Source organism: Coturnix japonica, chromosome 2 (genome assembly GCF_001577835.2).
Source record: "Coturnix japonica isolate 7356 chromosome 2, Coturnix japonica 2.1, whole genome shotgun sequence".
NCBI classification, from domain to species: Eukaryota; Metazoa; Chordata; class Aves; order Galliformes; family Phasianidae; genus Coturnix; species Coturnix japonica.
Window position 1 is genome coordinate 34079962 of NC_029517.1, and position 119531 is coordinate 34199492.

General features: G+C 44.4%; 4 protein-coding genes and 2 long non-coding RNA genes across 12 annotated transcripts in view; 4 read left to right on the forward strand and 2 right to left on the reverse strand.

Annotated features, from left to right (window-relative positions):
• The first annotated feature begins 1203 nt into the window (after nucleotides 1–1203).
• Nucleotides 1204–44097, forward strand: LOC107309289 (ubiquitin-conjugating enzyme E2 E1). Its single transcript, XM_032442342.1, is given in 10 exon segments — nucleotides 1204–1309; nucleotides 1312–1364; nucleotides 1367–1381; nucleotides 1492–1528; nucleotides 2033–2097; nucleotides 3431–3519; nucleotides 5678–5728; nucleotides 36675–36807; nucleotides 42613–42760; nucleotides 43470–44097. Coding segments are annotated over 10 exon segments (780 nt in total). The 5' UTR covers nucleotides 1204–1218; the 3' UTR covers nucleotides 43568–44097.
• Nucleotides 44098–47328: 3231 nt separating this feature from the next.
• Nucleotides 47329–55761, reverse strand: NKIRAS1 (NFKB inhibitor interacting Ras like 1). 5 transcript variants are annotated; one of them, XM_015853967.2, is made up of 4 exons: nucleotides 55554–55642; nucleotides 54769–54910; nucleotides 49713–49954; nucleotides 47329–47698 (listed from the first exon to the last, which is right to left on the reverse strand). In XM_015853967.2, the coding sequence occupies exons 2-4, from the start codon at nucleotides 54860–54862 to the stop codon at nucleotides 47459–47461; spliced, it is 576 nt and encodes a 191-aa protein (XP_015709453.1). In that variant the 5' UTR covers nucleotides 54863–54910; nucleotides 55554–55642; the 3' UTR covers nucleotides 47329–47458. The 5 variants fall into 5 exon arrangements, with proteins under 5 accessions (XP_015709453.1, XP_015709454.1, XP_032298236.1 ...); XM_015853968.2 differs by having other exon boundaries at nucleotides 55545–55625; XM_032442345.1 differs by lacking the exon at nucleotides 54769–54910 and having other exon boundaries at nucleotides 55554–55761.
• RPL15 (ribosomal protein L15) lies at nucleotides 55641–61134 on the forward strand. 2 transcript variants are annotated; one of them, XM_015853965.2, is made up of 4 exons: nucleotides 55641–55754; nucleotides 57477–57658; nucleotides 58697–58833; nucleotides 60778–61134. In XM_015853965.2, exons 2-4 carry the CDS (start codon nucleotides 57487–57489, stop codon nucleotides 61081–61083), a joined length of 615 nt encoding a protein of 204 aa, XP_015709451.1. In that variant the 5' UTR covers nucleotides 55641–55754; nucleotides 57477–57486; the 3' UTR covers nucleotides 61084–61134. The 2 variants fall into 2 exon arrangements, with proteins under 2 accessions (XP_015709451.1, XP_015709452.1); XM_015853966.1 differs by having other exon boundaries at nucleotides 55666–55754; nucleotides 57474–57658.
• A 10553-nt stretch (nucleotides 61135–71687) lies between these two features.
• On the forward strand, nucleotides 71688–96784 carry NR1D2 (nuclear receptor subfamily 1 group D member 2). Of its 2 annotated transcripts, XM_015853972.2 has the most exons (8): nucleotides 71688–71923; nucleotides 74665–74925; nucleotides 76725–76813; nucleotides 77761–77905; nucleotides 79508–80124; nucleotides 83395–83580; nucleotides 87348–87558; nucleotides 93717–96784. In XM_015853972.2, the coding sequence occupies exons 1-8, from the start codon at nucleotides 71908–71910 to the stop codon at nucleotides 93911–93913; spliced, it is 1722 nt and encodes a 573-aa protein (XP_015709458.1). In that variant the 5' UTR covers nucleotides 71688–71907; the 3' UTR covers nucleotides 93914–96784. The 2 variants fall into 2 exon arrangements, with proteins under 2 accessions (XP_015709458.1, XP_015709457.1); XM_015853971.2 differs by lacking the exon at nucleotides 71688–71923 and having other exon boundaries at nucleotides 72508–74925.
• Nucleotides 82695–93708, reverse strand: LOC107309293. Its single transcript, XR_001553149.2, has 2 exons — nucleotides 90590–93708; nucleotides 82695–82920 (listed from the first exon to the last, which is right to left on the reverse strand). It is a non-coding gene; the product is annotated as an uncharacterized LOC107309293 (long non-coding RNA).
• A 1373-nt stretch (nucleotides 96785–98157) lies between the features above and the next one.
• The window catches only part of LOC116652875, a 29340-nt gene continuing 7966 nt past the window's right edge, over nucleotides 98158–119531 (forward strand). The window contains exon 1 of the long non-coding RNA XR_004306053.1: nucleotides 98158–98992. This is a non-coding gene — a long non-coding RNA (uncharacterized LOC116652875). The remainder of the gene's footprint in view (nucleotides 98993–119531) is intronic.

The window sequence follows — 119531 nt, forward strand, 5'->3', positions numbered from 1 at the left end:
TGATCCAAATCACCCAATTTTATCTAGCAGCCAGTTTTCATGATATATTATTTCATCACAGAACCACAGAATCATTTGAGTTGGAAGGGACCCTTAAAGGTCATCTAGTCCAACTGTCCTACAACGAACAGGGACACCTACAGCTATATCAGGGTGCTCAGTGCCCCATCCAGCCTGACCGTTTCCTGTGAGGCCTTTGTCAGTTGTGAACGTACCAAAGATCTACATTACTCTAGAGGGAAGAACTTCACAGGTGCCATCCCCATAGGTGAAATTAGGCAGGTTGACTCTGCTTGAGAACTGCTTTTGGAGGACAATTCACCATGTCCTAATATACAGTGCCAGAGGTAGGAAAGACTGAGGGTTGGGAAACGAACAAAACAGTAAGTGTGAAGTTGCAGTAGAATTCCTTTTGTTAGCACGACTCTTAGAATGTCGTTGGTGCGTCTATCTAATATCTTTTACTGTTCAACCACACAGGAGACCGGGCAGCAAGTTTGTCAGGAGTCTGAGGATTAACCCAGGAGATGAAACAAGGTTCTCTTTGGGGGCCATCTTGGCGTGCGGGGCCAGAAGCAGCGCCACCCCCCCGCCTCACCCCGCAAAGCAGCGCTGTGCATCCCGAGCTGTGCCGGGCGTCCTTTCGCCCCTCCCCGCTTTGTAGGGCAGCCCCTCGCCCTGCCGAGGTGCGGTGACCCCGCTCCGCACCCGCACACCGCCCGTCCTCCAGCAGGAGCAACGATGAAAACACAAAGTCCTATTAATTATGATGATGCACGGCGGTGACAGCCATTGTATTTTCGGCCGTCAAGTAATTGGAGACGGGATCCCTCGGTGCGCGGTGGAAAGTGGAGGCACTGAGCCAAATTGACCCCGGGTGCAGCCCACGGGCTGCTTGCCGCTTGCCGTGGCTCCGGGCCGGCGTGGGCTGCTGGCTGGGGGTGCCGGCAGCCACAACCACGGTGCTTCTCTTCCCGGGGAGGGCAGGGAGCGAGGGATCGGTATTTTGGGGAGAAGAGTAAGGAGCCCGGGAAGCACAATGCAACAGCACCCCAGCCGGCTGAGCGCTGCTCCCGCAGACGGGCTCCCGCCGGGGGACTCGGAGAAAAATAAATATCCCCGATAGTTTTTTCCCGTTGTAAAATGGAAGGGGATTTTTCTCGCTGAGGCCGCCGAGCCCCGAGCTCGGGATTTTGTTCCCTCTCCCAGCACGCGCTGATGACATCACGAAGTGCCCCTTCTTTGTGTGTCAATGATGTCACCGAGTGCAGCGTGGGGGACAATGGAATCCTGAACTCCGGGCGAAGGCGAACGCTGCTGCGGGCTCGGGGCTGACCGGGGGGGCAGGGGACATCCAGGTGCTGCGGTGGGGCTGGAACAGGTGAGAGCTGACGGGGCTCCTCCGGGGCTGGATGTGTGGGGGTTTGGGCTGGGCTCTTTTTTTTTTTTTTTTTTTTTTTTTTTTTCCTTATTGCATTCCAACTGAGACAGGTGAGAAGTTGCTGCTGGTGCTGGAGGGACAAAGCAGGTGAGAAGCTTTGGGGCTGAAACAGTAGTGAGAATAGGGGGAAAGCGAAGAGTAACCCCCTTCCCCCCACCCCCCCCTCCGGACCCAACAGCTCCCGCTCAGCTCAGCCTTAAGGAAGCAGCCTGTCCCTCTTTCAGCCACCTGCTTTCACCTCGTCCCTTTGGGGCTTTGGCACTGAAGCGCAGACGGCAGCCGGGGTTACCCTCACAGCCGGCACCTCTGCAGCGCACTTTCCCGAGGGTCCCCATTACGAACTCCCGTCCCCTCCGATCGCCCCTTTCTTCCTTCCCCAGCACCCGCCGAGGGGGAGGGGGAGGCTGCGGCCGCCGGGATCCCCCCCAGTCCCGGAGCGGGGCTCCCCCCGGACCCCGCTCTCCGTGAGGCCTCGCCGGGTGTCGCCCCGGCCCCGCCGCCCCCCAGCCCCGCTCGGCGGTGGGGGAGGCAGCTCGGGAAGCCATTGCCTGTTTAATAGTTGCTGTTGCAGCACTTCCGCTTCTCTCTCAGCGAGAGAGACACGAGTGGCCAGGCCCAGCCGCACCGAGGAGGAGCAGCCAGACACAAAGGGAGAGGTACGGGGACGGGGCAACCCTCGCCGTCCTCCCCGCCGCTCCTGGGGGCAGGGGCGAGGGGCAGGGCCGGCCGCGGCCCGGCGATGGGGCGGGAGGCGGCGGGGCAGGGGGATCGCGCCCGGGGCTGTCAGGTACCGCTGTCCCCTCGGCCCCTTGCTGCCCGGCCTGCGGTCCCTTCGCCGGGGGAGCGCTCCCGTTCCCCCCGGCCCCCGGCTCTCCCCGGGCAGCGGAGGGGGCGTCCGGCGGGGGCTCCTCGGGGGGCGGCGGCCTCGGGAGGGAGGCGGCCCGGTGCCGACCCCCCCGGCCCGCCGCCGCTCGCCCCGTGCCCGCCGCAGCCCCCCCCTCCGGCTCTCGCGGCGTCCGCCGTCTGTGCTGGGAGCCCCCTCCCTCCCGACGGCTCCTGGCCCCCTTCGCGGCCGCCCCTGCCCCGCGGTGCCCCCCGCTCTTCCTCCTGCCCTGGGCTGCCCGCACGAAAGGGCTGCCCCCCTCCCCCCCCCGCCGTTCCCGGGGCCCTCACCCGCTAGGCCCTGGCCCTGCTTTTCTTCTCCCCCCCCTCCCACCCAGCACAACCCCGCTGCTCCCTTTCCCCCTTGCCAGCGTGCCTTGCAGTGCAGCGGGCCTCAGTGGACTCCCCCGTGTCGTCTAATCCCCTAGCCCCCCGTTTTTCTGGTCCCTTTATGCCCCATAGTGCTCCCAACGCCCAATCTAGCAGGCACGGGTTTTGATCCAGAGGGCACAGGTTTCACTCAGGAATCCTCCATTGGGGTCTCACCCTGCTGCCAGTGATGCCCCACTTCTATCACAGTCCTGGCAGTGGTCACCCCCAGTCCTTCCTAACTCCCTTGTGTGCTTCCACCATGGAGGCCTAAGCTGCTCCTTTTTTGTCCCCTGCACCCTAGGCTGGCTGGTGGTGGGTACTGATGGCTCCTCTTGCATGCGTGGTTTGGGGGAGATTAGAAAGAACTGCTGCGAGCTTCCATGAGCCTTGTGGTTGTCCTTGTTCCAATCCCTTCTTTCACTCGGAAAGAAGCTTTGAAAGTCCCTTTCTCCTTCAGCATTAATGGTGCAGGAGCAGCTGCTGCTCCTCTTGCCTGACTGTAGGGCCTGAGGAGGAGGAGAGGGAGACACGAGGACCCTTTAAAGGGAGTATAGCCCAAACACAGAGCAAGATTATCAGCTGCCTTTCTCTGTGTGTGTTTGTGTTCACTGTTTGTTCCCCACGCCCCGTGGTGTCTCCTCTCCAGGTTGGGGTTGTGGTGGGGGGGTCGATATGTCGGATGACGATTCAAGGGCCAGCACCAGCTCCTCTTCATCTTCATCCTCCAACCAACAGACAGAGAAAGAGACAAGCACACCTAAGAAGAAGGAAAGCAAAGTCAGCATGAGTAAAAACTCTAAGCTGCTATCTACCAGTGCCAAGAGGTGAGGCTGCAGTCAGTTTTCTTACTGATTTGCTGTATCTTCTCTCCTTCCTCATTTGATTTTGCTGTTCCTCTGCTGCTCTCTTGTTGCTCCCATTCCTCATCTCTATCACTTATGTTCAGCCTTTCCACACTGAGCTGCCATTGTCTCACTTTTTCAGCCTCACTGCATAGTGAGTGTGCCCAGCTTTCCTGTGCTCTGGGCTCTTATCCTGCTTCTGCCTCAACTCCAACCCAAGTATTTTCCCATCTCTTCTTCCACCTGGCTGTCATGCTGCCCCTCAATTAGCTCTGCTCTCTTCCCTTTTCCTTGCTTGCGTCAAGGGAAGGGATGTGGGATTGGTATGTAGGACCTTCATTCCTTCTCTGCTACTGGCAGCTCTGTGGTCCCGGGTAAAGCATTTAATTTCAACATCAATCTTCCTCTCCGTAGATTGGGATGAATATATAATGGATTTTTTTTTCTCCTGCTCTGAGGATTAATTAACGCTTGTGAAGAATTTTGAGTTTGCTGGATGAAAGGGAGATTTGGGGCTTTATTAAACCACCTGCATTGGAAGGGCGTATATAAACAGCACAAGTGGTATAATGTAGCTCCACATCTTCCCCCCTGTATGTATTGCTGCTCTTCTGTACGTTCATCGCTTATATTGAATTCTTGGTGTATGACTCGATGTGGATTAAAATAAATAATCCACTTGTAGGTCCGCTTGTGCATGTTCTGCTCTAAGACAGGTTTTGTTTATGGCATGTAGTGTTTTGAGGGGCAGTTTTTGAGGATGAAATCATTTTTGTTCCAAAGTAAAGTCTATATTTGAGAGAAATGCTATGACAGTCAGCTTTCTTCATCAGAACACACTCTTGGAGCCGTTTGGTTTTTCTGCTCTTTTATTTTGTTCTCTTTTTTAAATGAGCTGTTATTCTTTCCTATTTATTCTGTTTCATCCAAGTCCACCATCATCCTGCTCCAGAGAGTTAAGCTGACAAATGGAAGTTTTCAAGCTAACTGAGAGTGCTCCAGTAAGAATAATAAACCATCTCACTGCAGAGCTTTGCCAAGCAGCACAGAGAGGTTATGTCTTCAGGTGTGAAAAGTGGCTGGGGTTTTATGCAAATGCCCTGTCATCGCAGCTAAGTTCTCTGTGGCTTTGTGGGGTTAAGGCAGTTTGGTTTTTCCAGATCTCCGCTCAGCACGTTTCCATGGCAAGCTCATAGATAGCAGTAAGTCATGTTTACGTGTCGTGCCCTAAACTATTTTAAAAAGCGGATAGTTTTACAAGCCTGCTGATTGTAAGTATGAAAAGGTTGTGGTTCTCATGCATGATAAGTGGAAGAGAGGCAGGAGACGCTGGCAGAGTTTAAAGGAGGAGAGAGGGTGAGGAGATCCGGAGGGGAAACTTGAGTGACAGTAATGGGACTCCAGGGAAGGGGATGATAGCTGGTTGGGTATTTTGTGGCAAAAGCAGCGTGGTGCTGTGAGAGCCCAGAATAGTCTGGGCAGGGAGCACTGGGTGTTGTCTGAGCGTGGTGAAGGGAGGGGACGTCTGGAGCCCTGGGAGGAGGGACGTGGGGATGCAGTCTGCTCGTTAGGGGAAGGGAAGGGAGGAATTGAAGGCTGCGGGAGTGTGCAGGAGCCTCGGAAATAGATATTCCCTTTAAGTGTCCTCGGGAATGTTGCAGTTGCTCACTCCCTTGGGGCTGCTATTTCTTTCTCAGGGTGGTGATGAGCAGCAGGGGGGATCCAATTTGGTGATGACTGCTTCTTTCAGTCCAGCAAGACAGATTTCTTTTTTGTCTGAGGTTTCTTCCTAGCACTTGGTGCATCACATTCACGGAGGGCTCCCCCTCACTTACAGGCTGGCAGGCAGAGTAAAGAGAACAGTCTTTTCCACTGCCCTTGTGGTTGGAATTGTTGTGGGAGTACAGAGTGATGCACCTGTCTGGGCTCGGTTCACAGTGCCTGTCTGCTTTCCTGCCTCTGTAACAGGGTGCCTGTCCTGCTTAGTGTGCTCAGATGGGTGGGAGGCTATAACTGAAGGCGTCTCTGCTTTTTGTAGTGTTGCAAACTCACAGTGACATTATGTCTGTAAGGCGTAAGTGTTAACTGCTGTCCTACACAGTGACTTACCTTTGTTCCTTTTTTGCTTTTATTGCCACAGGATTCAGAAGGAATTGGCTGACATCACCTTAGATCCACCTCCCAACTGCAGGTTGGTGTTAATTTCTTCTCCATGGAGGGCAGGGGAAGGAGAGGGGCTGAATCATGTTTGTGTTCATTGTAGCTTCCTCAGGTTCTGAGGAGGGTGGGAGAATGGCTGCTTAGCTTGAATGGCTGACAGTATTTTTTGCATGCTTGGATGACTTTAAATAGTTTCCAGGTGGGGGGGCCTACAGAGATTATTATATGTGTACTGATACGTGTTTACTGTTTGTTTTGAGGGTTGTTTTGTTGATGTTTTCTAACAATTGCATTTGTATCTGTCATACTGCTTTGTGTCTGTTTCTGAAACTAGCCTGTAAAGAAGAGTGTGAAACTCTGGTTTTTGTTTGGTATTTGTTTTTTGGTGGTTTTTTTTTTTTTTTGGTTTATAAATCTAATGCCTGGCTGCTCTAATCTTACATAAATAAGAGTCCTGCCAAGGAAGCAGAGAATAGCAAACTGCTCTGAGCTTTTTAGTTCAGAGCTCTGTTCTAAATAGTATCTTACAGTGGAAGGGAAGTGTGAATTCATCACTCAGTGGGTGCCCTACAGGAGCACATGCATTAGCCTATGAAATAACAAGCAGGGCTGTTTGGTTGCCCTTTGTGGAACAGCTTGTTTTTTAAGTAAGTTTTAGGAACTTGTACCTTTTGTTTAAAGCATCTAGCAGGTTGATTCAGTTCACTGCCTGGTGGCCCAAGCCTCTTCGTGTTTGGGGAGGAAGCAGTAGTAGTGTAACGTCTTTAGTTGTGCTTGTTCGTTCAAGAGGAAAGTTGCTTTCAGTCTGGTTTGTTGCCAAAGCACATCTCTGTTCCTATTTTCTTGCTGTGCCTGAACTCGGTTTTAGACCTTTTAATGTTGCTGATAGCAGCAGTCAGGGAAAATTCTGTTTATAAATAACTATTTAAGTTGGTCTATTTAGTACTGAGGTGTCACCCGCAAATGCACGTAAACAGTTTTATTTAAGCTTTTTGCTACTGTTGGTCTGCAGGGCAGCACTGGCACACAGGTTAGCCTGATGGTCCGGAGCCACTCTTTCAGTACCAGTCCCAAGGCACATAATTAGTAACAGAAGGGATAGGTTGAGGCGTGTGAGTACAGTAGAAGTCAAGGCTGATACTAAGATTTTCCTACTGCTTGGAAGATAACTGATGTCATAGCTAGAGATTTCAGAGGTCAATATTGCTTTGTTGACGTTAATGACTACCTGTGTATTACCAGAGCTCCAGATGCTGGTTTGGAAGTGTCTGCATCCTGACTCAGTGTCAAGATGAAGTCCACATGCTTCCCCCTCCTCCTCCCACCATATCCTGATGTTTTTTGTTTTTCATGGGGAAAAAAAGGCCCAGAAACATGTCCCAGAAAGGCAGTGAGCCTAGCTTGCTCTGCATATAACAGCCTGGATGATTGAGGGGCCAGGACTGCAGTCTGAATCTGTCCTGAAGTTGTGATAACATACAAGTATGTCAGATCGCAGGCTTCACCTGAAGGTTTGTGTAAATAACGTTAGATCCCTAATTTGTTCCTGTTTCAATTGGCATTGTTTACAGGTAAAGATGAGCTAGCAGACTATCTGTCAAAATAGAATATCGCTGTGAATTTTTAAATTATATAGGCAACAGTGGATAATGCACTTCAAGGCCTGTGTTGTAAGTTTGTGTTGTTTAAGCCTTTATAAATATTTCTAATAGCAATAATTAGTTCACAGTGCAGTTAGGGATGATTAATTCTCGCCCATAATGTAAGTATTCTGCATTCCTTCCAACCTGCAAATGAGTGACAGTGAGAACTGGCAACTCTTGGAAACAATACTTGAAACTGGTGTAATTGTTGCTATGTCTCTTAGTGTGTTGGTAGGTAGGAAAACATGAATGGAGAGGTTTTGGCTTGTGTGTGACCAAAGAAGTTTTGGTATTGCTCAACATGGGGTGGAAGCCATCCTACTTCAATAAAGAGAGTGCCAAGAGTGAAGCACAGCTCTGCTTATGGCTAACAAGATTCAGATTGCATGCTCAGGCGCAGGGAGTTTGCTTTTGTAGCAGCTGTTTGGTGAAAGGGTAGGCAGGTGCTGATTGCCACAGCACTGGGGTGAGTTTCAGCTATCACAGTCATGGGGAAAGCTCAGCTTTGTGTAAAAAGAAATCATTGGTGAGGGTGAGGACATCAAGCAAGTGAGACAACTGTGCTGCTGCATGATGTTTAAGGCTGCCAGAACTTCCTCTGGGGAAGCCTGCTAGCAGTGTCACTGCTTTCGTGTATTTTTCTTTTTTTCCTATGGGTGTTACTGGCATGCTGAGAGGAAGGTATTAAATACACGGTTTGGGAACTTAGTTTCAATTTCCATCTTCATTGCTTTGCCCATCCTTTCTTTCCCTTTGCCCTCAAGCTCCTCATCTCTCTGCAACGTTTGCCGCTGCACATATTTTCAGGTCTCACTTCAAGGGTGCCAAGGGCTCAGCAGACACATTTTAAGAAGTGAATCTGAAACTGCATCCTTATATTATTTTGCAAATGTCCTTTATTTTTACTGGACATTTGGCCTTATATCCCTTCTTTTTCCCCTTTCTTTTCCCTGTGTTTTGCACAGTGCCCTGTGTTTGATGGCAGTTTGTGGTTGGCAGCGCTTTAATTTTTGGCCTCACTGCAAAGTGCTGTGCCTCTCGCAGTCTTGTTGCAGTAATGGGAGTTCAGGATATTTAACACATCCCACAGCTACTCTGCATACTAAAGAAAAAGCTTTAGGTTGTAAACGATTCTTAGGGCTGTTTTGTTTTCCTTCTTATAAAACACCACACATAAGATGCAATTACAAATCATGAAAGCCATCTGATATCTCAAACAAAATGGCTTAAATTTCAATGAGTTTCATTTTTAGTTTTGTAGCTTGCAGTGACCAAATTTTCCTGTGTGTAACCCACAAATCAACTGTTTAAAAAAAAATAATAATAATGCAAACACACTCAACACCCTGTGATTGAGCAGCTGTGTGGGCTTTATACATACGTGGGTAATATGAGGGGAAGTTTATCCCAGAACTTCCTCTCCCCTCAGTAGTTTCATTGCTTCTGGTTTGCCATAGCTTGTCTCTGCCCCCCCAAAGGCTCACCTGGTGCTGGTCCATCTTTTGGCTGCTTCTTCATCTCTGGTAACACATTTTCCCCTCCTGCCCCTCTCCCCACAGTGTGATCTTGGTTTTGTGCTCCTTTTACAGAGAGAAAGCAGTATATGCTTGGCTTGCTTTAACAAATAAATTTCAAACTTGACAGTATTTTCTTAAAAGACTTATTTAATATTCTTTACAGTTTTGTGGATTCAGGTGGTGGCAGTGTCCCACTGTTGTGTGTGTGTGTAGCATTTGGCTGAGTACTTCTTGCTTCTTTTTTATTATGTTTTTATTGGGCCACCATCGCAGAGATCCTTAATTTTCTGTTGTCTGCAAAATGTTTTAACTTGTACTGAGGTAGAACAGTGAAATGAGGGCTATCAAATCCAGAAGTGGTTGGTGGTTTAGATAAATTGGAGAATAACTGTCTGGTCTTAAGGTGCTTTAAATCTTTTGAGCTGGTACCTGGTGATTCCATCTCCTATTTCGTATGATATCAGAAAGTTGCAGCTGTTGCTTTAGAACAATAGGTATTGTTGTTTGGGTATTTGGAGGCACTGGATTTCTGGTCTGATGTGTTTGTTGGGAATAGCAGAATGGCATATCTTTGTATTGGGTCATGGAAGGCTGTGCTGACAACTACCTACAGATGTCAGGATGCATTTCCATCTCTCTGCATAGGCAGACCTTCTTTGTGTGTAGGTAACACTTGCGAGTGCCGTGCCAAAGCTTTGGTTCTAACACTGAGGTGAGGTTTCCAAAGCTCTAGCAGAAGTTAATTAAAGTTTCAGTGCTGTTTATGCTCTTTATAAAAGTCATCTCTTTGACCTCCATATCTAAGTCTCTCCTGAAAGTAAATCTGCTAATGGCTGCAAGGTTATGAAACAAACGATTTTCCCCCATTTTACAGACAGGGAGATGCAGCTCACAGAAACTAAGTGACTCGTCAAAGGTCATGCAGGAAGACTGTGGCAAAGTGGAGAAATGAATGTAAATCTCCTTTGTTTCAGGCTAACTTGCAGCTGAGCTGCTCTGCTGGAACTGCTTGCGTCGGTTGTGCTGCGAGCAGGGCTTTGAATTTGTGCTTTATTGGGTGTCTGGTATTGACTGTATGTAAGCATGGTAATTTAATGGTATTTTTCCCATCTGTGTAGAGGGAGCAAAATGGATATTAACTCGAATTAATGCTTTTTAATCTTTCTTAGCCAAACCGAAACAAGTTTGTCTCCACATGGCTCATTTAAGTCCACATAGGCAAGGCCAGCTGTTATTTAAACAAATATAATTTTCAAGTCTTTGCTGAAGAACACATTTGCCTACAAGGCTTCCCATCGCTTCAGAGTGAAATGCTATCGCAGCTTCATTATTTAAAGAATAATAAAATACAGTTGTGTTTCCTGGCTCCTTCAGCCCCATTTCTGTAAATTCACTGAATAAGGACCAGATCTCCCTAAGAGTCTTGTGAAAGTTAACTGTCAGCACTTAATAAATATGTGTCTCGGTATAGATGGTTGGAGCAGCGCTCTGTGCTATAATAGGTGAAATATTCATCGTTTTCAAAACTTTGTGATGTGGAATTAAGATTGCTTGGCCGGAGAGAAGAAGTCTGCAGAAAATGTGTGGCATAAAGGCTGCTTTGAACTCAATAGTATCCTCTTCTAATTAATGTACTTAATCTACACGCTGTGGAAGTCTAACATTTGTTTGGATTGCATTTGTTTTTACAGTGCTCTGAGGATGGATTGTCACTGTTAAACTGTAACACTGTTTGTTTTCTAGATTATTTTCATGCTTGGAATAGACTTTCCTGCACATAGACCTATTCGAGCAAGAGCTTTGTGGTCTTATGTTTTGCAATTAAAAGTATTAATTACAGTAAGACAGGTTAGTTTTGTTTTTAATATGCACACGCATTCTTAGGGCAAGAATGACACAAATGGTGCTTTTCCTTCCTTGAAAAACAAAACCACAACAGAGATAGATAAGTAAAACTGCAGATAATATTTAATGAAAATTCTCAGCTTGTCAAAAGGGATTTTAGCGCCCCTTATTTTCATTCACATCCCCTCCCGGTTTCTTTGAAACGGGAGTGTTTTTTGTGAGAACTTCCCAGCCTTAGGATGGGGAGGACCTTCCTAATTAGAGCTGTGTGTAGTTGAAAAATACCTTTTGTCATACAAACTACCCGTGGTTCACCATTCCCTCCCCCCTTTGTTTGGCGCACGGTCCCTGGAGAAATAACTCTTCCTTTTGAAACGGTGTATTAACTAATGTGGAGATCCTCCGCAGCTGTGAATGGGCTCTCACAAACCGTAAAAATAACACTGCTTCTGTACGTGGTGATTCCGAGTGTCTGTAGGTAGCAGCTCCTGCGGGGAAAGTCCTCTGCCTGACACACAATAGCAGTACGGCAGCAGCTTCTTTGCTGCGGATTGATTAGCTAATATTCCAGGAATTCACGTTTCTGAAGATGTTTCTGTTTTTACTGGCTCCCTTTATAAAAAATCGGACTCGTTTTAGAGGCAGGGCTGCTGGGATCCCATGGCGGTAGCTCCCTGATTCCCTAGTAGATTCTGTTTGGCACATCCCAGCTCAGCAATTCCCATCTGAGCTGCATTCTGTGCTCTTGCATGCCAAATATCAGGACGATGAATCTTGAGAGCGACTGTGAAATCGTACCATGGCTCAGAACAAAAGGGGCTGAAATCCCTTCTGTGCACAATCTCTCGTCTACCACTTAATTTTATTATTTGACTTTCAGCTTTGCTGCCCTTGGAGGGCACTGTGCAACTGTATTTGTTACGCTGCGTATATGTTTTATCTGCCAAATTGTATGTTTTGCGTTATGCAGTCTTTAATTTGGTTTCATTTCAGTTGTATCCCAGCCCTGCACACTTTGCTTTTTCTGTTGGATACGTTTGCATATAGCAGTGGGTGATATGTCTGGTTTTGTTTTAAGAAATATTCATGATATGTGCATGGCACTTCATAGACATAAATGGGAAACGTTGTGCGTGGAGTATTTACACTGAAAGGGCTCGAATCTCTTTGCTCTTTAATGTGAAGACAAAATTGTGCCTGAAGAAAGAGCTGGCTGGCCTGAGGCAGTGATGAAGCAGTAGTGGACAGTTTTGCACTTGAGGATGCCACCAAGGGCAGATTGCTAGTGACTGAGAGCTCCAGTTCTGATGAGCAGCTGAGATGCAGGCTGACAGGCTGGTGACTTTGGACCTGCCGTCAAAGAGGCGGTTCTGGGACTGAGATGGAGCCAACCTGCCTTGTTGGGAGTCATTCCAGTGGGTTAAGGCTACTGTAGAGCTTGTGTACAGAGAGATTTCTGCAGCTGTGCTCTTCTGCAATTGCATGCGATAGACCGATGCTGCATCAAGTGATGGATGGCCAGCAGGGAGAGGGAGGTGTCTGTCCCCATCTGCTCCACCCTCACAAGGCCTCAGCTGTAGTACTGTATCCAGGCCTAGGGCTCCCAGCACAAAAAAGATGTGAAGCTGTTGAAGTGAGTCATAAGGATGGGGGGTCATAAGGATGGTGAGAGGGCTGGAGCTCTTCACCTACAAAGACTGGGGAAGCTGGGCTTGTTCAGCTTGGAGAAGAGAAGGCTCTAGAAAGACCTTTTTTTCTGCCTTCCATTACTTGAAGGGGACTAATTAGCAGGAAGGGAAGCAACTTCTTACATGATAGGACAAGAGGTAATGGCTTTAAACTAAAATGTGGGAAATTTAGGTTAGATGTTAGGAAGGAATTCTTTACTCAGAGGGTAGTAAAGCATGTGGGCACAGGGTGACCAGAGAAGCTGTGGATGCCCCATTCCTGGATATGTACAGACCAGGTTGGATGGGGCCTCGGGCAACCTAATCTGATGGGTGGCAACCCACTAGAGGATCTTTGAGGTGCTTTTCAGCCCAATTCGATCTATGGTTCTGTGATTCTCTCTAAAAACGTTTCATATGCCAAACAGAAAAAGTACATTATTTTATAGGAGTGGGTTAAGAGATTGATGCGTATCTGTGAAGACTTGCACGCCACATATGAAGTAAAAGGCTGTGCTTTCTCTAGAAAAGAAAGTACTTACAAGTACTGAGGTAAATTAATGATGTAATTTAGTCATTACAGTAGAATCATGCCAATCTGTACATTTATTTGAGTGAAATAAGTTTATACTTATTTTTCCCTCTGAGGCTTAACAGTGGAAGTCTAAGTACTGACTTCATTATTTTACAAGAGGAACTGGATAACATGTATAGTCAAGTACTATAAATAAACCTAAACTGTCAAAATAAACACTGTACACTTTGGAATTCAGAAGGGTTTTCTTGTTTCTCTTGCCAATTTGCAAATTTCAGCAGCATGCAATTGGTCTTCCAAGGCATTTGTGGAAAGTGTAGTGGTTACTACAGTGCATTTAATACATATTTTCTGTGTATGAGGGGCTAATTGACATCACCAGGAGAATATATTACAGATCTGTATGCTTAACTGCACCGTACAGCATGCGGTGTTGTTTTCTTTATTAACCTGCACACCGTATGACAGGAGGTGGGGGGGAAAAGGAGAGTGGGGCGTATAGATTCTAACTCATGACAGATGTGAAATCAAACAGTACATCTCCCCCCATTTCCTCTCTGATTTCACAACTGAAAATATAGATCAGGTAAGATTAAGTTGAGCTGTTTCAAGACCTGGGCACAGGCCAAGTTTTGGCAGTTCATTTGTTTAAGAGTACAAAGTAATTGGATTAAAGAGGCTGTGTGATTAATGGTGTAGAATCTGGTTATATTTCTTTGCTCCTGTATTTCTGTGAATCAGTACAGAATCAAAGCCCTTGATTCCTCTGAGGGCTTCAACTTTTACAGTCAGAAATGAGAATAACCCAAATCAGCATGTTAGTATTTTGCCCTTTTTGTATCGGTGTTAATGATTGTTGAGAACACTGGATTTCTCACCTTTTCCCCTGGAGCAGCTGGACTTACTGGAAGCTGGAGAATCTTGAGCTGGTGCTGACAGTTGTAAAGGCAGGAGCAAATGCTTTTGGCTAGAGCAGAGGTGCTTCCCATGGAAGGTGGGCTGCCAATATTTAATACTCTTTCTACTCTATCTCAGCAGTAGATTTTTGCCAGGAAAACTAATTGCAGCATCTATTAAGGAGAGATCAGGAGACGGGTCTTTGTTTTTCTTTCTTTTAGTGCCTAGTATCTTAAAGAGAGCTGCTTACAGGGGTGAAAAGACCTGCAAATATTACTAATCAATTCTAAAGCTGTAGGTGACTTTTCACAGTAGATGACTTAATGAAAAGAAGCAAAAAACACAGAGCTTCAGCAGAATACTGTGAGACTGCAGCAGAGGTCCAGGGCAGTTGGGATTTTTATACATGGAAGCCTATCATTGGTGTAGCTGTCTAAAATGTTTCACTTGTAGTTTGAACATCACTGAAATTTTAAGGTGCAAATTTAAGTGATAGCTATTAGGGATATGCCATAAATTTGGAATTTTCAAGTGGAGAACTTTCAGAAAGTTTTCTTGTATTGTTTATTATTTCAAAGTACAGGCAGTTCTGAGAAGTGGCCTACAAATGGTACAGAAAGTGCAGTATATTTAATTAAAGCCGTGCTTAGCTGCTGTGGGTGGGTTTGAAAGGTTGCTAAAACGCGCACAGTAGTAATAACATAGTTTTAGAGCAATTATATCAACAGTGTAGTATTCCACAAAAGGTCATGTCATCAGAACTTTCTGATTAATCAAACTGATGGCTGTAATACCCTGTTTGCACATTGTTTCCTGTATGTCCTGGTGAGCTTTTTAAAGGAGATGCATTAGACAGTGCATGTAAGCCTTTATAGCTGGTGCCCTCCTTAACCTCCCTGTAAATTGTTTATCAATAAGGATTGTCTAATTTTGTTTTTGATGGGGTGATTCTTAAATTGGGAGTCTCATCGTGTTCTGGCTTCTGATGAAGCTATTCCTGCTTGCTTACACTTGGGGGGACTGTGGGCAAGAGAGCAAACACAAGATGCTTAAATGGCTCTGCAAAATAAAATCTCAAAATACCATGAGTCAGAATTGAGTCCTCAATTGCATTAAATCTGTGTCTATGCTTTCCTTCCTGCCTCTGATCATACAGCATGTTCATGATCTAGGAAGCCAAGCAAAAAGATGTGTATAGCTACAAAAATGACCTAGGAAATCTTTGACTAGGAATGTAAGCAGCGTCAGGCCTTTGGCTTACTCTTCATCTGCGAGTCTTTTAGTTACATCCCAGGATTGAAGCCTTCGGTGAAATTGTAATGCTTTCTTTAGAACAGCATTTTTTCCAATTTGTTCTATCCCCTTCGTCTCCTTATAAGGTTAATTAGATTGCAGGCATTGGTGAGGCTGAGTGAGTAAATGAATTGTAAGTGAGGAATGGAAAAGGATGTAAAACCACTCTAGGCAGGAGGATGTTGTGTTCCTATGGACAGTGAGGTTGTGCAAGACTGTAATGGTGAATGCAAGAGGCAGCACATCAGGATGGCTGAGGCAATTTTGCACTGGCTGCTGAAGGAAGAAGCTGTGGCAAAGATGGAACTGTAGAAGGCCTATTTCTTTTTGTATTCCAGTGATTTAGTTCTGCTTTGTTAATACTTTCTGTACGGAGCAGAAGAGATGGGGCATCTTCCTCTTGAGTTAGTGGGGAGAGCCACCTGTGGGTCATCCTCTTCTTCCTCTTAAAGGCAGGCAAGTGTATAAACTACAGCAATAGTTTCTGCTCTGCTGCTTTTGTTACAGCCCTACTCAGGAGGTACGATATCCATATATCAATAAAGTCAATGTGTTTATACAATCTTGTACTGCTAATGATGCTGTGCAAATCAGGACGGCACAGTCTGCTATACCAGAGAGAATACAATGCCTGAGACATGGGAAAGTTAGGGGAGAAATAGCTAGAAAGGAGCAGGAGATAAAAGCAGAAGTATTAATGCAGGGAGGTGGGCTGACAAATTCATGGCCAACAGGTTTGTAGGCAGACTTAAAGAAGAAGGTCAGGGATGTACCCTTAAACATCCCTAATGCAGTGGCTGTGGGAGTACGAGCGTGGTGTGGGCTGGAGGCAGTGGCCACAATCAGTTACTCTAAGCTTACTTTCTGGAATAGAATACTAAGTTAGATGGCCACCCTTCTACTTTCTATGTGGAGTACCCACAAAAAACTGTTCTCCTGTCCACCTGCTTCTCAAACATCTTTGTCCCTCATTCCAGTCCACTATGTTAGTCTGTTTTCTGTTTCCTTGGTCTGGGTGATACCATTTTTATCCATATAAAATGTTTAACTTCTGCCCTCTATAGAAAAATTCTCATCTCTTTTTATGCTTTGCTTTTTAAAGCAAGCCATCGTTTTCTGCCACTCTTCCTTGCTTTTATGAAGGGTTAACCTTCATGCATTTGTCTTGTTGAATTTACAACATAACATTTTCAGGTCAAAGGACTTTTTTTGTGTTTGTGTCAGTGTTTGCAAAGTGGTATGTAAATTTCCAGCTATATTTAAATGTTCTTTAATAATAAAATAGCTTCAGTCCTTGGGCTCGTGTATGTCTCCGTATTCCTTCTTTCTCCCCAAATTAAGTTCTGTTTATGTCACAACATCACTTTTTTTCCCTTCTTATCTGATTGAGGTAAATAAGCGAGTTGCTTTATTCAGCAGCTATTGTATTACCTTGAATATGTGATTTAGTTATTTTCCGGTTTTATGCACATCAAGGTTATCGCAGCTGTTGCTTTGTGATGCTATTATATAGTAGTAGGGTAATGTGTTTTCAGATATATTAGTGCTGTTTTATTTTGTTTTTATTGTTTATATCCTTGACAGTAGCAGAAATAATGACAGTGTCCAACAGCTAATCTCTCTGCTGTCTGTGTGCTCCTACTTCACCTTCAACCTCAGCAACTAGAAAGACTGTAAATGTTTGCTGGGGAAATATCAGTTATACTGCAGAGCTATTGCATGTGCTAAGACATTCCAGTACAAAGCACTTAGTATTTGGTGTGTGTACTAACCTCCTAAGGACTATAAATACAGTTGCATTAGAGTTGTTTGTAATGTATCAGGTGTGTCTCCTAGATGGCTTTGGGTTTTTTTCCACAGCAAATGCAAATTTTCTAGCCCATGGATGGTGCAAGCTGTGCTTGGTACATTGCTTTACAGTGAGTTTTGGTTTGCTTTTCATAGTAGAATCTTCTTTATGAGAAGATGGAACCTTTAGAGAAATTATTTAGCATTGAGATTTCTCAGGTACCTGTTTCGTTGCAACAGTGGACATCATAGATGTTGCAATTTAAGGCATCTTTAACTAGTACTGGATTTTGCTGGGGAAGTCTGAAGAATAGGGTTCGGTTAGTGGAGCCTTTGCATGGTAACACTTTGCAGTGAGGGTTAAGCAAGCTGTTGTGATCCAGTTACCGCTATTAGAAGTGGAGAGAAGGGCTGAGGATAAGTGAGGATGTGCTGTGGTCTCATGGCTGACTGAGCAGCTGGATGGGATTTGTTAGTGGTTCATGGCTTGGCTTCAGAAGAGATAAGAAAGGAGTGCTGACTGGGGCCAGGATCTGGGAAGGAGAATTGTCTATATCCAGTGAAGTCTATTCTATTTACAGCAATTTCATTGGTTGAGAATGAATGGAGTGAGGAGGGGAAAGAGCAAAGCTGGAGTTGGCAGCTAAACTGTGACGCACCAAGAAAGACTGAAATGATGGGGTGGGACTAGATTTGACCCTTAAGAGCTAGCAGAGAGCAATGGGGAAAAAAAACTCTATTTTGCCAGATCCCTTTCCAGTAGTAAACCTGCCAGTCCCTTCCACCCACTGCCAGCTCTCTGCACTCATCTCCTATTTAATCATTGCAGTCTAACAGGCACCAGGTCACTGGTTCTGGCCCTTGGAGCTGCCGCTCATTCTGCAAACCATCCCAGGCTTGTATGGAGCTGTGTTGGTGGCTTTCTTCCTCTCACCCCTGCTGGGTTAACTGGGTTCTGGACCATTCTCACTTCTGGTGATCACTCTGATCTTCAGCAGAAAGCCATTGCCTTTGTCCGACTCTGCAGGCAGGGTTCTCTTGTTGACAGAAGTAAAATGTTTATAAGGAATAAAAAATAAATTGACAAAACATTTCTTGTGTTATTAATTTACTTGCAAATGAAGTGGCAGTGATCGTCTGAACTACTCAATGTATATGTAGTTGTTTTTTTTTAATTAAGCATTCAGATCATGAATAAAATGAAGCTTGATGAAAGGGAAAGAAGAAAGTGGTTTTGAATTACTTGGAGTTATCCAAATTGGCAATTTGAATGCAAGGTACACATAAGAACTGATATTTGTCATCTACTCTTTGCTCATTGGGAAAGTGTATTTTGTTATCTTAAAAGGTTTCTAGTCAAGAGGATGTATCTAAACTTCACTTTGGGGTTATGAGGGCGTTTAAAATATGCAGTAGGTGAGTCTGTGCATGCATTTAACAGGTACACAGTTGTATACCACACAAGAGCAATATCCCGTGTTCAGTATTTTTACCAGTCATTCTCACATGTGCACACTAAATGCTGCTTTAGCAAATGTTTTACTTCCAGTGGGAGAGTCTCATTTTCTGAATATTGAAATATAGTGAATCTGCAATGTTTAGCTAGATTGGCTTTCCTAGAAGAGAATGTGTCATGTCCTAATGGCCTGCTAGGTCAAGGGCTAAATTTCAGTCCTTGTTGAAGCTACTTAATGAACTGTGTGCAGAAACAAGTGTTTCTGTGTCTCTCTGTGTTCATGTTAATAGAGTTCAAGGTCACTGGGGGAGTTGTGGGTCTTAGCTTATGTTTTATTTACCCATTCTTTCTTTAGAAATGTCAAACTCTACCGAACTCCTCAAGTATCTTATGGTTTTATGTATATCCAGAGATTTTATTTTTCTCAGCTGATTATATGCTAGTGGAGTAAGCGTCTTTATTCTTCCTTTATTTATTATGCTGAGGTTGCTGGATGGAAGAATGCACGTTTCTTTGGGCTTCTGGAGGAAGGACCTCTTTTCGTTTAACATGCTGTTTTTTATATTGGGTTATTCTCTTATAGGTTTTATAAATATGATTATGCAATTATTCTCTCTTCTGGAGGGTTATGTGTAAGATTGCTGGCCAGTAGAGAAACTCACACTTTTGACCTTTATGTCTCTTTGGACCCATTAGCTCTAGACATAGTGGTGCTTCTCAAATTGCTTAATTGTTCCAAAGAGATCATTTGTGCTTGCTCTTATTATTGCCGTGTGATGCTGTCTGTGTACACACTGCCAGTAAACTCATGGTATATTACACTTTTATTGTTATGTAAAGCAGCTGTAAAACAAACTGGGATTGTGTTCTTGAAGTCTTTGCTATTGGCTACTTCATTTCTTTCCCTTTATGTCTCTAACTTTTACATTTATAGTTTTTGCCACCATCGGGAGCTAATGAAAAGCAAACATATAGGTTGTTTGTTTAAAGATTATAGTAATAATGCCATGCTCAAATTCATATTGCTCCCGTATTCCTATTTATTATCCTGTTTCACAGTGTAAGAAAAGCTATAGGGCATGCCATGCTCATTTGGGGCTGCGGTGAGGGTGAGGGCAGGGATTGTTTTTTGTCTCCTCTGCATCAACTTGACTGTCCTCTGATTTTCAGGAGACTTAAATAATTGTAGAGCAAGTGAGCACATAGCAAATAAAAGAAGGAATATGTGTCTTGCTGTGTGCATTAAGACATTCACTTAGAAGAGGGAAATTGTGTTGAACTGCTTTTTCTGATGCTTGCATGCCTGTAGGGGATTGGTCCTGTGTGCATCCTTAGCACCCTCACTGGATTATGCAAGGTGGTTTATTTTATGTTTGAGTTCCTCTTTACAAGTAGTGCTGAAGGTAACAAGGACTTAAATTACTGTGTTTTGTTTTTTTTCTGTTTTGTTTTTTTGTTTGTTTGGTTTTTTTTACTCACCTCTTTTGATACTAGGAATAAAACTGCGTGTCTTAGGAGTAAAATCATGAAACGCATCTGACTTTCAGCTTTAGCTGTTTACAGTAAGAGTACTTGTGTAGATGATGAGTCTCTTGATCGTTCTTAGCTCTAGTGGGAAAAGTGTTTAAAAGCAGCAAAACAGCCACTGGGCAGCCTCTCTTACAACTCTTCATCCACACTGGTCACAGCTGCCAAGATATTTTTAATAGTTACATCTTCTTAGTTGAGGGTATTCTGCTTTAATTGGGAGCCTGTGTGGCGTAGATTCTGCTTTCCACTATACAAGAACATATGTGAGCTTGGTTGCCTTCCTTCTGTAGCACATTAAGTGTTGGGGGCATGTTCAACTTGGGTTTAAAGAATAAAAAACAAACTGTGAAGATGAAAAGATGCTCAATAGATGGAACGTGTGTTTGGATTTTGCCAGCATCTAAAGATAAATCCTTTACAGTTGTGAAGGCTCTAAAACAGTGCTTTGTTCTACCTCAGTATGTGTTCTGCAGTAGCTAAATCGTTCCGAGAAAAATGGGAATATAATGTAGGTGCCAGACTTTGTCTTTGAAATAAATGATGTAGGTTTTAGCTCAGTTATATTTTGCTCACCATTTCATTTTAGTAGATTATAAGGTAATGTGCAGTAACTTAGAAATAGTAAAACCTTTAGGTACTATCTGTTCAATGGCTTGAAGAGCACAGTGCTGCATCTGATCCACTTCTTGCTCATTGTGCGTTCAGAGTGTGCACGGAGATTGCAAACACCCCTTTCAAGTTCAGTTGCCAGAAAGCAATTGTGTTTCTGAGGGAGTAAGGGGCTATTTTCAATTTGCCTTTCCCATCATTCCATTTCTCATACGTGCACAGAAATAGTTATCTGGAAAAGGATTATAAGATCAGACGCCAAGGATAATGCTGACTTGCCACCGTTAGTCCCAGTGATGCAAATGGCAAGGCCAAGTTTGTCATCGTGACTGAAAGCAAAAGGTATTAGCTGTGTTCGGTGCTGCATCGTTTTGCAGCAGAAGTAATTTGCTGAAGTGATGATGAAATTCCAGATTTGCCATTATGGAAGATAGTATAAGAGCATATGTGAACTCACAAATACCTCAACAAAGGGGCTAAAGTGAGCGCATTCTCTTTTATTGGTTCCAAACCATCTGTGGTTTTACTGTGTTGTTACTGTAGCAGTAGCTAGTCATTTTAATGGCCACTGAAGTGTGTTAGTAGACCTACAGAGACTACAGGTTGTGTGTGCGTGTGTAACACTTACATGTTTATTTACACAGGAGGCATATACACAGTGATTTTATACATGGAATATTGAGTGTGTGTGACAAGAACTACTTTTACCACTCTTTGTTTAACGCTGTACAGCATTTCTTGAAAACTCAATCTGAATGGCATCGCACTTGATTAAAATGCTTCATTTTATATTTCAGCAACCTGGATTTCCTTTTTCCATCCAGTTCTACCAGCAAGTAAGAACTAGTTGTGCTCTTGTGCCCTGGGCTGATCAGAGCAGACTGGTGGCTTTCTCTCTGTCTTCAGAGGGTTTTGGCTTGAAAAAGTGAGCACTTGAGCTGTGTAAGGTCACTTCATTTCATGAATTCCTTCATTGTTAAAAGTATACCTTAAGAAAATAATAATAATAAAAAAATCTGATCCAAATGACCTGTACTGTCAACAAGAGTTCTTCTGTTCTAGAAATATGTTTTCAAGTCCTGAAAGCTGGTCACATACAGGTAATGCCTTCTGACCTGTAACAAATGTGTATTAATGATGCTGGTGCAAAGATCGGGTATCCCATGACACTGTAAAATGAGGCATCGTGATGTCAACGGTTCTGTTGCTTTTATCATTTTCCTAAGCATAAGAACAACTGAATTATTCATAATGAAGAGTTCGTAACCCTCATTTAAGAAGAGTGACATAAAAAGACTGTGATCTTGGTGGTGCTGGATACTCATTTTCTGTTTGTCCTCCTATTTTGCTGTCATGTGGTTTTCAGTATTCTAGCTGGAGAGAGTTCCAGCCAAAATAATGCAAATATGCACAGAGCAGGTTTGAATGGTACTTGACAGGTGGGCAGGATTTTCTGCTGAAGCTGCCAGATTTCTGAAGTGAGTTTGTTCCCTGTGTTCTGTGATTTTGCTTGAGTGGTCTGATGCTGGTTTGGATGCAACGAGCTGCAGCGCTACCTCTGTTACTGGAGAGTAAGTGAGTTTGGAATTATGCTTTGTCAACCTTCTGCTGGCTGACACTGGGTTTGAGGGTAGGTAATCTTTGTGTTTCAGGATCAATCCTGTAGCCTAGGTAATGGAGAGTCCTATAGTTTCTCTGAAATGTCCTTTTCTGTCTTGTAGTAGCTAAATCAAGCAGAGTATCCATTGAAGTTGTAACCAGTGTCGCAGTCTGTAATGCTCTGATGCCTCTTTGAGATCTCCTCCATCATTTTTATAAAGTTAATGCCTTTCCATGGAGATTGCTGTTTTATTTAACATTTTGGTTGAAGTCATATTTGAGTTTGGTGTGGTTTTCAGCCTGGTAGTAGCCGTTACATGCAAATATGGAGGTACCCTTTTTTGACAAAATTTGTAGAAATGTCCTTGCAGAACTATGGCATCAGTCCCTTTTATACCATTCATTTGTGACACTGGTGATGACATCTGAGACTTTGCTTATGCTCACAAAGCAAGTTGGAGCTGTTTACTGTAACAGCTTCTACAGCCAGACTTAAAATAGCATGCTGAATTTAATATATGTGATATCAGAGGTCTAGGTGACGTGATGGGTTTTCTTTCTTATTGTCCTTCTCAATCACTAGCAACTACATGTACAGCAACACGTTATATTTCATTTGTTTAGGGTTTGTAGATTTTTGTCTTCAAATATAGGTGTATTGGCATTGAACAGGGGACTTCTTCAATGCTTGTAGTTGTTTTCTGATGTTATCTCATAATCTTCTTGCCTCGAATTCATGAAGTTTCAGTTTCTTTCCTTCATTTTTCCTTCATTTTTCTCTAATTCAGCTTGTAGGCAGGCAAGTTCACTCTGTCTGGAAGAACACTGCCAGGATGAAATACTTAAGTCATTTATTTAACTGTTCACTTCATGCTGCACTGAATACTAGTACAGAAGAAAATAAATTGGAAACATCTGTTTTTCTTTTCTCAGAAGAACAAAGATATGTTCTATTGAAATTAAAGGTGGCAAATATAAGAGTAATAAAAGGAAGGTATTATATGTCTTTCATACATATAATTAGACTATGGAACTTACTGTCACAGGAAATTATTGAGACAAAGAATGTAACAGGATTTGAAGTAGAATTGGGCAGGCATGTCACTATCATGGCTATTCAAAATAACTCTTATTAATTATGATTTTGGAGCCATACTAAACCCATGCAAATTTACCTTGAGGTGTATCAGAAGAGCATGCTTTCTTCTGTTCTTTTGAGTTATGCTTGCCTGCAGACTAAAATTTACTTGAATTCTGAGACTTAACAGAAATTGTGTTGTCTGGAATTGTACAGCTTGTACATGTTTTTCTTCCTCCATTCTTAGCATCTCGCATGTTTTTGGGGCTGGATATCCTCCTTAAATATGTTTTCCTTCCCCATACCTCATTTCCACGTCCTTTTCCATATGAGCTCATCCCAGAAAAAAACACTATGCCCTGCCTCTGATCAGGTTGCACAGGAATGCCTATGGAAAAGACCTGCAAAGCGAGGAGAAGAATCCTAAGACTTATGAATGATTAATACCACACAGAGCAAGAGCCTCCAAGTTGATTAAACTTAAGTATGCTGTGAGAAGTGAAATCACTATATTTCTGTAAAGATAGCAATGATCGTAGGAAGCTTTTTAGCATGTCTTGGCTTTTTAACAAGTGGCACTTTGAATTATGGAATTAATTCCACAGAGTGGAAGAATATCAGGACTGAAGTAATAAATATGTTAAAAGGTTTGGGTATTGTAGTTGACATTTATGCCTGCAAATCTCAGCAGGGCTTTAAACCATACAGTTCCTACATGTTGAGGCCAGGGAGGAGAAATATCTACTTGATATGCAGAAGTCTTTTATTTTTTTTCTTCTTTAACATCTGTAGAATAGGAAAAGAAAAAAAGTAGTTGAGCAGAAGTGTAATAGGAACAGCACTTAGAAGTCCCTGGGCAGTAGCCAGAATATTCAGATTCTCTTTTGGGGAGTTTAGGAAAAGCAACTTGAATACATTATTTGACTTTAAAGGAAAGAATCTTAAGATGTCTCCTGTAGAGGCATTCAGCTCCTTTTCCAGTGCTTGTATGTGTTCCTTTGTAAGATTCTGCTGTTTTGTAATTATCTTAAAAACTACAGTGAGATTAACAACAGAAGCAAAGCCTGTTGCTTGTATCTAAAAATGCTCAGCTGCAGCATCAATTGATGACAAGCTCTTAGAGCTTATCCTTTCTTAAAGAATGCAACATTCTGTCTTTTTACAGGATGCGGGAGCAGAAGGGGTTCTTTCAAAAGTGCACCTTGCTGACAATAAGTATGACCAAGAGGAATGGCATAATGATTATAATACTAATATGTAATATATACATACATACAAGTGCCTTCTTCAAATTTTGTGTAATGCTGTTCATTTTATTTCAAAAAGAAAAACAGAGAAATAGGTGGCTTTTAGAGAGGAGATGGAAATGATTAAAAACAAGCAAACCGACAACTGGAGGTGTTATGTGAAGATATGATTATTGTTTACTTCAGATAGTAGACCAAATATTTGTTTTTCTTAATTTAATTCTCCGGAGCAAATAGATGGGAACCTTATTTTCTTTTATCTTCTAGTACAAGAACAAAGGTATATGAAATGTGATTGTGTGAAATGAGGTTAAAAAATGGATAAACCTAATTTTTAAATTATTTTTCAGAATGAAATTGGATACAGATTCCATGCTATATTACACTGCTGAAACAGGAATTTAGCAAGCTTCAAAAAGACTTTTCTATGGAGGGCAGAACCAGACACAATTACCAGCTTGCTCATAATACTGATTTCAGAAGGGAATCATGGATGCTTGTTTTTGAGGTCCAGCTCATTACTGACAAGTGTGTTGGTAACTCAGGGAAAGCAGATGAGCTGGAAGGGAGACATCAAATGCTCATCTCTGCCTATTTAATACTGCAATGCAGTGAGAGATGGGGCAGTGGAACAGGTGTGCTTCAGATCTTATCCAGGCTGGTGATTCCTTTTGATTAGCTCGTAGAGGAACAAAGTTCTGTGACAAAATCTGCATTTGACCTGCGATCAAAATCTTTTCAGTAACGCAGCTTTTATTATGCTAATAGCTGGACCCAGCTTTATTTTAATGTTGTTTCAAAGGGGGTAACTGTTTACAGTCAATCTCTTATTTATAAATCATGCTATAAAAGTAAAATGTGTGTATATATATATATATATAAAATATGGCATGCATATGAGGAGTTTGCATGTATGACAAAAGCGTCTTTAAGAGTAATATCACAGAGTCATCAAGGTGGGAAAAGACCACTAAGATCATTTATTCCTACCATAACCAAACACCGCCATGCCCACTAATCGCCATGTTTTTTGAACACCTCCAAGGGCTCTGCTACCTCCCTGGGCAGCCTGTTCCAACACCTCAACACTCTTTCTGAGGACAAAAATAAATAAATCCTGTTATTAAACTTGAACCTCTCCTGCTGCAACTTCAAGCCATTGCCTCTCATCTTTCTGCTGTAACCTGGGAGAAGAGGCTGACCCTCGTCTTGCCACAGCCTCCTTTCAGGCAGTTGTAGGGCTATGAGATCTCCCCTGAGCCTCCTCTTCTGCAGACTAAACGGTCCCAGTTCCCTCAGCCATTGCCTGTAAGACTTAAGCTCCTGTCCTGTCATTTCATGACTTTGCCCTTCATGGACACGTTTCAGGGTCTCAGTGTCTTTCTTATAGTGAGGGACCCAAAACTGATGACAGTGCTCAAAGTTCAGCCTCACCAGTTTTTGTCAGATTAATATTAGTCTCAAATAATTGAGTTTTAAAGCTAACAGTGACTCACTCTAGTATTTAATCTTAAGGTTGACTTTGCCTGATCAAATTCTGTGTTTGCAGTGTCTTTAACTCGTAGGTCACAAGTTCCATGTGTGACGTGTGGGGTTTTCTTAATTAATTCACTATAAATATAAAAATAATTTCAGTATTGGCAGGTTTGCTGCTCTCTTCATGATACCGCTGTTTGGATGATTAACGTTTATTGATGATTGTGTGTTCATGTGATCTGTTTTACCTTTCTCTGACTCAGCAGAACTATTTTCAGATAGCCTGCCGTAATTGGAAAAGGAGTTGTCTCATCATAAGCTTTAACTACATTTGATTAAAAGCCCAGTATAAAAGTTCATTGAAGATCTTTTGTAACAATGAGAGTATCAGCTGCCTTTGGCATTTGTCCATTCTTGCTTATTTGAGAAGGCCTTGTGTGTGCTGTAGGGGTTTTAATAATTGACCTTTCTAAACTGGAATCTCGACAAAGACACTTAAATAATGAAGAAATCTCTCTTCATTTCTCTTGCTAGTTCAGATGGGATTACCTAAAGTAGCTAAGAGAATTTGCTAACATAATGATATTACTATAAATGTATGTATACACTGTAAATGTGTTGCAGTTAGAAAATGTTTATTTCACTAAAAGGAATATCCCAAATGCCTTTTAGTGGGGAAATGAAAGTGAATTGAGCTATAGCAACTGGAAACAAGCCATTTTCCTTAATAGTAGATTTCTGTTCTTCTGTTGATATGTATGTAAAATAGCATCAAGCGTGCTTACTAAGGCTGTCAGTTCTCCCAGGTGTTTTGCCATACAACTATGGCAAATATATCATTATGTCCATGTCATATTTTTTCCTAATTATAAGCAATATACTCAGTTTTTCTTCTCAAAATCATTTTATTCAGTGTAAAATTAGCTGCAAGTTACACATCTGTGTCAGTTGTGAAGGTTCTGTAGGTGTGCCGCTGAGTTTCTGTTGCCATTGTTTAGCATGGAAGTAGCAATAGAGTAACAAAAGTGATGCACAGCTCCCAGAATGCATGAAGAGTTCTTCCTTATTCTTTTCACTGTTTCTTTAAGGTGTTGCTTGTAACAGTGTTCAGATTAAAAGGTTAACAATGTGCAAACTGCTGTTTTAGGAACAGTTGCATGGGAGGTGTGCTTTCCTTCTTGTGTCTGTATGTAATACAGCAAAATCTCCCATCAGAATAGCTACAAATTAAATTGCTAATGCTTCCCAATAAAGAAATGTGATTTTTATTTTATTATTTTTAAACTAAATGTCACTTAAGATCCTTGTCTGAACTTTGTAGGCTGCCCAGGGAGTCTGAGCAAAATCAGCACTTTTGTTGTGCTAGAAAAACCTCGGGGTCCTGAGAACATACCTCTGAAGTATTAATTAACATCAGTGTTTTAAGCTAATTACGGTGAAACCTTTAGTGTGGCACATTTCTTCATGACAGCAAAAGGTTAAAATTTAACCTAAGAAAGCCAGTGATCAGCTGAAGGAACATGGCTCCTGAGCCAGGTGGGACCAGGAGGGGTAATGAGAATGCCTCAGCCTGGGCTCCCTGGAAAAACCCTCTGCCCGCCTGCTGGGAACCTCCATCCCTTGCCAGGCACAGCTGCTGCTAAGGCTTCTCTCTTCTTCAGGAGCTTCAGAGGAGTGGAGCCTGTGCTGGCTTTCCTGTGTGTGCTTTGTATAAGAGGTGTAAGTGATGTAATGCACGAAGTTGAAACTCTCGCTGCCTGGCACTTCTTTGCCTTTAATGTTTTCTTACGTTTGTCAAAAATGTGAAGGAATGAAGGCACTGTGAATTTTAAAAGCCAAAACCCAATGCCAAATGATGGCGTTTTTTGCTTTGGGGTGAATTACTTCAAATCAATCACCAAATAGTCTTCTGGAGGAAAAAAAAAGTTTCACCAGTTACCCGGACTGTACAGAATCAGGCCTGGAAGTTCACCCCAGCACTGTATGTGTTGTTTAAAGGCATGGCTTAGTCTTCTTATGGCACCCGATGTGGATTAAGTTTGATCTTCCTAATACAAATAAATAAATAAAACTTGGGAAGGCCACCACAAACACATGTTCAAGCTGTCCTTGTGGCAGTGCTATCAAAAAGAAAATTAAAGCTTGTGCTTTTTATTTAAACTCCTTAAAATATACCTTTATTTCAGGCTTTTGCCCACAAAGTCATATTCAGAATATTTATGTATTACTGCTACAATAAATAATGATTTGCTACTGTGACCTGGTGCGTTTGTAACTGTTAACAAGGCCAACCTGCAGTGGTGTATAAACAGTTTTCCATGTCTGCTATGTAATTGACTGGCAGCTGTGCCATATTAGAGAAAGAAAACCTTACAAAACAGTAAACTTGCATCTCAAATCTCTCAGATAAAAATTTCTAGTCTGTGCATGTTGGCTAAAAACTCAAAAGCAGTGCTGTCATGACTTCTGCTGGGCAACTTTGATAGTCATTTATAGCTGTGAAAATAAAACAAGTGGTCTGGGCTGTGTAGCATAATTGATGCTATTTTTTGTGGTCTTGAGAAGTGTAAGAATTATTATTATTATTATTATTATTATTATTATTATTATTATTATTATTATTATTATTATTATTATTAGAGTGGTTTGATAATTTTGCTGTTGCCACCTGTGGTGAAATGCTCTAATCCATATACAGTGATCCTGATTTGTTCAATGAATGACAGTGAAAGGAAATGAATGTAAGGAGCTTAGTGTAGATAAAGGAGAAGGGGAAGGCATCCAGATGAGATTTTTCTTTCTCAGTTTCAGGTATCACTGAAATACGTCATTGAAAACATAATGTATTTTAATTAACAACATAATGTTATCCGTGTCACTGTTGGTATGCTGATTGGAAGCAGTATAATGATGTGAAACCAAGATAATGTGATGACCTCATTCTCTAGTTAAGTGATCTCTGCCTGTCCCTGATCTAATGGGGAAGAGACTTGTTGGTTTTGATCAGCTGATAGATTTAATGTGTAGCCTTTTTATTTACAGGCAGTTTTCTAGCTATAGAGGTAGGCAGTGGGACAGATGCATCAGTTCTACACATGTACCATGTGCTCCAGATTTATTTATTTATTTATTCTCTTTTGGGTATGTTCTCGTAGTAACCTAAAGTTGCATGTAAACTAGAAATCTTAAAACACCGTGTCCTCTGTTCCGAGGGCAGACTTCCAACAGAATTACCATATTTCAGTACAAGAGAGGTGGTAATGCAGCTCTAGTCTGACAGTGCACTGTCTGCCCTCTTTAAAATAACCAGTGCATTCCCATGGACATATGACAGCTAGTTTGAGGAGACAGTTGGGTGAAGCAAAAAGAACCATGTCCTTATTAGCCTGAGGAAGTTTGAGAGCCTTGTCTGCTTTCAGTTTCCAGCATTGTGGGGGCTTCTTGCCAAGCATTACATGTCATCTTTAACTTTCTGGGGCCAGATTTTCCAAGCTGGTTTGCTGTTGTCATCTCAATCTAAGTTATTTAGCATATATGTTTTTTCATCTACAGAATTACTAGTTATAATTGGATCTATTGTGCTAACTGATGATGATAAACTGCAAAGTAACCATCTGCTGCGTTGTCTCGGTGCTGGCTGGGCAGACTTAGGAAATAGGAAGAATCCTTCTCCTCTTCTTTCTTTTTTAAGAGGCAAGTGACTTAAAAGAAAGTGAAGCATCCAGATAGTGATGATCCCAACGAAGTAGTTAACTTAGAAATTCTACAGTTAGTGTACTTCTGAGTGCCTGAATATGCATGATGGTGTTTTTTTTCATCAGTTCCCATGCTGATGTAGATGCATGGGAGATGATTTTCATCATCTTCCATGCCTGGAAATGCTTGTGGAGGACAGAGAGGCTGATTTAGGTTCCAGCTCAATTCTGGCATGGTGAGGCGTATGCTACATTGAGATCAGTGATACAAAAACACTGGTATTTGTTAATAGTATTGGTTCTCTTTCATTGTGTTTAAATACAGAACTGTCTGTTTGATGCAGGGCAGCCGCTTCAAGAGCATGTTTGCTTTACCAAAAAAATCAAAATTACAGAAACAAATAGTTTTTCTAGTGACATGTCCATACGAACCACCAGAAATGTGTTGGAAAATGAGAAGGCCCCAAGAAAATGGCGTAACTGCAAAAACACTGCATCTCTGACACTGCCTGTTTTTGCTTACCAATTGTAAATTACACATCTGTGCCACAAGTGCTAAATTTGGAAATAATGTCTGATGATGTGAAGTAGTTTCTGTCCCCATGTTGGCAGCTAACAGACCAGTTGACAAATGGCAGGAAGGAAACTGTTGTAAAAATAACACAAGGTTAAGTTGGCAGAGCACGGTTTCTACCATCTCATCTTCTTGTCATTTTAAATAAGCCATTGCTAACTTGTTAAGCAAGTCAGATTCTCTTCTGCTCTGTCCCAATTTGTTTTGCTTTCTTGTGCATAGGATGATTTAATGAGAGACACAGGGTCAAATACAAGCCAGTGCATTTTAATTTTCTTTTTCTTTTTTTGGTCAAGGTGCCAACCTATGAGGAGAGAAAAGAAACAGATTTGCATACAATGGAGATAATATCATTAACTTCTAAAAGTTTGATGTTGTATTTGCATACTGTAAAGTATGTAGTGAAGCTGCAGAGTTGCTTACGAGTTTGGTCCACTTCTCTGTAGTCTTGTTGGACACTTTGAAAATGTTCCTATCTGCAGTAGGATGAACTTCAGTTCTTTGACATAGAGAAGCTAGGAAGAAGCCAGTGCGAAGGAAAATGGAAGCCCTTGGGAGCTGAGCAGGCTGGATTTATTGTCAGTTTTGGAACCAATGCTAAATGGATTAATTTTGCTCGAACCTTTTTATGAGGACTTGCTTCTAAATTGAAATGATTATTGTTAAACTAAATAGAGCTGCAGCACTCTCCTGAGAATATAATAAGTCTCCTCCTGACCTCCCTGCTAAGTGAGATTTTATTTGAAATCTTTGAAGCCTGATTTAAAAATCAAACTTTGCATCAAAATTATTCAATTATTTTTATGAAGTAGTTGAGTAGTAACTCCACAGCAATATTTTGTAAAGGGTGAAGTATTTCAGGTGAACGTCTTAAAGGTGCAAACATTTATGGGCATTTATTTTTCTGCTTTAGCTGAGAAGAGTGAAGTCTTGGCAAGGGTCAGGCTTTTTTGCTTGTTGTGTGATCTTGTTGCCAAGTACTTTATATATAACTATATATAAAAACCTAGTTGTCTTTTCTTTCTTCCCTCCTTCCCTTCCTCCCTTTCTTTCCCCAAAGAAATCCCCTTGACACAGTTTTCCTTGAAGTCCTATAAATCCCTGTATAACACCTTATCAGCTCCATTATCAGAACTATTTAGTTATTTAGCTCCTTTTTAACCCCGTGAGAACATAATTCACTGCACAGTTTATCCTCCAGCTTAAGCACTGTGCAATTTATGTACAGTTTTTCAACCTTCCTCCCCAATTTTACATTAGCCTGATACTTAGGGGAAAAGCTTTCCCAGATGCTAAAACAGAAATGTAGTGAGTGCTCTTGTCTGTGGGAAATGTGGTGGGATTTGTGAGGTACTTAGTGTGAGCGAAAAATATTGTGACTACCTTTTTCAATTTAAGATGGTAATTTCAGCGAATTACAGCAAAGAAGAATAATATTTACTAATTTGTACTTGAAAACCATGTCCCAGAATATGCATTAGGTGGAGAATTAAGTCTTGATATCTCAATTTTCTAGCTTGGATTGATGCTGCAATAGAATGTTTCATCTTTACTCCCTTACCTCTCCTTTCCTTTCTTCACTTCCTCCTTTTGTTTTAATTATAGCCAGCTGCAACTTTTGTTTTTCCCCCCTACTCTTTTTTTCCTCATCTCTCAGTGAGCTCACAGTCATCTCATCTATGGTCAGACCATCGTTTTTAGACATCTTGGCTGTGTACAGCAGCAGTGTCATGCTGGCTCGCATATTCACTTGGTAATTCAGTGTGGTGCCATTCACTATCCATGGATGCCTAGGAGGGATTTTGTTGGTTTGGTCTTTTTTCCCCTTGTATTTTATGTTTGTTTTCTTTACTAGAAAAGGAGGCGGGGAAAGTTAGATCCCGCTTTTAAATTATATCACCAAAAATTGGCAATAAAATGGATGACCCGGGTTATCCTTTCAACTAGTTCTGTCTTGTTCGATCAGATTTCTTCCTAATAACTTTGTAGTGCTGTTTATTTTATAATTGAAAAACATAATAAGGTTATTTAAAACAACTTTGTTATGTAGCATGCTTAGCCTAGTGGGGTCCATTATGTATATGGCATATCTCAGTACTGCAGTAATAGAAGTTATAATGCATTTTATTAGATAAAGCATATGTAAGTGTTGACAACTGCTATGTATTAATACAGTTTTTCCAGTAACTTTATGTCCAAAAGATCAGCTGCTTACTCTTTTTTGTTTATAGTTCACTTTATTCTTGGGTGTTCTCATTTCTAACATAGTTTGCTTAAAGATCTGTAGAGCAGAATTTCACTGAATGAAGGATTTTCTATGAGTGTTTTTTAGTGGCTTTGCTAGACACTTCGTTTGCTTCCTGCCAGAGACCCTTATGCCTACCTGCTTTGCTGCTCAAAGGTTTTCATTAGCTGCTAATCACTTCAAGATACCATAGAACTGTACTTATTGTGATCCTGATGGGAGGGCAGCTCTGCTGTCTTAAACTACTTGGCTGAATTAGTTTCCTTAAGAAATCGAATATGTATTTCTTTGATATATCAGGTTATTAGCCCAGTGTCTGTAGCATTGCCTTGTTTTGATTAATCTGTCACTAACTGCATTGATTCACTGTTGCATGTTTTCTTTGTCCCAAGGAACAGAAACTGGACAATTCACGGGACTGCATTTTTTTTTACTGGAGGAAAAGGTTATGTTGCCATTTGGTCAGCTCATAAAAAGGTCTAGGTAGTTTCCAAAAGTTGATGTAAATGATAGGCCTTTTAAGTCACTTCTTCCTGGGACTTTCCAGGAGAATGTCAGTGGTGTTTACGGGGACTGTCATCCATGAGCTATATGCAGTGAGCACCAGAAAATCCTGCCTTCCCTGTGTGCTATAGGTGTTCTAAGTGATCTGTCCAGAAATGCCTGGGCAGAAGGCTAACTGAGTTTGCGTGTACAAAATATCAGCTTAGCCTCCTGTAATGAGGGCTTGAGGCAGTGGTTTTATTTGTAACACAGAAAGCCACAGGCTGGCTGTTCTTGCAGTACCCTATCTGTCACTTCAGCCTTTTCAGTACATGAAAAAATATGTATGTGTGTGTCCTCTCTTTGGACCCTGAATCACTGAGACAGAGTCCTCTGCTTACAATTGCTTTTCTCCCTCTGTATCACAAGGCATTTAAGTATGCAGCCTTCTCAGCTGGACTTTATTCTGCTCCCTAGCCTATATTGCGGGTGTTTCTCATTTACCTGTTTGGTTTCTAAATTGAGAAAGAATGTGACACCTGCAAAGAAAGGCAGAGCTAGATTTGTTTTTTCCACAGTGACACAAGGCTGGCTGGGGCTTTGCCCAGGCAGGGCATTGAATTTGGTCTCGTGTATGCCTTGAGTTTCTCTGCCTTGCATTCAACGTCGAGATTCAGAACACTGCTTCTAGACTTAGAAATTTAGAGTCCTTGGCCAAATGCAACCATTGCACTGCCCAGTTTCCTATGGACAGGAGTTGTAACGCTGCAGCAGACAAGCAAGCAGCAAGTTGGGGGCAATCAGGAATAGCTGTCACTGAGCACATTGCGACTGCACTGAGTGTGTCACTATTGTTCCAGTGAATAGAGATGCCTGCCTACAGTGTTGTGTAACAATGCTGTGTGATACTGTAATGATGGAGTTGATGTTGTTATCTATCTTTTTTTTTTTCCAGTTTTCATTCAGATGTAATTTTTTAGTCTGTATTGTTGGTCTTTCATTTCTTTCATTGAAAGTGAAGATGTGGGCTATTGAGCTTAATATAGATATATGTAGTTCTCATTCTCTCATCTTGAAGTGGAAACAGTTTCTATGTAATCAGTTAAAATTCCATTCCCAATGGTCACGCATTGGACAACTTCAAAATGTTGCATTAGTCCATCTGGGCACTTAATTTGAGCAGTGGCGACACACAGCAGGGAATGTGGAAGCTGTTTCTAGGAGCCCTGTATCTGTGCACCAGTGAATTTCTTTTTGAAGCAGATAATTGCAAGGATTTAAAACAAAAAATATATATATAATCTTTTAACCTTTGAGTGTTTTTATATCTCTACTGAAAGTTAATGCCACTGCACTTATGCTGTGTTCCATTATCTTTGTGTTTCTGTTAAGATTAGGTCTTCTTGAGCTGCTTGATATTACCTAATCCTTATTTAAACTCAGGCAATATTGCTGAAGCTGACTTGCATCACCCTCTTTCAGTCTTTCCTTTGTGAGAAATCAATGTTAATAAGTAAAAATTGGACATCTACAGCTGTTTTGCTTCATTAATTAAATTATATGTGTATAAAAAAAGCTTGGTACATCACTGTTAAAGCTTTCTGATGTCTTACAAAGGTGTTGCACTTTTCTAATACAGAGGTCTAGCAGTGTGTTACTTGCATGCAGTGAGAGCTCTAATTGGAAACCTAATAAGATACAAAAGATTTCTAACACTGTTATATTATTTTTTAAGTCTATGGGATTTCTTTTATTGACCGTCCTTTGGATTGAAGCTGGGAATAAAATACAGGGACATTGAAATGTGTCTTACTGGTTCAGAGGGCTGCATTCAGTGCTAATCACGCATCACATTTCTTGAATGCTGAAGTGCTCCCAATTGACAGCTTTTGTGACATAAATTCCAGCAGTAAATTGTCGGTAACAAAGCTCAAGGACCTGTTCTGTTCAGTAGCTCCATCCTTAGCAGAGAGAAGAGAGGATGATCACTGGTGAGGTTGGAGTAACGGTGCATGTCAGTAGGTTGCTAATACATAAAGAGGTGATTCCTTGGAATGGTGTCCAAGAGAGTCCTGACCTGTACAAGACAAGGGAGAGTCATTAAGGGGGAGCAGGATGCCAGGAATGTTTGGGATGGGATGGCTTTCCCTTTTCTTTAGTACAGATCTGGAGCTGTGTGAGGTTTTGTGTTCTGAAAAGAGCTATATTTGCCCAGCAGATGGTGCAAAGATCCTTTCCCCAGTGGATGGTGCAGAGATCTTGTCTCCTTTTACTGCTTTCCTGCATGCTTTCTACCCCTGGAAACATACTGTTAGTCATAGTTTCACTGTCATTGAACTATTTGGCATCAAAATGTTAAGGACTTGTTTGTTTGATGTGAAAATAAAATTCTAGAGAGATTTGATAACAGAGCTGGTTTCCTTTCTCTCTCCCTTGTTTTTTCACTGCTGTCAAGAGCATGTTCAGCAGTACTGCAAAGAGCAGCGAAAAAAACCCCCATGTCTCACATCCCTCTCGTTATGCTTTTGTAATGGTGTGTTTCTTTGTGACACTTACTAGCACCTGGCACTTACTCTGGTTCCCTTCACATTCATCAGATGCATATTGTCACGTGTTTATTAAACTTATTAGACTGCCTTCCTTCTTGAGCAGTGTTCTCCATGATTGTTCTGATGTGAAAAGGACCTTTTTGTTTGTTTGCTATAATCATTCTGTCTCGTTTTGGCCCTTTGTTTTGCGTTAGGGATGTTCAAGTCCAGCCCTTTCAGAACAAGGGGAGAAGAGATTTCTAAAATCATAGACACACACAGTGGAAAAAGCTGTGTCAGTTCCTCACTGTGTGCAAAAGGAATTTTTGGCTCTAGCATCTAATGGATAAAATACTTGCATAGCAGCACAGGAAGAAAAAGGTAGCAGTGGAATCCTAAACCATTAATGGCTTTATCGGTTGAGCTGTACTTAGAAATACTCAGACATATGGCACACTGCAGAGTACGGTGTCTGAGGGTCTGAGTAAAATTATTTTTTCAGCAAGCAGACACTTGTGTTCGACAACACCTTTAGTTTGTATTGCTCTTTGTGAGCTGCTGGTATCTGGAGAATCTAGGATTAGACAAAGCTGATTTAAGAAAGCAGTGTTTTAATTCGACATGGTGATTTTAATTCTCCTCACAGAAAGCAGTTTTGTAATACAAGGTCTATCGGATGAGTTTGACTTCATTTTAGAACTCAGTGTGACAAAATGATACAAGTGCAGAAAATTTTGATATTTAAGGGTATCTCCACATGTGTATTTCCCTCCATTTACTTACACAGTGAGCCATGGTTTAGGAATAATACAGGAATACAGAATAATAGAGTGAACATAAATCCTGAATTTCCTTAGTGTGGTCTTTGATGTGGTGCAGTTATATCAAGGTGGAACTGGTGCAGTCATTTCTGAAGTACAATAGGAACTTGTTCTTTGAAATACAGATTTTTCTGTTGTGTTGAGATGTTGTAGCTTGTTTAGGAGGAGTTCTGGGCAGCGATGATTCATAAATGTCAGGTGAGATAAGCTGAAAAACATACACCACCTCTAATTTCTCAGCTTCGCTAAGTGGTCTGGGACACTAATAGATCCAGGTAAGGTTTCTGAGATTCTGGAAGCATTCCATTTACTTTAATCACTTTTTCTCCAGGAGCTGTATGAAGTGTAGCACTGAAAACATTCCTTCACGTCATAATTTGTGAGTGGAAGAGGTCCTACTTATTTAACTCTGGTAATATTTCTAAACCAGTTCTGTTTTGTTATTTCCTAGTGCTGGCCCCAAAGGTGATAACATCTACGAATGGAGATCGACTATTCTAGGACCCCCGGGCTCTGTCTACGAGGGAGGTGTTTTCTTTCTTGACATCACATTTACACCAGAATATCCTTTCAAGCCTCCAAAGGTAAGAGACCTGTAATTTGTATCTTCTGTTATGAATGCTTAACAAGCCATCGAGTGGCAGGCAGTATTAATGGGAATGCAGCTCACGTGGTTGAGAAGGTGCTTAAGCTCATTTCAGATATGACACTGGTTTCTGTTAACTAATGTTAATAGCTCTTCCAATCCACTTCGTCCCTACTTTAAAGTTTGTTCTCTTTTTTTTTTCCCCTGTTTTTGTTTCTAAGAGATCTTAAGCAGGTAATGCAAGCATCAGAACAGCTCTGAGAAGCTAAAAAGTAAATAAACTTGGGGAGAGGGCAAAGGATACAAATGCAAGTATTTGTACCTCAAAGTTACAATAAGCATTATGGTTTTGTATGCTTGTACTACTCTAAAGTGGAATTTAGTTCTTCTATTTTATTGGGTACTTGAGTTGTTCACTTCACTGTACAAATTTTTCTGCAGGCGTGTTGTATTTGTGAAGCTCTTGTATTCCAACATTGTTTTGTTCTAATGCTACAAGGCAAATACCAGTGTAAGTGAATGTTATCTTGTGGTTTACATGCTTGGCCAGAGAAAGAGAGTTGGGTTTAAGAAGAGGTTGGTTGGTGTATATGCTTCATGTTTGCCTTGTGTTTGAAAGCGCTTATATGTATGTTTAACTTCTTAAAAGTAGTTGCAGTGATAAGGTAAATACCAATGACTGTCCCAGATGACTTTAGTGTAGTCTGTAATAGAAAGTTCTTGTCATAGTCCAGGCCCTCAGCGGAGAGCAGGTTAGTTCCTTATACCAGCCACATGAATAACAATCATAAAATATCTTGTGTTGGAAGGGACTCACAAGAATCATCAAGTCCAAATCCTTGCTCCACGGAGGACCACTCAAAATTCAAATGATGTTTCTGAGAGCATTGTCCAAACGCATCTTGAACTCTGGCAGGATTGGGTCTGTGACCATGGCCTTAGGGAGCCTGTTCAGTGCCTGACCACAATCTCTCTGGTTTAGAACCGTTTCTCAACACCCAGACCGACCCTCCCCTGTCACAGCTCCATGCCATTCTCTGGGTCCTGTCGCTGTCACCAGAGAGCAGAGATCATTGTCTGCCCTCTGCTCCCCTCATGAGGAAGCCATAGGCTGCAATGAGGTCTCCACTTAGTCTTCCCTGCTCTGAGCAAAACAATCCAAAGGGCCTCAGTTGCTCCTCATGTATCTTGCCCTCTGGACCTTTCACCATCTTCGTAGCCTTTCTTTGGACGCTCTCAAATAGTTTAATGTCCTTCTTATATTGTGGCACCCAAAACTGCACACAGTACTTGAGGTGAGGCTGCACCAGCACAGAGCAGAGTGGGAGGACGATCCCTTCCCTCAATGTGCTGGTTATGGTAGCTTCCCAAATAAAAGAAAAAGGTGTTCATCTGTTCCTGCCAGCCCAACTACAGAGTTTCTGGTAGTATTAACAGGGCTTTAAATTCCAGCCCTAAGTTAGGGCTCAGATTCACAAAGAGTGTTGAGCACCCATCCATCATTGTTTAGTTGCTCTCTGATGGTATGGATGCATCCCTCTTGTCTTATGTTAAAGCTGAATTCACTTCAGAATAGTTTTTCATCATTTTGGTTTTAATTAGTTTGTACAGGATATTTTGGTCTGACTATCCACAATATTTTGTGTTAAGAGCCTAGTAAGCATTTGAAGAGGGAGTTTTATTATCCCTTATGTGCTTTGCCTTGTCTTTGCTTCCTGTGCTCCTAAGGATCTCAAGCTTCTCCAGCATGATGCCTTAGCAGACCTTACGTGCCTACCAAGTGCTAAGTGTGAAGTTCCTTAACACAAAAACCAAGTTACAGTTGTATCATCCCTGCTCAGCCCTACTTTCTGTTCTGTGCCTGGGATGGTGATCTCATTGCCTTTATCTTTGGATCTAAACCCTCACCCAGGTGAAAAGGCTGGAATTAAAAAAATAAAATAAAATAAAATAAAATAAAATAAAATAAAATAAAATAAAATAAAATAAAATAAAATAAAATAAAATAAAATAAAATAAAATAAAATAAAATAAAATAAAATAGAAAAGGAACTGCTAACTGAGGCCTGAAAATGCTTATTTAATAGAGATTTGTTATACTGCAGCAGTTGCATTTAAAGGGAGTCATTCACCTAAGCAGTAGCCCAAACTGGTTTACAAACCACATGTGTGTATGCAAATAAAATAGTAATCACCTCGGTCACGTGGAGATGGGATGTAGGAGAAAGAGTAGCAGTAGTCTTACAACGTGCTCATACTGCTTGGGGACGTCAGGTTTAAATGAAGAACCTTGATTGAGAAACATGGATTCTTACAATGTCTCCTGTGCTGATACCTGTGCTAGTGCTAATGTGGGAAATACAATCAAATTATTCTTGCTTTCTTCCTATGAATTTGTTGATTTCAGGTTGCCCAGATGCAGTAACTGATAAATACTGCTTGTGAGTCATTTAGAAGTGGCAGGACTAAAGTGGTTACCACAGACTTCCTATATTTGTCTTTTAGGCCAAGAAGAAAAGAAACATCTAGTTGAAACAAAACCCAGTGTATCATTTTGATCACAGAACACTAGTAAAGTAGTAGAGCGGTCAAAGGCTATCTTGAAAGCCTTGACCTCTGAAAAGATTAAGCTGCCTGGAGTGAAAGAATTAGTTTCCCTTGAATCTTTCTTCCTTGGCAAGGCTCCAAAGAAAAGTGGAGGAAAACTTTGCTGTCTCTGAATCCTCTGTAATTCTTAGGATAACAGACCCTACTCTGCACTGCCCTTAACAACACTGCCTGTAGCAGAGCACATCTCCTAACCTGAAAATGACTTTACTGAAAAGGATATACCTTCTTAAATAGAGTGGGAAGAAACTGGTCATCCTGAGAGATGATGCTGAAGCATAGCCTGTGTTAACGGGTGTCATATGCTTGATAGGCATTCTTAAGGTGTTTGATGAAGCATATACAGGTGCAGCCTCTGTGGGCTGAGTGTAGCTCCAGCTGAAGCTTTGATTCAGTATGTTAGAGAATCTGATGGAGCAAACTTCTGGGGGAGGATGCTGCTGTAGGAAAGCCAGGGGGCCGTGCTGGAAATGATATATTTATATTCCTTGAAGGGTAAAGAGAGAAACTGTACCTGAGGCTGGAGAAATTAAAGGTCATAATGTTTGACTTGGAAATGTGTTGCACATTAGAAGGAACTTCACTGGGAGAAATCTCACTCCTTTGTCCTAATGATATATAATGGAGTTATTTTGCACTTACCGAGCATTCCATAGAACGCTTTGAAGATGTTAGCATCAGTCTGTTCTCCGCTTTCATGTTTTCTCATTTTATGTGGTATTCTAGTTTCGCCTTTATATTTCAGATAGCAGTTGAGTTGGGCACAAGCTGGGTGGGCCCGGATTCAGCATCCAATACAAAAATAATTAGATTTTAAAGAGTTCAGTATTTAATCCCCATGGCGATTGCTGTTCTTTTGTACTATTACCTTGCATATTTTCCCAAGCGTTGCATTATAGTTCAGTTAAACTTCATTTATGGAGATGAAAACTGTATCTTGTGTTGACCTGGTGTGTGCTTTGATCATTTATATTAATAACCTCTAACCACTTCCTTCCCCCTACTCCCATTTTACCGCTTGTGTAAATTAACCTCTGCTATCGCTTCAGGGTAGGGTTGAGATTAGCGTCTTTATGTCTTTCCAAAAGCTGTGCTTAACTCTGTAGTTACTGCATTAACATGATCTCAGGTGAGACGTTTCCAAAGGACTGTTCTGTTAACGCTGTATTTTTCTGTTCTTCCTCACGCTGTTCTCTTGACCCCCCAAATACATTTTACTACCTTCTAAAGTAAATCAGATTCTCCCGACTCAGGTCTGAATCTGCTACTTATATATGGGTTTATTTATTTATTTATTTATTTATACGTGTAAAGTAAATTTTTACTATACTTTAAAACATTGTTTTTTTTGTTTTATTTTTAAGCGGGCCTGCAATTCCTCCTCCCTCTCTTGTCTTCATTTGGGCTCCCTGTGTGGCTGGCTTTTATACCATCAGCAAAAATAGCAAATGGTGAACAGTTGGACTACGTGTGTCCCACGCCATCCAAGTTCTGACTTGCTGCTTAAGTGAAAACAAATTCAGCTTTTTCTCAGAGAGCTTTAGTCAGGCAGAGCTTCTCTAACTGGAGAAAACCAATCCTGGTGCCATGAATATAACCCTCAAGGATTTTGTTTTATGGCTGTTTTGCAAATATACAGGAGTTCTTCCTCAAACCCTCTTTTCCTTCTTCCCAAATGCTGATAAAAAAGTAAATCTAATTCCTGGCAGCAAATACGATTAGTCCTTTTGTTGTGTCAGTTTTTAGTTAGCTGGACTGAGGGACTGTCTAAGTTGCTTTCTGCAATTTCAGTATTTAGCTTTTTTTGCTCAGAATGAGGATTAACTACTTTCTGCCTTTACAAATTAGAATGCTTGACCTCCCTGTTAATTTGGTCCTTATTGTATCAACTTGGAAATACTCCACGCTTTCCGTTCTGGAAGCATTTAATCTGTTAAAATTATTACCTCACCTACATTTAGAAGCATTCTTGGAAGGGGACCAAAGCTGCGTGTCAAGTAGAGAAATAGCAAGCAATCAGTGGGCTGGGCTGAGGGCTGCTTGGGAACCAAAGACAGAACCATTACCAGCAACTGCAGATGCCACAGACTTCAGGATTTTCTTAAAGGAAACAGTATGGGTTTTGTTCTTTCCCCGTTTTAGTGTAGAATCCAAGCAAGGAACAAAATGAAAGGTCTTCCTGCATGTGTGGTGTGGATGCCCACCGTGTGACAGGCAGCTGCAGTTGTGAGCCCGAAAGCCAAATCAGCAGGAGCGTTCTGTGCATCAGAAAGCGGGATGGCTGTGGGATGGGGAAAGCAGGGGGCACCAGAGCTCTGCGGTGGTGTGACCCCACACCTGCTCCTGGAGCCTGGATAGGGAAGTGGTGAGCCAAATGTTTGCATCAGAAGGACTGCAGGGTAGGAGGGGGGAACCCACGAGTGTTGACTGTCAGGTTTTATGTGTGGGCTGGGATAACCTCCAGGGAAAGCACCAGCGTGCTGCTCTGCCGTACCACACGCTTACCCAGTGTGTTTCACAAGTACCCCCGTGACCTATAAACAGACAGTCACATCTGTGGGTGTGGATAGCTGACAAATTCAGAGGATTTAGGACGTGAGCCCAACAGCCTTTATTCATGCAGATAATCCCAATTCATGTGAGTTACACCACATTTATTGTCGCTGTTCATCGAGCACGCCGCAGTGAGGCCTTGCTGCAGGTCGCATTGTGTTCCCCTGCCGTGTCTTGCGGTGCTTTTGTTTCCCTTTCGGATAACTTGTGTGGCGCGTTGCCCAGCTCAGTTGCATCCCCTAAATTTAACGGTAATAAAATCCAATTGGCGTCTCGAAGTGGCCGGAGCCGAGGCTGCGCAGCACCCTGCCGTAGCCGGGAGGCTTTTACAAGTGTCTGGGATCCCGAGAGGAGAAATACGTCGTTGTGAGGTGTTAAAACCAAGGCTCTCTGCTGCTCCCGCCCGCCTCATCCCGCCGGGCGCCGCTAGAGGGCGCGGGCAGCGCGTCCGGCCGAGGGAGGGCCCGGAGCAGCCCCCCCATCACTGAGGGCTGACAAGCACCGGGCTCCTCTGCGTTTATTGCTGGGTTTAGTTGGGTTTTTACTGCCTCTTAAATCAGAATTACGGCTGTTATCGTTTATTACCGCGTCACGTGTAGTGCCGTGTGATGCCGGTGCACCATCTCATAGTCATTTCTTGCAGGTAACGTTCCGGACAAGGATCTATCACTGTAACATTAACAGCCAAGGCGTCATCTGCCTGGACATTTTAAAAGACAACTGGAGTCCAGCATTAACCATTTCTAAAGTTCTCCTCTCCATCTGCTCCCTCCTCACAGACTGCAACCCGGGTAAGCGCCCTGCCCAGCGTCCCGCTGCCTCGCAGCCCCCCCAGCCCCATCTCATCCCAGCACCTCAGGGACTGGGGCTGGAGGAGGTGGATTGCCACTGGATTAGCCTTTTTGTTCCCACCATCTATTTAAAACTGGTGACCAGCTATGCCAGAAGTCATCCTCTGCTTCCCTAACCTCGTCCCTTATCAACATGAGTTAAGGGAAATATGCCTTTGTTCACAAAGTCAATGTCAGAGGTCATAATCCTATGTAAGTCTCTGCAAGATGAGAAACACTGGAGTTCGTGCTGCCTTGTGTGTAATCAAATAATTGTGTTACAGAAATAAAACCACTCCCCATGATCTGATCTTTCCTGGAAGGCAGATTTATGTCCATACAAGTACGCTTAGCAGTGAGTATAGCTCAGGCACTTTTAGAAGAGGTAAAATATACATCCAAAATCAGCAAAAGTTTTCAGGAATGCAGAATATAACTATTGGGTGACACTATTGGCTTGTTGTCTTTTAACCTCCTTAAAACTTCAATTAGCCTTTCCCACTTTATCAAGTGATAGACCTGTATGTTACCATAACTAAACACAAACTGATGAAGGTACAGACCATCGATTCAGTGTATGTGCATTGTTGTGATGTGCTTGTCTTTATTCCCTTGCATCAAGTTCGCACCCTTCTGAAATAAGCGGGTCTTTCTTTTCTTTCCTTTTCAGCTGACCCCCTGGTTGGAAGCATTGCCACTCAGTATATGACTAACAGAGCAGAGCATGACAGAATGGCCAGACAATGGACCAAAAGATACGCTACATAAATCGTATTTCTGTCAAACTTACATTATTTGTCTGTGATGGAAAGAGCTGCTTATGATTTTGAAGGGGTGGGGGGGAGGGAGGGTGCTGGTAAAGAGTAGGGTATTTCTATAACAGATTTTATTCAGTCTTTTATTTCCTAAGATTTTGTTGTTGTAACTTAAGGTATCTTGCTACAGTAGACAGCTAGAATTGGGAATAGCATATTTTAAGACTGTAATTAGTTCAGCAATATTAGCTCACATATAGTACCGAGAAGAATGTAAACTTAGGTTCCTTTGGTTTTCAGTTTGCTCGCAATATGTAAAAGATACAACAGCTTGATTTTGTACAGGTACATATGTTGGCGTTTATGTAAAAGTCCTTCCAAGACTCTATACACTGTTTTGTTGGTGGTTTTTTTTTTTGCTTTTTGTTTTGGTTTTGGTTCTGGAGGGGTTTGTTTTGGTCTGAGTTGGGTTTGTTCATTTGTTTCGTTTTGCTTCGGTTGTTATTTTGTAAAATAAAAAGATGTTGGGATTGTTTTCCCCTATAGAGGGCGCATTGGTATTTAACAAATCCTTTCTAAAGACTGTCATCTCATGGTCTGTGATACGGAGAGGGGGGATATACGGCCTCATATATAAAATGAGAAGTAGCTAATGTATTATTTTATAAGCCAATCTATCTTTGTGAGAAGAATAAAGGTTTTAATCAGGACTAATGGCAACTTGTAGTGAAATACCTTAAGCTGTTTAATTGTAAGGCGTGGAATAGGAGTCGCTCGGTGGATTGGTTGTATGTTGTGGGCTACTGAAGTCTGCATTTGTTACTGTGCTAATAAAAAGATGTTTGAAAAAAAAAAAAAGAAAAAAAAAAAGAAAAAAGAAAAACAAGAAGAAGAGATTTCTGTTCATGTTAGTGCTTTGCTTTGTCACTTTGCCACAACTGTGTCTCCCAATGCACTTCAAGGGCTGCATTCCATGGTAAGGCAAGTGAGCTGTGCAGGTGAGCGCACCATCTGCTTCTGTTTTGAGCAGACATTTATGGACGAGCCGTAGTGAATGCCAACACATTCAGTGTGTAGGTGTTACACAGGCTCCTATAGCCCCTCGTTAGTCTCAGTTCAAGTATTCACAGCGTCGTCTTCTCGGGAGTGTCATGTTATATGGATGTACAATAGGAAGAGCATAAGTACGATAGGAAGGGAAGTGGGCAGAGGGAATCTCATGGTTTTCTGATGAAGTCCATCAATTTCCACGTGAAGGAGGAGAAAGAGTAGTGTCCTGAGAAGCCAGACAACACCATAAAGGAGGCTTAGCCTGTAGATCCTTTAACTAGCTCGAAAGATTATCTCCCAGAGATATAGTGCGTACATTGAAGAGTGTGGCAACAGGGCAGGTAGGTATGAATATGGCATTTCTGACCACTCCCTTAAGGTGAAGGCCGGAAGCACAGATTCCTTTTCACATGGCAAGTGCAGCACATTGCGACATCATTCCTCTGAGTGTGATGTGTTCGTCTGTTCTCACGGGTTTATTTTGGTACTTTACATTCCACGTACATTCGTTTTACATGCTTCCTATCTATTTAAAGATCAAACCTAATTTGGTCCCAAGGAGTCTGAGTACAGGCGCCTCTCCTGTGTAAGGTAGTGGTGGGTACTTGTGTGATGTTTAGCCTCAGCTGCTCAACTGTCTTCTTTCAGCACAACTTGTGTCCTGGTGTGCGGGTTCCCACACTGTTCAGCTCAGCCTGGAAAAGTCACTGGTGTCCAGGTGTACAGGGACCCTTCAGTTCATTCCTCCCCTTCGCTTTGTGAGGATGCACGTGGGCTCTGTATGTTTTTGTCTGTTCCTTGCTTTGTGCTACCACTACATGCCAAATTCTTGCAGTTGGCAGTGGAGGGGAAGCTAATTTAGGATGAATGGAAGTGTAAAGAATGGAGAAAGGGGCTTCAATTTGCCTATTTCTTCCTTCCTTTCTTTAATTATTTCTCATTCTGTGAAAGGACAGCCTAGCATTGTAGTACATAAATGATCCTTGTGACCTAGGGCAGACTTTGAAACAACAAAGGGCAAAATACATTTCCTGCCCTGGCACTACAGCTTTATACCCTGTACGGATGTACTTCACTTATTAACCCAAGGTAAAACTGCACTACAGTGAGTTTCACTTTGACTCAGTAGCAGCCACTGAGTGCAGATTGTTTGCAGAGGAGAAACCACCATTTCTGTTGCTGGCCAATAAAATACGGTGCTATTTAGAAAAGGCAGTTGAGTGCTTAGAAAGCATCAGGGTAAGCCTATGAAATAAAAGAATGGGTGGTGGTTGTTTACGCGGATGCCCAAAATGATCTGGAAATGAGTTTAACTAAATCAAAGATAACGCGTTAAGACTTTACGTAACCTGTTTGGAAACGTAATGTTAGTCACTTAAAAGATCCCTTTTCCTCTGCTGTGCTTAAAGCATGGCCGAGTCCTGAGTGTCCAGAGGGTGAGTGAGCAAGCCAGACTTGTGTGGCCCAGCCCCTGCAGACCACAGGTGACGTCTGTCCCAGCAGACCTGGCCAGGAACTGGTCATCTCCATTCCTTCCATCTCCACAATTTAAGCTAATTCCAACTGGTTTCACTTGTTGGCCCACACTCCCTTGGCTCAGGGGTCAGCCTCGCTGACAATAGGTAGTTAGCAGAGGTGTTCTGTATTTGGACTGGTACGTAGCTGAATCAAGGCCTTCCCTGGTGAAAGGAAGCAAAGCTGAAGAGGAGGAACAGCCAATTCTTCATTGTAAAGTTGCAGCAAACAGGTGAACCTGCTGCCCTGAAGCCGCCCTGCTTCCCAGGCACATGGGCAGATTCTGTGCACGCAGTCTGCCGGGTGGGGAGAACCACGAGTACACGTGTACTGTAGGAAATGAGTGAGGAGGGAGTGTTGTTCTGCAGCTGGGGATGATGACTATTACTGGCCAGGCTGGGGGAGGTCGTGCTGTAGTGCTTACTCAGCTGCAGTGTTGCAACGGAGGCAATTGTATGTTTCTAGCAGGGCATTACAGGGGCTTGCTCATTCCTAATTGCTCTCTTATCTGACTTGGTGGCCACGGCAGTCCAAACTGTGTTGAGCAAAGCACGTAAACAGTTTCATCTAGCTTCATTATGGAGCTAGGAATACTTGCTTAATTTTCAGTGGATTGTACTGTTGCTCTGGCATTAGTAATGCTGACAGAGTTTATTTGCCAGGATTCAGGAAGAGCAATGCTATAAGCACACGGCCTAATTGTGATCATTAAGCACACTATTTAGCAGTTATGATATGACAGAGCAAATATTGCTTGTGGTTTTGCTGACTCACAATGAAATTCTCAATATTTGTTCAAAGCAACATTAATCTCATGGTAAATTAAGGAACTGGGTACTTCAGTTTGCTCTCTTTCCCCGCTCCTGCCTTCAAATGCAAAGAAAAGCTGCTATCAGTGTATTAAGGTTGTTAGAGGCCAAAAGCTGCCCCCTCGCTCTGTGAACAGCCACTCATTGTCCCTTTATAGTCAGTTTTATTTGGTTTGCTAACAGGCTGACCTGGAATAAGTGCCATGGATCTGAAAGGTTGCTTCCCTCTGTGGTTGTACCTGGGGACAGTCTAAGCCCCTGCCGAAGAGGTGAGACCCTGCCTCTTTCCCACCCTCTCCTCCCCTCCTCAGCCTTGTTGCAAAACAGCTCTCATCATTAAGTGCTTTTTAAGGTTTTACCACCAGTGACTTTTTCAAGCCAAGTCCACGAGAAGGAAGAATAGCTCTTAGCCATAAGCTTGCTGATTTATTGCTGAATGGGATTATTGCTTTAAGTGAAACCGCGTGAAGTGAAAGGCGTAGAAAGGATTTAGGCTGCACCTGGCTACAGCAGACAGCATTAAGAGGAGCTTAGTTATCGCAGTTATTCCCTTTGCTCTTCCTTCCAGGCAAGGGAAACGTTGATTTGTTCTGGGACTGGGAGAGTTTGCTCGCTAGGAAGGTGAATGGCTCAAGCAGTGTTTTCCGATCTGTCACAGTCACTTCCCACAGTCTCACTTTCTCAGCCCTTGCCCATTGCTGAGCTGCTTCTGTTTCCACTTGTCTTTGCTCCAGGAGGTCCATTTTGTTTCCCAAGACGATAACTGTTACCTACAAATAAAACCACGGGGTGAGCTTTGTGCAAAGAGCATCCACCATTCACAGTGCCTTTAAACAAACAGCAGGCACGCAGCAACACAGTCCAGGCCTGCTCTTTAACTTAGCACAGGCACAAGGCAAGCTGCATATGATTTGAAAGAGTAGGGTCTGGGGTTCAAACCTGCCTTGTCTGCTTGTGGCCTGGGAGCTGCTGTAATCATAAGATATGCAAGATTTAGCCCACAGGCCGCTTAAAAGGAAGCCATGCCTAAAAGAGCAGAAGTTAAACAGTCCTATTCTCCACTTACTTTGCAATTGAGCTGCCCTAGAGAAATAACACGAGCGTGGCATCTGAGTCAGTCAGAGCTGTGGATGCTTGAGAAATGAAAACAGTATATGGCAGCAGGGAAGGCCTGGGTACAAGGGTTTTGCTCAGCCTGTTTGTGTCCCAGCCCCAGGCAGCAGGTGTAGACATCCCTGGGGGCTGCCGCTGCCTCTCCTCCAGCCAGCACTGAATGTAGTCCCTTACAGCTACCATTCCTGCTTGGTTTAAATTAACCCCTTCTAAAAATGTTTTAACAGCATCAGTCAATGGGGGAAATCATGCCTGTATTTATAGTGCAAAGTCCTTACTTGAACTCTGGTCTCATCTCTGCACTGCATGGTGGTTTGACAAGCCAGAAGGAAGTCCTCTCCCCATGACTGGGCTTTTGGCCATGGTCACACCCACTGGCCCTTTCCTACTCATCAGGCTGCCTCTGGGATGTCTCCTGTTTCTCTCCAGCTAGAGATGTTTGTCTTGTTCTTGTGAGCTCTGAGGCTCCCTTTCCTTCCTACGGCCTCCCATACTGTTTGAGTAGGCATTTTCACCTCTGTAAGAAGGGGAGAATGTACTTTTACCAACTGAATTTTTCCTATGGTCAAACTCTGCCGTTGTGAAAGAACACAATCTCCATTCAGAACAAAAACTGGCCATGCTTTAAGGAGCGTGCTGAGGAGAGGCAGGAAGCTGCCACCTGTGCTTTCCATCCCCATGTGGCTGTATGGCACAGGGCTGTGCTGCTTGGTGGGGCAAAGGCTCGCCAGCTCAGTGGCATCACAGATGGAGATGCATCCTGAATCTGGCTATGGCTGCAGAGACCTTAATGCTGCTGGTGCTTCCTATGGACTCTTGATCTCACCTTCAGAGAGTATTTTGTATGCAATAGAAGCTGGAGGAATAAAACTGACTGAGTACTGCCCAAGAGACTTTGGAAAGTCTCTCCCTACCATTACCCAATTAATTCCTCATGAGCTTTTTTTCTTTTTCTAAACAGCATAAAATAGACATTTGGAGAGCTGTAGGCTAAAGACATTTAGCAGGGAAAGCTACTGGAGAACACAAAGATGCTGTAAGAAAAGCCATAATGCTAATGCCACATGCAAGTTATATTTGTTTAGCTAAGCTGGAACGCTGTCAGCTGAAAACACTAGCTGCTTTCTGAGGGAAAATAGAGCAGTCATTTCACACAATTGAATTGATTCAATATGGTTGTTAAGATACATTAAAGTCGCTTTGCCAATTGACTAATATCTGGGAAACCCACTGTCAATTACACTAGTTTGTAAGCCATCAAGTGTGTGAATACTAAACAAACAGAAATAATGCCCTCCGTTACATTATGCTGTGCACTTGACTTCCCATGTATAATACCTAAGGAAAAAGAAACCATAAGAACTGCACTGCTGTATGGTTTACAGACCATATGGTTTATTAGTCATAAACGTCCAACCTGATGCATTCAGCTAACTGGATTTTAGGTGCAGTAGAGGAAGTAAGAAGGAAACAACAACACTTTCCTTGTTTGAGTTGCACAGCATGTGAATGAAGGCTCCCTCTGGCTGGATTGCCCAAGGCTGTGGGTATGTTTGTTTTCCTTTCTATGCAAGTTTTACAGAGTCCAACCTTACGCTTTGTAACATTACTTCCTAGCAGTGATACCCCAGTAAGCCGAGCAGCTAGGGCACCATGACACCATGCTTTTACCTCCTTCTTGTCTCTGAAGATATCAATCTCTTTTTTGAGCTGTTCAACTCTCTGGAAGGCTTCAAGGCTGGTGATGGCATACACGAGAATGAAGCCATCGGCAACAGAGAAGTAGTGCTTCGGCAGCTCTACGCCCTCCTGCAGACCCCTGGTGTCATACAGCCGCAGCTGCTCCTTCACACCTCGGTCCGTCTCCACCGATGCCAAGTACACGTCTTCCATTGTGGCACCCTCTTCTAAACCTGTTTTAGAACAAGCAGGAAGAGTCAGCTGGTGTAAGCCCAGCACTGCTATAACAAATGCTTGTGGTGCGGCAGAACTTTACCCTGCAATAGCTTTCAGCTCATATTTTTTCCAGGTTGATTTGACCTGCATTCGACCTCATTGTCATGCAAGGGTTGTATCCATAGATCACCACGCCAGCTATTTACAGCAGCGACACTATGTAAATACAACCATCTCAAATACAAGCCCGTAAAATTAATCTATATGACACGTAAGCACAGGATGTGATAAGATATGTGGCTCTTCCCCCAGGTTTCCCTAACTCCAACCACCCAGTGTACCAGCAGTGTGCCAAACACACTGCACACGGGCCTGCCCAAACGTACCCTTAGGGAAGAGCAGCCAAGGAACACCTGAGAGGCAAGTACTGACATCTTGAGCCTGCTCCTCTGCTTCGTGCTGGGCTGGATTGTGCTGCAGAAGCAGGAGCCAAAGGAGCAGTTCTGGAAATGAACATGCCTTGGTGGTACAACTAACCAACAAGTGAAACCAAGCCCGACAGGGGAGAGGATGTTTGTATGCAAGCAAAGCTGTGTGCTATATTTACCCAAACATATAGTGAGCTTTTTTCATCCCTTAGGGATTTAACATGACTCAGATTTGCTAATAGGAGAGAGCTCATTTACTGCAGGGTAAGAGCAAGCACGAGGTATCAAGCTCCCATATATATCACCTGCTCCATGGTAACTATCTGCATACTAGCTCTCCTTCCTTCCCTTCCCCGTGGTAAATGGGAGGTAATATGAGGTACCTTACTCTGAATTAATTAAAACCTTACAGACCCAAAAACACATGGATCTCCTTAGCTTTGTGGTCACCCTGGCTGCGGGTCCATATGGCTGCACGTACCAACACAGTGCATGATGCAGCTGAGTTACTTTTCAGGGTTTGAAGAATCCACATAAACCCTCTGCGTATTTTTGCCTCCACTGCATTCCTATACACAGGGATGGTTTGCTGGTGCAGGGCTACAGTAATGAGTACCGCATTGTTCCCTTTGTCTGCCAAAAGGGGACCATATTAGTGCATTGTTTAAGCAAACACCAGGGATTATGTGGCCTGTGAAAATAAGGGTTTTGCTATATTCAGTGACAGCATTCAAAATACTCTGCATTGACAAACAAGCTAAAGAATTCCACCCACGCGCATCATTTCCCATGATATATGCAGCATTCCTGAGCAGGAAAGTGGCACAAGCTGTTCTCTCTGCCCCTCTTTGTGCAGCCTGCCTAGATCAAAACTCTTATTAGGTTCGCAAGCAATGAATTTATTTTGCCTCCAAATATAGCCATGCTAGCATGCAAGAGCACAACTAAGAGCAGAACAAAACAAAGGTTAATAGAAACAGAAAGGGTGAGCACACTCTGCGCAGCTGGAGAATGTGTTACAAGGGCATTTTTAAAGACGAAAGTAGGTCTTCTGGATATAGCGCTATTTTTTCTTGCTCTGCTTCATCTCATTGTACAGACGGGTCAAGGAAGAATCTAGCATCAGTAAATACCGCTTTGGCAAGGAATGAACCATAAGTACCCGCGTTTTCTTTTTCTGCCATGAATAACGTTGGGCGGGTTTTTATCACCTCAACGCTGCGCTGTAATTCAGCAGGCTTTAATATATCCGCATTCTCCCGTGACAGTCTCTTCCTAACGGCATTAAAAGTAGCAGTGGAAATTATGTCTTTTAACATCCTCCTTGAAAATAAAGAGGAAAAATTAAGACCTGTGAAGCAAGTCAGCAGAACAGAGCAACAAATTTGGATGTTAAATGGCAGAGCGGGGGATGGGATGGAAGGACCTGGAATTTGTGCATCGGGATCAGCTTCCAGAGGTGAAATTTCACCTGCGCACACAGGGGGAGGAAGCACTGCAAGTAGGTTACTCAACAAACACAGTTTTCAGTCACACCCGTGTCACTTTGTTCTAGGCTTTACTTCTAAAGCCCAGACTGTGTGTTAGCCAAATCCTGCTGACGCCGCTATCTGCACTTCTGGTTAGCACATCCCATCCCAACACTTTCCTGACCTCCATTCAGACATGTGCTGGGCAAGCTGTTGTATGAGCAGCACATCCGATGAGGGAAGCCCGGTGCCTGGCACCATCTCCCCCACCACTCCGCAGACTTCACGGGCATCCCCTGCCATCCTGCCCCACTGCCAGGGGGGAAGGCAGCTCTGCCACCAGTTTTCCTAAACTTACTGAAACAGATTTGTAAGTATCCACTGTTGTGATGCAGATGAATGGGCAGATGGAACCAGCTTTGAGGTTTGGAAGCCATGGGATTTAGCTGCTAGTTAGGTACTGGTCCCACCAACCAGAGCCATGGCTTTCTAACCTTCTGTTACATAAGCTTGGCTTCATTTTCATGCAGTCCTAAAAGCCAAAGCTGACTTCAGCCCTATTTATTTAAGAAACAAAGTTCTATGAATGCTTCACTTGGTTTATGAACTCGCACACCTTTGAGCTGTGAAAGCCTTTCAGCCAAAACCCCAGGTCCCCCAAGTTGAGACCTGACAAGGCAGATTCTCTCTGATTGTGGGTTCTAACCAGTACCATACAGTTTTGATTCCCAGCTACCTAGATGACTTGAAGCAGCTGGTCATGAGCAACCTGGCCACACAGCCATACAGCCATAAGGAAAACTGTTTTCTTTTGGAAGAATTCTCACCTCCTCCCCTTTATCTGATCAGCTTCACCACAGGTTGAGGTACCAGAGGCATACCCAAGGCAGAATACTACTTTCTAAGCCCTCACTGAGCAGAGGCACTGCTGAAGGAAAAGCACCTTCCTTCTTTGCAGACACACTGAGCTAGAGCTGTGCTGGTAACTTCCCTTGGGACACACAGTGCCAGGTACCACTGATGTTAGGTGGGACCAGCTTCCTTTGCCAGCCGAGGACTAACCTCATCCTTTTCCTGACACCCAACCTGCCTGTCCTCTGACACAGCTCCATGCCGTTCCCTTGGACCCTGTTGCTGTCACACAGAGCAGAGCTCAGCGCTGCCCTCCCTTCCCTGTGAGAGCTGCAGACATAAGGTCTCCCCTAAGCTCCTCTGCTCTGGGCTGAGCAAACCCAGGGAGCTCAGCCACTCCTCAAACATCTTGTCTTCCAGACCCTTCCCCATCACTGCAGCCCTCCTCTGGACACTCACTAATAGTTTAATGTCCTTTGCAGTAGTGCTAGCTGCTGACCAAGTAGGGTCTTCATCCATGACAAGTCAGGGAACAAGCCAAAGGAGCAAACTTTCCTAGGAAAAACCCTGCAGTGCTGCTGGGCCCGCAGCACCATTTTCAATTCAGAGCCAGGAGCACGGGCTCAAAGCCAAGGCTCAGCATAGCAGTGTGAAACCTCGGAGGACACTAATCACTTCCTGCAGCAGCTGTGCCACCACTCCTTTGTGAAGGCAACCCGCAGCAGGATCACTAGCACTGACAGGCTTGTGGCTGGAAGCGATGACAGAGCCACGAGGAAAGAAAGCAAAGCTCCTGGGAGAGGAGGGGAAGGTCTGTGCTGCTCAGTGCTAAGCCAGGCAGAGCATCAGGGCGTGAGCGGGGACATGCACATGGCCTTGCCCGTTATGTCAGCAAGCATCCTGCTGTTACGCAATGCCACACTCAGGAGCAGCCAGAAATAGCTGCTGGGGCTCAGCACGGGGAGCAGCGGAGGGCAGCAGGGATAGCACAGCACTGAGGGTCACCTGGCAGGGCAGGTGAGAGGAGGGACAAGGGAAAGCTCACAGCCTGCAGGTACTGCAGCTCATACTGAGAGCTGCAGGAAGCTGGTAGGATGCTGGTAGGATGCTGGAAGCAGGTGTTGCTGCAGCACTAAGGGAAATCCTCCTTTGAAACAACGGTATTAGCACACAGCTCAGTGTCACGCTTTGCAAGCAAATTCCTCCCATCCATGCATTTTAGAGGCACGGTGCCTGCCAAGCAGACAGCTAGAAATCCTAGTATTTATCCAGCAGCTCAGCCCAGCATTGCATTTACCAGCCTAGAGAACAGACACTGGACACCCTCTGTCAAAGCCCTGAGATCCCCCCGTGCAGGCACCATTTGCTGCCCTTCATTTGATACCTGGGGGGAGTGGTTCCATGCTCTCCCTGTGTAGTCCCCAGAGCCCAGAGAGGGATCTAAAACAGAACTGTTTTCCTTTCCAGCACTTTGATTAACCATCAGCCAAAACCAAACCAAGCAGAGTTCAAAGAAGGTGTGACAGAAGTCTAAGCAGTCTCTCTTCTTATATCTATTTACCTTTCAGGCACCAGAAGCACCTGAGGCTGCCCTGAGAGGCTGTGGATGCCCCATCCCTGGAAAAGCCCAAGACCAGGTTGGATGGGGCCCCGGGCAGCCTGAGCTGGTGGGTGACAGCCCCACAGCATGGAGATGGAACTGGGTGGGCTAAAGGTGCCTTCCAGCCTGAGCCATTCTGTGGTTCTGTGACTCTGATCTTTCAAGGAACAACATATTTCTTGTTTGCAGTCTCCTTGTGCAAATGGGCAGCGAGAACAGCATCTGCTTATGTGCCTGTTTCTATTTAAGCTCTCCTGTAGTTTGGAACTGGGAACACCACAGAAGGGCTCTTCCAAACCACTTCTGGAAGGCGTGAGTGGCCTACGAGTCCCAGAGAAGGTCCTGAGATGAGCTGAGGCCACGCTCTTGCTCAGTGAGTGTCCCTGGGTCACCACTTCTGTGTCCACACGCGACGTTCTGCTCAAGGAATCGATCCACAAACAAACAAATAAATGAATAAAAGAAAGGTAAAACCACCTCACCGACAGTGTTCTTTCCATAGAGAAGCTGCTCCAAAATGGCAGTTTTCCCCACAGCCGCCATTCCGCAGACCACCACCTTGTAGCCCTTCCCCATCGTCCGCAGGCCAGTAGGCGCTTGTCCGAACGCAGCCGTGTGATGGGTCTGGTAGTGGCGGGGATGAGTGTGGGACACACACAAACACACACACATATACACACACACATGGAGGATCTTGGCCTGCACAGACAGCTGGGAGGCACTGCGGTCAGAGGCACTGGGCAGACAGCGCTAAGGCTTCGGGGTCTGTGTGCAGGCAGGCAGCCTGCGTAATGCAGCCGGCTCTTGCAGGGCCAATGACATCAGTGAGATGCTGGGATCTGAGGGGCACATTGCTGGGAGCAAAGCCGGCCCTGCAGGGCACACGTTGAGGGCAGGAAGGGGCTGGCTGCGGCCAGGGAAGGCCTAGATATCACTGTGCTCCTCACTGAGCCCCGCGTGCACCCAGATCACTGCAGCCCCGGGCCGGGCCCAGCAGAGCCCCCAGCATCAGGGCCGGGGCAGACACAGGCAGAGCAAGGCTGCCAGCCTGCGGGCTCGGGACAGGGGCTGAGGAGCCAAGATTCTCCCTTGGGATGCTTTATGTCATCGTAGGATTTGCCCTCTTTATTCTTAGGAACCCTCTCGCTTTCTTTTTAGGAGCTCTCAGAAGGGCTCTCACAGGGTTGTTCCATGCACTGTCCATGCCCCACCCCCATCCCCCGGCCATTCCCGTCCCCATTCTCCCCCCGCCCCGCACCTGACTCACCGTCCCACACCGCCCATGGAGCCGCCCCGGACACTCCCCCGCCGCTCATTGGCTGACACGGGGCGGCTGCGGGGCGGATGAGCCCCCACGGGACTACGTTACCCATGAGGCGCCGGGGCCGCCGCCGGAAGCGCGGTGCCGCCGCAGGGGGTTGTGGGTGGCGGCCTTCTTCCTTTCCGGCGTTGGGCGCCATCGGTCCCGGTATGTCCGCGTCGCGCTGTGTCTCCATCCGCCGCCATCCCCGTTCCCCGCTACCCGTCCGCCCGCATCGCTGCCCGCACTGAGCGCTGCGGCCATTGCCGAGCGGGATAAGGCCCATTCGGAGGGCGGGAGAGCGGCGGGGCCTGGCTGGATGGTGCGGGGCCTGTGGTTGCGCCTCGCCGTGCGGTTTGATCAAGGGCTGCGGGAGGGAGAAGCTTTGATGGGGAGGGACGGGGCTGCGAGGGCCACGGAGATGATCAGGGGCTGGAGCACCTCCACTATGGGGACAGGCTGAGGGAGTTGGGCTTGTTCAGCCTGGAGAAGAGAAGGTTGTGGTGTGACCTCATTGCAGCCTTTCAATACCTGAAGGGAACTTACTCCCAGGAGGGGAGTAAACTCTTCGACATGGCTGATAATAGCAGGACACGGGGAAATGGTTTTAAGTTAAAAGAGGGAAGATTTAGGTTGGATGTTAGGGGGAAGTTCTTCACTAGGAGAGTGGTTAGGCCCTGGNAGTGGTTAGGCCCTGGAACAGGCTGCCCAGGGAGGTTGTGGATGCCCCGTCCTTGGAGGTGTTCAAGACCAGGTTGGACAGGGCTCTGGGCAACCTGATCTAGTAAATGTGTATGTTTGGTGGCCCTGCCAGGCAGGGGGGTTGGAACCGCATGATCCTTGAGGTCCCTTCCAACCCGGGTCATTCTGTGATTCTGTGAGGGTGGTCAGGACGCGGGTCTGGATGGAGCAATGGGTGTGAACCTTAGCAATGGGTCTGCCGTGATGCAGCACCGAAACATGATGGCTGTTAGTGCTGGGATCATTGACAGGGAAGAGCACGGGGTGCTTTTTGCACGAGGAACGTTTTGTTTGTTAGTTTTTCATTGTGATTTGAGTAGTGGTTTGATGGTGTTGACTTATATCTGCCAGCTGCTGGAATCTTGAGTATTTCAGGGCTCCAAGGAGATCCTGGAGGTCCTTAAACCATCTTAATAGTAAAGATTAGGCCACTCACAGTCACATTCCTCTTCAAAGAGCTCCATTTGACACGAGTCAGGTGCTGACTCTCCATTCTGACCATGGCTGCAGTTCACGAGGCAGCAGCTCCTCAGCCAGGGAGTTCAACACAATTTACGTGTTCTTTAAGAAAATGAAATAAGTTTTTCACTCAGGGCTGTGAGTCCCTGACACAGCTGCCCAAAGAGGCCGTGGATGTCCCATACCTCGAGGTGTTGGAGGCTGGATTGTATAGAGCTCTCTGGTGGGTGGCAGCCCTGCCCATGGCAGTGGGTTTGGTCATAGATGGGCTTTAGGGTGCCTTCCAACCCACAGCATTCTATGGAATGGATGAAAATTGCTGACAGTTGTAACTGCCGTGTCTTTCATTGCAGGCTGCTAAATGTGAGCCGTATTACCAAGTGCACTCATGATTCCAAAAAGCATATTATGCACCTGTGCTGTTGCATGTATGGTTTAGTGAATCACACAGAATCACAGAATGACCCGGGTTGGAAGGGACCTCGAGGATCATGTAGTTCCAACCCCCCTGCCTGGCAGGGCCACCAAACATGCACATTTACTAGATCAGGTTGCCCAGGGCCCCGTCCAACCTGGTCTTGAACACTTCCAAGGACGGGGCATCCAAGTGAAGTATCTTTTTATTGGAGGCCATGCAGTTCTGCAGCCAGATTTGCTGCCCTTTTCCTCACTGATCTCTTATCTCAGCAGGTAACCAAACATGGGTGCCTACAAGTACATCCAGGAGTTGTGGAGGAAGAAGCAGTCAGATGTGATGCGTTTCCTCCTCCGTGTCCGCTGCTGGCAGTACCGCCAGCTGTCGGCTTTGCATCGCGCTCCCCGGCCAACCAGGCCAGACAAAGCTCGCAGGCTGGGATATAAGGCCAAGCAAGGTAATGACACAAGGAGATATGAAGAGTGCCTTATGTGGAGTAACCGTGGTTTTGTCAATTTGCTTCCTTCTGTAACTGATAGTAGAATGACCAAATGAGAAGCTTGAATGTCCTGGAAAAGCCTGAAGTGTCCTGAATTAAATAAACCTATAAGTATGTTCAATTAGTAGCAGTGCCCACAGCCCAAAACTGTATTCCATGTAATTTGAGTTAATGTCCCCTGTGACCAATTAGGCAGATGAAGATCAAGTGGATTCAGGCTGTAATTCTCCTTGTGCTGCCTTATTATGGCAATGCTGACCAGTGTCTTTAGTAGGCTAAGTTTGGAGCAAAGGGCTTTCTTCTTCAGGCCAGACTTTGTCACAAGTGACTTGATAACTGACTGTGCTTGAGCAGATACAGGTACTTAGTTTCTCTGATCATTAAGAAACAGTTACTGATTAGAGAAACAAACTAGCTGAGGGAAAGTGGTCATCCATCTGTAACTTAAGCAAATCCTTGAAGCAAGTTACCTTGCTTGTTCGCTGTTACACTGTAGAAATAAAGAGTATAAGCTTCTGTTCCTGCTTGTGAGGTTTGCTTCATTTCCTCACATTTCAGTAGTGTTTATGGATAACTTGTGCTTCAGTGCTTTTGAATGGTGCATTTACTGCATGGCCCTTCAGTTTTGGGGTGATTTTATTGCTTTCTGGGGATGAGGGGTTGGGGGGGATTTTTGTTGTGTTATGGCATTGGTGTTATTAGTTTATATGGAAATGCAGAATGGAAAGGTGCTGTAAGCTTTGGTTTGGATCTAAAGAAGTCCTGACAACCGTACATCACTCTATTCATTTTCAATGGAAGTAACACAAATGTTCTGTGCTAATGACTTAAGAACTGTACATTTCACTGGAGATAAGTATAAAGTATAAAGATAAGTATAAACTGCTTTATTGCAGCATTTCATGCAGAGCTTTTGGGGTTGGAAGTTCAACATGATCATGCAGGTTGCCTTAGCATAACGTGTGCTTGCTACACTAATATGGCCATTTCTTCTAGGTTATGTTATCTACCGTGTCCGTGTTCGCCGTGGTGGTCGTAAGCGCCCTGTCCCAAAAGGTGCAACCTATGGGAAGCCTGTGCATCATGGTGTCAACCAGCTGAAGTTTGCCCGCAGCCTTCAGTCTGTAGCAGAGGTGATTGTTTTGGTTATTGCTCAGAAAATTAGGGTTGTGGGGGTCACACTTAGTCTGTAAAAGTGGAAAATGCTTAGTGACCAAACAGGAACCATTCTGTAACGTATTAGGTAAAGGATCTCAAATATTGATGGCAGGAGAGCACCAGAATGTCTTGAAAAGCTGCATTGAGACAGATGAGAGAAACCTATCACACTCTGCACGTATGGGATGTGGAAAGAGCCACTGAGGTGGTTTGTTGAAGTTTGTGGGGTTATGCTTCTTTCAGAAGCATGCTGCAATACTTAGAATGAAAGACATACGACTGACAAAGGCCTGAAAAACAAAAGGCTGGGGATGAGAAATTGGAATTCAAACATGCTGAACTGTGTGGCTGCAGTCACCGCTAAATCCCGCCTTTGTGTTCCCCACCATGTTGTGTGTGTTACCAGCTTCAGACAATGAGCCCTTCACAAAACACGGCTAAATTCCTGTCTTAAAGACTGTAGCACCTGTTTGTATAGTAGGAGTGCTGAGCAGAGTACTTAGCTGTATCATACTATCTGAAAACAGCATGACAGAGGTGTATTGAGGTTAAAAATACCTCTGGTAGCTCATAAGCTTGAAGATTGGGAGTTCAGATTGTTAAACTATGTTGCTACCTGCTAAAATAAAGTGGAGACTTTCCATCCAGGAGAAGTTTTAAGTTTCCTAACGCCGCAGTTGTACATCTTGTGTAGGGAAAGAAACCAAAATGCAAAACTTAGAGCAGTACTGATCAGTGCTGCCCGAAAGAGGCATTGTAAAGGCAATGAGCATTCCCAGTTGTCGCACATCTCTAAGCAGATGGCTTCTCCCAGAACCAAAAAGCAAGTGTCAGGAAGTTGCATACAGGGTGGTTATAGCATTCATTTCCTTTTTATTTATTAACAAAAGTGATGAGTTTTAATTAAAAAAGCTCTATTTGAGTACTCACGGTGTGTTCTTCATATATGCTATTCCCAAATGTCTGGTGACTGCTTGGTTGTGGTGACAGCTCATGGAAAGAGGTGGTTGGCCCTTTGATTTTAGTCCGAACAGTTGTGAATCTGGCTTGTGTTCTCCTAGAAAGCTTCTATTCTTCAGGTAAAACTGTTCTAGAAGTGCCAAACCTTGATTGTCACTGTCATCCCCACATAGAAGCTAGCTAATGGGGATTGGTCGCCATCAAATTGGTTCAAAATGTGTCACTGGACTTACTCGCTAGAAGAACTTGAAGAAAATACATGATATATGTGAGAAGTTGTAAGCTGATGGACATCTGTAGTAATAGGTTTGGGATAGAGGCTGGATGGATCTATAGTGATGATGATAATGTCCTAGGGTGAAAAAGGAGGTCATGACAGGAGAGGCAGATGGAGTTCTCTAACTCAACTTATTTCCTGCTTTGCATCCTAAACAAGGGCTGTTTCTTTCCAACCACAGCCAAGAATCAGAATAGCGTGTTGAAGGCTGCATACAGCAACTGTTCCTCTTTTTTTCTTATCAATTTGGGCTTTTGTCCTGCAGGCCTTTTTCCTTTATAATTTTGGACATTCAGATTGATTGGTCTTTTGCAATTTTCACAAGTGTTCCACGGCCCCAAGTGTGGCTCATGATCTTAAGTTTTAACTCTGCATTTACTCCCGGGGCTTTTCTGCATGTGGAAGAGTTCTTTATTTTGCCAACCAAATGCATTCATTTAAAACCCGTCTCACTTAAGAATCCCAGCAGCCTTTTTTCAATACAGCGTTTCTTTAAACGTGACTTTTTCAGGTGTTTTTGTTGCCAGAGACCGTGTGGTTTTTATCAGGAGAGCGTTTAGCTCAGAGCAAATGAAAAATGCTAGAAAACAAAATAAGGTTTTGGTTATATATATCGTTCTGCATGAAGAGCACCCCTGTTTCCATGCTTGTACAGCATTTGGCATTTCTTTTTCTCCTGTAGGAGCGTGCTGGCCGTCACTGTGGGGCTCTGAGAGTCTTGAACTCCTACTGGGTGGGTGAAGATTCCACTTACAAGTTTTTTGAGGTGATCCTGATCGATCCCTTCCACAAGGCCATCCGGCGCAACCCCGATACCCAATGGATCACCAAGCCCGTTCACAAGCACAGAGAGATGCGTGGGCTGACGTCAGCCGGGAGGAAGAGCCGCGGTCTTGGCAAGGGCCACAAATTCCATCACACCATTGGTGGCTCACGTCGTGCCGCCTGGAGAAGGCGTAATACCCTGCAGCTGCACCGCTACCGCTAATTCTTGTAAACACAACGGTCTAATAAAGCTGATGTGGGTTGTCAAATTGAACCAGTGCTTCTGCTTCCTGCTTTACGTGGAGAAGTGTGGGATTCTCCAGAATTTCACTTTGTTTTTATATATTGAAAAGTGTTTTGAAAATGTGATGTGGTTTTTGAGAGGATTCTAGACCACAAACGTTGACTGTGATGGGCTTTGCTTTTGGTGAGACTGAAAAGATAGGTGCAGTGTGAGTTGAAATCCTGATCCACATCCCTGTTCTGGTGGCTTGAGTGTATTTCTTCACTGTCCCTTGAAGGGTGTTACTGTGTCCTGTGTTAAAACTGAAGGCCTGCTTTGATCGTGTGCAATGAGATGTAAACTAGAAGTGCTGGTTTCTTTTTTATAGATGATTAAATATTAATGACGATTAGATCTTACTAGTTCTGTTTGGGTTTGCTTTTTTGTCTTCAGCATGAAACCAGGTCTTGAGCCCGTTTGCCTGCAAACGTAGGCTAAACCAACAAAGCACTGAGTGAAATGGAGCAGCTCACTGTTCATTGAGGCCGTGTTTTACTATTTACTGTAACAAAGGTATTCATTTGCACAGTATTCCAGGACACTCACCTTGTATTGGAGACAGTGTCTTAGCTCTGACTTGTGGTATAAAAAACAATATTTTTCTGCAGGAGCTGCATTTAGTTTGCCTCTGCATGGGTAGGTGATAGAAACAATTGCATTGGGATGATGTTTAAAGAATATTTTCTATGAAAATACAATCACCAAGGTTGGGGGAAAGACCCACAGCATCACCCAGTCCAACCATCCACCCGTCACCAATAGTTCTCACTAAACCATGTCCCTCAACACAACGTCCAGATGTTCCTTGAACACCTGTGGGGTTGGTGACTCCAGAACCTCCCCAGGCAGCCCATTCCACTGCCTGACCACTTTCTTTCAGGCTGCCATTGGGTAGTGATGGGAGTCAGGCTTGATAGAAGACCAGAGGAGCTTGTAATTTGCCAGGGTTTCAAACTGGGTTGTGTGGAAAAGAATGAAAAATAATAATTTCAACTGAGAAATTAAAGTACTTCCTCATTTGCTGTTTGATTTAGTTCTTAACAGGAGGGCTATAATCTGAAGATGAGATTTCTTGAGATGAGATGCAATCCTTTCATCCTGTTCTCTTTGGCTCAAGCAAACAAAAACTTGTTATGCTAAAAAGTGCTATCTGCTCCTTTAAAGACAGGAGTTTGTTATTAATACTGATTTTGGTTTTTTACCTTTCCTGTGATGAAGGAACTAATCGTCAAATTCAGTGAATGAGGTCTCCACTGAGCACAATGGGAGTGAACTATGGAGAGGGAACTGGTGCTTCCTTGTTGCTTAAGGTATAAGGGCTGAAGTGGTACAAGGCCAACATCTTATTTTAAGGTAACAGCTTTGGATTCAGTGATATTCATCTGATGCTTGTCAGGCTGTTCAGTGGCCCTTGCTATGGATGGGGAAGATGGTACCAGATGTCAGAGCCATTGGCACTAATGCTGTATCATCTGCCAGAGTGCAAAACTGCATGTGCAAGGGATGTTGTCTTGAGATAAACTTGCCTTTTCCCTCACTGTCTTGTAGCTTCTTTAACTTCAAACTAGAGGGGAAAATACCATCCTCTTCAGGGAGTTCATTGTATTCTGCCAGTAAAGATGTAGGTGAAAGGGCATAACATGTACCAGACAGGCCAAATAACTTGAAACAGATGGTGGTATTTTCAATGGGAGGTCGGGGTACGTACAGCTCATCTCAGGGCTCCCTTAGCATCTCCTCACGCTGGAAGTTTCTTAGCTCTGTTTAACTTAGTGTTTGGGGTTGGAAGGAGTGGGGAATTGCAGCATGGCATTCGTGTGAAGAGGAAAGGCAAATGATCATCTTAATTAAAATATATTTTAAAAAGGCAAAAAAAAATCAAGGGAAATGTTGTTTTGAGGGGTTGGCAGCTTCAGAATTCAGGCTTGGAGAGGAGAGGTTACGTGATTTCTGCCTTTGCTAACTGCTGCCTTTTTTTGAACCTGCTATGTAAGCTCAGCAGAGTGCAAATCTCTGTTCCTCCTGAGTTCCAGCTGAGGCTTAGCAGTTGTCCCAGCCAGAGGCAGCCTCTCGAGTCCAGCCCTCCTTAAACTTGAGTCTGCTTGGAACACATGCTGAGCTGTAGCTTGGTGGGGGTGGCAAGGGAAGAGGAAGCTTCGGGAATTTCACTTAAACACCAAGGTATCCTATAATTGATTTCCAAACCATCTTCTCTGTGCTTGCTGGACTGCTTATTTCTTGCTCTGAACAGGCATGTTTTAGATGTAATTGAAAGAGCTGTCTCTTTCCCAGGCAGGACAAAATGAGTATCACAGCTACACTGCATAGAAAGGGGGCTGCATGCCAACAGCCTATTTCAGCGTGATGTCAGGTGCTGATGGAAATAGTCAACTGTAAGCCTTACTAGACAGTGGATCTCGCATCTGTGCAGCCATGTGGATTAACTAATTAGCATTCAGTAGATGTTCAGGAGATGGTGAGGATCTGACCATTTTTTTCAGCTGCCGTTCAACATTAATTCTGTCCTCCTAGGGGGCAGGATGCATTAAAGCAGACTGTGTAATTTAGCATGTTCTCTAAGTAAATAAGCTGTAAACTCCTTTCCATGTGGCTCATAGAGGTGTGCTTGTCACTTGGCAACACCAGCTAAGTTGAAAAGGGCAGATCATACTAATCAACAGCAAGCGTAATTGTTTCCATACATTGTCTGCAGCTCTGGGAGTCTTTCAGCTGTACAGCTGTACAGCAGTCACACAGCTGTGCATGGCAGAAGGCCTGGATGATTCTGACATGTCTCAAGGCATGGAATGCTGGGTGCTGCCTGCGTTAGGCACGGGTGCTGGCAGAGGGGCAGTCAGCTCCCTGCAGCAGCAGGTCCTTGAATGTCACCACTGATGTTGTGTGGGTCTTAAAGTGAAGCAATTAGCAGCAGAGGAGAGTGGTGTCTGGACTTGCTGACTTATCTCTGTCCTTGAAATGCAGTGGTTGTTCAGCAGTCTCAATCCAGTGAAAACTGCGAGCAGTCTTATCCACCTGTGAATCAAAAAGCTGGGCTGAAAATCAAGCCTAATCCCTTCACCTGCATACTCACTCTCCAAGATGGCAAAAAAACCCTTTTTTGCTCTCAAATGGCTCTTTTCTTGTGTAGCACATATAGGTATTATTCTGAGAATGTCATGTCAGAGAACCCAGCGTGCTGGAAATGCTGCTTTGGCCACACACACACACAAAAAGATGATTTGGAATTGAACTGGTCACTCTTCTGTGCCTCTGAAAAACAACCGGTGTTTTGATCCAGTCCTCTCAAGTAATTGCTTGAAATCTATACACGTGTAAGAGGATGGTGAGCCCGTGGGCTGTTCTTATCTTCATATGTCAAGGTTCTGAATCAGCCCCCATTTAATAATTACACACAAGAGTGTGTAGGTTGCAAAGCCTTGCTCCCCGAAGTTAGGAAGTGCTTGGGCTATGTTGCTTATGCAACATCTAATTTGATGTCTCTCATGCTCCAACGTAACGCGCCAGAAGAGGCCCCTAGGGAAGCTAGGATGGGCACCCAGTTCTTCTTGTCACTGCCTGAACTTTGAAAGAGCATTCTTTTCTTTGGTATCGAGTGATATCCAATGATATCATATAATTAAAGGCTCTTTTGTAATGAAGATGACATTTAATCTCATTCAGTGCCATCACCTCTCCATCATTCAGAGAAAATGCAGAGCTGGGGTATCCTGGTGAACAGGGTGCTCAGTGGGAGACAATGACTGACTACAGACCGGCTCTGTTAAGATCAATACTGACTTCAAGTGCTCTCAGATCAAAGGTAGCCCCCTCAAGGCTTCCAATGCTGCCTGCCTGGCACCAGGCTTCAGAAAATACAGCTAACGTGCTGTTAACCAAGCAGACTCCTTGGGTTGTGCACCCACATCGTTGCTGTGGAAGGGCTGCAGGGGCACACCTGTGGACTCTTACTCAAGGCTCTTCTCATGCAAGCTGAGATGTTCCCTTGGAAGAAGAATTAAGATGAACACGAACAAAACTAACAAAGAAAGAGGTCAGGCCAGCTGGCTTGCTGGTGCTGTAGCAGGAGGCACAGCTGGCTGGGGTTGGTCCACCAGCCCTGCCACTGCTACCCCAGCCATGGCTGAGCAGGGGTGCACCTTGCAGGCTGAAGCAGCAGCCAGCAAGCTTGGCATGGTGCAGTGCCCACAGGACAAACCTGGCCAGACCCCACTTTCCTCAGAGAAGCAGAAGGTTAGTATGTCCGTAGTGTTAGTCTGCGCATGAACCCAAAGCAGGATAGCTCTTGGCTGGTGCTAAGAAATGCACTGTGAAATGCACGCCTTGCATGATCAATCCTGCTTTCCAGGCCTCATCGTGTGTCACAGCCAAAACAGCAAATGCAAATTGAGGCCTTCATACACTGTATTGCATTCACACATGTAATGAAAATGAGTTACCATCCCAGTAGAGCTCACACGCTAAGTGTAGGAAGTAGCTCATTAGTCCGGTGTTCACTCATTCATTTATTCATACATTTTTCTTCCAGCATTGTTTTAAAGTGACTATCAAGCAATTATCCGGATCTTTTCCTTGTACGAGAATTGTGGCCATTCAGCTCATCCACAGTTACAAACCACCTGTCTCTCCCATGGTTTCATTGTTAGTCAGATGAGTTTAGATAGTGGGTTACACAACCTTTATAAACCACCGCATAGATGATGTGTTTTGAGCTTTCTGCCTTCAGCTCATCCAGAGCTTCCATTTATTTATATATAAATGTGACGTCTTTGCTGTGCCGTTTACAAGTATTTGCACGGCGGTTTTGTCAAAGTGTGGTCAAACAACGTCATAGTAAAAATTCTAAGTAGAAAATCCCATCTTATTTTCACGTTGCTTACAATGTACTGCTGCAGCATTCAGTGGAGAACATTTGCTTACAGTCTTTTGGCAGAAGACACAAAAGAAGGTTCGGCTACACGGTAAAATCCAAGGACAGGGATAAGCATGTCAGCAACTAGAAGTCTAGGAGAAGAGGTAGAAATAAAAGGAACCTTCTTGATTTGCATAGATTCATGCGTTCATTATTTATTCCAAATATATGATTCAATCGATGCTATTTAATCTGTAGTATCCAGATGGAAAACATATGGTATGCAGAAGTTCTTTGTTCTCCAGGGATCACAGAATCACAGAATGACCCGGGTTGGAAGGGACCTCAAGGATCATGTAGTTCCAACCCCCCTGCCTGGCAGGGCCACCAAACATACACATTTACTAGATCAGGTTGCCCAGGGCCCCGTCCAACCTGGCCTTGAACACCTCCAAGGACGGGGCATCCACAACCTCCCTGGGCAGCCTGTTCCAGGGCCTAACCACTCTCCTAGTGAAGAACTTCCCCCTAACATTCAACCATGGATGGTCCTCTAGGCCTGGGGCTGAAGACTTTAAAGTATCTTGCTAATAAATCGGCTGACCTTCCAGCAGTGCCATCATAGTGTGTGCCATCCCGGCAATGCTCGTCACTGATTTTAAGAAAAATCCTATAAAAATAAGGAACTAAGAGACTGAGTAATGAGCTGCAGAACTGGGGCTTCGTCCAGATCACAAGGAACACAGAGAATTGATGTGTTTTGCAAGTGAAGTCATATTAATTGTATTACAGGTTGGATATTGGCTGGTACAACCCTTTTGCAGGAACCCTGTGACAACAGGAACAGCTGAAGTTGTGTTGTGCATAGAGGCAAGGGGCACCAGGGAAGGGACTGCCTTTTGTCTTTCCCCTCCTTGCCCCTTGAAGAGCTTCTATCCATGGACTAGCTCCCAGCACCTAGGAGCCGACCTAACCTCACCAGCCTCATTCCTCCTGGCTTTATCACAGCTGCTGAGTCAGTTCTTTGGGGTTATTTTGGCGGTGATGCTCAGGATGAGTGAGATTGCCAAAGCTGCACTCAGTCAGTTTTGTGAAAAATAAGCTCCTCAGCTTTGTGTGCCCAAGCTTTGATGGCAGCATTGAGCCCAGCAAGGAGGAGAGGCCAGGCCACAGCAGCTCAAGCTGGACTGCTCTGAAGCAGGGGATCTCCTCACCCAAAGTCAGAGCCAGTGTGCTGCATCCTGCTGAGAGCTGTCAGCCAGGCTCAGATAACCACTTGGCATTGCCTCAAAGGAAAGAAAGAGACATGAGCTAATGAAGCCTCTCGTACTAGTGACGTGTGGCATGGGGGATACAGTGCTCAATGGTGCCCAGCCCCCACCAAGCAGGTCACTACTGTGGCTGAGTAACAGCAGGGTGTCCTTCTGACAGGAGCCAGCGATAGGTACATCAGAATAGAGCAGATCTGGCTCTGTGTGTGCCATCTCAGGCTCTCTGAATAGCAGGGAGAGGAGTTCCTTGCCCATGGGCATTGTGTTGTTGTTCTCAGCACCCACACCAGGCCCTCCGTGAGAATGGCACCAGGAGAGCAGTGAGCCCAGCACCACCAGCAGCTCTCCCGGTGTCCAGCTCAGCACGAGGCAGGCTGCATCCGGGCACGGGATGGCATCTGAAGGTGGATGAGGAGCAAATGACTTCCCTGAGTCATCCGTGTCTCCTGTAATTTGAAATGGGAAATGGAAACACAGCCTGTTTTGATGGTCTGCTCCTGGAAGCTCACTGAGCGAGAGACTTTCCGGATGACTCAGAGCAAGACGACTGCTGGCTGAGAACTGCTGCATCAAGGATTTGGCAGGATTATATAATGAGCAGCTGTCCTCCTCCACCGATTATGTGCCTGCTCTGCAAGATTTATGCTTACAATTGACCGTTTTTGAGGAGCTGCAATAAAACACAATGGCAAATGTCTGGAGGCATTCTGAGATGCAGCTGAGCCCCTGCCAGGAACAGACCTATCAGTTGTTTCTGGACGTTGTACTGCAGTTGTTCAGCAAGAGCAGATAATATTTCCCTGCTTGCTTCATGATGCCACACAGTCCTTCAAGACAGTTCTGCTCACATAGCTCTATCCAGCTGAAGCACTACTGGAGCTCTTACTGTGGCATACTGTAGAGAGTCACACATGAAGCTAGCAGCTCGTTCTGACTAGCAGCCTGTCTGACTTCATTCACGAGGCTGATCACATCCAGCTCTGTTCCCATCCCATCAGACATGGATGTCCCTTAGGAGGAACATCGCTGCATCAGGGGTGATCTGGGTGATCTGTGAGGCAGAGAGACCCTGAGAGTATCATTTTGGTCTGACACTGGCACTGTACGATTATAACCCTTTTCCTTTCAATGGAGTTATTCCAGATTTACCTGGAATCTAAGTTATATTAAGAAGAAGGGTTTTGTGCTGCAAAACAGTTTGGATACCAAAGGTTTTTAGCAAGGTTTCTCCCTCACTATGTATGCCTTGCACAGGATTTTATGGAAAACTACATTTGTTTTAACGATCAAGTTTTATAGCTGGAAGCAATTTTCTTTAGTGTAGCATTTCAGAAGCCCTTTAAGGCCAGCAATATTTCATTGAAAGCCTGAAGAGTGAGAACCACCGCATGACTTTATCATGTATAAAGCTTATTATCTGACATAATTTGGTGCATAGCAGGCTTATTTATTTAAAAGGTCGCACAATCGTATTTCACCACTGGTAATGGCATTTTTATCCATTTAATAGGTTTATCCTAAAGCATATTTATACCGAACGCATTTTATTCTGAAGCCAGTTAATAACTTTAACTCTTTGGAGCCTAGCAGAACATAGGAGATGGCACTTTGGAAATGAAATTTCATCACTTGGGCTTAATCCACGAGGATGCGAGGTCTGACTGGCTCTTTCATGCTGCCCCTCCTGAAGCAACCCAGCACCTTGTAGCACCTTCTGACCTCCAACCTGGGGCTGGGCTCAGGGTAACTCTGTGCTACAACTACGAAGCTGTCCTGGCCCTTAAGTCACAAGCTACGCTTTGGGTACTTTTGTGGAGTAATTCTCCGGGCCAGCACATGCTTTGGTTTATTCCCAAGTGAGATGTCATTGTTTTGTCTGGATGTAAAAAGGCAGCGCTCTCCCTCTGGAGCAATGGTACTTGCAACAAAAGGGCTGGTCACTGTGACTCTATGTCTCAGAGCTTCAGTGAGAGCAAAGGGCAGCTTTCTGTGCATCCTTAGCACAATCCACTCTGCTTGCCTTCCAAAAATTGTGAGTGGCCCAATCAAGCCATAAATACTCCCATCCTCATTTCATTAGCTGGTGGTTTCCCCTCTGGTTAAGCAGATGGTGCACCAGCAGATTAGACAATTTATAGCACAGAAGGAAAAGGTAAACAGTGATATTATGACCATACATTACAGGCTTCGTTAATGCAAGTTCACGGAATCATAGGATCATGGAATCATAGGGGTTGGGAGGGATTTCTGCAGGTCATCTAGTCCAGCTCCCTGCTCAGGGCAGGTTTCCTGGCCCAGGTTGCACAGGAAAGCACCCTGTGATGGTTGGTCTTTCTGGAATAAATGTTCAGGCCCTCACCTTTGATTAAAATCTGTTTCCCACAGTTAGAACCAGCCTAGAAGCCCCTTGTTTTACCCATTTCTGTGAGCAAAAAGCATACCTGCAATAATACTCGGTCAGACAGGAGAGCATAAGTGTTGGGCACTTCAGGCCATAACCCAGCTGCTAAGAAGCTGAATCAGGAAGAAAGTTGTCCTATGGGCAAATTAGCATTTAACCAGCTATTATGAGCTCTTATATCCTCCTCCAACCCTCTGATACTTGGCTCAGAGGGACAGGATGTGTGAGCGGGTGAACAAGCTGTGAGCCAGTTCCTCTCTCTCAGTTATACTTAGCTCCATGACTACCCTGCTCCCGGTACCCGAGCTGGTTGCTCTCGTGCCATGCAGGCATGCCCTTAATGGGTAGGCTCTAACCGCTCTATATTTAGCTTTTGTTTCTTCCCAAAGCATTCTGCACATATTCAGCCCATTCAGGGATGCAGTGATAAGCTGAAGACCCCCCGGGACCTCCTTGCTGGGGTTTCACTTCTAGAGAGGAGACAAAAAATGCAAACAGCTGAACAGTGAGATGCACACGTGGAATGGAGGTGGGAAATAAGTAGGGCAAGGGGTCAGGATGCACTGTGTAGGGCTGAACAATCGATAGGAAAATTTCCACTGGCTTCCAGAGGCTGGGATTCATTAGGAGAGTTATTTATATCACTAATGTGGGAAAGAAGTCAGGGCCGTAGCTGTCATCACAGCAGCTATCAGTGAGCAGCATGTAAGCTGCTAAGACAGCGAGGAAACCTTTGCTTTAAAGAAGCTGTAGGTGCAGGGGTGATGCCTCAGCCAGGGGAAGCAGCCTGCCTGCATGCATTGAGTGCAGGCAGTTCTGTGCCCTGTTCTGTGCCCTTCACTTACAAGAAAGACACTGAGGCCATGGAGTGTGTCCAGAGAAGGGCAATAAAGCTGTGAGAGGACTGGAGCACAAGGCTTATGGGGAGCAGCTGAGGGAGCTGGGATTGTTCAGTCTGAAGAAGAGGAGGCTCAGGGGAAACCTGATTGCTCTCTACAGCTGCCTGAAAGGAGGCTGCGGTGAGGTGGGGTTGGCCTCTTCTCCCAGGTAACGGTGATAGGATGAGAAGGAATGGCCTCAAGTTGTATCGGGGTGGTTCAGGTTGAATATCGGGAAACAATTCTTCTCAGAGTGGCAATGCATCGGAACAGGCTGCACAGAGAGGCCTCCATCCCTGGAGGTGTTCAAGGACTGTGGCACTGAGGGACATGGCCACGGGGCATGGTGAGGATGGGTCAATGTCTGGACTAGATAGACGGCCTTAGAGATCTTTCCAACCTCGGTGATTCCACAGCTCTGTGATTCTGTGCGCTGCTTCCACCCGCAGCCGTGGAGCACAAGATCAGCACAGACAGCACTGTGCTGCAGCACCTCAGGGCACAAAGGGACAGAGCGTTTTGTACGGGGCAAGACAACTTGCCCTATAACTAAACTGGTGGTGATAAGGTGCGAGTTAGCAGGGAAGAGTCGGGAGCTCCTGTAAAGGTGGATTTGCTCCAGCAAGGCGGGAGGCGGCTGGGATTGCTCTGAGGTGACAGAGAGAAACAAACAGAGGATGCTGGGGGTGCTGAGGTTGCTGAGGAGGGATGCTGCCCTCGGCACTCTTCATGTCAACGTACTTTTCCTCTTTGCAAAGCGCGGGGTTCAGCTGCTGAGGCACCAGGCCCGCCTGGACCCACCCGCCCTATAAGGAGCCCCCGGTGCCCGCTCCGGAGCCGGGAGGGCCTCCCCACACGGGCAGGAAGGGGCGGCTCCGCGCGATCCGAGCACCGGCCGTGCCGAGGGAAGGAGCCGCGGGGAGCACAGCCGAGATTCGCCCCGTGCCGCCGTCCCGTCCCGCCACCATTAACCCCCCCCCTGTGCCGCCTCCTGTCCCCGCGTCACCCCGCGCCCCCCCGCCACCCGCACGCGCCCGCCGCACGTGAGCGCCGCCGCCCCGCACCGCGCGGAAAGTGTGTCACTGGGTGAGGGGGGCGGGAGGGGCGGAGCGGGGCGGGGCCTGGCGGGGGCGGGCCGGGCTGTGCCGCACTGTGTGTGCGCCCGGCCGCCAGCTTTTGTTGGAACGGGGACGGCGCCGCGCGGGCACGGCCCGGGGAGGCTCTGACAGGAGCGGAGCAGCGGCGGGCAGCGGGAGCGCATGGAGCGCATGGAGCGCATGGAGCGCATGTAGCGCGGCGGAGGGCAGCGCGGAACACGGCGGCGCCTTACGGCCGAACGGCGCCATGGAAGTCAGCGCGGGTGAGCGGGGCGCCGGGGGACGGCGGTGGAGGGGGGGGCGCGGGGACGCGGGGCGCTGGGGGGGGGCGGCGGTGCCGGGCGCGGCCCCGACCCCCGGTTGGTTGTGCGGCAGCGCGGCCGCCTCACATGGCCCCGCCGGCCGGGCCATGTGCGCGCTGTGTTTACGTTCCGCGCGGCGTGCGCAACCATTGGCCGTGCGGGGCGGTGACGCGGGCATTGCATAATAGCGACGGGCGGCGGCGCGGGGCGGCGGGCGGCGCGGACACGTGAGGCGGGAGGGAGGGAGGGAGGGAGGGAGGAGGAGGAGGAGGCCGCCGTTTGGGTGACCTACATTCGGGGCGGCGGCGGGGCGCGGGGGGACACGTGGGGCTGCGGCGGCCCCGGCCCCGCCCCGACCCGGGGTGAGCGGAGGAGAGCGGAGCCCAGCCGAGCCGAGCCGAGCGGCGGGGGGGGCCGCACGCGCGCGGCCGTGTGCTCGGCGGGGCGGCCCGCGCGCCCCTCACGTGGCCCGGCCCGGTGCCGTTGCGCGGGGGAGGCGTTGTGTAACGTGGCCGTGCCCGGCTCTAACGGGGCCGCAGATCCACGTCCGGAGCGGAGCCGGGCGCTGCGGGGCCAACGCGGCTCCTGGAGGGTGCTGGAATTCCGTGCGCGCCCGGCAGCGCCGCTGTCCGTGTTGTTGGGGCCCGTGCTGAGCGCCAGCACGGTGCAGAGGGACACGATTCGCTGTGAGGCTGAACGCGCCCCGACGGGCTGCGGGGCTGCGGGTCCCCCCGTGGGCTGGCGGGGTGTGAGGCTGCACCGAGGATCACGGAGATCACGGCTGCGGGGTGGCCGCGCTGTTGGTCAGCTGTGAAGGACGCTGGGAGCCGAGCACAAATGGGCTGTGCTGCTGGGATAGCCGGGATGTCGGGGCCTCCAGCTGTCTGGGAAACCACAGTGATGTCGGAACAGCCCGGCTCCCTGGAGCTCCTCAGGCTTCTGAACAAGGGATAAAGAGGAGCCCTGTCATCGGTGTGCTCCTTCTGTGCCCTCCCGTGACATCCCTCGGGGAAGCCTGTCTCTTTCTGTTACCCGGGGTTTGGTGGCACTGGGCTCATTGCAGAGAGGCGTAGCTTCCTGCAGGAGATAAGGCTGGCGCCCGTGTCTACCTGCCTGCACCCGTGTGTCCCTGGCACCTCCTGCCCTGTGGCACCATGAGCCTGAGCCTGGCTGCCACTGCCCTGCGTGGGGTGCTCCCAGAGCACCTGCCTGGGGATGGCTGCAGGGCTGAGGAGCAGGAGGAACAGCAGGCACAGTTGTCAGGTGGCTGCCTGGGTTGACCCCTGCTCATTAAGTGGCACATGGGATGTGAGGCCTTTGGTAGGGAAAGCGAACTGTTAAAGGGGGAACAGGCTGGTAAGACTGGCATCAGAATGCTGAGAGGGCTGTTGGAACACTCCATTGCTTTTATCAACATTTCTTACCACAAACACCAGCTCTTCCTGGGATCCTGGGACTGTATAACAGTGCAGCAGCTTTGGGCTGTGGGGAGGGAGGCTGGTGGAAGGGCTGATGCACAGACCCCTGACTGCCTCTGTTCCTTGGGCAGGGGCTCCGCTGGCACAGATGTCTCTTTCCTTTGAATAAAGTCAGTGCGTGGCCGTTGTTGCAGTTCTCCATTCTTCCTGTCGTGTGGCACTCCTTGCTCCAGTGTGATGAGTTTTCTCTGCAGGGAGGACACCTAGATCAGCGTTTGTATGGAACCGAGGAGATAGAATCGTGGAACTGTTGGAGTTGGAAGGGACCTTTAAAAGCCATCTACTCCCATTCCCCTATAGTGTACAGGGACACCTACAGCTAGATAGGTTGCTCAGAGCCTGGTCCAGCCTGACCTTGCTGGCTGTCATTTGTTTAAACAGTTGCATGGCTTTTGCTGCTGGGCTTGTGTGTGTGAAATATCAAGTGCTTCTGAACTGACGTTTGAAATAGTGAGTCTTAGTGACAAACTCAGGTGAAGTGAAAACAATTCTCATCTTAACAAGCGAGAAAAAAGAGCAGAGCTGCTTCCATGTCTGCCTGAGGACAAAAAGCTGTTTCATCCTCAAGTGTCAGCCTGCAAGCAGTCTCTGTCCTCCTGTGCCCTGTGCAGAGCAAGCAGCTGGAGTTCCTTTGCTGCTAGAAGTGCTGCAAGAGCTTGCAGTAGGACACATGACATTAAATAGGCTAACCAGGCTGCAGTGCTGTTTCTTTCCTTTGCCTGCTTCTTCCCTTCTGCATCGTGAGCACCTCCCAGCCCTTCCTTTCTGTGCCTCTGGCTTGCAGCCTGTGTGCTCTGCCCTATTTCTGTTCCTAACCCAGCCTGTTTGCTTTCTGATCTGCAGCGATGTAAGATCGTGTCTTCTCCCCAGCCTCCACGTGCGCTCCAGACAAGGTCTGCTCATAGGGCACCCGGGGAACCCCCCTCCCTGGGCCTCGTGCCCTGTCCCCGTTGCCTGTCCTGCCCGCTCGCTGCTCCGCCTGTCGCTTTATCTAATCTCAACCCGAGGGTGGCTGCTGCAGCAGGGAGGCGGATGGGTGAGATCTGGAGGTCAGTCGCTGCACACGGATGGGGAGGAAGGAGCACGAGGGAGCGCTGGAAAGGAGTGCGTCCAGGAACACGTGACAGCCGGGTCTGGCGGTGCTGGGTCATGGCGTGGCTCACATGGCCGTGGTGCATGTCTGCTTGTTATGTCACTACATGCCGCCTTTTTTTCTTGCCTTAGGGGGTGTGATAGCTTACATCAGCTCCTCGAGCTCAGCATCTAGCCCAGCCTCATGTCACAGCGAGAGCTCAGACAGCGGTTTCCAGTCATCCTCTTCGCCTGTACCATCTTCTCCGAACAGCTCCTCCTCGGAAAGCAGCTGCAATGGTCGGAGCAGCGAGGGGTCCGATGGGGCACCAAAGAGTGAGCGGCTAGAGGAGACTGTTAAACCCAGCCAGTCGGGTGTTGCTGGCTTGACAAAAGGCCATAACGGAGTCACAAGTATGTCTGGTGCCTGTTTGTGAAACTACTGTTTTCCCCCCTTTACATCCCTACAGTGTGGATCTATACGTTCTACTCATTACAAGCAGCTCCTCTCTGTGGCTTCCTCTGACAGCATGTACCAGAGTCTTGTCTTTTTTTTTTTTTTTCATTTTTTAATGTTTGTGTTATATGTATGGTACAGTACTACCATACAAGTGCTGGTAGACGAGAGGGTCTCCTTGCTGCTGGATCAGACAGGCCATAAATACAGTCCTGCTCTACTGCCAGTTTTCACTAATGAGAATTGATCTTAATAAAAACTGAACCCTCGCTTAAAAAGATGTGGTGAAGTAATCTTGTGTCACCTTAAAGTCTTTTAATAATGGGATGGTAGTTGTGATTGGAGGCTGCCTGAAGGAGTATTTATGGAGCTGTCTTGCAAATCTGGCTTCCTTTTTATTTTTTATACTCCCACCTTTGCCCGCTGATTTTCCATCCCCCTGAATTTCTCTGAGGAACAAAATGAATGAATTACCAGTGTTTGCTCATAAGCTGGAACTAAAGGGTAGCCTCGCAAAATGTGTTTAGCAGTGCAGCTACCACTATTTGCTTTATATTATCTCTGTTCATCAGAAAAGACGACAACAAGGAAATATATTGGATTGGCTTTGGAAGGGCAGGGCTCAGCATTTATTGAGTGTTCCTACAAACACTCAGCTGGAGTTCAGACTGGACTTTTGGAAGCTGGATTCTTTAACCGGCTAAATTGTTTTATTGCTTTGAATTGATAGGAAACTATAATTGGTATACAACAGTTCTACCTCAAAAACGTGTCATGTTTTTTCCCTTTCTTCTCATGTTACTACACTAACTTCTTACTAAGAGCCTTTACTTGCCCTTAAATGTACTGGCAACTAGGTTGTTGCTATAAGCAGAGGTTCCTGAAGATGAAAGCTGCTGTAGACTGTAGGTGTATAGGTAGGTCATGGGTTTAGCTCAGTATCAGTTACATGAAATATGGAAAATCTGTGGTTTGGTTCTTTTTCAAAACCATACGAGGAAATAAATTCTCTTCACAAGTGAAACCCAGGTGTGAAAGAAATTTGCTTTTCTGATAGAACACGGTTCTGCTGGAGTAATTCCAACTGTGTCTGTTACTCAGCGTTAAGGTAACTTTGTGCTTATTGAAGTCATTGGTAAAGCTCCCGTTTGCTTTGGTAAAAACAGTGTTAGGCCACTGCTAAGGATCCGCAAAGATTCTTTATTGGTAAACTGAATTAAAATGAGGCAGAAACTTGGAAAGCCAACCCGTAAATGTTTGCAGAGTTAAGAAGGTATTTTCAAATTGGAGCGTGTGAGGGAAGATGTCTTCTCTCAGCTGAGGAAACTGCAGCCATTATATTTGCTTCCTTGTCCTGATGGAAAGACAGATTGAGCCAAAGCTTCGGTGGCCTAGTTACCTAAATGATCCTTTTAAAATGCTAAGTGTAAGCAGACTCTTTTTCTACAAATGCGTACAGTGCTACAGTGATTCAAAGTCCAGTGAATACACGCTTTCTCCCTGTTCTGTTGAGTGCTTCATGGTTGTTTGCTTTTTTTCTTCCCCCCCTTCCGGTACCTTCTGAACTGTTCAAGGTTTTCATACTTTTTTGCTTTCTGTTGATCGTTCTCTGTGTTTGGTTTTTGTTTTTTTTTTTTTTGTGCATTCAACTGAGCTGATGCATTTTGCTGTTAGTCCAGGTTTTAAAAAGCTGGAAGTGTGTTCTTGCAGTTGTCACTGACTTTCTGTATCCTTGAATGTTCTGTTCTGATTCTAGAATTCAATGGAATGGTTCTTCTTTGCAAGGTCTGTGGAGATGTTGCTTCAGGATTTCATTATGGTGTTCATGCCTGTGAGGGCTGCAAGGTGAGGTGTATTTCTTCTCATCTTCCTGCTGGTACAGTGCCCTCAAGGGCGTTTCCTCAAGGTTCTTTCCTCAAGGGAAAAGCAGCAATAATGCTGAGAATCATAAAGCGTAGCTGTGCTTCTCTGTTAAATCTGAGAAGTTTCAAGCAGTGGACGAGCCACTCAGTGATTCACAGTGTTTTCCAAGCTCTGCAGTACTTTGTGTTCTCACTCTTTATCCAGTATTGCCTGACATGGAGTGCATGGCAAAGAACAAGAACTGGAGACAGGTGGTAAGGACCGTGTCAGCCAAGACATGACTGTTAACTGCATTAGGAGATGGTGGCTATGTGAGTTGTAACCTGGGATGACACAGAACAAAACAGCTTTGGAAAGGCAGTTCTTTTACCATGGGAATAAAACCAAAACTGGATGCTCATGCATCAAGAGAGATATATTTTCTGGTACTGTAATGCTGCAGATGTTGTGTTCCATGATGGAGTTTGTCAGTTTTGGGGTAGAAGCTGTATAAGAATTACCTCCTGAATGTAGTATGGTGCAGTGAGATAGTCTCCATAGTCTGGAAACAGAACTGAAATTAAAGAAACTGATTCTGGCTTTCACCTTTGTGTTTGATGTCATAGGAGTCTGAGGGCATATCTCATAAACAGGCAGTACAGCAATGAAAGTAAGGTATTTAGCTTTTAGATGTTGACTATGCAGGAAGCACCTTAGCATCTCCTGTAGGTAGAAATCGTAACTAGTTTACTTTATATGCGGATCACACACTGAAGGGAAGTAAGTCATTAGGAATAGCAAGGTTCTTTTAAATTCACTTAGGGCTGCTGGCCTGACGCAGCTGATGAGGTGAGGTGAAGTTCTCTGTGCTTACAGAGGGGTGTATCTTGGCAGGAGGGTTTGACATGCTCTGTAATAAAAACTGTGGGGGTTTTGTTGCTTGTTTACAGGGTTTTTTCAGAAGAAGCATTCAGCAAAACATCCAGTATAAGAAGTGCTTGAAGAATAACAACTGCTCTATAATGAGAATGAATAGAAACAGATGCCAGCAGTGTCGTTTCAAAAAGTGTCTGTCTGTTGGAATGTCAAGAGATGGTACGTTCCTGAACTGTGCATCAGTCCTCTGCGAGTCAATACACTGCCCACCACAAAACTCATTGCTAAGAGTCTTAATGACAGAAATGTTGCTGATCATATTATCAGGGGCAGATTCCCTATCAAAGTGCACTTAGATCAGTTTGCCACCTTGCCCTGTAAGTTTCCTGACCTGGTAATGTAATGCCGGCCAAAGAACCCTCCTCCCTTCCCTGGGGATTGACAGAGCGAGGTGTGCTACAGTGGTCTTTTAGGGATGCAGATATAACAGGAGTCTTGACCTTGTTTTACTGAGGTAATATTTTAACCCGTATCCTTCCTGAATCCTGGCAAGATTCTTTGCTGGCATTATTGTTTTCAACAGGAAATTCTGCCTGGGCAGGATGTTTGTTTCTTTGTTTTTTAACTAAATGGGACAGCTTTTTAGTATGAGTTGGACCAGGTCCATTGGAGTTCAGGTAGTTGGGATAGGCTAAGAGTAACCATTATGGAGGTGAAGGTGTTGGTTTTGGGAGCATAGGTCAAGCATATATCTGTATTATTCTTCTTATTTTTCTTGAGGGGGTGGGGAGGAAGGGATAATGCTGAGCTGAGTGTCTGGTCACCTTGCTGGCTGTCTGCTCCTCCTGACCTATTTTTTGGTAAGTGTAGTTTGTCAGTCTGCTGCAACTTACTGATATCAAACAGAACTCTGTCTTCTGGGCCACTTTTTGGTTTAGTCTGGATTTTTATTTCACAAGAACTAGGAATCTTGGACTGTTAATAATTTAGTGGGTGGAGTGTTTAAAACTTATTTAAAGTAATTGTTCTGAGTTCTTGTCGTGCACAGGAGTTATTTCATCCCCTGGGCACCTGTTTGTGCACAAGGTTGCACCTGCTTTAATGAAAGGGGTTTACTTACTTTAATGATGGACTACTGCATGAATGTAATTGCATCAGTCAAAATTGGTTATAAGCCCTTGTAAGGCTGTGGTTGGATAGGGTGGCAAAGGCAGTTGTAGGTTTCCCAGTTCAGGGTCAAATGTGCTGCAGCCACAGTGATGCCCGTCCCCTTGCAGCAGAAAATGTCCTTGTCAAGGCAAAGTTATCAGGAAAGTTTGCCCAGGTAAGCTCAATTCAGCATCAATTCTCTTCATTGTTTTTGCAAGTTGGATAACTAGACCATAAGGAATTGTCTTGTCGGATCTACATTCAAATACTGTATGAACCGTGCTTAAATTGAGCTGATTGTCAGCACACAGAATTGTTCTCATTTAATTGATCCAGTCTTAAAGCCTGCCATTTAATTAACTGGCACAACTGTGTGTGTAGTCCTTGGGTTGGTAACAAAAGGGGAAAAGGCTTGACAGATTGTGCTTTATAGCTGCTTTCTTTCTGAACATAAACAGCAGCATATAATTCATATCTCATGCCTGTCCTGTGCCCAGGAGCTCTTTGATTTCAGTGGTAATACTCCTTTTGTAGTGTTAGTGAGATCAGTAAAAGCCCTTAAAACAAGGTTATTGGTTGGTGTGTGTGTGTGTGTTTTCCATTTTGGTTTGATGGCTGTGCCTGTTCTAACACTTTCAGGATTGACTTAAACTTTTTGTTTCTCCTTGGTAGCTGTTCGATTTGGCCGCATTCCTAAACGTGAAAAGCAGAGGATGCTGATTGAAATGCAGAGTGCCATGAAAACCATGATGAACAGTCAGTTCAGCGGTCACTTACCCAATGAAGCGTTAGCCGAACATCAAGATCAAGCACCTCAAGATGACCTTTCCTCTAAACCCAAGCAAGAGCGGGAAACCCTCAAAAGCCCTTCTCCTCCTCCTAGCTCTGACATGGCTAAGGAAGAGGTGATTGGTATGGTCACTAGGGCCCACAAAGATACTTTCATGTACAACCAAGAACAGTCTCAAAACCCAGCAGAGATGATGCAGTCCCAGAGTGGGGAGAGGGTGTCAAAGAACACTGAACAATACATGTTGAGCAGCGAGCACTGTGTTAGCGGGCTCAGTGGCCCTCAGTACCCTGAAAGTGAGCAACACCTAGGCGGACAGTACAAAGGGAGAAGCACAATGCATTATCCAAGTGGGCACGCCATATGTTTCACAAATGGCCACTGCATGAACTTCACCAACGGTTACACTCAGCGACTGTGCGATAGAATCCCAGAAGATGTCTTTTCTTCAAACAGAAATACCACTTATTCATGCAGCACTGGAGGAAGAATGCATCTGGTATATTGACCTTATATTTCACTTGGTGAAAGGCTTAGTGGTGTTTGTTTTTTTTTAAACCTCAAATACTAATACTTCACAATAGATTCAGCTGTGCCCTTTAAGTCAGTGAAGCTGCACGCAATTAATTGGCATCACTGCTGGAGCTTGACATAATCGTACAAGTTTAATAGCATGACCTGTGATGAGGGAGAGCAATGGCTCCAGTTGTGTACAGGATTTGAAATGAGACAAGTGATGGAGTTTCTTGACTCAGTTTCTGGCCAGCTGTAAATAGACTAATATCAGAGGGTACTGCTTGAAGAAAAGTCAATTTTTTTTTTTTTCTAACTGCTTTAAGAATGAAAATGGTTGTTATGAGTTTGTAAGTTCCCTTCTTCTGTGAAACCTTCTGAAGACTTCATTTTAAAGTAATCTACACAGTCAGATATGCTGTATTTTCTGTAAAGGTATTGCAAACAAATTTCTGCAGTGAAACATCAGGGCTAGGATTTGAAGTTAGTCAAGCTGTGCACCTTGCTATTGTAATCTAAAATCTCTTCTTGGGTAGGCAGTGTGTTATTTATTCATTATGGGAATGAGCTTAGTCCACTATAGGCCATGTAACATAGGGGTTCAGTGGGCATCCACAGGCTGAGCATCCGTCTCCTTTAGAACATCTTCAAATCTGAACAGAGGCAGAAGGAAGATACGCTGCTAAGCCACTTGAGAGAAGTTCAGGATATTCATAGTACTTGCACAGGGGAAGCTCTGAATACGCTTCTGGGTAGACCATTTTCTAACTCGGTTCTTAAGAAAAACTATTCTTGTTTTATTGCATTTCCTTAACAAAGGTCCCTCCCCTTTACATTGCACCTGCTGTTTCTCTGCCATCCAGGTGACTGGTTCTTTAAGTCTTTAAAATAGATTGTCCTCTTTATCATTGGAACTGCCTGGGAAGAGGGAACATCCTTGTTCTCATCCTGCATTGCTGGTGAGAAGTGCAGACCCCTGGACTTTCTGAAGTGGTTGAATCCAGTCTTTTTCTTCCTCCTAGTATGTAAAGGTTGTTCACAGGTGCTCGTAGGCCTCTGGAAAAACCTCCATGTTATAAAGGTTGTTTGTTTTCAGGCGGGATTTTGGTGCTTCTCTGTCTACTGCATATGTGGACCATCTCTAGCAGGCTCTGACTTCTAATTGCAGACTCTGGGCACTGCACCACAGCAAATAACAATAATTCCCAACCTTTCTTCCTTGCAGGGAAAGTATTTGGAGTCATTACAACGGCATTCTTGGCACTCCTGAGAAGCAGAGGTTAAACCTGTCAGCGTGGGCAGGCAGGGAGTGGCTGTGCCTGCAGAGACCCAACCAGTCAGTTTGACCTGTGTATAGCAGCTGCAGGGAGGTTTAACATAGCCTGCAATGAGGAAACAAAACCGAGTCAAATGGAGAACTGCACTCTCCCACTGCACCCCTGACATTAACAGAAGTTTTGCCAGAGAATTCAGTGAGAGCAGGATCTGACCAAAATGAGTCAGTAGCTGCAAGGGAGTGTGATTTGTCTCTGAAACAGTACAGAGACACATTTGGGGCATGGTGTTTTTTGTTTTGCTTTCTTTGCTTGTTGACATTTCCAATGTGCTCATGCACATGTGTGCACATACAAACAGAAAAGCACTGCTTATAGTTGTTCCTGACAAAGCTTCTCTCAGAAGAGCTTGTGATTGCACGAGCAGCAAACTTGGACATCCAGGTAGATCTTTCTGAAGAGAACTTGGAACTTTTGTTGATGATCCATCCTGGTGTGCTGAACCTAATCTAAAGAGAGCTCTACATCTGTAACAGTAACTGCATGAAGTTCAGCAGTGGTTACTGTCAGCTTTGCTTCTGACTGTATGCCAAGATCTTTTGTCAGAAGTATTTCCAGATGAAAAGCAGTTTATTTTGGTTCAGAATGATTTTCAGTTTATCAAAAAGGTCCTCTTCCAGCCTAGAGGTAAAAGTTGGATTCTGGGGGTTGTCCTCAGGAATACAGCATTCTGTATCACAAGTGAACCAAGAAATCCGCAGTTTTCTTGACTGCCTTTCAGGGGAAAGTGAAAGGCAAGAGCTTTCTGCATGTTGAATGCCCATTTAGTAACTGATACTTGGTGGGAGGAAGTACAGAAATATCTATCTTTATCTTGGTTTTCCTGCTTTGATGCCATATACACCCAGTGCACTGTTGAGCATATTCTTGTAGCAGATCTTAGGATGTCAGAACCAAAGAATTGCTGGACAAATTCAAGATGCCCTGCAAGCAGTAAAACTTTGAGCAATTACTGTTCCATTGTTCTGTCCTTGCTTTGATGATATGATGTAGGGTTTCCCATACCATTTGGTATGTTTCTGAAGAATACTTAAAGGAATTCTTGTCCTTGGTGGCAGGTAAAATAAGGGTTAAAAGCTTTAAACTTTGATATGAGATGTAAGTTTTGTAAAGCAGAAATGAAAATCTCTCAGAGCATCTCTTTGCAAGGGGAGTTTTCTGGAAGTCAGCTTTGAAGAATGTGTTGATCTCATTAGATGTGTTCAGACTTTCCTACAAAAAGTTATTGTACGTTTATTTAATAGAGAGCATTTTGTCATCTTCTGATTGAGCAAAACTGGAATACAAGTTCCTTGGTCTTTCCTCAGTGGTACAATTAAAAGCAAACACGTAGGGTAGGAAGGTTGTTCTGGTAAGGAAGGTGTAAGCCTGTGACTCAGGAAACCATAGCTCAGTTCCTTGCTCTGTTGTTGACATCTTGGTCACCTTGACTGAATCACTTGAAGTGCCTGTAAAACAAGAAAGATCTACGAGAATGAACATAGTAGTGATGGGGAGATTACAGGTGATTTTTGAAATCATGATGAATTGCAAGGTTATATTGATAATACAAGTAAGAGAAATCCAGACATCAGCTATGAGTGAGATCAGGAAGAATAACACAACTTCAGTTCTCTCAAGTCTTTAAACAATGTTTAGAAACACTCTGCTAAGGACTTCCCAAGTTTGTGTCTTTTAGGGGGGATTGGTTGGTGGTTTTTGTTTGGTTGCCTTCTGTTTTTTTTTTGTTTTTTTTTTTTAAGGAAGAGGGGCAAACATTGCTTAGGGAGTTGACTGAGGAATACTGTTGTGTGTTTTTTTTTAATCTCTGTGAATCATTGCGAAGCTTTATTGGAGAATAAATCTACTTCTTTCAACAGTTCTTCACTATTTGGAACGATATCTTTATGAGTTGTTCTCTCCGTGTGTTTTGTAAACATTAGGTCTGCCCAATGAGTAAGACTCCCCACGTGGACCCAAACAAGTCTGGCCATGAAGTCTGGGAAGAGTTCTCGCTGAGCTTTACTCCTGCAGTGAAAGAAGTGGTGGAGTTTGCCAAGCGCATCCCAGGGTTCCGAGATCTCACACAACATGACCAGGTTAACCTTCTGAAGGCTGGGACCTTTGAGGTGAGACCACTGTGTATTGCAGACTTGACAAGCTGTCAGTTTGACCTCCTTAAGAAAAAAAATAAATAGAACTGTGTTGAATCAGGTAACTTTTTTTTTTTTAATGGATGGTCTGAGTTTTCCTTAAGCTGATGGTGTCCAGTGCTGTCCAGTCAGATGATGAGCTGTCCTTGTTCCAGCTATGCCTGAAGTACTCAGTCCTTCTATCATTCCTGCTTCCCTGGGCATTAATAAACAGTTAATGAGGACCTTCTTTGTTTTGCGTAGCAGCAGTTGATTTGATAGCTACTTTTGCTTAGCCTGTAGAGGAGTAGACTGTATCTGGAAGGGTGGATAGTTTAGAAAGCCATCTATTGACTTAACAATTCTATAGAGGAATATTTTAATCAGTCTCCATGTCCTTCATTCTTCCACTGCATTCCATGCCAATGCCAGGGCATCCATCTTGATCCACAAGTCTTTGCAATTGGGGATTGCTGAAGCTTCCATAATCTGCCAAGGCACTAACACTTATAACTGTTAACTGCTGATAACTGCTGCAGTTCTGCAGGTACCATGTACCAGCTGCAGCCTGACTTACCAGGTCCTCATGCTTAATTTCACCTACGTGCAGTCATTACATATATGCGAATTAGTGGTCTTAAACTGGAAATGATGCCAGAGGGCTTTGTGCTGTTATATAATTAGTGACCTTCGTGAAGGGAACCATTACTTAGGGATCTAGTTGCTGTTCCAGACTCTATTGTCTATTTGACAAAGTTCACATTTTATAAGTACATAAATGAGAATTCAGTTACAGAGATAAGTCTCAAGTATTTGATGTTACTGTGCTTTCCTGAATGAGTCGGGTTTGGTGATGCTTTTGCTCTCATTTACTTGATTTATTCTTTCAAAGAAGATTACTAGATTTTGCATTTACCTGAACCAAAGACATTTCTCTTTTTATGGGTTAGGTCTCTTACACAGCTTAGTTGTAAAATGGATAATTGTTGGGTTGGAAGGTACAAAATAGACTGGAAAATTTGGTGCTTGAAGTGTGTCAGTTTCTCTGTTTATTCCATTTAGCTGTTGTGTGTTTGGCTTTTTTTTATTAGCTGTTGGATTCATCATTCACTTTTAATGTGAATCTAAAACTCTTCTCTAGCTAGGAGCAGTGTTTTTACTACTTCAGCCTCAGCTGTGCTGTTAACACAGAAATGTTGGTTCCTTCCTCTGCAAAGTTGGGATACTGTCCAGTGCCTTCAAAGAAAGTGGAAAATCAGGCTTGAACTGTTCATGTAACTTAAAGCCAAACTAATATTTTGCAAGTAAAATGTTTTGTCTTGGCACTTCTTCATCTCAGGCTCTTCTAAGCCTTATTTCATATGCCTTTTAGCCTGTTTCAAGAACTGCTGATAAAAAGGTTTTTATATCCAGGGGAATTAATTCACTCATCTATAAGGAAAAATTAATTATTTCTGTTAGTGAGCTGGTACCTGGAGTTAAAAGCGTATGTGGCATTTTAGCAAGAGAGAAAAAATCAAAAACATTGCACAGCAATAAAAAAACAACAGGATAAATGAAACCATTTCAGTAGAGGCAAAAGCATCTTCAAAGCCTGGTGTCTACAAGGTCACTTTTGTCTTCTGGGTAACTCAGCTATAGGATACCCTTGTGTCTGCATGTTGATAGAAAAACCTGAGTAAAACTATTGCTGCCAAGCCTATTTTGGCTTCCCCAGGCACTAGTGTGTGGCTGTCTTGGCACTGTGCTTAACAGCAGCTCATATTTGAGGAATGCTTCATCATTTGAAGATGAGAAGGTGCATGGAAACAATGTGGGTGCAGAAGCAACGTAGCTATATATATTCACACACATGTAACTAAAATTCTGCCTTAGAACTGGGAGTGCTGTGGAGCTTAGTATATTGTAGCGGCATTTGCCTGGCTTTGTGTGGGAGTTCAGGAGAGTAGCAGTGAGCCTGAAGTGGGGACCTCAGCTGAACTTGAACTGGTGCTGCCCTGCCTAAAATGTAATTAATACTAGAAGAGTGAGCCCCTTGGATCCACTGGGCTAGTAGCTCAGTTGATGTACATACAGATGCTTGGCAGTTTGGCTGCAGGTGGGAGGGAAGTGAGCAAGTGCTCGACTGTGTGGAGTTTTAATGTGCTTATATTGCTACGATTAGGTGATAGGATTCATCAGGTATGTCCTCGACGTGTACAAGTTGGAGTCTGGCTTGAGATGGAACAGGAAGAATTAATCATGTGCTTTATTGTAGTCTAAACTATTCTTCCTTGAGTTAGAATTGCATCATTGAAACTTCTTTGTGAGGGTTTTGCCCTACTACAAATCACAAAGTTTTATGGGCTTCAGTTTTGAAGACTAGTGTTAATTCCAGTTGCTCATTATTTGAAGTTAGTGATTCATGTTTCTAAAGCCCTGTTCTTTAAGAGGAATAGCATTTTGAACTGGAAAGCTGAGTATACATGGGTCCCTGCTAATGCATGAGTTCAGCTTTGTCTGTCTGCACTTCCAGTCTCCTTTTGTTGTATTTTGAGGGCTTCCATATAGCCTAGGTTACTGCTCCCTGTAGTAAATGCCATCAAAAGACATACAGCTTAGGTGACTAAGGTGAATAATATATAGTGCTCACGTGTCGATCCAGATTGCTGCATGTCATTTGGCTGTTTAAATTTAGCAGCAGGTCATGTAATGTGCATGAATGATGTGTGAATTCTCCAATTTCTTCTTTTTTTCTGAACCCTCCTGTTTTTTAAGCTTGTCAGAGGCTCTAGTGTTTGCTGAAAACCCAGTTCTTCTCATTCGTAGTAAATGTCATTTAAATCAATGCAGTTATTTAGTGTAAGAAAGAAAAGATGGCATGCCAAGAGCTTACAGCAAATCTGAAGTTTCAGCTAGTGTGAGTTGGTTCACTTTCTGCAAATAAGAAGCCTGTTGTGTGCAACTTAAACCTTGAAAATGTAAATGAGGTTGTTGAACATGAGCAAATGAAACTTTACAAGCCATTCCACAGGGAAACATTTCACAATACGGCTGAGAAAACCACAAGAGAAATTTCAGCCCAGAGGGGTAAGTTCAGCATATGTCAACTGCTCCAGCCCAGGTGCTTGTACCAAAGGAGTATTTCGAGCTGCAGCTACAGACCAGGTGCTGTTTCAAGCCCTGCTTTCTTAGCCTTTTGAAGGCTGTACGTGCGGCTCCTTTCTACCAGAGCTCATTAACATTCCTGTGGAAACAGTGATGCAGCATGGTACTTTCCTAAAGAATGCCTAGTGGGCCAGATCACCAGGTGGTGTAAATCAGCATTGTTTCAATGGAGTTGCTCCAGTTTACACCAAGCGAGAATCTGGTTCAATACCTTTACTTTGCCGCTCATTAAGCGTGGCCAAGAAAACAGTTCTAATGCTCTGTGTGCCTTTGGCTGTTCAGCTGCTTAAGCAAGTTGTCCTAGTGGCATATTTATGAATGGCATCGTCTTTGTGGCTCAAGCTGTCTAATGCTTAAATTTTGATTTCCCTCCCTTTCGTGTTCTATAGCCCCTTCTCTGTCTGTTCCCTATTTTATTTTTTTGCTTGTTTCTCTAATACAACTGGGGCAGAGCTTGCACTGTTTTCTGCAGCTTGATGGCTTGCTAAGAGTTTCTATACAGAATGCTTGTACAGCGATTGATAAGAACGAAAGTTTGAATTATGTTAAATTGCTTAATTCTTCTTTCTCTAGAAATCCACTTATATTTCTCTGCTTTTTATTTTTTCTTCCACCAGGTTTTAATGGTACGGTTTGCATCTTTGTTTGACGCAAGGGAGCGTACTGTCACCTTCCTCAGTGGAAAGAAGTACAGTGTGGATGACTTGCATTCAATGGGAGCTGGTGATCTACTCAATTCCATGTTTGAATTTAGTGAGAAACTAAATGCCCTGCAACTTAGTGATGAGGAGATGAGTTTATTTACAGCAGTTGTCCTGGTATCTGCTGGTAAGGAGAGAAAATTAAATTTACATCTTTGCTAAATTTTGAATATGATTCTCTACTAAAATATTTCTGTATATGGTATATCTGTAAATGGCATATATTATTTCAAGTATGAGTCGGATCTAGTAGGTTTCACACTACTAGACTAGCAGCCTGTAATTTACTTTCCTACACATCTGTTACATCTAATACTGTCTTTTGGAAAAATGTGGCCAAAGGCTTATGCTTTCCTGCTTCTTTCTGTGGAATTTAAAAATGCATCTCATAGCTGCCCAGTGACTATATAGAAGCTACTTGTCTGACTCTTCTAAGTTTCACAGGGCGCAATCAATGAAATTAGTCCTGACTTGGACAGCCTAAGTCTTGGGATAAAGCGGTATTTTTACTTCCAAGTACGGTCATTGAAGTCTACTGCGTATCTTACTTAAGTCTTAAATCCAACAGTTTGATCTCTGCCTATGTCAGCATAAAGCCCTATTAATGCGCATCGTGACTTCTTAGAGCTAAAGGTCTGCCAATCCACTAACATCTCCACCGGCCTCATATCTTCTTTCAGTCCCTGGATAGATGGAGCACCCTGGTCCAGATTCAAAGGATTAAGCACTTACTTCTGCAGTATTATGTAAAGGCTCACAATTAGGCACATTAGCTCTGCATATGATGCCTGAAGTACAAGATGTAGAATCCATGCTTGCTGGATAAGGAGCTCTCTAGAGGTAGCTAGCAGGAGTGCTGGCAGTGCCTGTTTCTTACACAAAAAGCCGATGTCTGGGACCACCTATTTACCTCCTGAGCAAGTGCTCTTCAACATGAGTCCTTTAGATCAGTGTCTCTGTTATCAGTGAGGGATGCTACAGGCTCAACGATGGTGCATAGGAACACAAGATCTCTGTAAACAGGGTGGGACAGTTCAATCTAGTAGTTTTATACACAGCCTAAATGAAATTTGATAGCAAAGGATGGAATGCAGCTGTGGCCTCTTTGCTTGTATGCAGGGGTGATGAGCAGTGGGTGGTAGGGAATCTGCAAGCTTCAAAGCCAGAAGGAAGGGCAGTGTGAAGGAAGTGTGGCACTGTAGTCTGTTAGTAAAAATGTTCAGGTAGCAGAGAGAAATTGGGATTTCAGTGGCTTTTCCAGACTCTGCTTTACTTTTTTTTTTTAATTTCCCAAAAATAAATTGGCAAGAACCGAAGACAAGCTTCAAAACAAGGAGTGAGAACTAGGCCTCCTCCCTCCTTGTGCAATGTCATAACTAGGCCGCAGCTGTTCTTCCTGTTGTTCAGCTGCAGGGCCCTAGAATACCATAAGCTCTGGACTGTCTGTTTTGAATATGATTGGCTCTATCTGCTGTTAGACTCTGTGTTAAAAGCACACTTCTCTGCCTTTCTCCAGCTTTTTAAGCCCTGCTTCATGCTCTTGCTGGCACCCAATAGAGCTTAGCTTAGAGACAGTACCTAGCTGGAACATTTCTAATTTCTATTAGAAATTAATTCTGTTTTTGCTGTGGAGGCTAGCTTCAGACTGCACTGAGCAAGGGATCTGGAGTGAAAAAGGCCAATTAAAAAAAAAAAGCTATTTATAAGACTTTTTTGAAGCCAGCAACAGCGCTGCTCTTGTGCTGCAGGCCTGGCAGCTTGTGGGTGGGCTGCTGAGCAAGCAGGAGTGGAGCTGGCACATTAGCGGCAGTTTAAACACCCTATGAACGTGTCATCACCTGCCCTTGACGTTGGCACCTGGTGATAAGCTTTAAATAGCCTTGGGGAGGAAGGTAGCTTCTACCCACAGAGCACACCAGGTGAGTAACCATTGTTGCTGCCCACTGAGAATAGGGAGGTTCAGTGAGTGAGCACAGCCCACACTGCCCATATGGTGCTGCAGCTGTGGGTGTGGGAGGTGGGTCAAGTGGTGAGGAGTGTAAGTGTTGTCCCTCTTTGCTCAGGAGACCGGCTTTCCTCTTGGCAGCCTTTGAGACCTCAGGCCTAAACATGGTCTTCACTGGACAGCAGGCTTCTTCCAAGAAGACTGTGGCGACCCAGATGGAGGGCCTGCCCAGAAATGTGGCTGTTCAGGTCTCCATTTGGATGGAGCTGGTTGGATGAGCTGCTCTCCAGGTGGATGAGCTGCTCAGCCTGGTGGTGGAGCTCAAGGAGGAGGTGCAGAGGCTAAGGACCATCAGGGAGTGTGAGAGGGAGATTGACTGGTGGAGTGACTCGCTGGCATGCCGGAGGGAAGGGTGCCAGGGAGATACCCCCAGAAAAGTGGTTGACCCCCTGCCCTGTCACAGTCAGACAGACAGTTGGAAGGGAGTTCAATGTCACAGGAGTCCCCCCTGCCTGCTTACCCTGGTTTCCCCAGCTCCCACTGAGGAACAGGTTTGAGATGCTGGAAATTGAAGGGGAGGTGAGGGAGGAGGTGATGGAGGATCTGCCTAGGAGGGAGCCTAAGGTGAGGCAGTCACCCCCATGCCTTGAGACTGCCTCTGTCAGGAAAGAAAGGTGGTCATGGTGGGTGACTCCCTTCTCAGAGGAATAGAGGGCCCCATTTGCAGACTGGACCCGAGTTGTCAGGAAGTCTGCTGCCTTCTTGGCTTCAGGTCAGGGACATAACGAGGAAACTCCCAAAGCTGGTTAAGTCCACTGATTACTTTCCACTACTCATAGTTCAGGTGGGCAGTGATGAAATAGCTCAGAGAAGCCTGTGAACTATGCAAAGAGATTTCAGGGGTTTAGGGCATTTAGTTCAAGGAATGGGAGCACAAGTGATTTTTTTGTTCTAATACCTTCAGGGGCAGTGAAGGACATAGAACAGGCTTGGAAAGCACAAGTAATGAATAATTGGCTCAGAGGCTGGCGTTGAGGAAGAAACTTTGGGTTCTCTGATCATGAAGTGGTTTACTCGCCCCCTGGTGTGTTGACCATTAATGGTACCCACCTATCCCAAAGGGGGAAACAACTCCTAGTGCAGGAGCTAGCAGGGCTTATTGAAAGAACTTTAAATTAGCTATGATGGGGGAAGGGGACAAAACAGGGCTCACCTGAGATGATCCTTGGGGAACGATGATTGAGCTGGGAGTGAGGCACATGACTTGGCTGAAGCGTGTCCACACCAGTGCATGCAGCATAGGCAACAAGCAGGTGGAACTGGAAGCCATTGTGTGGTAGGCTAACTATGACATAGTTGCTATTACCAGAAGGTGGTGGGACCACTCCCCTGACTGGAGTGCTGTGATGGATGGCTACAAGCTCTTCAAAAGGTAGACAAGGAAGGAAGGGTGGTAGTTTGGCTCTTTATATTAAAAAGTGTTTTGATGTTGAAGAGCTTGGTGTTGGGAATGATAAAGTTGAGTGTCTATAGATAAGAATTGGAGGGAGACAGTTACAGAGCTCCTCCTCCTCCATCTGGACTGCCACAAGTCCATGGGACCAGACAGGCTCCACCCTTGGGTGCTGAGGGAGCTGGTGGGGGTGATTGCTGAGCTGCACTCCACAATCTGCCAGCGCTTCTGGTTATCTGGAGAGGTCCCAGAGAATTGGAGGCTTGCTGATGTGATTCCAATCTACAAGAACCATAAGGAGGATCTGGGAAACTAAGGCCTGTCAGCCTGACCTCGGTACCAGGGAAAGTTATAGAGCAACTCAGAGTTTTTATAAAGGACAGCTTTAATTATCCTTAATATTTGGGCCCAAACCTACCACGTTTCAGGCTCAGTGGTAACCTTGACCGTCACTGCCAGTTCAGAACATGCAAAAAATGCAATGATTTTCTGACATTACAATGTGGCTTGCAATAAAACAAAAATGATTGTAATCATAACTTGGACAAATAAGCGAGCAAGCTTCACAGGTGAGCAAATGCCATAAAAGTGCCCCCTGACAGAGCTCATAGAAAAGGAAGGACCTTGTGGCATTCCTGGGGAAGATACCTGCCAGCAGTAGAAGGGGCTCAGAGATTGTGGGCACGTGCTGATTAAGAGAATATTTAAAACCAGATCCTGTGCATCCTATCCCTCAAGCAAAAGCATGGAGTCATTTGCCATAATGTGGGGAAGGAGCTCAATTACAGAAGGAAAGAGAGATGAAGTACAACATTAGAGAGAACGTGGAGATGCAAGTAAAGGGGAAAAAAGCTGTAGCTGGAAGAACAGAAAGTAGAAGAGTAAGGCTGTTGAGATTTTTTCACCTAAGAATGAATGTTACAAAGAAGATGAAAAGGAAGATAGTAGTCAAGATGCACATAATTTCCAGAAGCAGACAGGAGTCTGTGATTGTTGAGTGCTGTTTGAGTGATCCAATATGAAATACTGTACTGCACGACTTAAGGTATCTTTGAAGAAGACTTAACTTTTGTTTATAAAAATATCAGCAGGGAAAAAAGAAATACTCATAAGCCTATAAACAGTGCTAGCAGGGAGAAAGCTTGTCAGAAGTATCTCTACATGATGCTGGATGAATGGATACTTTGCCTATGGCTTCAGTTAGCTGGAATTGTTGAAGATGGAGGGGAAATTGCATGATGGATCATTGGCGCTGAAGAAAGAGGAAGCAAAGCAGGAAGAATGTTGTTTGTGTGGGTCTAGTGATCAGATAATCTCTCAACTGTGGGTGATGAAAAGGAAATGCACACCCTGTATTATTCTTTTATTTGGATAGTACTGAGGGAAAAACTTCAGCTGACCACAACCAGAAGTAGTCTGAAGAGGGGGAAGAAAGACTTGAGTTAATTGAGCAGAGGAGACTACAGCAAGTGACCCAGGGGAGGCTGGACTGCCTTTACCTCCCTGCTGAGGTGAGGGAGCTGTGGTTGCACAGAATTATTGAGAAAAGTCACCTGGTGATCTTCGTTCAGAGTTTTTCATCCCTGCTCAGGTATAGAGCAAAGCCTGAGGTTTTGCAGAGGTGGTCAAGTTGGAGTAGTTTGCTTAACAAAGGCAAAGAAGCTTTTTTTGGCTCAGTATTCTCATACATTCTCTTTTGAAGAGCAACCATCAAACTAATAGACAGTTCTTACAGAAGAATGGAATGAATGTTTATAATCATGTTTAGATATTAATTAGGGTTCGGAATTCTTAGAACAAAAGGTTCTGGAATGATCTTTCTATAGGAAAAGAAAAAAAGACAAGTTAACCGCTTTTAGATGGATTAAGTGGGCTGTATAATGCTACTTCCCATAATGTTAGGGAACAGCACTGAATAGTCAAGAAGGACTTTGTGGACCTGAGAAGTCCAGTCAGATTGACACTGACAGCATAACGATGGTGTTCCCACCCTGACTGTATGATCTGACTTGGTTCTACTCCAGAAAGCTGTTGTTATACTGCATCCCAGTTCTGTGCCCCAGTGTTTAACTACATGTATGCACTGAAGCACATTTCAAGTCATGACTGTCATTTGTGTATGTATGTGTCCTGCTAAATTTACTTGGGATTTAGGAACAGTTGGCTACAGCTTAAGAAAAACAACAAAAAAAACAACTATTGTGCATGATTAGGCAAGTCTCCACCTAAGGAAAACAAGCATATACTAAAATATTGCTTTCTTGAAAGAGATGCTTTCGGTGCAAGTTGAGTGCAGCCTGTAAAAATGCAATATTGATTGATGTTGAAATTCCTCCTCTTTTATTAGGATTTTTTGGGGGGGGTGCATTATGTTTCATTGTAATTCCTTGTGGAACACTGCCAGAGTTGGTGCTCAGTCACATTAAGTCGTATACCTTCTATGCCCTGTGGAGTCCTGTTAGGCAAAAACAAGTTTGACTTGTCCTGAGTGGGATTTCCATATCCAAATAGAGCTTTGTGTCCAGCCTTGAGAAGCACTTGAAAGGTCTACTTCCAAGTGCTCTGTGTCCCTTCTTTGTACTGAAAGTTGTGATTCAGCAGAACATTTAAGTACATGCTTCAGTATGTCCTTTTCCGGCAGCATAGGTAAGTGAACAGAAAAGGTGACTGAATATGCCAGTTCAGCATGAGATGAATACTTTGCAAAGCTGATACTAAATGATGTTTAAGAAGATTTCTGGCATTTGAGTTTGAAACTTGTGGCATAAATATGTATTTTTCTGTTCTAATGAATTAGATTTTAATGTGGCTTTGTATTGCAAACTACATCTGTTCAGTTTTTTGTCTCTTCTTTTTTCTTTTCTCTTGTCTACCCTCTCTTCTTTAGATCGCTCTGGAATAGAAAATGTCAATTCTGTGGAGGCACTTCAGGAGACACTAATCCGTGCATTAAGGACCTTAATCATGAAAAATCACCCAAACGAAGCCTCTATTTTCACAAAACTTCTTTTGAAGTTACCTGACTTGCGTTCCTTAAACAACATGCACTCTGAAGAACTCTTAGCCTTCAAAGTTCACCCATAGGCCTTTAGGTTTCATTTGTACTTGGACTTGCCTCGTGTTAAACTGTTTCGTGCTATAATACGTATTTATACAGTTGTACCACTTGCTGGAGAGAGAGTTCACAGACTGTGAGCAATTGATAGCTGTTCCATAACCATGCAATAATGCTTCAGCAGGTGCTTTCAGCTAACATCAGTGCAGCATTCAGAGTCCTCCAAGACATCCAGACCCGGCTGTGCTGCACTTCCGTAGAAGAGGTGGCAATGAGCCTGAGTAAATATGGACTGTTCTTTCACTTAGAAAAAGAACCACCACTGCCCTCTCATGTAAACTGAATGCAGAATAGCTACGTGTGTACATATGGAATGTGGAATGGGGGGAACAATCCTGTGTTAATAGGAAAATCAAAGAGCTGATTTAATTGGTCTTTCCCTTATCTAATATATGTATGTCTGTGTCTCTTGGTAATTCACTCATGGTTTCACTGTTGTTATTCCATTAAACCTGATGGAATGATTTCAGCCTGCACCAACTCTTCACTGAGTGTGTTCATGCCATGTGTATATAATATAAATAGCTAAGTAATGGGTGTTTATGACTATAAAGTACAGAGTTGTGTGTATATATGTGTATGTATATAAATAGTTCTATACATAAAGTATACATATAATTTCTTCACAATATTTTAAACTGTGAAGGAATTTAAACTTACAAAAGAAGGTGATCTATGGAAAGAACCAAATAGATGCACTTTGCATTTTGCTGAACTAATAATCTGAGCATTTCTAATTTTTAGAAAACATCAAATTTGCATTAATAAGCTGTGTTTGTTAATTTGGAAAAAAAAAAAAAACCAACAAAAACATAGAGTGTTACCAAAGGGGCAGAGTCAGATTCAACTTCTGGAATGGCTTCTAGAGAACCGTCAATGGAGATGACAGTTCATGGCACTACTGAGGTTGGCTGTCCGTGGCCACTGAGGTTCGTACACTCTGTTAATGTTTAAAGAAGCACCAGATGCTCTTCAAAAACTTCAGCACAGCCGGAAAGAAACTATCAGATGAATAATAGCATTTGAAGAAAAAAATATGTTCTAATGCTTACCCATAGTTGCATTTGGGTGTGTGTGTGTGTGTTCTGTGACCATTTATTTCTTACCGTGTGTCATTTTGCTGCTTCATCGCTAAATGAGAATTTAATATAGGAATGGGAGATTCCCTGTGTCTCTTCACAATCCAGGCTTTGTGGTTCCCATGCCTGTTATTCTGGAGCTCTCCACTTCTGTGTGTGCGTATGTGTGTATGTGCAAGGAAGGTGCACTGGATGGTCTGGATATTTTTCTTAAAAAAAACCAAAACATACAAAAAAAAAAACCCACAACCCCCCAGATGAGACTTTTTGTTCATGCCAGTAGCAAACTGCAAAGCAGATCCTTGAGATTCTGCTGGTTTTTTTCCATCTAGGAAAGCAGTTGTCCATGGGTTTTCGCCATTTGTAGCAGGACCTGATGCCAGAAAAGAGATTAAAACAAGTCAAAGCAGTTGTGTTAAGTACTTGTGTTTGTTTTGCTAACATGGGAAGAAGATGCTCTGTTACTCTTGTGTTTAGTTAGCCTACCTGAGAGAGAAATCCTCGGGGCTAAACTAAGCCATACTAAATGTCTGGTGATGTCTAGATGTGTGCATTAGCTCAGGCCGTAAGCCAGGAAGCCCTCTGACTGCAGGAGTCCTGCTGGCCATGCAGGAGCAGCTCTTGAGCAGCAGTGAGAGACAGGAACCCTTGCTGCTGCAGCAGGCCTGGAGGAGCTGCAGACCTCCCTCCATCTCCCCAGGAGCATGAGGAGCAGCTCAGGCCCCCACTCTTGGTTGGTCATCCTCGGACTGGGATTTCTGCTCAGAAGTCGGTAAGCATTCTTCCCAAAGGATGGGGAGCAGATGGGGGCAGGTGCTGAGTGAGAGGGAACTGAAGGCAACCAGCTTCAGCCTTGGCTAAATCAGAGGAGCGCGCCTTCACCCCTCCTCAGCTGCTGCAGGGAGTGTTGTTCCGCTTCACGCTGCCTGAACCACTGGATGATAGCCCCCTAATACCTGTAGATTGCTATCCGAATGTGCTACCAGGGCATATTGTCCTAATATCTGTTAACAGTCTGCATCCTACCAGTATTACTTGTATGAGAGCTTTACTGAGTTACGCATCGAACCATTCAGACTTCAGAAAGGACACAGTTGTGTCTTGTATCATCTAGGAGCTGGAATGACTTTGTAGGCCCATTTCAAATGCAGAAAGTAAAGTTAACCCTTGGTTGTTTGGGGAAGGAAGGAGGCTTCTCACAGAGGTTGCCACCCTACAACTGTGTTCTCTTTAGTTTTGTTTTCTTTTCTTAAAACTGTATTATTAAGCCTTTAGGAATGTATAACCAGGACTGAGTAATTACCGCTTATTAAATTTTTAGTTAGAATGACCATTTATGCCTATAGATAGATAATTGAACTTGTACAACTTCATTTGATATAAATCTTCCTCTACATAATGGAAAAAACTCATGTAACAGAAAGAAGCCCCAAACAGATTGACTGAATGCAAAAGCTGATAGAAGTACTGTTCAAAAGTGACCTGCATACTGCAAACCCTAGCTGGACTCTTAGAAGCAAATCAGAACTCCTTGTATTAGCCATGTATCGTGAGCTCTTCTTTTCCTGTGTCACTGGTTATACACTTGTTAAATGCTGAGATAATAGACTTCATGGCAGGCATTTGAGTACTGTAGATTGGGTCATCGCTGAAAGATTAATGTACTGTATGACTTCAATGAAATTTTTATTCTTGATTTTATTCTTGATTTTTGTTCTCGTTTTAAAAGATTAAATATGGGCATTATGTCAGCAAGCTGAAGCTGTGTTTGTGTTCTTTGTACGGAGTCGGGAGGGAAGGATAACACGTGGGGATGAGCAAAGCGGTGACGGGCATCAGCTGCTGCAGGACACAGAAGCTGGGCATCTCTCCTGTGGTGCAGCCTGTCTGTACCCTGTCAGTGCAGCTGGGTGCTGGATGGGGTTTCCTGCCTTCACTACTAACAGCCTTGGCTATTTCATTAAAATAGGCTATTTCATTAAAATAGGCAGCGATGTGAACACCCTCACTGCATTTCAAGAATATGGCTTCAGAACTCTAAAAGAGGCCTGGTGGAGTTTTTGGGAAGGAGGGTCCTTAAGCAAGATTGGAAGAGAGCTGGGTGGAAAACAGCATATGAAGGCAAAGGTTTTTGCTTTTTTTTCCAGCTTAATTTTCTTGTTGGAAGCGTTTGCTGCATTAGGAGGTAAGAAGCTTTTCTAGGAAACATGTCTATCAGTATTTTAAAGAAAACAACATCCCAAAGCTAAAGCTTCCAACTAATGATACTGGGAAAAATATGACAGCAAAAAAAACCCCACAACTTAACTTTTTTTTCTTTGCGTGCTTTTGGTGGAGGCTTTTGTGCCTCCCCTGGCAGCTGCCATGAGCAGGGCTGGGAGCTGGGAGATCAGGCCTCAGGGCGGGGTGGCTCCTGGCTGCCCATAGCTCATGAGGGGAGTTGCTGCTGTGTATCTGCCCTCACCACCCTGCCCGGGTGCTGCGCACTCTATGAGGAAATGGTGGATTTTTGCAAAGAAACAAAGGAATTAGTGTGGCGATGTGAAAGTACAGAGAGAGGAGGGTGCGGACAAGTCATTGCCTCATCCTGCGGCCTGTGAAGGACTAGCTGTACACGGGCAGGAGGGAATGATCATTAACTGAACCGCAGAGCGCTTTGATTCCAGAAACAGCTTGTACCAGGAAATAATCAGAGCTTCCTTTTCCTTGATGAGAGCAGCAGGCAGCTCCCAGGGCTTTAATCCCTACGTGCCTTTTTTTTTTTTGTTTTTTTTTTTGGTTTTTTTTTGTCGTCTTACAGTTGAGGCGTGGAGTGGGGAGGAAAGGGGACAGCACTGCCCAGCCCAGGGCGGCCACCACTGGCACTGGGCAGCTTGGGAGAGCCCTGTGGAGAGCTGCCCTCATGGGGCAGAAACGTTGGTCAAGGACAGAGAGCGTCTGGAGGGCAAGGTGTGTGAGGAGCAGCTTGAGCTCTCTGGGTTTGCTCAGCGCAAAGCAGAGCAGCTGAGGGGAGGCCTGATGGCAGCTGCAGCTCTCAGGGTGTGGACGGGCAGTGCTGAGCTCTGCTCTCTGTGACAACATCAGGGCCTGATGGAACAGCATGGAACTGAGTCAAGGGAGTGGCACCTGGGGGTGAGGGAAAGGGTCTGCACCACAGGGCAGTGGGCGCAGCACTGAGCTTTGCGGAGTGCAAGGAGTGTTTGGACAGTGCTGTCAGACATATGATCTGATTTTTATGTGGTCCTGTGTGGATCAGGAGTTGGACTCTGTGACCATTATGGGTCCCTTCCAGTTCAGCGTATTCTATGATTCTCTGACTCTATGTCACAGTGGTGTTAGCAGTGAGAGAGAGGCACAGAGCTGGTGTTGGTGGGGCCCTCGTGGTTATCAGGAACAAATGGCTCTGTTGGCTCCAACAAAGCACTGCTTTGTGCAGCTGCTGCTCTGCAATATCGGGGCCTTCATGGAGCAGTGGAGATCTGTTGTAGGCATGCACACATCCCAGCACCTCTGGTTTAATGGCGGAGGGCTGAGCTTCTGCAGCTCTGACTATGGCAATGAAATGACGGGTGCCTGGAGCGAGCTGTGTGGCTGTGCTGCCATGGCACAAACTGCTCTGTTCTCTGGGACGGCCTTTTACTTTTGGCTGGAGGAGGAACCTCGGGTGGCTTCTGCTAAAACAAATGCTGCTTTGTTTTTTGTTTACTTCAACAGAGGTATTCACAGTGATGGTTTATAAGCCGGGACTGCAATGATCGCACCCCTTTGTGCCAGGCACAGTCTCAGCTGCTGACACACCCTGACGGCCGCCCCAGGCTGACTAGGAGCCGGCTCCTTCCCTGTGCAGTCCCACAACAGGGAGGATCGGACAAATTTACATCCCCCTTGGCCCTCTTCTCCCTCCCACTGTGGGCCAAACGCAGTGCAGAAGACCTGGGAAGCAGCCCAAGTTCAAGCACTGACATTCAGGTGGGTGACTGCTTATCTGCACAACACTCTGGGACAGAGAACCACCTTGGACAAGTGGCCCTTAACGTATGTGCTGGGGCGCCTGGAGGCAGATGGAATAAGCTGTGTAACCGTGCTTTATTTCCACAAGTTCCTGTGTCGGCTCAGCCCAGGCTCACGGCTCCAGGAGCTCTGTCAGCAGCTGGGCTCCAACGAAGGCCGTGTCATTGCCAGCGCAGCGGGCAGGGGGCACTCGGGCTCCGGGATCACGGCCGGCAGCAGCCGCGGTGACGGCGGCAGGGAGGGCTGGGATGGGCTGGTGGAGGCATGGGGAGGAGGGAGCTCTGAGCCCCTGCTGGGCACAGCTGGCAGTGGGGCATGTGGGATGGGCCTGTGGGGGTGCATCTCTATCTTTAATGAAGGCCCCCACCTTTCCACCACCCTTTAGAATAGCTGCAGGCTGGTGGAGTAGGTAGCTCTCTTTTGTACTTAGTGTGTCTGGGAAGCCCAGGTAAGCAGCCAGCAGTGTTTTGTTAAACACAAAGTGATTGAGAAGTGTCAAGGGATGCAGGGTACAGGATAAGTGTCCTGGGAGCAGGACAGCCCATGGCTGACAGCTCTATACAGCTTTAGTCTGCCTCAGTTAAATCGATCATTTGAGTTTCTCCAGCTGTTCATACCAGATTGCTGTAGTAGGCAACTCCAGGGTTATCTGTTCGGGTGGGTGACGAGAACCCACTTCTGCAGCAGGAAGCTCCTGCCAAGACAGCAGATTCAAATTATGACCAGCTTCTAAAGAGCATTTCTAAGCGGTTCTGCAGGACAAGTTTTGTGTTTAAAACCTTCAGGCTTGATCTGTTGCTGCTTGGGAAACCTAGCTTACTTTCTTCCTTGTTTGCTTACAAACCTGATTCAGTGCTGAGCTGAGCAGTAGCAGCAGATAGGAATATCCTTCCAAGCAGCCAGGAAGGCTTTTCTTACAGGGAGTGTAGGGGCAGTGCTGAGCTCTGCTCTCTGTGACAGCAGCAAGGCCCAAAGGAATGACATGGAGCTGTGTCAGGGAAGGAGCAACTGGGGGTGAGGGAAAGGTTCTGCACCAGAGGGTGGTGAGCATGGAACGGGCTGCCCAGGGCAGTGGGCACAGCACTGAGCTTTGCAGAGTTCAAGGGGTGTTTGGACAGTGTTCTGTCATGTGGTCTGATTTTTGTGTGGTCCTGTGTGGATCAGGAGTTGGACTCAATGATCCCTGAGGGTCCCTTCCAACTTGGGATATTCTATGACTCTATTCTGTGATTCAGACACTCTGTAACTCTAGTTCGTCCCCAGGGTCTGACATTCAGTAATGGTTTTAATGACAATACAGCATATGCAAGTGTGAGCAAGGTCACATCTTCAGAAAGAAATAATAATTATTGAGGCTGGGAAAGTACTGGGTAAGATTTAAAGGGGCTGTCATCAATGCATTGTTGGACTGAAGGATATAATGGTGCAGTGGGCAGCCTCTATGAGAGCACTGCCAGCCCCTGTCTCTGCTGTGGCATCTCCAGCTGCAGCGGTGTCTGCTCAGGGCTGAAGACTTGTCGTCTCTGCTGCTGGCGTGTGGCTGGGCAACAGCATCCCAAACTGAGCATCAGGAGCTGTTATCTGAGGTTAGCAAGGGGATCATTTAAATTCATAGTTAATGAATGAAATCACCAAAGGTTCAGCAAGTATGGGTTCTCCAGCTGTGCTGCAGTGATTCACGGCCTCATATCCTCATTCTGTGCCTGACAGAGATTTTACATCAACAGGAAGGGTTTTACTCCATCACCCTAAAGCCACTGTGGACTACCTCAGACATTTCAACGCCCTCAGAGCTGGACAGCCAAGTCAGGGAGAGGATGCTCGGCTATTTAGCAATGTGTGGATGTGGCAATAGGGTTGTATAAGGACAAGAATTTCTGTCATACTGTTATCATCAGTGTAATAGAAAGGAAGATCTAGTCAATCAAATCTAGTCGTGATTATGACCGTAATTCTTGTTCAGCCAAAACAAACACTGAGGACAAGTTATTCAAGAGCCCTTGACAATGGCAAAGAAGTGCTAGCTTTATTTTTTGGCTGCTACTCTCATTAATTAACATGACTTGTGCTTCCATTGTGATGAGAAGCACTTCAGAAAGAAGCCAAATGTAAACATAAAAATTAACAGTGAAGTGAGATGAAGCCAGAAAATGGTGGATGGGGGAAACAGCTAAGCTTTCCCACACTATCACTTCATTGTATTCCTTTTTTTTATTCAGCCCTTGCCTTCACAGATCATAAATCCCCAGAGAAGAGAAAACTTTACTGTTGAGGCTGTTAATGTCAATAAAGCTTTGTGAATGGTGCCCCCAGCAACATATCTGGAGAGCTGGGGCAAAGGAACAAAAAATGCACACCTGACGGCTCAGATTTAAAGCTCTTCAAAGGTAGCTCTTTTCTCTGAACCTTCTGAAACCACGAAACTGCACAGGAATACTATTTATGTACAGTTCAAAAGCATCCAAATCTCTCTTCAGACTCCAAAGGATGCTACTGGAATGCCACACATCACTTAAACCCATGACACAGCTGCATGGGCCCATGAGGCACCTGCCCCTTGGCATCCCTCCTAGGCAGTAGCTGGAACCTCAGCAATGGAACTCCTCCAGAAAGCTGTCTTCTTAAAAACGTTCCCTGTAGCACTGGAGTATGGCACCCTGAAGTCATGCAAACGACTCACATCATCCTTATCAAGAGAGAAGGTAAATAACGTTTAACGTGGGGCCTCCTCTCTCTCCCTTGTCCTGTCACTTTCTGCCCTTATAAAAAGTTGATTTCCCTCATGTTTATAAACTCCCTTTAAATACTGGAAGACCACAATGATGTCTCCCTGTAGTCTTCTCTTTTCCAGGCTGAACAAGCCCAGTTCCTTTGGCCTGTCTTGACAGAAGAGATGCTCCAGGTGCTCCAGACCAGTCCTCTGGTTATCTCTGTGGCCCTTCTCTGGATCCTCTCCAAAAGCTCCACATCTTTCTTGTGTTGAGGGCCCCAGACCTGGACACAGTACTCCAGCTAGGGTCTCACACAGACAGAATGGAGGGAGGCAGTCACCTCCCTCACTCTGCTGACCACCTCTTCTGATAAAACCCAGGATACTGTTGGCCTTCTGGTCTGCAGGTACACGCTGCTGACCTACATTAAGTCAATGAGGACCCATAAGCCCTTCTCAGCAGAGCTGCTCTCAAGGAGTCCTCCACATATCTATACATATCTGGAATAATCTTGACCCAGGTGACAAACCTTGCACTGTGCTTTGTTGAAGTCCAGGTAGATGACATCAGTTGTCTTCCCTTTGCTCACCAGTGCCGACACTCTGTCGTGGAAGGCTACCAGATTGGTCAGGGGCTGCAAAAGTGTTGACAGTATTTAGCTATGACTTCCTGCACTCCTTGCATTACTGCAATGTGGGCATTCAATCACTCTCTCACTTCTCTCCCTCTCATGTGGAAGCCTTTCGGTTGGAGAAGCTCTAAGCTCCTCTTACACAACAAAGGGGAACAAGGCCTCTCTGCTATCTTGAGGCCTCTTAACAGGCACTCAGGAGTTCTCTCCTTCTCTTCGAAACACCCAGATTCAGAAGTTGTTGATGGGAGAAGAGGATAAAAACCAATACCTGCAAAAGCGCACATAAAGAGCATTACTGCAAGCACCTCGAGGAGCCCTTCTGTAACTTGACCTGTGAAAGCAAAGCATCAAATGTAGCAGAGACAAAAGAAAACCTGTTCCACACAGCTTGCTCCTGGCAACAAGATGTGCCCTTAACACTGGGGTACACTGAGATAGGTGAACTACAGAGGTCAGGATGCACTTGTCTGCTGCAGACATGGCAAAGTGGCTGGAGCACACAGACCAGAGCGCTCTGCCTGGACAACAGCGGCCTTTTCCATTTCACTGCTTCTGTTTCTGTGTCAGAAGAACAGTCCTCACCAGCACAACACCTGTGCTTGCCAGAAGGAGAAATCCTGACCTCACAGAGACTGTTAATTGAATTCTGCTCAATTAATTCTATTAACACTTTGTAGACTCAGACTTAAGTCTACAGGTGACAATGTTCCACCATGATGATCCTTTCTGACCAGGAGCCATGCAAAACCTTGTAGCGCTGTGTGTGCTGCTGTTAATTGCCCTGTCAGGACACCTAGAAAAGCCTGATAAAAAGAACTGGGTTTAAGCCTCCATCTAGAGGAATTCTTTCAAAGCAGAAAACCTGATTCAGAGGACTACAGGGAGCTTTCCTAACAGAGTTATATCCAAAGAGTGATATGCAGTTTGACACACATAGAAGAGATTGGTCTGTCCTACATTGCTCTTAAAGGTGTAAATAGTGCTCTCAGTATAATGCTGTTTCTACATTATCACTGCTCCAGGAAGGCAGGGATATGTTACTTCGTTTCTGCAGGCAGTTTATCTCAAGACACATGCCCAAGATCCAGCAGAGAAACCCCGGATAAGGTGAGAATTTACTTTATGTCTCCTGAATTCCAGTTCCCACCATCATCTCTTTCCTATCTCAATTTGAAATAATGCCGAACAGAGTTGACACCCAAATGGCCACCATAACGTCACAGAGGTCAAGGGGAGACAAGGGACAGGTGGGGAAGATGTACTGTTGGCTTCACCTCCTACTGTGCCTCAGATGAGCAGAGAAGCTGCCCACAGGTGCTCTGGGAGAAGGTTCTCTTGGGTTTGTCAAGGCACATGGGCAGCATGAAGAATACAGGAAGAAACCCCTATGCAAGGGATCTCCCACTGAACCACAATTCTAGGCTCCCATTTACAAACAATATATGTGAGGCAGGACAGTCCCACCTTGCCATCCAATGCTTATTTAGGGGCAAGTGAGGGAATGAACATCAACTCTCCGAACATGGAGTGCTTTGAGGGGTGGGCATGGTCCAGGGTGCAGTAATCAATGCGTATTCAGCATGTGGAATGCTGCATTACTGATGTGCTCAGCTGAAGATTTTGTGGTGTAGAATACAGCACTTTTTTAGCTCTCTGGTACTTTTTGTTACTGGCACGGGGAAAACTTCTCTATTTAAAATAGAATTTGTGATACCAAAAGATTGCTAGGAGGTAGCAGAGGGATAACCCTGAGCAGGTGATTTCTAAATTCTTTTCTTCATATAGTCTGGCAAGCTCCCTCTCAGGGTTTGCTGTAGTTTAGATCATCTTTGGTTGCTAATATTGATCTAGGGAGAAAGAAATAAAAACTATCTGAGCTTCTCTAGAATCCACAGAGGAATACTTGAATCCCAGTGGCCCTCTCTAAAAGCTGATTGCTTTCCCCATTATGCCTTGGTTGAAAACCAAGAAACATTCCAAATTGAGTTGGGAAAATACGTGCAACATTTTCAAGCAGGGCAATCAACCTGTTATGAAGGAGGTAACTAACATTTGAATCATGAATGCTGGTAGGCTGATGTTAGACTGATAAGGAGATGCTGATGCTGTCAGGCTTGGAACAGATACAAACACAGTGATGCTGGGGTGCTTGATTTGTCCATCTTGGGTGTTCTCTTGCTGGCCAGGGAATGCACCCCAGGCCTCCTGGCTGTGGAAATGTGTGGTATCATCAGAACAACAGGTTTGGCTCATTGTCCTGCTCCAAGCTGAAAGGGATAAAGGGCAGGTACCACGAACAGCTGGGATTACATCATTTACATCTGTTACCTCTTTTCCCATGTCCTGATCCTCCCTTTCTCCACCTCAGTCTCCTCCCTAATAAACAAGTTGTCCCATATTTCTTTATCCCCCTCAATCCAAGTTTGGTTGCACCCGTACCCAAATTCTGTGTTTAATAATGAGTAATCTTGACTTGATGTGACGTGGCTGATACAGTTACACAGGCGCTATGGGCCTTACATGATTCCACTCCCAAGAAGGTCCCTAACAACCCCTTCCAAATGTCTTTGAAGTCTGGTTATCCCTCACTTAACTCAGTTCATAGCCATCTGTGGAATCCAGTCATTCCTCATGGCACTATACATAACTTTTGTTGTCGTCTCATGCTGGTACCTGTCATTGTTTGGCAATTGCTTGTGTCACATCCAGTGGTTTCTTGTGTCCTGTTCAGTCAGCTCAGAGGCAGATTGGGATGTAGTGATCTGTCTGCATCCTTAACGAAGCACCGCATGATTTTCAGGCAGCCCACGATGTGCTGAAGGAACTATGGAATGATCCAAAAAATGTCTGAACCTTTCAGAGGCTCTGACATGAACTCAGGCACACTGAGAACCATAGCCAGGTTGCATTTCTCAGCAGGCAGATAGTTCTCTGCATTTGTTTATTGGTACATCTGTCACAAAAGCTATAGTTCATGCTACAGATGTGCACAACCAACATGAACACCATAACGAACCAAGCATTACACGTGAGGAGATCATTTTGAACAACAGCAGTGCAAATGCTCTGTCCCATAGCTGCCATGGTCTGATCAAACACCTCGACATGAATCACAGTCTCAGGCCAAGGGCAAAGTCAGGGTTCAGTAACATTCATACTTTTACTTCCTTTGGCTTTCTACAAAAGCAGCAGAGAAATTCTCATTTGTGACAATGTAAATTTTTGCTAGTGCAGATGGTCTCCATTCTTCACAGGGGACTGGGCTGTACCAGCAATATCCTCTCTCTTACCAAACCTTGGCACTTGGCCTCTGACCCAAATGTAGGAGTATCCCTTTGCTAAGGAAAATGTCCAGGAGTCAGGGTGTGCAGGTGGGTAAGGTGTAGGAAGAAGCCTAATTGGCCAGCACAGGAAAGTGTCTCCCCTACAAATAAATCTGCAAAATGTTCACAGTGAGCAGGAGGAAAGTGTTTCATCTGCATCAGATGCACCACATGAAGGGATTCCTCCCATCTCATAGTTGACTGTTACAAATAACATGAACCTATCGGAGCTCACCAATGGAAATCAAACATCTACGACTCTTCCTGAAGCTCAGAAAAAGGGAGAAAAAAAAAGATACATTTTCTTCACTTCCTTAGTAAAAGCAGGGGAATGCAAAAGTAGTCCTGACGGTGTTGCAGGGTTTGACTTGCTGCGCCAGTTGAGTAGAAATACAGTGCTGCAGTTGCTGGCTCATTAAACTGATGCTGAAACCTGACTTGTTTGTCTGGCCTCTTGTCCTGACCTGGACACCTATCTTGTTATGGGATCACCCAATTGAAGCTCTTATTAGCATTTCTTTTCACACTAAAGGGAAAAAATAATAAGAAAAAATGGAGTAGGTAGCTGGCATTGTTCTGAAGCTGAAAACATCGCCATCATCCCCTGGTAGGGAACAAACGTGTAGGAATAATGGAATGTGTAGGTGCATTCAGCTATCTGAGGCCAAGGCCAGAGGCAAATCAGATCAAATCAGCATAGCGAGAAATGTGACGAAGTGTAATTAACACCGAATGATGACGTAATGTCACCACTGATTGAATAGAACTTCATGTAAAATAAAATAGAGAGGGATTCTACACCAGTACGTACTCCAGAGTGGTCTCTCTGTGCCCTTTCCCTCTGAGCCTGCTCAGCAGCCAGATCCCAGCCACTGCTGCAGGGCACCAACAGATGCTTTGGCTCTCTGACTGCTGCCCAAGGCTGGCTTGTATTGCCATTTGTGTTTCCCAGATTCTGGAGAGTGAGAAGGATAAACTAAATCCACTGTGCTTGTTTTCATTCTAAGGATTGCCTGGACCACTTGAAGTCCTTGTGAATGTTGAATTGCTGTACCCTGGGCACACACTGTATCTGATCCTTGTGTTCTAACAATGCTCTTTCCTCTTCCTCTCCTTCATCAGTCTCTACTATTTTCATATCTTCATCTCCTTGAAAAGACTTGACACAGCCAATATTTTGTATTGGTGTGGGGTTTTTTTCCAGGTCTTTGGCTCATTTTTTTTTTTAGCCATTTTCCTGTTCTCTGCCTTAGTGTGGAGAGTCTCTGAGGTTTCACTTTGGTTTCCAGATTTAGACAATGTTTGTTTGGTCAGGCACTGGAATGGACTGCCCAGGGAGGTGGTGGAGTCGCCGTCCCTGAGGTTTTCATGAAACATTTAGCTGCTGTACTGAGGGATATGGTTTAGTGGGAAATACTGGTGGTAGGTGGATGGTTGGACTAGATGATCTTGGAGGTATTTTCCAACCTTGGTGATTCTATGATTCTATGATTCATTCCTTCCCTTTTTATTATACATATCCAGGACTCTTACAGCTCCAACAAAATGAACTTTTTCCTCTCTGCTCAACGTTGTCTCTCTTCTCCAAACTCATACAGTATCTTTACACATGCAATCAGATATGCATGCTCATCTCCATTTGAAATATCACATCAGGCAGTGAGCATTGCTTCCTCTAAAAGGTGAGAGATACCAAAAACTGATCTTATTGGCAACTGTGCAGCATTCCTCTGAACAGAAGCGTTCAAAGCTGTGCTTTCATCCACATCCACTCAGGTAGCCTCTTGCAAGTTCAGATTCCACTGGCATTTGGTAAGTGATGTGTTTATGGTTTTGCTTTTGAATTGTATAGGCCTTTTTACATATATATATATATATATATATATATATATATATATATATATATGTATGTATATATATGTGTGTGTGTGTGTGTGTGTATGTATATATATGAGATGCAGCCCACTGTAAAATGGGGAAGTAGAGAAAGGTGGTGACTATGCATATCCTCTCAAACCCTTGGACATCCCAGTTTACGAGCAGAAGTGGCCAGAGGCACAAGTCACTTCCCACTTATATTTTCTACAGTACACTTTTCTTCACAAGGAGGTGATCCCTGCCCCTCTACTCTGCGCTGAGGCCTTACCTGGAATACTGTGTCCAGATGTGGAGTCCTCAGTACTGGAGAAGCATAAACCTGATGGAGTGTGTCCAGAGGAGGGCACCAAAATGATCTATGTGCTGTGACACCTCTTCTACAAGGACAGGCTGAGAGCTGGGGCTGCTCCAGGTAGACTTGATAGTGACCTTTCAGTACAAGAAAGAAGGGAATAAAGTCTTTAGCAGGGTTTTTAGCTTCTGAGATAGGACAGGCAGAAATTATTTCAAACTAAGAGGTTTAGATTGGATGTAAGAAAAAAGGTTTTTTTGCGATAGCTTTAGTGAAGCACTGGAACAGGTTGCCCCAAGATGTGGTGGAGGAGTGGCCCTTAGAGATGTTCAAGGTCAGACTGGATGGGGATCTGTGCAACCTGAAATAGCTGTAGATGTCCCTGTAGCTATAGATGTCCCTGTTTGTTGCAAGGGAGATAGACTAGAGGCCCTTTAAAGGTCCCTTCCATCTCAACTCCTAGACTTCCACATTCAACTTCCTTCTGCTTAGAAGATTCTGTTGTTCTATCAGGTGTCTCTGAATAGTCCAAGTCACATCTATCAAGCACATTCTAAGTTTTTGTCTTTGAACAGTAACCCCCAGCAGACATGCTTTTTAGTAAGGGATTAACCAACCTCTGCTCTTAGCTTGAAAAAAGCATTTTCCAGTTCTGACACTGCATTGTCCAGATGAAAAATCTGATGCACGCCTCTGTAATTGAAAGGAAAAAAAGAAAAAGCAATTGGAAGCAACTAATATAGTCGTTGTTTAAACAGTCCTCCAGAAAGCAGCTTGTAAGTAGACCTGACTGAGAATTCCACTAAACTGCAGTTGGAAATTCTAGCTGCAGGCCACGTCTATTTTCCTGAATAAGTTTTCTAAATCTTTTACTTTGTAACAGCTGTTGACTACATAAACGCTAATTGCACCGCTAAACAACAGCCGTCTCTTTTGAACTGTTTGGTACATAATGAAAATAGACTGCAGAGATAGGAAAACAGTCTTCAAATCTTCTATTCTGCTCACAACTCAATTCAAAAGGTTTATCCTTTAGTGACATTAATGTATACTTTTGATAATAGGTGAAAATTACTTCACAATTACTTCGAAAGCAGTAATTATGTCGTAGAGACTATACCTAACTTCTACTTAGACTTGTTTTCTTTTGTCTGGACCCATTCTCACTGAGGAAATGATATTGTCAGACTACTGGCAGATCTCTGAAACAAAGTGAGAAGGCTCATTTCTATTGCTATCAGCCTCCATTTCTCTTTCTTTTTGCTGGAGTATTTCTCCATCAGCATGTTTGAGAAAGTCCTTGAAAGTAAAAAGGCAGAATTTAATGAATGACAGTATTTCCAGGACAGCAATCGGTTTCAACAGCATGAAATTCCTTTGCTTTTCCAGTCAGAAAAATAAGTGTATTTCATGGATCTTTTCAAATGTAACAGCAGGTCTCTAAAATCATCTAGTTGACTAATAGTTCCATTAGACTAGTTTTTCTAGCCAAACAGTGTTTGTTCTAACCAAAATAATAATTTTCCCAATAAACTTTGCCTCATTTACAGCTAACACATTTTGCATTTGGCCAACCAGCCATTAGTGGTTTCTAGCAATGCTGATAAGGTCTTTTAGCTATTACTCATCCATGTGCTTGACACGAATGCACTGACTATGATTAAATGAACTGTATTTGGTTTCTTTCTTTTTTTTTTTCCATCCAAAAGTCATTCCTTTTAAATGACCCCTTCTTTTCCTAAGTGAACCTAACAAGGTAAAATAACTTCTTATCACTTTATTTTTACTTCTGCTTTTGGTGGCACTGACAAATGTTATTACAACCCTCAAACACTCTGAGTTTTGTTTCTAAACACCTATGTTCTATTTTCTGATAATCTCTTCTTTGCTTAAACTATTAAGAAATTGTGCTTATTTCTACGTTACTTATATCTTAAAACATTTGTGTTTCTTTCTTACCATGTTAACTTATAAGCAGTCTACCTCCTCTTTATTATCTGGTACTATTTATAATGTCTCCTAGAATCACGGAATCACCACAGTTGGAAAAGACCTCCAAGATCATCTAGTCTTGCCTAGTAAGTGAATCTTTCTTGCTCAGGCACCTTTTACTGTAAGCAAATTCATGTTTTTGTCTATGAAGATTGATGCAGCATGATGTCTCGGTTAGTTTATCACACATAGGTGTATCCCTGTGGCAAAACAGTTGTTACAGTGACTAGAGTTGGAGGATTAAAAAACGCAATCTCAGGTCAGGTTTGACCTCACGTCAATGAGGCATGTGGACAGAGTTGCATTACATGTGTATATGACGTTAGAGGAGTCAGAGCTGTGGTTCTGGGAGCATTCTAGGCTCTTCTCATTGGATTTTCTGTCTGGGTGTGGTGCTACGTATTCTTATCCAACACGTTGTGTTAGAGGGCTATCTAATAGGATTTTAAGGTTGTTTTTCCCATCTAAGCTAGCAGTTGGATCTGGAATACCTTATGTGATATTAGTTGCTTGCTTTGGTTGATTCCATGATCTAAGTCTTCAAACAAGAGGATCTATAATATTTTTATTAGATTTTTGTAAAACAAATCGATAATCCAGTCCTTGGTAGAAAATAGGTTTGGACTGACCAACTTCATCAAAGGAGCAACTTAAATGACTTTGCCAGGTCAGACAATTACACCCACTGTGTTTGCTTTTGTGAAGTCACTTTCAGTCATGCCCACTGATCACGCAAGGAACCGCTAGGGCAGAAGGGCTGCCATGTTTGTGGACCCAGACTAAGTTCGTGTTGTTGCAGCAGAGCCCCGTAGTCAGCCCCTGCATGAGGCAACTGTGTGGTGATGATGTAAAACCATGAGTGTAGCTCAGCTTGGTTGGAAGAGTAGATTTAACCTGTATTTCACTACTTCTATCAAAGCAACAGGTGAGTTGAAAACTATGATGGTATGAGAAGGTGTGTAGTGTGAGAATGGAGGAAAAAAAGTGAATATAAGATGTCATGTAGGGTAGCAAATAGAATTATACTACAAAATATCCTCTTTGTTCCTATCCTTTGGATAGAAGTAGAGACTGGTTAGTGAATGGCTTGCTGGGCTGTTGTGCTTTCAGTCACCTTCGGAGTCATAGAATGTTGTTTTAGCTCCTCCTGCTGAAATTTTTATAAATAGGCATCTTCCTGTTTTTCCCTTTCAATTAAATACTTTTGAATATTCAGAAATGAACCTGCACACACATAAGAGAAGCAAACAAGCATGAGTTACCTGAAGATGAGCCAACATATGTCTTGTTAAGGTAACATTCATGTGCTTTAAATCGTCACCGCTGCGTTAAATATAACACTATCTTCTTGATGTGGAGATTTGTTTTGAAACATTTCCATTTATTCATTAGAGTAAATAAGCAGGTAAAATATTAATCAATACTTTGATAGATTTATGGATGAAATTCTTCTAAAGCAGTCTGCTTCATTGCCTTATACAGAATTTGTCCCCGGCCTTCAGCCTCCTCACTCTTTTCTTTTAGAGCTCCTTTTCTCTCAAAAACGGTTATGTATGAAATAATAGATGTGAGAGCTTCCATCCTCCTGGCTGTATGTTAACAAGCTTTTCCACTTCGTTTGAGTCTTTTAAAGCATGTTCTTTCAGACTTGTATAGTGACCACAGCGTGTGGTTGTTTCTACACTCTCCTCATGTTCCCATCACATTTCTAGAGATACGGTGGATCTTTTCCATCATCTGGTGCATTCAGAACATTCTGGAAAATATTTTGCTTCTCTGAAACCCTTCTACCCCACTGTGATGTGTTCCAGAGGTATTAACTGTTGTAATGACAAACAACTTGGTCACTTCTGTAGAACGGTTTTCAGTATTGTCCAACATAAATGGAGAAAAATAAATAGTTCGCAGCTCCGTAGCACCTTCATTTACAGCCTAAACCACAGCAAAATAATCTGGAGGGTTTCAACTAATGAAGAGTTGAAAGCTTTTCAACGAGATACCATCGTTAGTTACTGCCTTATTGCAGAGTCTAGGGTCAGATCTGTGCCATCTTCGCTCCAGGTGTAGACTAGCAATAACAGCAATTGTCACTTGGTGGAGCCAGATCACTCCGCAAATGGAAAGTGCCTTAAAAGTGTCTTGCGAAAAGGTCTCGATTTGTGAAGAATTGTGTTGAGAAAGAAAGCTGGGCATTGGGGGACTTAAATCCTTTGCGAAACAACAATATTTCACTCTTTTCCCTGTAGTTAGTCTGGCGTAGGAGAAGTAAAGCTCTTATCAGCTGAGGGAATGCTGTTTGGTTGGAAAAGAGTAGCAGTGCAGTATTGATGCGTTTGGTAATCTATGTGCAACTGTGTGAGGTGCAACCAAAGCTGTCACTTTTCGGTTGTGTATTCTTTAAAGGAGCTCAGATGACTGATGCTAAACTGTGCCAGTTTACATCAATCACAAGTCTTTAGAGACTTTTGACTCTTCTTCTCACCTCTCTCTTACATTTTCTTTATGAAAGAGAAATAACCTAATTTATTTACAGTGTTAAACAGTGTATCCTAAGAGGAAAAAAAATGAGAGGGTCCCAAACTATAAACACCTTCTTTATACTCTTCTGATATGAACAACTCATTCCTCACAGTATGTTTCTCTCCTTTCCTGACTGTCTGTTTGGGGTATTTTAATTAGAGAGGTGTTATTATTAGAAGCTCCTCTGGCTGCTGATTCTGTGCTATATTTACTGTAACTGCTGTAACAGAGCTCAGGCAATTTACATCTCTGTCTTCAGTGAGCAGGAGGATATAGATTCTCTCTGGCATTTTTGTATCTTCTCATTACACAGATTTTCTTTGTACTGAATTGCTCCAAACCAGACAGATAATGCTAGAAGGAGGGTCTGCTTTTGAGGACATGTGCTGACTGGAGCTTAAATGAAGTCTTACCTGCTCTTTCCATATATTTTTTAGATCCACCAGATCCCACGTGTTGGGAAAAGACTGTTAGTTTGCTCCAGCTAAGTGCTTTTTTCAAAATATACTGAAAACCATGAGAAGAGAGCCCTTTTTTGGTCAGTGACTCTACAAGCCAGAAGAGGCAAGTTGGCTTAGTCTGATGCCAGCAACAAAATGCCCAGCATCCTGGTCCCATGTGTTGTATGGCTGGACTCAGCTCTCATACCCACCTGGATGTGCATTTCCTTCCATAACTTGCTGGATCAGATGGAAGCTGAGGTTTTCACATTCTCAGGATACTGGCAAGCCTGGCACTGAGTCTGGTTCTAACAGGTTCTGTCCTATTATACAGAAGGGTGAGAAAGAATAGGAGGAAATTCTTGTGTTACAGCTTTGCAGATTTAAAGTATGAAAGTCCATTAAGGATATTATTAAATTCTACCTAAGATTTCTCAGATGAGAGTTAATTTTTTCAATTATTTCTACATAAATCCCACTCTTCCTAGGTGGATGAGAACAGAATAATAAACTGTATGTGATGAACAATGTAGTGTATTACTACAGGCAGTAGCAGGACTTTTAATGTGGAGTTAATAGCTTTAGCATTATGCCTGTCAAGAAAAGCACATACATATCACAGAAGTTACATCTACATGTATGGAATACATCACATACTTTAGAAAAGCAGAATAAGAGAGAATAAATTGAACTAAGGGAAATAAAGATGTGGTCTTCCCATGTCTAGAAGGGCAGCATGGGCTCTCTAAATGCTGTGAGATAGAGTAGGGGCAGGAAGAAAATTGAACATTGGCGTCCACGATGGCAAAGACAAGCTGGGACTTAGTATTCTCAGCTAGAATGTTTGTAGTTTGCTCCCTCTTGATGTGTGGCTTGGGCTGAGGAAGGGGCTGGGATCTGGGCCTTGGGTGAGAAGGGCAGCCCCTCAAATAGCTGTGAGAGCAGGAAGGATCAGAGAGCTGGAGCTGGAGATGTTTCTTATTTGACCTTGGCCTGTTTGGGCTCCTGCATTTCTGAGGAAGGTGGTTGTGTCTTGATGTCATTCTGAGTTGTAAATTTGGTAAAGGAAGAGATGATGAGCTATGTTTATGCATGATCTCATGCAGGGAGCACAGCAGGGTGTATTACAGGAGCTCCAGGCTGTCTCTGTCTCAGTTTCCTGGGTGCAGTAATAGATGAGGACAGTGCTGCCAGGCCATGCAGGATATTGAGCTCTGAGCTCAGGTGGGCTCTTCCAAAGGACAGTAGAGCTCAAACTTGGCTGTGTGCTTCAGCTTTCCTACTGACTTTGGGGATCTTCAAGCATCCAGGCATCTGCTTAGCTTTAGGGATATAGTCTGGAGAAGAGGAGGCTTAGAAAAGACCTTGTGGCTCTCACGGCTACATGAAAGGATGTTGCGGTAAAGTGGGGATTGGCCTCTTCTCCTGCATAACTAGCAATAGGACTAGAGGGAATGGCCTCAAATTGTGCCAGGGGAGGTTCAGGTTGGACATTAGGAAATACTTCTTATCTGAGAGAGTGGTCAGGCACTGGAATGAGCTGCCCAGGGAGGTGGTGGAGTCACTGTCCCTGGAGGTGTTCAGGGAACATGTAGATGTTGTACTGAGGGACATGGTTTAGTGGGAAACATTGGTGGTGGGTGGACAATTGGACTGGATGATCTTGGAGGTATTGTCCAACTTTAGTGATTCTATTCTATGATTCTACTCAATTCTATTCTATGTCCTGAGAGGACACAGCAATGACTGGAGCTGTGGCAGGCATCTGAGGTCTGCTCCTATTTCTGGAGAGCCTGTCTGGCACTTGAAGACAGTAACTGGACACTTTTTTTTGGCTTTTATGGCTCACTTTGCTGTTTTTCAAGCTTCCGAGGCAGTATGAAACTCGGTATTTAATTGAGTTCCTCAGTTTGGAGCTCTCATCATATATCACACTTTTTGCACAGTCACAGGATTTCAGATTTTCCCCATTGAAGGGCAAAGCACACATTTAGCTGGATTGCTTCACTCTTTGTTTGAAAAAATTGATCTCATGTCTTCTTCTTCTCTGAACTTTTATTCCTTTTATAACCCTCAAGTCAACATTTAGCATTTTCCAATCAGTGAATCCTTTTTAAACTGAGCATTCTGGATTCCTGTGGTGGAAGAGTTTCCTGTTTTTCACTTCATGGGGTTTTCAGCTCTCCGGTCCTTTTTTGCTGTTGGTTTGGGCAAAACTCGTCTGTGAAAATGACAGCATTCCTTGCAAAACTTGTGAAAAACCGAAGACTTTGCAGAGGAAGGCAGAAGGGTAAGTTTGAGTGGTTAATTTCTAAATCCCAGTCAACATACATTTTGGCATATATCCTTGTCCTGGGATCTGCTGTAGTTTCGATTAGCTGGATTTTTCCTCTTTCTGTGACTTTTGTAGTCTTGGCAAAAGGCTTTGGGCAAGGAGGTGGCTGAAGAAAAATCTTTCACTTCCCCTCTCTCCTACAGTTTCTCTCAGAAATGTCAGCGTGCTCTACCAGCGTGTGGAGAGAGTGCTGTGTCCCTTCTTTCCCGCACAGGAGAACAGTTATTAAAACAGCTCCAAGGCTTGGATCTTACTGTCAGTGGTCAGTGATTTTATGCACAACTTATGTCTGATGCCCTGCTTCTAGGGCAGGAAAAAAAATGGAAGAATTCAGTACAAACCACTCAGGATTTGTTCTGGGGATGCCACGGAAGCTCAGAAGGAAGGCAACAAGCAGATTTCTCAATACAATAATATTACATCAACTGCTAAAATTAAGATCAAGCAAATTAAAGCTCTGAATATGCTCTTGTGTTCAGTGCTCAACTACTTTAAATTTGGTCCAAGAATAATGCAGTCCTGAGCCATCCCACAGCTCGCAACAACAGAGGAGAGGTTTTCCTAATTGGTCGTGAGCTTTTGCAACAGCAAAAATCTCACCCCACTCGTTCTCACCGAGAATGTAACTTTGTGTGGTGTAATACTTGTAGAGGGCAGATGCATTGTAGAGAGCTCCAGCATACTCTCAGAAGAGCCCTCACTCCAGGGAGGTGGTGCAGTCACTGCCCTGGAGGTGTTCAAGAACCACATAGATATGGCACTGAGGGACGTGGTTAGTGGGCATGGTGGGGATGGGCTGACAGTTGGACTAGATGATCTTAGAGGCCTTTTCCAACCTTAATGGTTCCATGATTCTAAGAGTCTATAAGACCTCAGCCCCTGACCTCTGGTAAGGGCAGGAGTTACTGCTGCCTACAAAAAGAAGGAAAATGCCTGGGGTTTCTGCTGTGCGTACGTGAAGGTTGCAGGAGCGATGGCCAACTGGTAGTGCAGGGAAGTGTTCCCTTCAATAATTGAACAACCTGTCTGCTTGAAAACTGCCTTGACAGGGAGGAGAGATCTTTGTCTGCAGTAGACGCACCACAAACCAACAGCAGCTGAGAGGGATTCACCAGTGGAAGTCGAACATCTCCTGAGTCTTTTCTGAAGCCCAGAGAAAGGAAGATTTTTTTGCTTCCTTTCATGTCAATGACAAAAATACCCCTAGGGAGGGGTAAACATGCAGAAAATAACTGAAAAACCTGGCTTATTTGTTCAGCTGGTTGCTCTGTCCCAGGCAACTCCTGATTAAAATCCCCTGTACAGCATTCTTTCTTATCATAAATAAATAAATCTGTTTGTTAGCTTTGTCTTGGAGTTGAAACATTGTCATCATTCTCAGCTCAGGAAAAAATATGTGGGAAAAACAAAGTGTGGAGGTGCACTCAACTGCCCAAAGCCTGGAGGCGCATCAGATCAGCAAGGCTAGAAACATGTCAAGGTGTGGTTAATGCTGAGTGATGCCTTAAGTTCATTTTTGTGCACTTTATGATTTAAAGTGAAATTGAGAGAGGTCCCACCCCAGTACCTGGGTGGTCTGGAGAAATCCTGGGCACCTGAAATGAGTATCCAGCCCCAGAATAATATTCATTCAAAGGGCAATCAGAAGAGTTTTAGTCTGTTTTATCAGGGTTGGCTGTTAGGGTGATGGATCAGGTCGGTTTGGGTTTTTAGCCCAGTGCTCCATCCGAAGTTACCACACAATCACAGTGTCTGCAGTGAGCTCAGAGCCCTCAGTCTATTTTGGAATGGCTTCTTCCTTTGAACTGACACTCCCCACAGGGGGCTGGCAGCACCACTCACACCTTGCGAGCACTGCTGACAGGAGCACAGACAAGTGGATGATGCGAAGATTTGTAACAACCATTGACTCATTTTTATCCTACTCTCCTGAGAAACAGTACTTGTTACCTGAGCTTTGCACAAAGGGTTCAGAGGCAGCAGCTCTGTTCCTGCTGTCACCATCCATTTTCTCCAGACTCATGTTGGTGATGGTGTTTCCAGCCCTGTACCTGTAAGCCTGGTGAGGAGAAGTCTGCTCTGGTGCCCCTCTTCCCATATCTGGTGTCAGCATGACTTTCAGGGATGGTTCATGCCTCCGGGCTATGTTTATTCTGCACACACACACAGATGTTGGCAATTTCTCTGGCTCAGATGCCTATCCAGAAGGTGCTGATGTACTTTCTGCCATCCCCGGACACTCTCATGGAGCTCCTGGGCATCATGACAGCTTCACAGGCATCCAGCACTCCTCCATGTCTGCTACATGCCTCACATCCCCAGTATCTCAAGGCACACATGGAGCACAGGGCCCTGTCTCCACCCATTGGCACAGTGCAGGCCAACAGCAGGCCCCTGGCTGCTGATGTATCGGTCCTCCCTTGCTACAGGCAGTCTCACATTGACTTTGGTGGAACAGCTACTGTAGAGAGTGTTTTTTACAGCTAGCTGAGAAGGGTCGTAAACATGGTGCAGTTAATCAAGCAGCCATGCCACCTGCAAGGACAGTGAGATCAACAGGATGCCCTGGGATGGTGAGAAACTAACCATGGTTTTGTGAACTCGGTTCTCGTTTATTCCTTGGCTGCGTGTACCTTTATAATACGGATAATTAGCTCATACATATTGCAAAAGTGGAGCTCATCATTGGTTCCCAATTACATACCATCCCCGAGTATCTTTGCAGCTTGTTGTTATCATCCTGAAAGTTACTCCCTTGCCGAGTTCACAAAACCATGGTTAGTTTCTCACCATCCCAGGCATCCTTTTGACTTCACTGTCCTTGCAGGTGGCATGGCTGCTTGATTAACTGCACCGTGTTTACGACCCTTCTCAGCTAGCTGTAAAAAACACTCTCTACATTTCCCCCGTTTTCTTTTAGGCTGAAAAAGGGTTTGATTTAACGACCGATTAATCATATTTAACAAGCAGTTCAGTTCATTTGTTCAATCAGTTCTCATGTAGTTTTATCCTGCTTCGTAGCTGCTGTTCTGTGAACTTCTCATCTGGATCCATGACGGACGCTCCGTAGAATTCTTCTTACAATACTGCCTATAGAATAGCAACACTACTTAAATTAATAACATAACTATTATAACTCAATCAAGGCCTCGATTGACAATACTCTAAAAATGAAAAAGAGACAAGTCAAATACAACATAACAACATTACTATTAAACCCACTAAAAAGAACAAACATGTTTGTACTGCAACCTAAGTTTCTGCAACCTGAAAATAAATCCGTGAGGGTCCCATTGTGTTAATCTGTAACTGATCAGGAAAAGTCTTCATTTTCATAATACTCTAATTATACTGATTTTAATGACCACTAAATTTGTGCAATAAATGCTTTTAGGATGCTCATAACCATGCTCTACCAACTGAGTTATCCGGGCTAATAATTGATTAATGATCGCACAATTTAATGGAATAGCATGTCAAATAGAACCAATTTTAGAGGACAAATGTACTAGAGTATCACTAGGGGCATTAATACTTATTGACCCTTGAGAAACAGCAAGCCATGTTGGTGGTGGATGTGACAGGTAGTGCCAGCAGGGCGTCCCCTGCTTCAAGGTGCACATTTCCTCTCTCACCCATCACAGATTCTCTCCTGCATTCAGGGTCTGAAGGATTTCTTCCAGTTGTACACCACATCCGCATGGCCAGTGCGTGATATAGAGCCCAAGTGGAACACCTGCTTGGAAAACAAAATAACTATCAAATTTAGTTCTATTAGCGTGCACTTTTGTCTAAAATGATGCATGGTTATATTTTCAGATCCCAATTAATTGGATGTAAAAGAGGTATCCGTTCTATGATACAGGGTCATCTCTTTGCCTGGGATTCCTTTCCAGGTTTTGTCTTAGCAAATTAAGAAAAGCTAACTAATAAGCTAATAACATCATAACCAAACAGTACTAAAACATTAAAAGAGCTATTCCTGTAGATTCTAGCATTGATTAGATCAAATCCTGTTTAATACACATCTGATCTATTACTAAAATAGAAGAAGCACACAACATCCTAGCTAATGCTTTAAACTCTAAATCTTGAGACTGCATTGGTAAACAGAAAATCACAGAATCACAGAATTATCAAGGTTGGAAAAGACCTAGAAGATCATCTAGTCCAACCATTACCAATACTTCCTGGCTAAATCATATTCCTCAGTGCCACATCCAAGCGTTTCTTGAACACTCCCATGGTCGGTGACTCCACTGCCTCCCTGGACAGTGCATTTCAATGCCTGACTACTCTTTCCGAAAGTAATACTTCCTAATGTCCAGTCCTGAATCTCCCCTGATGCAGCTTAAAACCATCCCTCCTAAGA

Excerpts from the sequence above, each read along its gene's own strand:
- NKIRAS1 (XM_032442343.1), bottom strand. The coding sequence starts at position 55,746 with ATGGCGCCCAACGCCGGAAAGGAAGAAGGCCGCCACCCACAACCCCCT. Across the intron at positions 49,955-55,544 it reads GGTGTGGGACGGTGAGTCAG|GTTTAGAAGAGGGTGCCACA; the intron begins GTGCGGGGCGGG and ends GTTCTAAAACAG. Across the intron at positions 47,699-49,712 it reads TCTTCAGAGACAAGAAGGAG|GTAACAGTTATCGTCTTGGG; the intron begins GTAAAAGCATGG and ends TTTTATTTGTAG.
- RPL15 (XM_015853965.2), top strand. The coding sequence starts at position 57,487 with ATGGGTGCCTACAAGTACATCCAGGAGTTGTGGAGGAAGAAGCAGTCA. Across the intron at positions 57,659-58,696 it reads GGGATATAAGGCCAAGCAAG|GTTATGTTATCTACCGTGTC; the intron begins GTAATGACACAA and ends CATTTCTTCTAG. Across the intron at positions 58,834-60,777 it reads GCCTTCAGTCTGTAGCAGAG|GAGCGTGCTGGCCGTCACTG; the intron begins GTGATTGTTTTG and ends TTTCTCCTGTAG.
- NR1D2 (XM_015853971.2), top strand. The coding sequence starts at position 74,604 with ATGGCCGTGGTGCATGTCTGCTTGTTATGTCACTACATGCCGCCTTTT. Across the intron at positions 76,814-77,760 it reads ATGCCTGTGAGGGCTGCAAG|GGTTTTTTCAGAAGAAGCAT; the intron begins GTGAGGTGTATT and ends GCTTGTTTACAG. Across the intron at positions 80,125-83,394 it reads CTGGAGGAAGAATGCATCTG|GTCTGCCCAATGAGTAAGAC; the intron begins GTATATTGACCT and ends TGTAAACATTAG.